This window comes from Crinia signifera, chromosome 4, assembly GCF_055691185.1.
Source record: "Crinia signifera chromosome 4, ASM5569118v1, whole genome shotgun sequence".
Classification (NCBI taxonomy): domain Eukaryota; kingdom Metazoa; phylum Chordata; class Amphibia; order Anura; family Myobatrachidae; genus Crinia; species Crinia signifera.
In genome coordinates this window covers 290,826,300-290,970,478 of record NC_139220.1, presented here as the reverse complement: position 1 = coordinate 290,970,478, position 144,179 = coordinate 290,826,300, and the positions used below count along the sequence as shown (strand labels likewise).

The following is a 144,179-nucleotide window of genomic DNA, read 5'->3' as shown; positions in this document are numbered from 1 at the left end:
CCCTTGAAGTGAAAGAGGGGAGGGAGAGGGATGGGGGTAATAGAGGGGGAGGCTCTCAAATGCTGGGAGGAGGGCAGATGTGGGGCAGAAGGTGAAAAATGAAAATGGAAGCATGTTTGTTGGCAGAAGCAAAGGGAAGGGGTGGATAAAAGGGGAAAGGGAAGGAGCAGATCTTATCAGTTAGAAGTAGTGGGACACAGCTTTATCACATAGGAAGCTGACACAATCCAGGGGAGACAGAGGAGGTGAAAGAACCTGTCACTTACAGGGGGGTTGGTAGGAACACACAGGTGAGGAGGGTGAGGGCAAAACACTTGACATGCAGGAGGGGGAAGTGGCACCTTTAGATCCAGTGCCCACGACCGCCCACCCTCAGCTGGTTACCTGCTAAGCATGGTTTGGGAGATATCCTGCTTTTCTTGTGACCCCTGGCCATATGCCTACACACAGGCAATGGCAGTGCAGAAAGCCGGTGAGCGGTAACCAGCTGAACCTGAGCTGCTGTATTATTCGCAAACTTCTCTTCCCTGGCCCTGCATGGAAATATGGAGCCGCACAATGCTGGGCAACACCCCGCCCCACCCGCCCATGGCCGTGCATTACCTGGTGGCACCTGGTATACCACTTGCAATGGAGGAGGAGCAGCAAGGGCCTGATACACCCGGCTTCTCCTGGTGCCGGACAGCCAGGGTCTGCATCGCAGGCTCTGCATCGCAGGGTCCGGAGGAGGAATAGCCTGCCTGGGAAACAGAGAAGGCAGCTGCAGCACCCTCTACAGTATGGTGGTCTACGCTGCGGCTGGCCTTATCTGTACCTGCCCTTGTCCCTGCCTCCTTCCATTTTGCAAGGAACGAAAACTCGGCGCTGCAGGGGCTGGCGGGCCAAACTATCAGTAAATAATAACAATAATTCAAAGGGGTGCAGAGTGCCTGCTGGACCCTCGGGCCCCCCAGCGGCCGAGGCCCATAGCAGCTTCATCCCCTGCACCCTTTATAGTTACGCCACTGGTAACCACTGGTAGTCCCACTTCCTCCATTTTATTAATCTCTTATAAGGCACAGTGTCAAACGCCTTTGAAAGATCCAGGACAAGTATATAGTAAATGAAGACAGTTGCGTCATATCAGGGGTAAGGGCACTCCACTTAAAGTACCACATAAAGTCTACCATACTGTACATAACCTCCAAGTGCAGACAAATAATAATAATCCGCATAGAGAGCACACTCCAGACTCTAATGAAATATCCAGCAAGAAAATTAATCACCATATTCATAGATAAGTTGATGTTTCGGGCTGATGACAGTCCTTTGACAAGACAGCTATGCAGCAAAGCAGGGGGCAGCGTGGTGTGCTTTGCCTGGTGCACCCCTTTTAAAGGACAATAACACATCTAAATGAAATCACTTGTAATCTACAAACTACGGTGGCTACAAACTCACCTAAGCCTGTATCGCCAGGTAACCGCCATTACAACACACATGCCGCACACCAGACACCTCCGTACCTGGAAGTGACGCACATGCCAGAAGCGTCATGGCTGTGCGTTCCACGGCTGCCGGAACTCAGCACCTGGAGCGCATCGCGGTCTGTCAGCTGTATTCGGTAACAGGGGCAAATAGGAAATTACATATGCATTCCATTTGACATATTGTGGAATTGTGGAACGCATACATGTTTACAACTGTGTCTCTACTATCTATTCGTGGATAATCCAGCGCTTTCTTAGACTCAAAATGTCTAACACTGAACGGATTATATTCCCACCCTCCCGCATAAAATCCAACCATCTCTCATCCTAACCTTCTGTTTTTTTTTTGTATATTCATTTTTTATTGAAAAAACATAGAAATACAGAAATAGTGAGTTGAGTAGCTCCATATAAAATGAATATTCAGGCAGTCAATATTTCTCGACGCAGCGAGAAGAACAATTCTATAGTTCTAAATGGTCGGGTGTTTACTGTAGCTAGAGTCCCGAAACTATGAAAAAAAAAATAACTGTGTACAGAACAGAAGAACTTGGGAGCCAAGAATGTCATGTTATGAGTATTTCCATATTACAAACATATGAAGAAGTGGGGGGGGGACATATAGAGTGAAGAGAAAGAAGGGTGAGGGTGTAAGCTGGGGTGGGGTTTTACCTTTCCCAAGGTAAGGTGAGCTAGTAAAAGCGGTTTAACGCTAAAGTAATCTGACAATATAGTTAGTTATTCTGTTTAGGAGGTAAAGCTTTTGTATTCTTGACTTTCCTTATATTCCAGCCAGGGAAGCCATGTGGTCATGAAACCTAATTGTTTATCAACAGAGGATAGCATCGTGTCCTCCATATTCATGTAGTAGTCAATTTTAGTGAGCCAGGATTTCTGTGTGGGAGGGGTTGTGGATTTCCATAGTGCGGGAATTACGGCTCTTGCGGCATTACTTAAGTGTCTACACAATGAGGATTTGTATAGAGAGATCGGGGTAGTGGAGAGATTAAGTAGCCAAAAGGCGGGAGTAGAGGGGAGGGGGATGTGGAGTATGTCCTGTGAGATTCTTATAACTTCTGCAAACTACGGTGACCAGAAAGGTGTGATGAGTGGGCATTCCCACCAGACATGTAGTAGTGTCCCGGTGGCACTTTTGCCTAACCTTCTGTTTATGCTCACTGCTACCGCTTCTGTGTCACCCCGGTCTGTCTTATCCTCCCCTTTAGAATGTAAGCTCTCACGAGCAGGGCCCTCTCTCCTCATGTACTTTTCATAGAATATATACATCTCTGCCACCCTGATATTTGCTTCAGTGTCCTGTCCCCTGATGTAACTATCCTTATTTACCATGTACTTGTCCTAAATTGTCTGGTACTGTCATTCGTTATTTGTTTTATGCTCATTTATGTATGTTAAGCACTGCGGAAACCTTGAGACGCCATATAAATAAACAATAATAATAATAATAATAATAATAAAAATAATGTTCATCAATAAACAGATGTGACAAACTTATGCAACTGTTCTCACATAGTAATCATCAGTAACCCAGACAGTGGCGTAACTATAGCTCCGCAGCCCCCGCGGTGGCGGGGGGGGGGGTGCAGAGAAATTGGGGGCGCCGCCGGGGGGCTGCGGGGCTATAGTTACCCGCGGTCTGCGTCTCGCCTGGCTCTCTGCCGGGACCTGCCTGACCGTCACGGTCCCGGCCGGCTCCTGCTGCAATGAAAACTGACAATTAGAAAATGGCTGCCCCCATACTGCAGACAGTTTTCTGTCTGCAGTATGGAGGCAGCCATTTTCTAAGAGTCAGTTTTCATTGTAGCAGCAGGACCCGGCCGGGACCGTGACGGTCAGGCAGGTCCCGGCAGAGAGCCGGGCGAGACGCAGACCGCGGGAGCAGGTACGGGGGGGGGGGCAGGTTAGGTGTGTGGGGGCGGTGAAAAAACTAGCGGCGGGGGGCGCAAAATAGTTAGTTACGCCCCTGAACCCAGAGACATAAAGAGGATCATCCTAAGTATATTGTTTAAACAAACAAATTTTGTATAGGTATTTTATATTTTATAAAGTTTTAATATAATTCTTAAATGTTTAATTTTACTATGCCAATTAATTAATGAGTGGAGGCAAGCACACTCCATGTCCACATCAGTATATATCGTAATAAACAATACAGAGGCTCACAGATATTTTCTGACAGTTACATATATTACAACACATATCACACAGACCTTATGTACTGTGTATAGACTGGTAATGGGTATCAGTGTCTAGCGGTGCCCACAGTCCACAGGCAACACTAATGTCGACAAAAGTCTATTTTTTGGGGACTATTTATCCATGATAAAAGTATCATATGTCAAGTGCCTTGATTGCTTTTCCACCATGGCAAGACATAACTATGGGAAAGAGTAATTAAAATAATAAAAAAAAAAAAAAAAAGTACTTTTCTGGAACAAACCATGTTGCGATTAAAGAGGAACACATATACATTTATATTGTATTGTCCCTCTGTCTGATTTTGCATGTAGCCCAGATTTAAACAACTTTATTTTTATACTGCAATTTAGATTTCAGTTTGAACACCCCCACCCAAATCTAACTCTCTCTGCACAGGTTACATCTGCCTCATCTGAGGTGCAACATGGTTTTGACAACTTGTGTCCTATTTTTCTTAGCTAAAAGAGCTGAATCAGTTGAAGCTGAAGCTAATGCCACTTTCCCACTGCAGCTAAAAAACGGTAAATTGCCGATTTTCAGCGCAATTTACCGTTTTAAGGCTGCAGTGGGAAAGTGCCAGAGTTGAAATACCGTTTAAAGCTAAATGGTATTTCAACCCGTTTTTAAAGCAGAGTCCTACACGTTAAAATAACGTTTAAGAGGCAGTAGGAATGCCTCTTAAATGTTATTTAGCCTCCAGGCAGTCCCAGTGCCTGATGAGACCTAGTAGTTCTCACTTTGTGCATGTGTAATGAGTGCACGTGCATAATAAAGAGCCGCTCATTACATATGCGCATATGTAATGAGCGGCTCATTATTATGCACGTGCACTCATTACATATGCGCAAAGTGAGAACTACTAGTTCTCATCAGGCACTGGGACTGCCTGTACCCTGCATGGACCCCCGCTGCCTCCCCACTGCCCTGCATCCCCGTGCAGGTAAGTACAAGGGGAGGGGAGGTGGGGGCACAGGGCAGGTACGGGGGGATAGGCACTCATTACACTTGGGGGGGGGGGGGGATGGATTAGGCACTCTTTACACTGGGGGAGGGGGGGGGGTTAGCCACTCTACATTTTACACGGTTCACTGCAATGGGAATGGTGCTTAAATGGTATTTAAAACGGTAATCTGCTGCAGTGGGAATGCTAATACCGTTTTAAATACCATTTAAGATTACCAGTACTTTAAGCTGGTCTGCAGTGGGAAAGCAGCATGAGTGTGGTATTTTCACTTGCTTCACATTGCTTAGTGAACAATTCAGCCTATTTGGTTGTTGCCTATATTGTTAGTTGTTTAACATACAGTATTTGATCTATCTGCTTATCAGCACCTTAATCAAGGGAAGGTTTTATTCACCTTATGTCTGACACCAATATAAATGTCCATCAAAATAAGAAATGCTGTCTATAGACTACACAACAGCATTTAGCCACCCACAGCATTATACTGTAAGTGTAGGATAGTTTTAGAACGTACTAACATGATCCCCAGTATCCTTACAGCACTATATTGGAGGGCAGGTTTGGTGAATACTCACCTGTCCAATTCGAACATCAAAGTTTTCATAATTCACCACATTGAAAATGCTGCCAGATGTCAGGGGAGGTTGCGTTAGGTCACTCGTCAGAGAGGTTTCCGCAGCTGTGCAGTTAGACTCCTGTGAACATGAACCACAGAATAATACCATTATGCATTATTACATTTACATCAGTATATCTCATTCTATAAATATTGTTTTCAATAATCTGAACGCCATCCAGGACACGACCATCTTGGTACAGAACATAAGAGAAGCATGAACCAGACTAAAAAGTTAAGATTAAAGCATCCAGAGGACCCGGATAAATGAAATAGAGAAACTATTTTACAGGTTGAGTATCCCTTATCCAAATACCCATTATCTAAACCAGGGCTGGGCAATTGCGGCCCTCCAGATGTTGATGAACTACACATCCCAGGATGCTTTGCATTAGTTTTGCTATGTGGCCATGCTGAAACTGATGCAAGGCATGCTGGTATGTGTAGTTCCTCAACATCTGGAGCCGTCGCTTTTATATGTGCTGCATAGAACGGAAATAGCTTTTGGCTGTAGACTTTTGTATCCAACAGAACTCAATAGAGAGATCACTGTGTAGCACAGGTCCTTAGAGAGCCAGTGACGGCCCAGGAAAATCTCTGTCACTTTTAGACTACACCCTGCAGCGTCTTGTTGGAATTATGTGTGCAGTATATGCAAAATCGGCGGCCTAAGAAATCTCTGTCGCCTGTAAACACCTTCTTGCAGCATCTTATTGGAATTTTTATATAAAATCGGCGACCTAGAAAAGTTCTGTCGCATTTAAAAACAACGATTAGATACCATCCCCGTCATTTTTTCAGAGGATCTAATACCTCTAGAGATTTGTTCATTGCCCCTGATGAAGTCCTGAGGGACGAAACGCGTTGGGCTGCGGACACCTGTGAAAAAGCTGATGACTTTTTTATTGATTGAAAAAGTTTAAATACCAGTGTCATAAGCGCACCTCCTATCCTTTGTTTTTATATATATATATATATATATATATATATATATATATATATATATATATATATATATATATATATATATATATATATATATATATATATATATATATATATATATATATATATCCGCACTCGCATCACATCACAGTGCAAAGGGGGGATGCTCCATAAGATGGGAAGACATCATGAAATATAGGAATAGAATGGGCACTCACCAAGGTCTAGGTAATCAAAGTGTTATTTTATTTGCATCAAGTCGACATACCATCCGACGTAACGACACGTTTCGGTCTAAATAAGACCATCATCAGGAATAGTGCATCCAAAATACAGAACATCAGCAGAACAACAACCTGACATCCTTCCCCAGGGACGGATGTCAGGTTGTTGTTCTGCTGATGTTTTGTATTTTGGATGCACTATTCCTGATGATGGTCTTATTTAGACCGAAACGTGTTGTTACGTCGGATGGTATGTCGACTTGATGCAAATAAAATAACACTTTGATTACCTAGACCTTGGTGAGTGCCCATTCTATTCCTATATATATATATATATATATATATATATATATATATATATATATATATATATATATATATATATATATATATATATATATATATATATATATATATTGTGGGGTTTTAGCATCAAACGGGTAGGCACAGGTGAGGATTTGGCACAGACTTAGACAGTGACATCACGGCTTGGGTCCAAAACAGGGCTTGCCTGAGTTTTATTGCAGCACTCAGAGCAAGAAACTAACAACAGCCTTTACACTTCAGGCAAAACAGAAAACAAAAACCTGCTCGTCTGAGCTCTAACTAAACAGAATAAACGTCCCTCTCTATACCAGGGCCACACTATGTGACACTGGACACACACAGCAGATATAGACCAAGTAATGCAGTACTTACAGCCGTGTCTCTCTCTAGCAGCAGCTTACTGCCTCCAACACCCAGGGAGAGAGAGAGAGCTCTAAGGAGAGGGCTGACTCCTTTTTAAAGAATCAGGTGTTCTCCTGATTACCAGCCCAGGACAGAACACCCTTTGTAAGCCGGAGCTTACCACACAGATTGAAATAGCCTGCAGTCTATATGCCATAAGACAGGATTCTAGGGGAAAAGTACCTGCCGTCTATGACTTTCCCTGCCACTGTCTTACATACCCTCCCCCTCTGTTCGAACCTGTGGGGTCGGACACTGTCTGCCAACTGGCAGTATGTTCGGGATAGGGCATCGGCATTACCCTGAAGCCTTCCTGCTCTGTGTTCCACTGTAAATTTGAAATTTTGCAAATTGAGAAACCATCTCATGACCCTTGCATTTCTCTCTTTGGCTTGGTACATCCATGTAAGTGGGGAGTGGTCAGTGATTAATCTAAAGGAGCGTCCTAAGAGATAGTACTTTAGGGATTCAAGGGCCCACTTGATTGCTAAGCACTCCCGCTCGACTATACTGTAGTTTCTCTCCGTAGGTGTGAGCTTCCTGCTCAAATATGTTACCGGGTGTTCCTCTCCACCAACTTCTTGGGAGAGGACAGCACCTAGTCCCACATCAGAAGCATCAGTCTGTACGATAAACTCTTTTTTAAAATCTGGAGTGATCAGGACTGGTTGATTACAAAGGGCCACTTTTAATTCTTGGAATGCCCTTTCAGCCTCTGGGTTCCAGCTGACCATAACTGCCCTACCTCCTTTGGTAAGATCGGTTAGGGGCGCTGCTATGGTTGCAAACTGGGGAATGAACCTACGGTAATACCCCAGAATTCCCAAAAAAGCCCTGACTTGTTTTTTTGTCGAAGGACGAGGCCAGTCTTCAATAGCCTCCACTTTATTTATTTGTGGCTTTATTATACCTCTCCCGATAACATACCCCAGGTAACGTTTTTGGATCTCCCCAGATATGGCCTGTCTACGCGCTTCTGGTACTCTATAGGGCTTTAAGCGTACCCGAACTCCAGGTTCGGTGACAATGTCATGTTTTATGGCTGTGGTGCGCCATGGAAGTTCTGAGAACACATCATAATTCCTTTGTACTAACTCTTTAGTTTCCTGCTTCTGGGATTTGGACAGGGTCTCTGACACCCGCACCTCTGGGCTATCACTAGAGGGGGCACTTACAGCTGTCAGAGTCTCTCTGTCTTTCCAGGGTTTAATTAAGTTCACATGGTACAACTGTTCTGGCTTCCGTTTACCTGGTTGATACACTTTATAATTTACACTTCCCACTTTTTTATCTACCCGATACCGTAGATCCTGGTTAATGGCCATCTTTGGGAACTCTTTGTCAGCATTGGGGTATTGGGGCTCACCATTTATGACTTTAGGATTTTCCCTAGCTCTTAATAAGGTGGGATCTCTAAGTTGAGCAGTCCCAAAATTATCACGTGACATCTCTAGCTCAGGCATGTCACACGCTTCTTCCTGCTCCTCAGCTTCACCTGCAAGAACAGCTAGGGGAAAACGGTCAGATTCAATAGTGGTAACCCCTACCGTTTGAACCTCAGTATCCTGATCAAAAGGCTCAGGACTAATCACAGGGCACACATTCTCATTATTAACATCATTTCTAGTGCAGTGTACATTCTTTTTCCACAAGTCCCAGAACAATGGGAAGTCTCTTCCCAGGATCACACTATGCATCAGGGTCTCTACCACGCCCACTTCATGGGACACAGTTCCACAAGTACTCTTTAGCTGGACTAAAGCTGTGGGATACTCCTTGGTGTCCCCATGTATGCACAAGACCCCTATGTAACGTCCTGTGAGTGTCCCAGGGTCTACCAAGCTGGCATGGATGAGAGTAACTAAACTCCCAGAGTCCAGTAGAGCCCTCCCGGGATAACCATCCACCTTTACATGACATATTTGCTGTCCAGTTTCTGACACAGTCTCAGCAGAGAAAACAGAATGTGCATATAAAGAGCTTCGCCAGGCTGTATCACACTCCATTGGCTCAGAAGTAAGGGGGCAATTGGCAGCAATATGCCCAGGTCCATGACAACGCCAACACTGTATGCGGCCCCAGTCTTTTTGCGACCCAGGTTTGGACCCCACTGTCCCTTGGGAACGCCTCTCCACTGTTTGTTCCCCATCTAGGCCACCTCCCTTTACAACATTATTCACCCCTCTAGTAAACGGAACAGTCTTACCAGATGATCCGGCCGCTTTGCTGTTCTTGAGGGTGGAATGTCCAGGAGGCACTTCTTGGAGTAGATTTTCAGTAGCTCTGTACCTCTCAACCAAGTTGACAAGCCCCTCGGCATCATTAGGGTCGCCCTGACCGACCCAGCGCTGAACCTTTGGAGGTAAGGAACAACGATACTTGTCCAGCACGACTCTCTCCACGATCTGCGCTGGTGTAGACTCCTCTGGCTGTAGCCATTTCTTTACCAGGTGGACCAGGTCATACATTTGGGACCGCGCAGGTAACTGTTCAGAAAAAGTCCAGTTATGCACCTTCCGGGCACGCACACTCATGTTTACGCCTAAGCGAGCAAGGATCTCTCCCTTGAGTTTCGCGTAGTCGTTAGCATGCTGCTCACTCAGATCAAAATACGCCTTTTGTGGTTCTCCAGTTAGAAAAGGTGCTACCACACCTGCCCATTGATCCACGGTTAACTGTTCACGCTCTGCTACACGTTCAAACACCGCAAGAAAGGCCTCTACATCATCCGTGAGAGTCATCTTTTGCAGAGATTTCTGTACTGCAGCCCGTGTGGTTGGAAGCAAGGGTTGGGGTGTTTGCACACTCTGCGCCACACTCTTAGCCACATTCTGTATTTGCTCTTGTAATTGCAGATTAATTTGCTGCTGTTCCTTTAAGGCTAGTCTGTTGGATTCAAGCAGCAAAACATTGGTTTCAGCCTGGGCACGCATGGCCTCCTCATGCACCTTTTGCTGACATGCGTTTGCCTGCACCAAGTGTTTTAAAAGGTCCTCCATTTTAACAGTCTCCTGTTGCAGTGTTACAGCAGCCTTTAGCCAGGACATGCAAGTATCAGTGCACTCCAGACACTCACTTGTGGCTGGTTGCCTTTAGCAACAACTTCCAGCTTGCTGTAGCAAAAAGTCCTATAGTTCGATGTATGTCTCTTTAAGTGAGATGCTTGCTCGCATTCTCCACCATATGTGGGGTTTTAGCATCAAACGGGTAGGCACAGGTGAGGATTTGGCACAGACTTAGACAGTGACATCACGGCTTGGGTCCAAAACAGGGCTTGCCTGAGTTTTATTGCAGCACTCAGAGCAAGAAACTAACAACAGCCTTTACACTTCAGGCAAAACAGAAAACAAAAACCTGCTCGTCTGAGCTCTAACTAAACAGAATAAACGTCCCTCTCTATACCAGGGCCACACTATGTGACACTGGACACACACAGCAGATATAGACCAAGTAATGCAGTACTTACAGCCTTGTCTCTCTCTAGCAGCAGCTTACTGCCTCCAACACCCAGGGAGAGAGAGAGAGCTCTAAGGAGAGGGCTGACTCCTTTTTAAAGAATCAGGTGTTCTCCTGATTACCAGCCCAGGACAGAACACCCTTTGTAAGCCGGAGCTTACCACACAGATTGAAATAGCCTGCAGTCTATATGCCATAAGACAGGATTCTAGGGGAAAAGTACCTGCCGTCTATGACTTTCCCTGCCACTGTCTTACAATATATATATATATATATATATATATATATATATATATGCATGATGCCAATTTGTTTTACCTAGACAGGTATGATACTTGTTATTAATTAGTATTGTGGTATTTTATTATTTAACCCTAACTGTTTTTTATATTTAATAAATTGATATAGACATATACAGTGCGCTCTCATTTATATTGTATCTATCCATCTTGTTTCTCTTTTCTTGGGAGCAGCACACTAGCATATTTATGCTGTAGATTAATATTGTATAAACTCATATAGCGATTTAAGCTTAATTGGTTGTGCCCGATATACCTGGGGTATACTTTTGTTGGTATTAACTGGTACTATTCATCCAGATTTGGCACAATTTATGCACTGGTTATCATGGTTTTACTTGTTTAGGCCAGTGTGATCACTTGGTAAATGTATGTTGTACACTTCATTTCTCTTTGATATTGAAAGTTACAATATATTTGTGTTGCAAAATGGCAGATACAACCATAGACCACAGCTCTCATTCATAATAAAACTATGGTCACCTACACCAGTGGTTACCAAATTGTGTGCCGTGCCACCCTAGGGGCCCTTGCAAAATTATTTCTGTGCTGGGGTCTGCAAGTCCTAAACTATGTGGAGAAGTGAATCCAGTCCCTCAACAAATAACAGGCCCTAAGGCTGACATATTTTATAAACACAAGTACAGTAGTTTTTGGGGCACTAGTTTTTTTGCTGTTATTTATTTATTTTAGTTTTTATTGATATACATTAAAAAGACAGTACAATATACCGCAATGACTTAATCTGAACTAGAACTTGTCTAAAATGAAAATATTAATAAGAAAATAATAATAATAAGAAAATAATTAATTGAAAGAGAGCAGAAATAAAGAGGGAATAGAGGAGAAGGAGACCTGGGGATGCACCAAGGAATGGAGGAAAATATATATTAATTGAAATTATATTTTATAAACACAGCATATTTAACTGTATATGTTTTTTTCTGAATTTCTTCATAACAAACTTCTGGAAAAGAGGTGCAGTGCAAAATAATTCCTGATACTCAGCCTAGGGTGACATGTTTAAAAAAAAAAAAAAAAGTTTGGGAACCATTGGCTTCCAATATTACAGTCAGATAATATAGTGACTGAAGTAAAGTGTTAGCACATAGCAGTTGAGCATAGGGGTCAACAAAAAGACCCTATTGTTAATACATACATCTCACAGACCCCAGGCACTCCAATAAATGCAGTGATCGATTCTCTGCATCACAACCACACACAACGTATATTCATCAGATAAAACTTACCTTTAGGTGTCCTCTGTGTTTTACATAATGGAGTATTTTCTTCCGTGGTCCCAAAGGGATTCCTAAACCCTTCAGGTCTTGATCTGTACACATAGCCTGTATCCAAACACAAAACACATGAAGCACTGAATGACCATTAGATATACACAGTCCTCCTGCTACAGAAGCATGCGGCACATCACTATGTTCTAGCAGCGGCGTAACTAGATTTTCTGCGCCCCCCTGCCGACAATGCAGGAGGCGCCCCCCGGTAAAAAAAAAACGGAGCGGAGCCGGGGTACGGCGGGGGGTTGTGTTTCTGTGTTTGTGTGTTTGTATGTATGTGTGACGTGTTTGTGTGTGTGTTACCTCTGGCCGGCGTGGCCGCATCCGTCTGCGCCGGGTCCCGGGCGGCTCTCCCGTTACTGCTGCTAATGAAAAAGTGACACTTGGAAAATGGCTGCCCCCATACTGCAGACGAAAAACTGTCTGCGGTATGGGGGCAGCCATTTTCCAAGTGTCACCTTTTTGTATTAGAACAGCGCTGCGGCTGCCGGGACTCGGTAAAACCACCGGCGCCGCGGCAAAAGGCAAACAGTGAGTAACTATCGTCCCGCAGCCCCCCCGGCGCCCACATACCCTCAGCGCCTCCCCGCCACCGCGGGGGCTGCGTGACGATAGTTACGCCACTGTGTTCTAGAAATAAGGCCGGATTTACCAGAGTTTCCATGTCCATCATTTCTTGTTCAAACACACTGAGCAGTTCAGTCAGCTCCAGCTCCTCTAGAAAGTGTATCAGTGTCTGCTTGGGTGTCTGAGGTCTGGCACTGTCCGCTGAGGCCTGCAACAAAGGTATTTCAGAATTCAACTTTGTGAGGTAAAGAAGAGTTGAACCTACTAAAATCCACAGCTTAGGACCGCATAAGAGACAGGAGGTTTCCCCCTTAACTGGCAGATCAGAGTTCTTTAACTGTATTATCCTGATGCAGATTTCTTCATCTCAAATTGCCTGGCTTGTTTTCAAGCCGATTTAAACGGTCTAGTTCCACAGCTTCACCCACCCATTCACTGCCTAGAAAGAGGGGTACTTGTGAGTTATCTGGGCGTCCGATTTTTTGATTGTATGCCTTAAGTTAAGGCATACAATCAGATGCGATGCGATATCGCATCGCATCGCATCACATCGCATGCGACCATCGGATGCGATGACCCGATTTTTCCATAGGAATCAATGTTAAAATGATTCCTATGGAAAAAGGGGTCCTTTTCATACCCCTACTATCCAAGTGGGCATGGAGTTGGATATAAACCTGTGGCGAGCGTAGCGAGCCACCGAGCCCGAAGCGTGGCGAGCCCCGCGAGGGGACGGTATTCTGTGTCCCCTCGCGGGGCTCGCTACGCTCGCCACGCTTCGGGCTCGGTGGCTCGCTACGCTCGCCACAGGTTTATATCCAACTCCATGCCCACTTGGATAGTAGGGGTATGAAAAGAACCCCTTTTTCCCATTGAATTCCATGTTAAAATGGACTCAGTCCATTTTAACATTGATTCCTATGGAAAAATCGGGTCATCGCATCGCATCGCATCGCATCCGATGGTCGCATGCGATGCGATGCAATGTGCCCGATCCGACCCGATTTCGAAATCGGGCGCCCAGATAACTCACAAGTACCGAAAGAGGCGAGTGATATCATACCTCCCACACAAGTCATCTAAGTAATCCACTGCCAAACGGAGGCCCGCTGTGACGCCATAAATCAGATGTGACATCACATTAGCTCTAATATAACGGGACTCAAGTTTATTTCAAATAAAGTGGGAGGGACAAATTTTGGAAAAATCTAAAAAAGTTGCGACTATTCCACAATTTAACAGACAGATAAAACCAAGCAACAGAAATGACCTTTGTTCTGAGGTGAATACTTTGTGTTGGATCAACCTGGTTAGTGAGTAGATCAAACAGAATGAGAGATCCTAGAGAAGAGACACTGTGTTACATTATTGATATTTTTTAATATGTATATATTTAATTAGGAAACACAACATTATGTACATTATAAAAATGAAAGACAGAATAGGGCAGGTTGCTATGGACAACTTCTCCACTGGAGTCCTTCCTTCATCCCAGCCAATCTTAATTTGTGGTACATAAAATTTGATGATAGATAAGAACCATAGGATATTCCAAAAATATAGCCCTGGAAAAGCGGTTAGAGCAAAGATCAAGCTGGGAAGTTCATGTTGGAAGAAACTTCATAAGCAGTGTCAATGAGTTATAAAGGAGACAGTATAGATCAGGGCTGGCCAAACTGGTCTTCAAGATCAACCCACGGTACACTTTTTCCAAACCACCTAGCTGGTGCACAGCTGTAGTCATTAATAACTGTCACATTTTCAAACCCGCTGCATTTGTTCCTACTATAGATCCACAGGTGGCCTGGGATACACGAACTGTAGGTAGATCTTGAGGACAGGTTTGGCGACCCCTGGTATAGACACAATCTAGGCTGCTTTTGCTAATTGCTCTTTAAGTTCCAGCTGCAAAATGACCACTATCAACAAATCACTATTTATTGGTTTCACTATGCAAGAGTGTTGGTGGGGCTTACATAAGCTGTAATTTGTATGAAGTGTGAGGCCTCCACAGAATGGTCATTTTCTAATTTAATTTATTAAAGTCAAATCAATGGGAACTTTTGCTTGTAAATGTCCATAATCATTTCTGCGATCCTAAGGATCCAAATGCAGCTGTAGTAATGAAAGGAGAATTAAGATGGGAATTTGCAGTGTTCATCAAATAGAGAGAGAACTATCTATGAAACTATGCATAAGACCCACTGGTACATAGTACATTATAAGAGTTGCACAGCATATTGTAGAAACACATTAAAATTAATATCATGAATTCATTTTGACTCATAGCAAGAAGAGAAATACAAAACTGAAATATAGCGGCAGGTCAATATCAAGCAAGCTGATTAAATGCCATTAACTGTATTATACCCAACAATAGCTTATATACGTACCATAACACACAAATATAGCTAACTTTGAAAAGAGATTTGTTTAAATTAACTTTATGTATAATTAGTGGGTACATCATTGCCAATGGCAGGATAACAGGTGTTGGTACTTATGTAATATCTGGGCTCCCGTTTTTCTTATGAGACCGCGTCCCCACGCTTCGGGCACGGTGGCTCGCTGCGCTCGCCACACTATTTAAAATCAACTCCATGCGTAGTTGGATAGTAGGGGTATGAAAAAAATGGGGTGCATTTAACATGGGAGCCCAGATAATACATAAGTACCCAGGTGTTGTACTTTTAGTGGAAAAACAAAAAAACTAAAACGGTCAAATAGGAAAAAAAACCTCAGTTGATATTCAACAATCTAACAAAAGTACAGTAGCTTTTCATTCATAATTAATCTTGACCTACCGAGGCTGTGTCCGGTTACTGAGACATGTCCTTTGAACGTGGGGTTTCTCTCCAAGAACAGCCGGTAAATGCGATTCATCTCCCCACACACTTTGTTTACTATGTTTTGGCAGTAGGTGGGGCTGTTGTAAAAGAAGGGGTCCAACAGAGTCTCATTGGTGAACTGACGCAGGCGGCTGATGCTGGGCAGGGTGATTCTCCGGATGTCACTGGAAAATCAGAGCTAAGAACTTAAAAAACATTGTCCATCCACAGAACAGGAGATATACAATGGCTAGCATCACTCATACATAATATAGTGAGTGACCTGATTTATTTTAAAATGGTCAACACAAGCAAAGTAGAAAAAAAAAAAAAAAAACAATAAAAGCTTCATTATAATATAACAGAAGGGCATTACCACATTTATTGTTATGTACTTTCTCTGTGGCTACAGGAACAGACGCATTGATTTCAGTTCTCAAGCATCGTTATGAAATGAGTCACTGACCATCTGAAAGAGGAGGTTCCTAAGTTCTGAATGGCTGCCACAGGGGCGCTGCAGTTGTGCCGTTCCCCCTGGCAACAGTCAGTTGTTTGTTTTCCCCCAGGAAAACATTCAGCATTCTCGAGTTTACAAAAACAAATTTGGATGTCACGGAGCAACATGCTTTTCAAAGGCGATTTGGCATTAACCCTTTAAGTGCCGATGTTGCTGCGAGAGATGTGCAAACATGTCAGGGTCACAAGGACTGTTTTTTTTTTTCTTTTTTTATTATTATTATTATTATTATTATTATTATTATTATTATTTTGGTGCAATATTTACCTAAACTTCAAATACTTGACTAGATCATTTGCTGGCAATAACTAAAGTGATTCATATTCCTCGACTACGAATATTATGTCAAAAAAGTCCCTGTGAGCGATACTGGCATCTTTAGTGGATATTCTACACATCTCTTACAGCAAACTTGGCAATCAAAGGGGTTTCCGCACTTCACCGTGCTGGAGGGGGTCCTGCATGATACTAATCACCTATTTCATGACAGTTGGTACATCAGTGTATACTACAGTATATGTATCCTATGTAATAAAAGAGTAATGTTGCACCTCAGCTCTATGAGGGGGATGGAATTACCAAATGGCACCCGAGGGCAATTCAAGTGTTGCTCAGTCTGATGGCGTACAGCTTCCTAAGCGGACATTACTGTTATGTGAGATACAGAAGGACTATGTACAAGGTGGCACTTTATGTGTATGTGAGTGAGATATAGCCAAAGGGGAAAATATACGAAGTTATAATAAAGAAACTTTTATAATGTCATATTATCACAACCATAAACATGAGATTAGCTGTTACAAGGGTATATTGTTTTAGCATTTATTTATATAGCGCATAAATATTATGCAGCGCTTTACAGAGAATATTTGAACATTCACCTCAGTCCCTGCCCCAGTGGAGCTTACAATCTATATTCCCTACCACATGTACATGCACACACAGACATTGTAGAGTTAATTTGTTGGGAGCCAATTGGCCTACCAGTATATTTTTGGATTGTGGGAGGAAACCAGGGTACCCAGAGGAAACCCACGCAAGTAAGGGGAGAATATATAAACTCTGCACAGTTAGAGCCATGGTGGGAATCAAACCCATGACCTCAGTGCAGTGAGGCAGTAATGCTAATCATTACACCTTCCGTGTAATGGTTTTATTAATTTTCATATACCAAAATATCTCAGGAGATACACCAACCAACTTCGGAAAATGAATAGTAAATGATGTCAATATATCTAAGGGTAAGTACAAACCCACAAACCTATTTCCTTCGTCTCACCAATTTAAATCTAGCTCTTCCCTGTTGGAGATAGAGGTCTTATTGAGCGGTATATACTGATAGCTCAATACAGGGAAGGGATATTAGATCTTATATTTTTACTTGTATGTGCATTTTTGCACATCATTTACAATATCCAGCTTCTATGAATCAATTAGAGGCTTGATGTAAGGTATTTCCATGTCATCTCAAAAAATTTTCTAAGAAGTAAGAGATATCTCTCTCAGAATTACCTGGAAAGACAACTCTTTCTAGGAAGATTTTTACATTGGATACTTGTGTACTTTCACGGCGGCAGTTACGCATTCAACGTAGCGTTCCTGTCAGAATAGGCGTAGTGTTCCCGCGGCTAGCATACTTAGCATAGTCAGTCAGAAGTAGCATAGTGTTCCTGCAGTCGCTTAAGCGTCCCTGGCTACGTTATCAGCGTAGGCTGCCGCCGTGAAACTACACAAGTAACTACCGTACTGTTGCCGGGACCTGCATCTCTGTCCCCGGCATCCCTGGCAAGCCTCTCTCACACCGCCGGCACCAGCATGATCCTCTCTCTTTGGCAGAGAGGAGATCATGCTGGCGCTCCATCTGTTTGACACGCAGGAGCGTCTCAGATGCTCCAGCAATGAGACGCTCCTGCATCTGAGTAGCTATTACGGCAGGGTACAACAACCCTGCCTACAGGGTTAGGGGTTCTGTAGCGCCTTTTCAAATCCCCATTATCCACAGCAGCCTGAAGCGTGGCAAGCGCAGCGAGCCCCGCGTTACGCGTCCTCCCGACCTTTTCATACCCCCACGATCCACGTCGGCGTGGAGTTGATTTTATATAGTGCACCGAGCCTGAAGCGTGGCGAGCGTACGCGGAATACCTTACATGTGATCCGCGTACCCTCGCCACACTATATAAAATCAACTCCATGCCGACGTGGATGGTGGGGGTATGAAAAGGTCGGGAGGATGCGTAACCTTTTCATATGAATGGATCACTAACCAGCAACGACTCATAAATCCATATACAATTCTCGAACCATCGAAAGGTTTTTGCAGTCTGTGCAAATATGAGAAGCTCAGACTCTTTGACTGGGACAAGCTGAACGAGGCCAGTCACAGACCCTCCTTTAAAACAAATCAGGTACGCCTGTATTTCTGGACGCGCCTAGAAAACAGCAGGTTTCCACCCCCAAACACCGGCTTCTTGTCAGTCAACCTCCAGGTGCTTTGCATTTAGGATCCATGCTCATTTTCTGGCAATAATCGGCTTTGCTCGATGCATACGGTACACATGCTCAGTCGTTCGATAATAGCTCAATTTGCAAGTTTTCTAATTAGCAGTAAACTCTGGTAGTTGTGTAATATCTGGGCGCCCGACATATCACATCGCATGCCACTATTTAAGGCATGCGATGCGACCCGATTTTGAGCCTTTCCCGGGCAGTGTGTACAATTTTTTTTTTTTAAATCTTCATCTTTATTTAATTTTGCAAAATGACATATACATAATAAAACATAAAACATACATTTAAATTGCATCACAATACGTAGGTACATTCACTCACTTTTCTCTGGGGGATTCACAAGGGGCGTTTTACCCTTTACCCATGCCCCATTTAGAAACATGGTACATAGATATTTATTCACTTACATCACTATACAGTTTACAAGGGCGCCTTCCCCTTGGGACACTTCCCAATCTCCATGAACCAGTAGGGGGGGTGGGAGGGGATTCCGATTCATTTGCCCCTTCACGAATTGCTCTCACTAATATAAGTTTAATGTATTGTTCTCCCTTAGTTCTAACTCTGGGCATGGAAGTCTCTTCCTATGTTTACCTCTATTTCGAAATCTCTTTTCCTTTCTAGTTGCCGTGTTCAAAAAATTATCAACATTCGTGCATTTTAGTGCCGTGCCTGAACCCATAAAATTATTAACTGTCTACTTGCTTTTTTTTTTTTTTTTTTTTTGCTAGTGCACGATACATCTCTTTCTGTGTTTGTATGTGAGAAAAGAGAAAAGAAAACCAAAAACAGCAAAAAAAAAAAAACCTTCTCTCCCTTCTTTTCTTCTATTTATTCATATATTTATTTGTGTAAGAATTTTTTCCCTCCTTTTTCCCTTTTCTTTCCCGGGGTATATAGTGGTGTATAATTAATGTAAATTTATTTCTTTATACAAAGGTGATTGTGTCCACGGTTTCCAAATCTGTTGGAATTTACTTATCGTGTTACGTCCGTGTGCTAAGTGCTTTTCCTGTTCAATAACATAATTCACTCGAGACTTCCAGGCATCATAATCGGGAGCAGCGTTGGACACCCACCATTACCTTGGCTATTAAGCATACATTATTTACATACATTCTCTCGTTGGGCCCACCTCCACCCGCAACCACTCCTAGCATGCAGCATTTTGGGGTTAGGATTGCCTCTGGAATTCCAGTGGCTACTATATCTTGCGTGACTTTATCCCAGAACTCCGCTACCCACCTACATTCCCACATTAAATGTATAAATGTCCCGGGGAGTGTTCCACATTTGGGGCAGTTGGGCGATGCTCTACCAGCGAATTTTGCCAGTTTAGTAGCTGTCATGTATGATCTGTGGAGGATAAGGAATTGGGTCTGTTGAATACGGAGCGAGTTTGTGGCTTTTGCCACTGCCACTTTTGCAGCTGTCCATTCCTCATCCCTTAATTCCCCCACGTCCTGCTCCCATTTTCCCCTTAATGCTGTTAAACCATCTATATATTTCATTTTTCCCAAATTGGCATATATCCTGGAGACTACTTTTTTTTTATCTATTGCTTTGATGATTTTTTTAATCGGTGACTCTCCAAACAAGGGAGGGGCGTTGGGGAAGTATGTTTCAAGTATACTTCTTAATTGAAGAAGTACGTTCTGGGTAGGTTATATTCCTCCTTTAGCTGAGAGAAGGATTTAAGGCCCCCTGGGTCGTACACCTGGATAAGGGTGGTTACTGCGAAGGGTTGCCAGACTTCTCTGACCTGTAGGGCCTTACCCTCTCTGGCTGTGAGTAGATCTATTATTCGATATTCGTTATCTAGATATTTTATTCCCATATTTTGGTTTACTTCCCGCCATATCTTCATTGCTTGTATGACTAAGGGTAGATCCCTGGGGCATTTGTCGCCCTGTATAATCCTATATAAAGGGCTGATATCCGGTGTAGATACTGCTACCAAAGCTTTGGTCATATGACTACCATATTCCTCCTCTCTTAGCCATGTTCTTAATTGGGCTGACTGAGCGGCGATATAGTACCTCCTGAAATCAGGGAGCCCCAGACCACCATCTGTCCCTATCCTCATTAAATTGTTGAGTTGAACCCCAGTGTGTACAATTTTAATATCGCGTCGCATTCCATTATAATGGCATGTGATGCGAGGCGATTATACCTGATATTACATTGTACAGGCACCCTGATGCCTGATTACAATGTTAAATGCACCCCCATACCCGATTTTTAATTGTACACCCACCCTGATGGGTGATTACTATCTGAATTGCCCCCCCCCCCCCCCCCCCTATTGTTAACGCCACCCCAGTATCAACAGCAACCCGAAGTGTGGCGAGCGCAGCGAGCCCACGAGGGGCAGCGGTTGCGCGTCCTCCGACCTTTTCATACCCCCACTATCCAAGTCGGCGTGGAGTTTACTCTATATAGTGTGGCGAGCGCAGCGAGCCGCCGAGCCCGAAGCGTGGTGAGCTCAGTGAGCCCCGTGAGGGGACGCGGAATATATGTGAAGTAATTCACGTCCCCTGGGGGGGCATTTAACATAGGAATCAGGCATCTGGGTGCCTGTACAATTAAAAATCGGGTCCAATCGCGTCGCATCGCATGCAATATGATTGCATGTGATGCGATGCGACACGATTTTTTTGCCCTGCGATGAAAAAAATCGGGCGCCCAGATAATACACAAGTACCTAAACTCTGAATCAGGCCCAGAGCACAAAGTCAAACTGAATCAGTTAAGTGTGGTCAGCGTAGGCAGGGAGACAGAGCCCCATCTGTCATACTGCACTATACACCGATTTGTCTATAAAAATGGTTAATAATACAAACATAATATTTATAACCTAGAAATATCATCTTTGCATTATTTATATAATTTTTACAGTTAAAACTAACCCCCCCCCCAAAAAAAAAAAAAAAAAATGTTTGTGTTTGTTTGTAAATCTAGCCATCGACCTCACCAAACCCAATGATCAGCCCCAATGTAGAAGACTCTAACATCCACATACTTGTCAACTCCTGTAGCATCAGCATGCAGAGGGCTGTGCCAGTTCACAGGTAGGAATTCAACCCGACCAATCTGGTCTTGTTCATGAGCTTTTTTGAAGTGGGTGTGAAGAAGATTCAAAGATACAAGCCGGAAATCATTGACTGGAGAAAAGAAACATCAATCACACTGAGCCGACAGATAAATGCCCTCTGATGGTCAGATGCTGTGCCAGGGTCATAGCCGGCAGCTTTCTTCCCCGAGTCATAGTAGACATAACTCACCACATTGCACAATGCTTCGAAACTGAAGGTCACAGGCAGGTCCAATACCATGGACCATAAAGACTAGGTGATCAATCTGGGCTGGTTCTCCTAAAAGTATAGGAAATGAAGCTATAAAAGCACAGATGTAGGGTACACTGAAAAAAATTAAAAAGGAGGCTTTGTGTACTGATAATAATGTATATCCTTTTCTTCGAGTTCACTAAAAAGATTTATTAATTTGATAATGTGGAAGCAAACAGAATAGCGGTTTAAAGGATAAGGATAGAGGATTTGAACACCAATGTTTTATTTTTTTTAAATACTGTAGCCTGCAAACTGAACACATTGCTGGCTAACCTCTATGGCAGCCATAATGGATTAACTCCTTAGTAAGAGGAACAGACAAGAAAAAAAAAAAAAGACTAAGGGTGTCCGGAAGGTTTATAATGTGATTTGTCCTTGTCCTGGGGTGTTTAAGAATTTTACGAAGCTGTCCAAGAGTAGGAGACAGCCAACATGTGTGGGAATATAATACAGCTGTAGGGCACCCCAATATTCCCTCATGGTACCTCTGGGGGTCGCCCTTAGGGAGTAAATTATTGTACAGTTTGACTCTCTTAAATTAATGTTGTTAGATGGTTTAGTTCAGTGGTTCTCAGGCGTGGTCCTCAGGACCCCGCACGGTTCACGTTGCTCGGGTCTCCCGTTAGGAGCACTGTCTAACTTCATCGGTCCCGGCTCATAGGTCGAAAGGCAATACAAGTGTGCGCCGAGCTGAGTGAGGCACCGAGCCAGAAACATGGCAAGCAAAGTGAGCAATTACACTAATTGGGGGTTCATGTCGACAAATGTAGACGTAGACACAAAAAATTGTGATAAACTCATGTCGACATGTTTCTGTGTTAACCATCTGTCAACCATTGTCATGCTGACTTTTTGCTTGTGTCAAACTTTTGCAAGTGTGGACCTATTACACGTCAACCTTTTTCATGTGTGAACATATTGCCTGTCGGCCAACAGTGGTTGACCTATTTACTGTGAACTTAGACACGATCTAACAAAATTGGATATACAAAGCATGGGAATAAATTCATATTTCATTGAGAAACACCAACATACGATGTGTGGCCCATTACCTGGAGGTATTTCCACAGAGATATTGTCAACGCCTCGCTTCACTGTTCTGGGTCGACCCTGCTCAAGTGGTGTAGCTCCCCACTCACTTGGGATCCCTGTTGGTTGGTACTGAACCATAAGCTGTGAAAAAACACAAGCGGGTCGATGAGAAATTTAGATAAGCACGAAAACTTTATTTTATTGTTTTAGATATGTAGTGTGCAATACATCTGCAGAGGATATATATATATATATATATATATATATATATATATATATATATATATATATATATATATACACACACACATATCCATCTAGAATGCCTAGTGTCTATGAGTCTCCAAAATACTCCAAAAATAATCTCACATGTAGAAACACAGAAGGTAGCAGTCTAGCTATATATTCTGAGTATAGGTAGGGGTTAATACTCAGATGATAGGCTTTTTCTGGATACTAAGAGATGAGTTTGAAAAAACTCAGGAGCCCGAGGTGTGCTCCCTACCACCAGTACTGTGCCTAAACACGTGCATAGGGGGTCGTGCGATCGAGTGGGCTATTTCCCGAAGGAGAAGGGCCCCGTTTTTCCCCTAACCCCTCTCAACCATAAGGCCGAAGAGGGGAAAATAGGGAACGGTGGGTCCTCTTCGCCGAAGCTTAGAGAGACCCTCATTCCTCAACCCCCGGAAGGGTTAGGACGGTGGGTCCTCCGCACCCGAAGGTTTGGAGAGACCCGCAGTAGACTTCAATCCGCCTTGCGGCTCGGGGTCGTCCTCGAGGGGGCCGAAGCTCTCCCCAAAAGGCGAGAGCTTCAGGCACGTTGGGGAAGTGGAAGGCCCATAAGGGTCAACCACACAACCCAAAAAAAACATGACACACTACAGAAAACAGAAAACGTGAAAAAGTGCACGAACGTGAAGAGAGGAAAATAAATAAATAATAAAGAGGACCCCAGCCAGAAGGCCGGGGTGGGGTATGTGAAAAAGATAATGAGGTACTTGTTTCCTAGCACGGCCACAACGATTTAGATCGTTGTGGTCGGAAGATAAAAAATCGGATCGATCGCATCGCATGCGATTTGGTCGCATACGATGCGACCGATCCGACCGACCGATTTTTCACCCGATTTTTTTTTTTTTTTCACCCGATTTTTTTCAATTGCCCCCCCAAATGTTACTAAGTGGGCTAGACCCCACGATAGACGTCAACCCGAAGCGTGGCGAGCGCAGCGAGCCCGCGAGGGGCGGCGGTGCGCGTCCTCCGACCTTTTCATTCCCCTACTATCCACGTCGGCGTGGAGTTGAGAATATATAGTGTGGCGAGCGCAGCGAGCCACCGAGCCCGAAGCGTGGCGAGCGCACGCGTATAACTTCACAGGTATACGCGTCCCCTCCCGGGGCTCGCTGCGCTCGCCACGCTTCGGGCTCGGTGGCTCGCTGCGCTCGCCACACTATATATTCTCAACTCCACGCCGACGTGGATAGTAGGGGAATGAAAAGGTCGGAGGACGCGTACCGCCGCCCCTCGCGGGCTCGCTGCGCTCGCCACGCTTCGGGTTGACGTCTATCGTGGGGTCATGGCGGCCACATAAAAAATGTGAAATGGGTCATATTGGCCCATTTCACCTTTTTTAACATTTTTCCCTATGTGAGATGGACTTAATCAAGTCCATCTAATCTTGTGCCATTATAATGGCACAAGACCGACGCGATCCTCCCGATTTCAATGTTAAAAGATTTTTTAACATTGAAGTCTATGGAAAAATCGGGTGAATCGGTCGGTCGCATCGCGGCCGATTTTAATTGGTCGCGACCGACCGATTGACCCGATTTCTGTCATTCAAAGGGAAAAAATTGTAAAAAATCGGCCACATCGTGAGGATCGTGTCCCTTAATTAAGAGCCACGATCACTCACGATTGTGGCCGTTCTAGGAAACAAGTACCGATAATGAAAGGATAATACTCTCCTTTACATGACGATCTATTATTTCTCTTTTCTCCAGATTACAGTAGTTGTCAGTAAGGTCACGGTGGATATGTGGAAATTATAGATCCGGATCTGGAGCCACCGGGCACACTAGAAATTCAATCAGTCAATACGTCCGCCTGTTTCTAGATATGCACTCTGAGTATGATCAACATGTTTTGAGATGTCCAGTCTCTTCCTCATGATCTTTGGTCCCTCTGGGTAATGCTTGCTTATCCGATACATCCTACCAAAGCCTGCACTGGATTTGTTACATATTTTATTATATTTTATTTTGTGTGCTTTATAATAAATATTTTGTTATTTGGAAAGACAAAGAAACCATTATGGACGTATCACTTCATTGTATATCATGAGTACTGGTACGCCATTTATTACACAAAGATACCATTTATATATGTCATCATATAATAACTCATGTGAGTTTCGGTACACATTTTGCCTTCAGAAAGTGTTGTTTAAAAGGTTGAAACTCTAAACAGATTCACCCATTGCATGTATACCTTTGTGTTTATTTTCCACATATCCACCGTGACCTTACTGACAACTACTGGAATCTGGAGAAAAGAGAAAGAATAGATCTACATGTAAAGGAGAGTATTATCCTTTTATTATATCCCTAGATGTCCAGAAAAGGGAGCACCTATCATCTGAGTATTAACCCCTACCTATACTGTCTATTTAAAGGAGATCTAGGGTATCTCTCCATATACCCAGATTGGCCGATCCCCAAGTGTAGCGCCAAGCTATCCTTCAAACCCCACAATTAATATATTCTGAGTGCTTACTACTTTAAATTGTTTGAAAACAACGTAAATACATTTATTCTTTTTGAAAGAAACTGTGCTGCCTTTATATGACCAAAAGATGTCAACATTATGCATTCTTGTGAAATATTAATACTACAAAAGACAATTTTTTTATTTATTTTTTTATATTTTTTTTCTTAAAGTTTTACTATTAGTGTTTGCTACTGAAAATAAGTGCACCCCTCACATCTATAACAGCCCGGCTTTTTGGACAAGAAGTGCGTGCTGACTTGTTTGTCCCATTCTGTTATGTCAGAATGGGACAAGCAAGTCATCAGATATCCACTGACGTGTGAATCTAGATTTGCAGTGTTTCTGTTGGCTTACCCATGTGGTTTACACTACGTGGGCAAGACAACACGACAATTTAAAAAGAGAATGACGCAGCCATCAGGGAAGCTCTAAGGTCTGGCACAAGCTTGTTTTTCACAGATACATATTCACATCCCGTTTGATAAATGGTTTGTTCACTTTTAATCTATATTGTTATTTTCCAGTGCTCCCTGCCAGTCCGTCTGGACTCTGTTACATGTGCCGCATCACTTACAATAATTATACCATAACTTCTACTCACAGACCCGGCGAGAGGATGGAAGGATGGAGGCTGAGCTAGATGTTTGCAATGATGCACTTGTCACTATAGTTTTTGTGTGTCTTGTAGACAGGAGTTATTCCCGAAACGGCGTAGACCGTATATTGTGGCAGAAACAACATCCCCCCACATGAAAGTAATGTGGGAGGATCCAGACCAGGTTTTGGAAGCAGTAGTTTTGGTAGACTAGCTACCCAATTGATAGGCCGGGGGGTGTTCTATTGTAGGGACAATTGGAGCCTTTGAAGATTCTGTTATGTTGAGTTAGCCTGTAAAAGTTTGTACCATGCACCTGAAAGGTATTACTGAACTAATTTGAGCATCTACCACTATCTGTATGTATGTTGTTAGAGGCAGAAGGGAGCTTGTATTAGGAGGAGATGCAGGTCCTGATATGCCACATGGAGTAGTCTGGGGTTGCTCCAAGGTAGGTAGCTCTTAGTTTAGATATATCAAGTAAGGAGCCATTATCATGTTGCTCCTTGCTGGTTAATCGTAGACCCAATTTAGGGTAACTGTGGTGTGGGGTGTGGTGCCCCTGGACTGGTTGAGCTGGGTGGCTTTAGTGCGGCATGCCCTAACATTCTATTAACACTCTCTCTCTTCTATTTTAATTACATTTCATTTTTTTTATTTTATCTCTCTCTTTATATATAGCTTCGGCTTCCTATCACTAATTATTAACACTATAGTATCTCACTGGCGTGCCGCACTGGGCTTTCTAGCTTATGACAGTTTTTGGGGTGCCGCACCCTTCACCTAGATATAGCGCTAGGGACCCCCAATATACAGAGAAGCCTTGATGTGGCTTGGGGGCATAGCATACACCTGCGCAGGTATATGTAACCAATATCTCTGAATTATATTATCATGTAGTGTTCAAGATTGGTTACTAATACCACTCAGTGTGCTGGGGGGGAAAATGTCTTGTTTTACTTATCCAGTATTAACCCCTCCCTTGCATGCACCTGAATGGTATTATTGAACTAATTTGAGAATCTGAGTTTTGGGGAAAGGGGACGTGGGGCAATCAGTCGCACAGGATTTATCAAAGCACTATTGTTCTCATTTACCCTCAGTGTATATGTACATTGGTTGGTTAACCGTGAGTAGGGAGGGTGTGCTACCACTGGACACAGGTTTGACAATTTTTTGAAAGAAGAGAAAGTATGTCTCTGTGTGGTGCACAGGTTATTAATAAGGTAAAAAGTAACTTTTATTTGGATACGTTTAAAAGAATGTAGCGAAATATAGACAGACAGTGATACATAAAGACACACACAGTGTAGGTTTAAAAAGGATAAAAATCCTTACTCAGTGTGATCCAACTCAATATCCTCCTAGATGTTAGTTAGATTCTTATGTATTAGTAATAATGGTTTATTGTACACTTTTCCACAGTGGATTTTCTGTGCTTTTAAGTCGCCTATTACCAGGGCTATTTTTGTGCAGGCTCTAGCAGGAACTGTGGCCCTTATTCTAGTTCACTCTTTCAGACAAAATATTTCTTAGATGGACAAAACCATGTGCACTGCAGGTGAGGCAGGTGTAAAACCCCACCCAAATCTAATTATCTCTGCACAAGTAACACCTGCCTCACCTGCAGTGCACATGGTTTTGTCCATCTAAGAAATATTTTGTCAGAAAGAGTGAACTAGAATAAGGGCCACAGTTCCTGCTAGAGCCTGCACAAAAATAGCCCTGCCTATTACTGATCTTCTGGTAACAAAATAATCTGGGTTTATGTTCCCCTGTGATGTTACTGATCAGATTACTTCACTTCACAATAGGGTAGGCAATATGGTGCCCCGCGGGTTACCCCTCAAGCGGTGCGTGTCTGGTGAGATCTGCCACCTCTACACCAGCACTGCGCGCCGCAAATGAGAGGGAGAGCCGCGTCAATGAGGACGTGTACCCTGCAGAGGAGCTCCGGCGTGTGAGAGTCAGCGCCGGAGATCTCCATCTGTTAGGAGTCAGATCTGAGCGCTGCGGACGTCACGCAAGTAGCGCCTCTGACTGAGCGGTCCAGTGAAAACTGGCATACCGCTCCGACTAAACAATTATAAACTAATACAGATCAAAATACATATAATAGGGATAGGGGAGAGGAGGAGAGCACACTGAGTGTCTGGGCGGAGTGGTATGCCAGTTTTCACTGGACCGCTCAGTCAGAGGCGCTACTTGCGTGACGTCCGCAGCGCTCAGATCTGACTCCTAACAGATGGAGATCTCCGGCGCTGACTCTCACACGCCGGAGCTCCTCTGCAGGGTACACGTCCTCATTGACGCGGCTCTCCCTCTCATTTGCGGCGCGCAGTGCTGGTGTAGAGGTGGCAGATCTCACCAGACACGCACCGCTTGAGGGGTAACCCGCGGGGCACCATATTGCCTACCCTATTGTGAAGTGAAGTAATCTGATCAGTAACATCACAGGGGAACATAAACCCAGATTATTTTGTTACCAGAAGATCAGTAATAGGGGACTTAAACGCACAGAAAATCCACTGTGAAAAAGTGTACAATAAACCATTATTACTAATACATAAGAATCTAACTAACATCTAGGAGGATATTGAGTTGGATCACACTGAGTAAGGATTTTTATCCTTTTTAAACCTACACTGTGTGTGTCTTTATGTATCACTGTCTGTCTATATTTCGCTACATTCTTTTAAACGTATCCAAATAAAAGTTACTTTTTACCTTATTAATAACCTGTGCACCACACAGAGACATACTTAATAATTTGAGAATCTACCACCATCTGTATGTATGAGTTTGCCTGTATGCTACTGCCTGCAATTATGATCACATATGAAATACAGATGGAGCGGGTCTCTTCTTTGCAGGGGATGGCGACGCCAGCCACCATCTGTATCTGCGAAAGGGGACGCACGCGCACGAGATGCACGCGCGTCCCCTTCCGACGGCTTCCCCCGGGTCCCCGCCGGGTTGTCGGTGGTCATCTGGGGTCCCCACCGCCTCCCGCACCCACCCCCCTAACCCTGTCCATCTCCCTGAAGCGGAGACGGACAGGGTTCCAATCACCCCGCCACCCGGAAACTGAGACGCGTGTGCGCGTGAGACGCACGCGCGTCTCAGTCAGATGGGCGCCGGGCTGCTGGCGGATCGCCAGCGGTGACTTTCTGGCGATTCGCCAGCAAGAGGGAGCCTGGCTTCATCTGTAAACCTGGTATGCCGTTACCTGCTGTAAAAATAAACATCAAAGTCTTCTTCTGAGTCCCAGTGATTGTGATCCTTGTCACAAACTGTGTATACACACACACGCACACATACATACATACATACATACATACATACATACACGGAGAACTCGAGAACTCTAGAGATATATCACTCCGATAACCCTTCCTACTTCTCAAGCCATGGATCTGCAGGGGGCCGAGACAGTGAATATGTCAATATGTTTTCCCTGTCATTCAGCCAAGGGAAAAGAAGAAAGAACCATGGTATTCTACAGCTGCTAATGTGTAGCTGCTGTAACTGTCCAATCACCTCTCGCCCACATACTATCTGGAGGGCGCTGGAATATAATGGGTGTAGAGGGTGCTCTAGAACAGGAACAAGTGCAAACATATGCTCATTTGTGGAGTCCGGTGGAGTGGTTTCCTTGTTGAAAAGTTTTTTTCTTTTTTTTATTGTCTCATCTTACAGAATCCTTGGACGAGCTTGGAAGAAACAGGATTTACTTTATCAAGTTCCAAAATGCCATGACTGCTTGTCATTCAAATTCAGTGGCTGAGATAGTACACAAACTTTGTTTCATGTTTTATTACCTTGTTTCATGCACAAATAAAATATATTTGTGTGTATTTCATGAGGTTATACAACGTAAATGCAAGATACCTCATTCAAAAATACGGAATGATCTGTTATCCAAAATTCTTCTGGTCATTCTTATCTGAGCATTTTGGATACGGGATACTCAACCTGTATTGTCACTTAGGGCCTTATTTTGGTTCATTCTTTCTGACAAAAACCTTCTTAGATGGACAAAACCATGTGCACTGCAGGGGGGGCAGATGTAACATGTGCAGAAAGAATTAGATTTGGGTGAGTTATTTTGTTTCTGTGCAGGGAAAATACTGACTGCTTTATTTTTACACTGCAATATAGATCTCACTTTGAAGTAAAACCCCACCCAAATCTAATTCTCTCTGCACAAGTTACATCTGCCCCACCCGCAGTGCACATGGTTTTGCCCATCTAAGAAGGATTTTGTCAGAAAGAATGAACCCATCTACATCACTGGGACTTTGAAAAGGATTTAGCAAAGTCCCAGTGATGTAGATGGGAAAAGACAAACTTTAAGTTTACATTTGTGCCTGCTCCTGTGACAGCACAATCTACCCCACATTTTATGCCAGTGTCCAATAATGGATTAAAAGAAATGGAATTAGGCAAGTACCAGAAATCCTGTCAGAACAGTACACTATATTGTGTTAGCTAAAAAGAAGATAATGCAACAGGCATAGCGGAGAGGAGTAAATACTGTTTGGTGCAGTTCATCATAGGCCAACCACAGTACATGAAGATTGGCGGTGTCACTTGTCACCTGCTGCCAACCACCTTATTTGTGAACAAGTAAATAAGCCATATCTGGGAAGGATGCCATTTCTATACCGTGGGGTTATGCAGAATTATCAGGTCTCTAGAGGGTGATTCCAGTCTCTTCTTCCACTCATTATGGGTCACTGCTTGCATGTAGGTGTCCTGCAGAAACAGACATGTTCCAATTACAAATCTGTCTCTTGTTGAGGGTTACTGACGATTTGTTGGATCACATTTATCAGGAACTATTTCTACTAAAAAATGTTTTAAATATCAAGAGGAATATTCATTAAAACAGTATAAAGTATTGTGTTAATATTCCAGCCCAACAGTGATTTATGACAGATCAAGCTCTTCAATATTTTCTCAAACATCAGTTGTTTTTTTTCCATTCTATGATTCTGAGGATAGTTTTAATAGTTTATATTGAGAACCACAGGTGCCAATGACAATAAATCTAAATTAGTATACATTTAAATTAAAGCAGTAATACCAGTTTTGTACATATGTTGAATAGTGCAGTGGGGGATACTAGAGCCTGGACTCCAAACATTTTAATTAATACAAATACCTGCATTCTTCGTGGAACAGTTATTTCCCCACCCAACAGAACACAGACAAACATAAAGAAAGACAACTGTGTCTACAATATTGCTAGAAGATGCACTGTAGAGTCAGCCTTCTAGACAATTCTCCCCAAGAGAGATAGAGACACGAGTAAATGAAGTGATGTCCACCTGTCAAGTTCCTACATTCCACTCTTCCAGCAACCGGGCATCATAAAGTAAATGTACACAGAACAAGCAAACAGTAGCTATGATAACCTCTAGTCTGTGATGCACAAAACAAAATAAACACTGATGGGAAGATGTCCCCTTCTAACCAGTGGCATAACTATAAATTTTGCTCTGGCCTGGCAAAAAGTTTGTGGCAGGCACCATGCTGCTGCAGGTCGGGGGGGCCATGGGTTCTGTCACTCCTGTTGGCTCAGCCTCTATGATGCCACTGGCAGGCACCATACTGCTGCAGGTCGGGGGGCCATGGGTTCTATCACTCCTGTTGGCTCAGCCTCTATGATGCCACTGGCAGGCACCATACTGCTGCAGGTCGGGGGGCCCATGGGTTCTTTCACTCCTGTTGGCTCAGCCTCTAGAGTCTATTTTTTTTTTTTAAATTCAGTCTTTATTTTAAATTTATAGACAATACAAAGACAAACATATACACTACAATACATAACATTACAAAATTCTTTACACTGCGTTATATCTTGATACATAGCTTGATTAATATTCCACACAATCTTCTTGCCATAAAGAAGAGAATTGTCAATATGTAGTTACCAGTTACTAAATCATTAAAAAGACTAACTTGCTAACCTCATCCGGTGAGCCCAGATTACAGCTTGCACTATTTGCTATACATACCCAATAGATAAGCGTACCCTCTTATTAGTGCCCTATTCTTAAAGTGCTAAGTGCGATTTGTGCATAATATTCTGATTAACAATATATCGTGAACCACTTTATAGTATACTACTATCTAATTAATAATACATATTATCCATAGTATTGTGGGTGAAATAAATCCTAAAAAGAGGCGTGTTAGATTAGATTTATTAATCTGCTTAAAGTGCATAGTGCAAAATATTTTGTACCACAAAAAAGAAGAAGGAAAAAAAAAAGAGAAAAAACCCAAATAGTATCTTAATTATATCTCTTTTAAGTTTTATGTTTCAATAATCCAATTTATAGAATTTCGAGTTACGCCATAATCCCCACGTTTTATAGAACTTGGAGTGGGCCCCCCTACTTGCATAAGTAAATCTTTCATGTGAGCATATAGTGTTAACCAGGTGAATCCACTCCTCTCTAGAGGGAGTTACCTTATCCATCCAATGTCTAGCAATTATAACCTTAGCAATTGCTGAAACATTCCTAACCAATTGTACCCCAGGTTCGCTCTGTATACCGTGTTCCCATACCCCCAATATCATACCAGAGGAAGACAGAATATGTTGTGGGACCCCAACCGACACCAGAGTATTAATAATATTACCCCAAAAAATTTTTAATTCACTACACTCCCACAGTAAGTGCCAAAGGGTACCCTGCTCTTGCAGGCATTTTGGACAGAGGTCACTATCGGAGAGACCCATTCTTTTCCTGCTCACCGGCGTAATATATATACGGTGCAGTATATTGAACTGCACCTGCTGGATACGGATTGAGATGGTCGCTCAAGTAGGAGCCGCCAAAATCTCACTCCAAGAAAGAGAATCCAACCAGAGAATGTCCTCTGCCCAACGTGCCCTCAGTCGTTCCAACTCATCCCCTTGTACACCAGATTGTAAAAATTTATATATTTTAGACAGTCGATGACGGGGTCCCAAACCTGTCATAAAGTTTTTCCCCGGGGAAGACCTAATAATACCCCCTCTTCTTAACAACTGAGTTAGGGCACTGCCTAACTGGATAGGTCTAAAGGCCATCTGATCGGGAAGGTCGTACGTACTTTGTAAGTCACCAAAGGGACGGATTCTTCCGTCTTGTATGAACTGGCCTACTGTCCGTAGTCCATACCTTCCCCAGGCCCTACCCAGTTGGAGTGTATTATTATTTAGTGCTGGAATCGCAAGGATAGATGTGTCCGGGTCAATATCCCCAAAGTGAGTAAATCTCTGTACTTGATCCCAAATTGTTAAAGCCTGGGTGATGATTGGGGGAAAATCTCGGCGCCTACATCTAGATAGGAGAAGCTGGAGGGGTGAAAGGCCCAACTCTAGATCTCCCACGAGAAGTTGTATCTCCAGAAAATCTACTTTCCCTTGAAACCAAGAGCATATATGGGCCCTTATTCTAATCGGATCGGTACGGCCCGCGTGCGGCCGTACCGCCGATGTTTTTACTCTGCACATGCGCAGAGGTGAATCTGCGCATGTGCAGCCCCCTTCGCCGCAGACGTATTTCGTCCGCCGCAAAGGGGGCGTATAGGGGAGTGAGAGGCATCATGCCCTCATTTCCCTATGTGTACGCCCCGCGTTTCATGGGCGTTCCCATGCAAACGCGGGGCGTATGCATGGTAATGAGGCCATGACGCAACTCATGGGGGCGGAAAGCTGACGTCGCCGGATGTCAGCTTTCAGCCCCCATACAAGCTACCACACGGACGATTGTCCGTGTGGTCTCAGCTTGCGGGAGCTGCCGCGGCGTGCGGACCTGCCTTCGATGGTCGACGACCATCGAATGCAGGGGGCAGCTCCCACCATGGTGGAGGCGTAGCCTCCACCATTTATATGCGGATCGCCAGCCGTCCGTGTACGGACGGCCGTGGCGATCCGTAGGGTGGGCGGGGATTGGTTTGTGCGGCCGGAGCCCCGTGTGCGGCTCTGGCCGCACCAACCAGAATAAGGGCCATGGGTAAGTTGTGCTGCCCAATAATACAACCTAAAGTTCGGCAACGCTAACCCCCCCTCACTTCTTACTCTATACAGGGTTTTTAATCTGACTCTAGGTCGCTTATTTATCCATAGGAAAGAGGAAAGGGTGCCCTCCAAGTCCTGAAAAAATTCCAATTTGATATAGACAGGGGACTGAAGAATAATATATAATAGCTTCGGGAGAATGGACATTTTAATTAAATTGACTCTGCCAATTTGAGATAGAGGCAACCCGGTCCATCTGCGACATTTGTCCCGAATATCTTTCAAGACGGGTCGTACATTATTCCCCAAAAAATCTTGCGGGGATTTAGAGACCGTTATGCCCAAATATCGAAACTTATCAGTAGTTCTCAACATTGAATCGTGCGGACTGGTAGATGGAGAGTCCCCCAAGTACATCAAATTAGACTTTTCCCAGTTCATTTTTATCCCGGAAAACTCCCCGAATTTACAAATCACCCCCATTATCACTGGCAAATTGGTTTCTGGGTAATCCAACCCGACCAGTAGGTCATCCGCGTAGAGGGAGACCATGCTCCGACCACTAGATATTGTAGGGCCTAATTGAGATCTCAGAGCACAAGCCAGGGGTTCCACCGCCACTGCAAATAGCAGTGGAGAAAGAGGACACCCCTGTCTTGTGCCCCTTGCTAAAGGGAAGGAGGGGGAGGTGTATCCATTAATTGTTATCCTTGCCTCAGGGTGCTGATATAGCAATTTGATCCAATTAATAAAACCATCTCCGAAACCAAAGACCTTGAGGACTTTCCAGAGATAGTCCCATTCAATCACATCAAATGCTTTGCTGGCATCAAATGATGCCAGCGCCGCAGAGCCTCCCCTATAGTTATTTAGCTGGATATATGAGTGGACTCTTCTCAAATTAATCGCTGTGGATTTTCCCGGACGGAATCCAGTCTGATCTGGGTGAATAATATAATCTAACACCTTCCCTAACCTATTAGCTATGATCTTGGCATAGATTTTTGCGTCGGCAGTAATTATTGAGATGGGTCGATATGAATCAACCCTAAGGGGGTCTTTACCCCCCTTAGGGATCATCACAATAGAAGCTGCTGCCATTGAATGGGGAAAATTCCATTCCTTGACCATGTCACCGAACAGGGTCCAAAGAGCTGGGGCTACATATCCCATATATTTACGATAGAATTCTCCTGGTAGGCCGTCGAGCCCTGGCGCCTTATTATTTGGGAGGGATTCAATGGCTGCCACCACCTCCTCTAGTCCTATAGGGGCCTCCAGCCCCTCTCTAGCCTCGTCCGACAACTGAGGAAGATTTAGAGACACAAGATAGTCGACTATAGCTTCTTCGCCCTGAGAGGACTGAGATTTATATAAGTTCTTAAAGTATGACAGAAAAATATTAACAATATTCGGGGTATCTGTAACATTCTCCCCAGTATCGGATCTGATGGCCGAGATAAAGCTGGAAGGTTGTTCTTGCTTGGACAATATCGCCAACCATTTTCCCGCTCGGTCTGAGTGGCCATACCTTCTATGGTCTCCCATGGCTAATCTACGGCTAGCCGCCTCTTCAAGATGTTCTCTCAGGTCACTTTGGGCTTGGCCCCACGCTTCCTTATCCGACTCTAACCCAGTACTACAATATTTATCTTCCAGACTGGTGGCGCTATTCTCCAAAACTAGTAATCTGGCCCTGTATTCTCGCTTAATAGATGCAATATGTTTAATTAGTATCCCTCTAGAGAAGGCCTTAAACGCCTCCCACACCGTTGTCCCGCTAGCTGAGCCCCGATTTTGGGACATAAATTCCTCAAATACCCCCCCCACCCCCTCCTGATCTCCTATTTGTTTTAGCCAAAAGGGCTGCAATTTCCAAAACCTGTAACCCTCTGTAGTATTAAAGTCTAGCTGCAGAAGGACAGGTGAGTGGTCAGAGATTCCCCTTGATTTATATTCCACTATTTGAACCCTATTGAGAAGACCTTGCGAGACCAGCACCAAATCTATTCTGGAAAAAACCCTATGGGTCACCGAGAAGCAGGAGTATTGTCTACGACTAGGATATTTAACCCGCCAGGGGTCCCACCAACCAATATCGTTGATGAAGTCCCTGAATTTACTCCCTTCATTTACACATACAGCATTGGGCTTAAATCTGTCAACCCGGGAATCCAAGACTTTATTAAAATCCCCTATACACACTACGTGGGAGTCAGGAAAGTTGGCTGAGAAATCCACGGCTTCCTTAAGAATATTGTATGAGAAGGGAGGGGGTATGTAAATTGCCAGGATGCATAACCTATATCGTTCATACTGCCCTTCTAAGAAGACATAGCGACCACCCGGGTCGATTTTACATACGTCCGGAATGAAGGCCACCGATTTCTTTATCAGTATAGAAACCCCACGAGACATATTGGAGTGAGGGGCGTGATAGAGAGAACCAACCCATGGTCGCTTAAGTGAGGAAAGTTTCTCACTGACTAAATGAGTTTCCTGTAAACAAATTATGTCAGCTTGATGATCTTTACAATATTTTAGGACGACTGCCCGTTTAATTCTGTCATTCAAGCCCCTCACGTTCCAACTCAAAAACCGTAAAACCATTAGGGAGGTGATCTACTGTAGCACCCAACAATGGAGAGCTCTAACCTACACCATACCAATGTTTCAGCAGGTGACCGGTATACTCTATCAAGCAATGTACAAGAAGAGATTATCGAAACATAAATAAACACAATACACCAGACATTACTTCCACTGTGGCCTACAGCAAAGGTAAGCGCTAGCCTATACCGCAATGATATTTCAGCAAATGACCCGTGTACTCCATCAAGCAATGTACCAGAAAAGATTATCGAAGCATTAATACACATAATACACCAAACATTACATAGAAAAACAAACATCAACCCCCCCCCCCTCCCCCCACCCTGTACGCCTACCCCTAGGCCTACCTTACCCCCACATCCCTGGACCCCTACCCCTTCTTTTGGGGCTGTTTTCAAGAAGGTCACTTTGTAGGATCCCCCCTCCCCCCCTTCCCAACCGCTAAAGCAACGTTAAACTTTTAATGAATTTTCAGCAGATAAACCCCCACAGCTAAAGGAAAACATATAAGAAACAATGTGCCACCAGCTACATCAGCCTGTTAAGCTTGTTTTTTCCCAGGAGCGAAATGATTAAGCCAGTTGGCCGCCTCAGCTGGAGTGGCGAAGAAGTTAGTAACCCCCTCAGACACGACCCGGAGTCTACTGGGATATAACATGGAATATTGTAGACCCAAATCCCGAAGTCTGGACTTGATGTCTTTAAATTTCATCCTGTCCCGCTGGACTTCAATCGGGAAGTCTGGAAAAGTAACAATTTTTCCCCCATTATAACTTAGCTCGGGTTTTGCCCTTGCCAAGCGAATAGTAATGTCTCTGTCCCTGAAATGAAGAAATTTAGCAATCAACATTCGGGGTGGTGCACCGGGGACTGGGGGGCGGCCAGGGATCCGATGGGCCCGCTCTATGGTGAACTGGGCGGTGAAGGCTTCTCTTCCAAATGTGCTAACAAGCCACTGCTCCAGAAACCTCTCCGGTTCGTTACCCTCGACTCGCTCAGCAAAGCCCAGAAACCGGACGTTACTACGCCTCAATCTCCCCTCCATGTCAGTAAGCTTGTACCTCATCTCCCCCACCTGAGAAGAGAGGTTTTTAATCTGATTGTTGAGGGGGGAAACCTGGTCTTCAATTTGGGATATACGTGTCTCAACCTCTGTAACTCGCTCCCTAATTTTCTCCGCGTCTTGTCTAAGAAGGGAGATATCCGATTGAACTTTTCCCAATTGGACAGACAGGCGGGACTCACAGTTGTTAATAGCGTCCAACACTTGCTGCAGGGTTATTTCAGTAGCTGGGGGGTTAATATCCTCTTTAACTGGAGAGGATGCAGGAGTAGAGGTCTGTGAGGAGGGCCCGGACTGAATGGGTTTGCAAGCATATTTTTCCAAGCGTGCAGCGGCCGTATTCTGGCCAGTTTTCCCCATTATATCTTATATATCCACTTATCTCAAAAGGATCACCAGATATGCGGGACACACTGCGGGTATGTAGTCACCGGCAATTTACAGCAGTTCCGTCTGAGAGATACGGGGATACACTTGCCCCAAAGCCCACCACACGCTGATTCAGTAATAAGGCGCCCGGGACCACTGTAGGCAGACCACCTCTCCCCCCTCAGAAAAATAATAGACACAGTACTTGCGTAGGAATCGTAGAAGCGTCGCCGCCATATACCGACACGCTGCCCAGCTGGATATTGCGGTTAGGAAGCCACCGCTGCTTGAGATGGCTGTAACACCGGGGCTTCAATGGGGCTCTCTGCAGCGGCACACTGGCTGTTGTTCTGTGCTATGGTCCGGCTGTCCGCTACAGGATAGCACGCCGTGGGGCTCCCACTTGGATTGCTGCTCTCTACTTTCGGTCGCCAGCAGCCGGAAGCCTCCGGCAACACACACGCTGCGTCTCCGCTTCCTCTGCTCCGTGCGTTTCTGCCACCTTCGCTCAGGCTCCCAGGGTGCACCGCTCGCTCACCCAGGATTCACCGCGTCTCATCCAAACACTCCCCACACGCGGGATGACAATGTGCCCGCGTCTCAGCAGTGGAAGCGGCTCCAGACGGACGTTCACTGGCAAGGTTTTCCAGGTTCAGGGGGGGTTTTTCCCGCATTCATATTAGCCTCAGCGGGAGGGCGGGAGGGAGAGGGGATGGAAGCCTACACACGCTCACTCAGCCGTGACCCGCCCCTTCCGCCATCCTTCAGCCTCTAGAGTCTATGGTGCCACTGGCAGAAACCATGCTGCTGCAGGTCAGACAGGGGGGGTCCATGTGTTCTGTGACTCCTGCCATGCCCATGATCAGACATTGCGTTGCCGCTGTTGATTGGAGGGGGGGGGGCAGGCGCGCTTGTCCCGTTACTGCTACCAGCTCTATGGTCCCAGTGGCAGGCATCATCATCACTGACCCCCCCCCTCACCATGCTCCCTCACAGGACTCTGTGTGTCACTGTCACATGTAAAAAAAAAAAAAACCCGGGGAGCTGCAGGGCGGTGCGGAGCAGTGGGGGCGGGTGGCGGCAGCTCTCAAATGAGTGGCCGGCGGGGGTGCCGGTGGTAAAACAGTGGGGCGGGCTGTCAGTGTGCAGCGGTGATCAGTGTCCATAGCACCGCAGCTGGCGGGCGTCGGTGATCACTGTGTCCAGCACCGCAGCGGGCGGGCAGCAGCGGCAATTACAACTTTAAGATAAAGGGTGACATTCTATGGGATGAGATCTGCGTTTTTTGGCGTTAATTAGACCACAAAATGGCGATATCGCATTTTTCCATTAAATCGCCAATTTAATGGGATGCGCTAAGGGACTGAAATCGCATATTATGTGCGTTAAGGTATGCTGAGTAAAAGTGCGAGATTAATTTGCATTTTTATCGCATCCAGATGTTTTCGTACAGAACAGTATACAAGTCGCTTATTTAATGCAATGCACATTTGCACATCGCACTTTTTAGGTGTCTAATTAGCGCAGCTATTTCAGACCAGGTTCTGTTTGGCGAAATAGCCAGAACCCTGCACAGATCGCAATGTTCTGTGCAGGGTTCTGCTGTAAAAAATAAAACAAAGGGTTAAAAAAAAAAAAAAAAACGAGCGCAGGGTCCCCCGCCAGAGCATAACCAGCCCCGGGCTCACTGAGCCGGTGCTGGTGACATAAAATCAGGGTCCCCGACAAATAGGGGTCCCCTTGATTTCATGAAACCAGCACCAGGCTCAAGGTCCGGCGCTGGTTCCCAAAATACGGGGGACAAAATGACTAGGGGTCCCCCGTATTTTAAGAACCAGCACCGGACACAACCAGCCAGCAGGGTAATGCCACAGCCGGGGGAAACTTATTATATAAGCTCCCGCGGCCAAAGCATTAACCCCCTGGCTGGTCAGCATGGGCAGGGGTCCTGGGGAAGTGGGGACCCCCCCAAATGAAGGGGTCCCCCCTCCAGGACTTACCAGCCCATGCTGATAGTCCGGGGCTGTCCCCGATGCCCCTGGGCGGTGGGCATCGGGCTGATGGCTTGTGTAAAAAAAAAGAATAAAAACTATTGTTTTGTACTGGCGAACTATGAGTCCCAGCAAGCCTACCCCGCATGCTGGGACTTGGAGAACCACAAGTCCCAGCATGCGGGGCATTAAAGGGCCCGCTGGCACTTGTAGTTCTGCAGTACAAAAAATAGTTAACAAAAACACACTGACACACTGTAAAATAAAAGTTTAATACACACAAAACACACACACACACACTGATACTTACCTACCTTGAGCCCGTAGGTCGGTCCCTGGATCCTGGGTCCGGGCTCCGGGGCTCCAGGGCAGAAGAGTCCGGTTCCGGGGCCTTGGTCCTGGTTCCGGGGCTGGTCCTGGGGTTCCGGTGCTCCTGGGCTGCAGAATCCGGGGTCCGGGATCCGAGGTAGTCCCCAGGGGTACCTAAGGAAGGAAATCCAACTCACCTGGTCCCCGGCGACGACCTCGGCATCCTCTCCGGTGACAGCGCTGCTCCCATCTGGTACCCGGCTCGCAGGACTTTGACAGGCGCAGAGATGTTTCCTCCTCGGCGTCTCAAGACAGAATGATTTCTGGCCAATCAGGCCAGAAATCATTCTGAATACAGACGCCGAGGAAGAAACATGAAATAAGGGTGGGAAAGCGAAAAATATACGCCCTCACATCGCGTGATTGGCCAGATTTCGCGGAGGGGCGTAACGCACCTTATAAAGTTAGAATATGCGAAAACTTCGTATGCGAAAAAGAAATTTGAATGCCGAAGAAAACGATAAGTTAAAAATATTGACTATGATAAAACAACGGCAATGTCTGAATACCCCCTATATGTTCTATTCATTTTGCATCTCATTTGATAAATAAAAGTCAGGTTTCATGTAAAACATGAAATTGTCTGAGTGACCCCAAACTTTTGTACGGTAGTGTAGCATGATTCATGAGCTCAGAATCAGACTGAGCCCAGAACTTATCCCAGACTGACTCTGCCAGATTAGTGAACCCTTCAGCAAACTTTTTTATAGGTCAGTTTAGAATAAAATAAAGATATGCACTGAAATAAATACTTGCACCAATGCAGGTTACAGTCTCAATCCCAAAACCCAAAAGCACACACTATGCCATTATAGACAACAACTAGAATGTGAGAGTAACCCGAGCGCCTGAAGGATACCCACATGAATACAGGAAGAACACACATACAGTAAATTATGTGAAATAGATCAAAATGATGATCAACATTAACAGCAATGTCAGTGCCGGTGGCTGTGATTGGACAAACAATTCAACGCTCCAATTGCTCCATCAGCTGCCATCTAGTGGCCACCAGAGTGCAAAAACTAAAATGCACCACAGAGGTGAGGAGCAGTGTTAGCCTTTTACTATATAGTATAAATGCTAATTCACATTGCTGCATTTATTGAGATGGTAAACTCATATGTGTACACAATTGTGAGGTCTGTGCACTTCTTTTTTTAAACTACTGAATAATAATAATAATAATAATAATAATAATACACACTGATTTCTATTAAAGACAGATTTACTGGATAGATGAAAATACAATGAAAAGGTTTCAGGATGGGACGTGAAAGATAAAAGCTGGAAATTACCTCTAGAATCTCACTGAAATTCTCTGCATATGGAACGTATTTATTATCTTTATCCCTTTTGTAGAACCAGGTGCATCTCTGAACTTCAGAGTCGCCCTCATCCCAGTACACAGACAGCATCCTGCGACTGCCCAGGTACACATCATATCGCCCCCCACAAACTGGGATTACAATACTGTTTGGATTATGTCCTAATAAAAGAGAATAAACAACAGCATTATAAAACGGAACATAAGTGGTAAAAAAAAAGAAAAATATCAAAAAATTACTACAATTGTCTCACCACAAACAAGATTTCCCTAGGTGTGTACTCTGCCATTCTAGAACTATGAAAGGCTCAAGTCCTAGATTAACCCTTTGAGTGGTCGGTTTTTCTGGGGCAGGACAAACCTATCAGGGCAGGTTTGTCCTGCCCCAGAAAAACCCACCACAGAACTTATGGGCAGCCCCTCCCCTGTCGTCTACCTCTCCCCCCTGTTCTCACCACCTTCTATCGCCCACTGCCGACTTCCCAACCTGCATCGCTGGAGGTTCCCCTGTCACCATTCAAAGCAGTGAAGCGGCATCAGGTTCGGGGCAGCTCGGGTGGCCAAATTGCCGAATGCTCCCTAGCAGCACTGGCCCAGACTTTCCCGAGCAGGGCTTGCAATGCCGCCGGCTACGCTCAGTGCTGCGTATGGTGGTGAGTGCAGTGGCAGGGGAACCCCGGCTACGATTGCCAGGGTGCGGAGTTAGCACTGACTTGGGGGGGGGCGCCGGGGGGAGGGTAGAGTGAGGATTGGGAGTGTGCCCTGGGTGCCCCTAGAGGTTGTTTTTACACAATCAGTGGTTAAAGGCTTTATGAGCTCTATTAAACCCCTTTTCCACTAGCATAAATAACCCGGTAATCTCCGCGGGAACGCACATCTACCCGGGTTTTTCTGCTAGTGGAAATGCTCCCTGTCAAATAACCCAGTTTGAATTCCCCGGCAATCCTACCCATGTAATCACCAGGGTAGCACCCGGTTTGCACCTGGGTTCAGCGTTAGTGGAAATGCTCCAAACCCGGTATCTTTGAAAAACAGAGATGATTGGAGAGTCTTGGGTATTTGTATGTGCACTTTGTACATGACTACATACACCAATGGCTCAGGTATACTGCAAACAATAGTTTTCACAATAGTTTTACATGTCGTGTGTGAAGACACTTTTGAAAAAGTTTAATATTGAATATTTGGGACTAAAATAAAAGCAAAACTTTTCCAAATAAATATTTCTGGTCTATTTTTTTAATCAGAAAATGTTTTGTTTAATGGTGGCCCTTTTGGGTAATGGTGGCCCTGTTGGTGGCCCTGTTTTAGGACCTCCCCTTTGGTAAAGCCCTTTATAAAGGCCTTTTCTTATGTAATCTATAGGGGAAAAAAACAGGCCTTACCTGGGTTAAGTGTAAACGGGGCTAATCCAGCAATTTACTGGGTAACACTGTAGTGGAAATGTGTCTTAAACCCAGGTCCAACCCGGTATTGATCCAAGTACAAATTACCGGGTCTGAACCAGGGGTATTACATTCATACATTTGTCCCTGTAGATTGTAAGCTTGCAGCAGGGCTCTCCTACCTCCAAGTATGACTTTTTTGTTTTATCACTGTCTACAATTGTAAAGCCCAACGGAATCTGCTGCGCTATATAAAAAACTGTAAATAAATACTAACAGAATTAGGTGTTAAGCACATAAATCCAATTACTTGCATTAATATATGAATGCACTAAACTTCTGTGTCTATCAGTTCTCTTATTATGTAACATAAAGTATACTCCTCCTGTATTATACAATCCCACCATGCCCTCCAAGACCCTTCGTACAGCCACTCCTTACTGTATTACCCTGTATGTATAGTCTGTGGTTCTCACATACTGTACCAGAGCAGAAAGCAGCCTCCAGTTTGTCAGAATCCTCCCTGCTGAAGGGGTTCCAGGACCCTCTGTCATCCTGTATCTTGTGGTAGAACCAGTGAGGTATCACCGCCTCATAGGTCATTGGGGTCTCCATTGTCTCATTGGTGATTGAGGATACGGAGAGTGGAGACGCCTCCGATTTGCCTTGTGAAGACATCTCCTATATCAATAATAAAGGAATAGAGCTCTAAACTGAAACATAATTTACAGTCACATAGAAATCACTGTACAGTAAATGCTGCTCCTATCTAAAAAAATACTGTACTTTAGACATTGACCTCTCCCAACAAGGAATCAGATGGTATCAGCTGGTATATCTGCCCTTAGGTGGAGCTAGAGGGATAAACAGTTGGTGGTGACTAGATAATAAAAAAAATTTGGCTAGGAAAAGAACATGAAGAGATTATCTAGATTTATTTTCACAGCCTGATGTTCTAGCAATTCTACATCATTTTAGAATAGAATCAACGGTACTTGTTTAGTTTCATGGCATCCCCTTGCGGGGCTCGCTGCACTCGGCACGGAATACATGTAAAGTAATCCGCGTCCCCTCGCCACGCTTCGGTCTCGGTGGCTCGCTGCGCTTGCCACACTATATAAAATCCACTCCATGCGTAGTGGATAGTGGGGTTATGAACAGGTACAAAATCGCATCAAATCTGCCACCTTGAAAATAAACAAGTACCAAATCAACTTTATTGGCCATGCACACTAGGATTTTTTCTGTGGATTACAATGCAGCATCAAGCAGGGATGAGGGGGAGGGGGAGACATTACATATGTTACATTAAGACATTACATGCGCGGGGGGGGGGGGGCACATGCCCGCCGAGCAGCACAGCGCCTAGGCAGCCATCAGCGGCGCCACTAGTCGTTGCAGCAGCCAGGTGGGTAACAATATAAGCAGGGACAGTACAGTTGTCGCATACGGATCACATACCCGCCAAGCTGGACAGCACCTAGGCAGCCATCAGCTGCGCCACTGGTCGTTGCAGCAGCCAGGTGGGTAACAATATAAGCAGAGATAGTACAGTTGTCGAACAGGGAACACATACCCGCCATGCTGCACAGCACCTAGGCAGGCATCCACGGCACCAATGGTCATTGCTGCAGCCAAGTGGGTAACAGTATGAGCACAGTATGAGGTAACAGTATGAGTAAAGACAGCACAGTTACAGCAGAGAGAGTACAGTGATCACACAGGAGACACGGGATACATATGGCTGAGTGCACAGTTCCTAGGCAGCTATTGTGGCACCATGTTGAGGGCCTGTAGGGAGAGCCTTGGGTAGCGTGGGTGGTGAGGGAGAGAAAGAGTCAGTCACTGAGGGTGGGGGAGAGTCAGTGGGGGGTGGGGGCGGCGCCGCCACAGAGTTTCCGGCCTGCTGGGGGGGGTGCTTGGGGGATCCTACCGGCCTCTGGGTGTGATGCCGGGGGTCCCCCTGGCTGATCTGCCTCCTGTCCCAGCCCGGGGGTTGTGGGTCGCCGAGGGAGCTGGGTCCCTTCTTACCGTGTCTGCTGGTCCTGCCTGTGCCCGGCCCTCCGCGTCCATAGGGAAAGGAAGCGGAGGTGATATGCCTTCCGGGGGTGTCCCCCATCCTCGGTGCTCATTTCAGAAGCTTCTTCCTTGCTCCTTGCTTCCTCCTCTGCCTTGTCTTCCCCCTCAGCCACACCCTGTACATTGCTCCAGAGGACGGGGATGGTGGAGCTCTGTGGATGGGGAGACAGAGCTCCACGTGCATGCAACCATCCCCGGCATCCTCCTCCGGAAGTCACCAGCAGTTTTAAGCTGTTACTGTAAGCAGTTACTGTAACATTGATAGTGTTCACTCTAGGATTTTTTTAGGGCAGGGTGCTGACCACCGGCAGGGCACATTTTATATTAGAAATGTATAGGTATGGATAGGTAGCTTTACAATGCAGGAGAGTGAAGAAGAGGCACTCAGAGAAACTTTTAGAACATAAGTCTGTATTGTGAGAAACCACCAAAGTTTTGGGGGCTGAGCGCCCCTTTGTGAAGGTGCAAGAGGTGATATATAACAAAAAAAAAAAAATTGCACACCGCACTACAATTACGCCCATTAAACATTGTCATAGTCTGCTATGCCCATTACATATTCTGTCTGTAATGACAATTACACATTATGGCACACACTGTAATGCCTCTTACACATTATACCACACACCATAATGCCCATTACACATGATGGCATACACCATAATATCCCATAACACATGATGCACACACCGAAAGTTCTCAGCGGCATGTCAGCATGGTGGGGGTAGCGTAAGGGCACACAGTTCCACACACAAAAAGGGCAAGGTGCATTTTGAGGTTTTAAAAATGGGCAGGGAGTGGCACCCTTCAAAAAAAGCTTAGAGGGAATGCTACATTCATTAATGAGTTTTAAAAGCAGCTGCAATTATAAGTGCACCATATTCTGCTTCTCCATAACCTATGCCATGTGTGTCTGTTCTTATAACGGGTCGGAATTCTATTAGCCCTGAAGAAACATTGGGTTTGGAAAACATATATATTTATATAAAACATATATTTTGGGGGGCTATTCAATTTGGTCGACTGACGAAAAAATAAAATTCTGCCTGAAAACACATAGGTTCAGTGAAACCTCTGATTTCACCGCCACAGAAAAGCTGACGTTTAAAAGGGAGTTTGTTTTGACTGCTTGACTCCTTCACTCAGGTTCCCATGTCCACTGCAGGAGCAGCCAAGGATGGCAGAAAGGGCGCTACTCTGCCCTGCAATCCACATATATATCCCCAACCATGGTGTTCCAGCCAGGTGGGGGTGACGTCACCAGGGAGATGGAGGTGCTGAGGGAGGTGACAAAATTAATCCCCAATATGCCACAGCTCATGAGGGTTTAAACACAAACATATCAGCACTATTCTGCAGCTTTAGTTAATAAATATAAGTATTGACGCGTACAATGCAATTTACCCTTCGATTTTGACTATACAATCAAAAACGAGATTTATGTCTTACCTGTTAAATCTCTTTTTTTGAGGACATCAGGGGCCACAGGGCTAAAAGTGGGTAGTGAGTGGGAGAGTGACCATTCCAGCACCAGAAAGGTTACACGTTTTGGCTGCTCCCAGGTCAACCAGGTTCCTCCTCTCCTCTACCCCACCTCCAGGCCAGGAAGCTCTGTTTTTTAACAAGCCAAGGCAGGAGACAAGAGAGAAGGAAAATAAACACCATACAGAAACACATCCAAACATATGTTGAGGTCCCTCAACAGAGGAAATGACCAAGTTGTCACCTTAAAAAGTTGCTCTGCTGTTGCACAGCCCCTACCAGCCAAACAGACGCACCCACAGACCTTGTGGAATAAGCCCGGACCCCCAGATGAACCGGGAGGGAGGCGCCCAAGTACACCTGCTTGATGACAGATCTAAGCTAATAGGCAATTGTCTGCTTAACAGCCGGCCAACCTCTTTTTCAAACTCCGTAGAGGTCAAAGAGATAGTCCAACATCCGAAGAGCCTTAGTGTGATGCACATAGATGCGCAAAGCATGGGCCACATCTAGGGAAGACCGTTCAGGAGAGGCATCCAGCAATCTCCTGGATGACAAAATTTAAACACCACCTTGGGGAGGTGTGAAGAACAGATCGAAGAACCACCCTTCCAGGACGGAAGACTAAGAAAGTTTATGGACAAGACATAGCCGACAGGCCAGACACCCTCCGTGCCAAAGCAATAGCCAACAGGAAACCTTCTTTCCAGGTAAGCCAACCAAGGTACAGCAACCTTAACAGTTCATATTCGGCACCCTGAAGAGCCCCGATGACCAGTGAAAGATCCCATGGAGCAACAGTGGGAACAAAGGAAGGCTGGAGAAGCAGAACACCGTGCAAAAAAATGCGGACATCCGGCAAGGATGCCAACCTCCTGCGGAACAGGATAGAGCAGAAACTTGTACTTTCAAAGACAAGCACAATCCGGCCTCAAAACCCTTCTGCAAGAATGCCAAAATCCTAGCCAAGCTGTAAATCCTGGGATTGATAAGTGGTAAGCACCCAACGAAGAAGGCCTGCAGGCCTGAACAAAGTTGAAATGACCCTTGATTTAAAGCCTTTGGCCCTTAACAAAGAGATCACAACAACCACCAAATCCAGACACTGCAGGTTATGAGAGAGCAGGGCTGAATGTAGTGGGAGACTGATTGGAGGGGCTACTGATAGCGTGGGGCCACCGGGATCAATGTACCTCCATCAACCTTCAACATGTGTTAGATTATACTGAGGAGGTGGAAAGGTGTTCACCTGCCATGGGGTGGACAGGGTGTCCATAATGCAACGCGAGACCTGGACCCGTACAGGGTGACCCAGTGGTGGAGGTGTGAGGCACCAACATCCGGAATACCTCTGGACATAGGGTGCATTCAACGTCATCAGAGTCTGATGGCTGAGAAAGTCTGCTTCCCAATTCAGACCCCAGGGATTAAGATCGCTGAAAGAGCTGGGATCTTCACCTCTGACCACTGCAAAATGCAGAATGCCTCTGCCATAGACACCCAATTCTGAGAGCCCCTTTGGTGGTTGATATAAGCCATCGTCGTAGCATTCTTCAACTGGACTTACACAGGGCTACCCTGGAGCCAAGGTTCCCCCCAGGCTGAGGCCCTCCAGGACTACCCTCAGTTCGAGGACATTAATCGACAGCTGGGACTCTTGTGCATTTCACTAGCCCCAGAAAAAGGTCCTTTGCACATTGCCTCTCCCCAATTACGGAGGCTGGCATCCATGGTGAGGAGAGTCCATTGGCGAATCCAAAACAGGCTCCCCGCTGTAAGGTTCTGGTCCAAAAGCCACAAGGACAGGGAGATCCGTCCAGAAGCGATAGCAGGTGGGACCGGATATAGTGTATAAGACCCCGACACCCAGTTGAGGGTCAGGGTCGAAGGCTGATACCATCGAGCCCAGGACCCTCATGAAGGCATGTGACACTCTCTGGAGGGTGAGGAGGCACCGGAGAAATTCCTGCGACGCATCTTTGTCAGGTAGGTATGATGATGAACAATATCCAACTGGGCCCCAGAGGGAACAAATACTGAACTGGAAGCATAAAAGACCAAGAACAATTTAAGCTCCAGCTGTGACGTTTAAAGATGTCCACCACCACTTGGCCTTGAAGAAACTCTGGCATATGTGCCAGGATCAGCAGGTCATCCCAATACAGAAGTATCTGGATACCCCGAAGGCGAAGTCCGCAGCCCATCACTGCGGAAACACCTGCAGTGGAAAGGCAGAAAGGAAGTGCTTGGAACTGGAAATGACGGCCTTGCAGCGCAAACCGCAGAAACTGCCGACATTTCAATTTGATGGGGATATGCAGTTATGCATCCTTGATGTCCAGGGATGCCCTGTAGTCCTGTGGTTGCAAGGCCAGAACTATTTTTTGCAAGGTGTTCATCCTGAACTTTGGGATTCGGCCGAATCCGCCGAGTCAGTTCAAATTGAAGATGGGACGGACCAAGAGGAGGCTGGTGTAAAAACCGGTGCTTCACTGAGGTGCAGGTACCTGAGCTATAACCCAAGATGACAGGAGCTTCTGGATAGTCTGCTCCAGAGCTCTACACTTTTCCAAGCTCTTTTGAGAACTTGTGGAAAACAACGAGCTTGGTGGCCGATGCCGAAAGCTTATGGAGTAGCCTCGTGAGACCACATCCAGAACCCATGCATCTGATGTGGATTCCATCCAGACGTCTGAAAGCCACAGCAGGCGACACCCCACCCTGGGATCCCCCAGGTGGAGCATGGCCTCGTCATGTGGAGAGGGTTATCCTCTGGTTTAGGGTCAGGTCGCCTGGTGGCCCAGGGACAGTTTCCCCGGGCCTTGTAGGACTTTGCAGGCTGGAGCAGGGTTCTTGTAAAAAAGGGTCCCCCACCTCTGCCCTGGAGTTGGAAGGCAACACTGGGATGTGGAGTAGGGGTGGACAGAAGCAAAGCTATCTTAGAAGCAGCCACCCTAGCCACAATTTTGTCTAGCTCTGATGAAGCTGATAAGGGAGGTAAGGGTAGCCACATCAAGTGCAGCCTCCCTGATTAAAAGTAGGGCCTGGGAAGCTTTGTAAATGTAGGACCGCCGTAACTGCTGTTACTGAGGGCCTTATTCTAGTTCACTCTTTCTGACAAAATCCTTCTTAGATGGACAAAACCATGTGCACTGCAGGGGGGCAGATGTAAAATGTGCAGAGAGAATTAGATTTGGGTGAGTTTGTTCCTGTGCAGGGTAAATACTGGCTGCTTTATTTTGACACTGCAATATAGGTCTCACTTTGAAGTAAAACCCCACCAAATATAATTCTCTCTGCACAAGTAACATCAGCCCCACCTGCAGTGCACATGGTTTTGTCCATCTAAAGGGGCCCATACACGGTCCGTTAAACGGATCCGTTTGGGTCTTAATTAGCACGCTTCGCATCGGATCGCATGCCTAGTGCATGCGGTGTGCATGCAATGCGATCCGATGCGAAGTTTAGCTAGTACAAAAAGTATGTGCAGCACATACTTTTTGTACCGTACTATGTGATGCGCCGGAGCGCGCATCGCATAGTACAAAACGGAAGGATTGTCAGAAAGAGTGAACTAGAATAAGGCCCTAAGGCCGCTACAGTAATATGTGACGAGGCATATCCCCCATGGGGTATCATCATCATTATAATCCAGGTTGTAAAGCAGTTGCCCCTCCTCATCAGTATCTTGATGGAGGCGGGACCGGATAGAAGGGGCCCCCCTGACTGGAGCCCCTGGCTACCAGTCTTACCCTATATGGATGTTTTGATGCCCTTTGGACAGACAATTAAGGCACGCACCCCAGGGGGCTCAACTACAGGAGGGGGGCTAATGCCGGAGAAGCGGATGGCCTTGCAGGATACAGGGACGGTGCAGATGAGAGCTTATCTACTAGCTGCGCTATAACCTCTGGAAAGGACCTGAAAAAGTCTGCTGTTTTAAGGGACATACAATCTTCCTCATTGTTGTTATTATTTTGATAAATTGCTTGTAGGATTAAATAATAACTCTATCACCTTCCCAGGCGCTGTGATCTAGCTCCTTTCTTTTTTCTTGTGATTTGCCTTTATGGTAGGGACTGCCAATCCCATTGATCACATGCAGTAGGGAAGTTATTAGATATATTGATCACTCTATTTTAGAATTGTAATAATATACTAAGCGCCAGGAGGGATAGTATTATAGGACACTACACCTTGTATTTTGATAGTACAGATGTGTACTACATAGTGAAAATTTAATGTGAACACTGTAACAAACCCAGATCCAGACACAGACCTAGATCAAATAGGGGCCAAATAGAAAGTGAAATCTCACTGTGTGTACACACCATTACATTTTATTTCAGGGATAGGGAAAAAAATTGATATAATTTTTTTTTTTTTTTTTAAACAGTAGTTATTAGTAACAGTAACAGTAACAGTAGTAGTAGTAGTAGTAGTAGTAGCATTACATACTCACCTCATCTCCTGTCTGTGCCAAAGGGTCCCCCAATGCACACAGTGTCCCTTGGCATTCACAGCGGCCATCTGATTCCTCTTCAGCGTCATCCCTGGTCATAAAGGATGCATTGCGCCGGTAACGTCACCAACGCAATGCATTCTTGGGACCGGGGATGCCGCTGAAAAGGAATCCGATGACCGCCCTGGACAATGAGGTAAATAGGTACTTATGTAATATCTGGGCTCCCGTTTTTCTTATGAGACCGTGTCCCCTCGCGGGGCTCGCTGCGCTCAGCACGCTTCGGGCACGGTGGCTCGCTGCGCTCGCCACACTATATAAAATCAACTCCATGCGTAGTTGGATAGTAGGGGTATGAAAAAATGGGGTGCATTTATCATGGGAGCCCAGATAATACATAAGTACCGGTAAATATAAAAAAAAAAAAAAAGTGCAGGGGGGGGGGGGGCTGGGCAAAACAAAACAGAAAATATTCTAGAATCGCTCAGTGTGGAGGCCCCTTTAGAGAAGGAGTTTGTGGATGTTTAGCTGATGCTAGGCAGATTCCGTACATATCTGTTTCACCTTCCCACTCTTTCTATGGAGTGAATTGTATTATATGAAATGTGACATTGCTGCAGTGTTAAACGTTGGCAACAGCATGTAATGTAAAGTAGGCACGTAGCCAAATGATCAGTTTTTGTGAATTCTTGGCAATACATAAGATTGACTCTTATTTTTGTTGTGTGTGTGTGAAGGGGCCGGGGATGGTCGCATGCTGTGGAGCTCCGTCACCATCCACGGAGCTTCCACCATCCCCGGCCTCAGGAGCAGCTTGCGGCGGAGGGGACGGAGTCAGAGGAGGCGGGCAGGCAGCGGTGGAGGAGGGGGGAAGCGTGCACCGCGATCCCCCGAGGACGATGCGGCCGGAGCGGGGAGAAGGCTGACCCCACGCGCTCGCCGCAGCTCAGCAGCTCACCCGCACGGGGCGGGTGTGCAAATCAGCCCAGGCGCCCGCCACAGCTCACCCGCATGGGGCGGGTGTGAAATCAGCCCAGGCGTCACCCCTTCACTTCCCCCGGGACCCGCCAGCATCCCGACGCGGCCTCCGGAAATCGAGGCCCGGACCAAGCAGTGCAGCCGCGGCCTCTCCTGCCGGCTCCTGCCGGCTCTGACGCGGCCCCTGCATCTCAGGTGACGCGGCCGGCTCACAGTGGCTGAATAGTGAACGGATGCCCCCGGCAACACCACCGGCCGGGGGGGACACCCTAGGACCACCTCCACTGCCCTTTGGACGCAGTGCCGGGCAAAAGAAGGCGAAAGAAGACCAGCAGACCCGGTGAGAAGGGACCCATCCCCCGCCACCTAGGACAGGAGGCAGATCAGCCAGGAGGACCCCCGGCAATTTCACCGCAGTGGCCGGTAGGATCCCCCCCCCCAACAGGCCGCACCAGCCCCGGGTAAACTCTGTGGCAGCTCCGCGCCCTCCCCCCCCCGCCTCCACTTCCACTGACTCTCCCCCGGCCTCACTGACTTTGCCCCCACCACCCACGGCTCTCCCCCAGGAAGATTCAAGTTGGCGCCGCAAATGGCTGCCTAGGAACTGTGCAAATGTATCATGTGTTAACTGTACTGTCCCTGCTTAACTGTACTGTCCCTGCTTATATTGCTACCTGCCTGGCTGCTGCAACGACCAGTGGCGCCGCTGATGGCTGCCTAGGCGCTGTGCAGCTTGGCGGGTATGTGTTTCCTGTGTGATAAATGTACTGTCCCTGCTTATATTGTTACCTACCTGGCTGCCGCAACGACCAGTGGCGCCGCCGATGGCTGCCTAGGCGCTGTGCAGCTTGGCGGGTATGTGTCCCCTGTGTGATAAATGTACTGTCCCTGCTTATATTGCTACCTACCTGGCTGCCGCAACGCCCAGTGGCGCCGCCGATGGCTGCCTAGGCGCTGTGCAGCTTGGCAGGCATGTGATCCCCGCAAGTGATGTCTTAATGCTCTCAATGTAATGCGTTTAATGTCTCAATGGAATGTGTAAAATGTCTCAATGGTATGCATGTAATGTGTCGTCGTCCCCCCCCCCCCCCCCCCATTTCATCCCTGCTTGATGCTGCACTGTACTCCACAAAAAATTCCTAGTGTGCGCAAGCACACATGGCCAATAAAGTTGATTCTGATTCTGATATTACTGCAAAAATGTGGAATAATAGCAGGGAGATATAGAGATACCCTAATAATAGTCATAAATAGATCTGGGATTCTCACACTCAGTCCTCATGACCCCACACATATCATGTTTGCCAGGTCGCCCAGCAGGTGCACAGGTGGTTTCATTACTCATGGAGCTAATTATTTCACTTGTGATTCTGTGAGACCTGCAAAATATGCACTGTGTGGGGTTCTGAGGACCGAGTTTAACAACCTGTGCCATAGATAAATAGTACATTTTAGCCCTGAATCAGGAATGCTCACTAAGCAGCGGTCATTCGCACCCTCCCTCCTAAATCCCCACACACGCATTAAAATCACAAACCAGGGATTTCTGTAGGGAACGGCTTGTTGTTGATGTGTGGACTTGGACGCCCATCTTAGAGACAGCATTCTGGAGATCTTTCTCTGTTTTTTCTGCCAGTTTTCTGCATGCTTGGCTGCAGATCTTGGGAGGGCGGCCTGACCTGGGAAGAGTCCTGGTGGTATGATAAGTCTTCCACTTCCTAATGATAGAGCACACTGTGCTGGCCGGGATAGTCATTGCCTTCGAGATTTTTCTATACCCTTTTCCTGCATTATGCAGCGCTACAATTGTGTCCCGCACTTCTTGAGAAAGCTGCTTGGTCTTCATGATGACTGTAGCTGATCGCTATGGAAGTTGGTAGCTTGGAAGACTTTATGTAGCCGAGGGAACTTATCTACAAGTTAAACAAACTTTAATTACACAAAGATGGGAGCTACTGTATATTACTAACTTGGTGACTTTTAAAATAGGAACAACTCATCCGGTATTCAGACAAAATTGGGTTAAATTCTAGTAAAGGAAAAATGTGAGACTATGTAAAAACCAGACCCGGACAAGACCCCGGACCGGACATCAAAATCTGCAGTCCGGAGCTTGTAGTGTCCGTTCTGGGGTTTGTCCTGTCCTGGGGGTGTCTTGTCCAGGAGGTTCCCTGTGGTAGCATTCACCAGCAACATGGGGAAGGGGAGATTACTGAATCCCTGTGTGGTCCTGACCATTCCGTTTTTAGCTACATGCCCGTACCCTACAGGGAGGCTTTATTCTCACCTTGGTGACAGCTGTCATGTGAAGCCCCCCGGACAGGATGTCCCCGGACGGGACACCCCCCCGACTGGACACAAGCTCCGGACTGCAGATTTTGCTATCCAGTCCGGCAGTCCGGGTCCGGTTTTTACCCATACCCAAAAAATGTTGACTCAACTTAAAGAGGTTCTACACAACCATCCCCAATCTAGAGCAAGCAACACAAATACTTGTACACGAGTGACATGATCACTTTCTGAATGGATCCATTTTGCAGAGAATTAACACTTTTTCAATCCATCAATGCCAAAATGACCTTCTTTGTGAAAGTCCCACATCCCAAGGGTTTGCTAACCTTACAAATAAGAAGATTAGTCTAGAGCTGAGATAGCCAACCCCAGTCCTCGAGAGCTATGAACAGTTATGCTGCTTTTCCACTGCAGACCGTTTTAAGTTACAGGTAATCTTAAACGGTATTTAGCATTCCCACTGCAGCAGATTACAGTTTTAAATGCCATTTAAGTACCATTCCCATTGCAGGTAAAACGTTTTAGCTCTTCAAAACGTTTTTACAGCACAAATGCTGGCCTGCGCCAGCAATGTACTGTATATATTACTGGCTGATAAATAATCATTGGTGTGCAGTGGTGCTAGTAATATATACATTGTTGGCCTGTGCCAGCAATGTATATATTACTGGCTGATAAATAATCATTGGTGTGCAGTGGTACCAATAATATATACATTGCAGGTCTGTGCCAGCAATGTATATATTATTGGCTTTGCTTAAAAAGAAACCATTGGTGGCCAGTGTACGCTCCTCTTCCATTGGTGGCCAGTGTACGCTCCGTTCAGCAGGCGGGGGGGCGGGGCGAGCAGGCCGGGAGGGGCGGAGCGCCCAGCTTGTGTGGCCGGGCGGGGGAGCAGAACTGCCGGGCGGTGAGTGACAGCGGGACGGCGCCGATGAGCAGCGGTGAGTATATGACGCTGCGGGCAGGGAGGGGGGAGGGAGCAGACAGCTGGACTGAAAGCCGCGGATCTTTCAGCCCGGCTGCTGTATACACATTCAGCGAGGATGGCTCAAATATGAGCCATCCTCGCTGCATCTGCTGGTAAAACCGTTTAAGATGCATTCCCATTGCCTCTTAAACGGTAGATTACCGTTTAAATCACTGCTTTGAAAACGGGGTGATATACCGTTTAACTTTAAACGGTATTTCAACTCTGGCGCTTTCCCACTGCAGCCTTAAACGGTATTTTGCCCTCAAAAATCGGCAATATACCGTTTTAAGGCTGCAGTGGGAAAGGGGCATTAATGTTTTGATCTCCTCACAGAATCACAAGTGAAGTAATTCGCTCCACCTGTGGATCTTTTAAAATGTGTTAGTGCATAATGAGTATACTGGTAGGTTAATTGGCTCCAAACAAAATTAACCCTAGAATGTCTGTGCGTGTACACCTGGTAGGGAATATAGATTGTAAGTTCCAATGGAGCAGGGACTGATGTAAAGCGCTGCTGAATTTGTGTGCGCTATATAAGAAACTTTTAATAAATAAATAAATAAGTACACCTCACAGGAGCTAAGTTGTCTGGAAAATGTGAACTGTTGGTAGCTCTCGAGGACTGGAGTTGGCTACCACTGGTCTAAGTGTAAGGTAGGTTGACTGTGTAGCCTTCCCCATAGGGATGGCCATCAAATATCGATGGTCCCAAAACATTGATGGTCTGGACCTAGTGCTCGATGTTTTGGGCATTGATAGATGAGGGTCGATTAATTTTATGCCATCTGATGGTGATTATTATTTTTTTCCCTGCTGCCCGGCTACTACCACTCATTGTCTCAGTCAGCCAGCCTCACAGTCTGTCACGGACACTCACTGTGACACTGACTGTGCAGTTTGCGCCACAACTTTCTTCTTTGGCAGGGACAGCCACCAGTGATGAATGTCGATGAAGCGGCAGGTTTGATTGGTTTCTTGAAAGAAGAAAGTGAACCTCGAAGTCAATTAAAGCTGCTGTATGAGGGAGGGTGTAAGTCTCCCCGTATAGATTATAGAACAGAAAAAAGAGGGGTTATACAGCGCTGGGTTTTTCTGAATGATGACAATTAGACACTTGGTTTAAGAAAATACAAAATACATTTATTGTACAGTATAACAATAAAGAGAGTACTCTCTAAGAAAAAATATATGTTAAAAAATTGCGCAATGTATTAAAAAGTGGGGCGGGGGTAAAGAAGATGAAAAATGGGAATATTGCTTGCACTAAGCTCCAAGAAAAAATGATGAAGACAGTTCGTATGCCAATATATGGTTATAGTTACCACCGATGGATTGGGAAGTATCAGGATCTCATCTGGGAACCTGAGAGTGTACCGGTTAATTCCCAGCTAGTGGGTCCAGCTGCCTCCAGATGTTAGTGGAACAGGAATGGTGGGTGGGAGATGGAATGGCCACCGCCGTGAATCTCTGTCCGGGAGGTGTGGACCTGGTTCTCCGATGGAAATGGGGCAGGAATGGTGGTGAAGGATGGTGTAGCGCCGCCGTGAGTCACTGCCCAGGGAGAAAAGGGGGCTGAACGCCCAAGATGGTGATAGCTGGTCCGGAATCGGTTTGTTGTGCTGGAGCCTGGTGCAAGGTGGTTCAGGCTATTGGATGGTCCAAGTCAGGGGATAAGCTTGGATGGATCTCAGGATCTTGGATGTGGCTTGGCTCAACGCGTTTCGACGTCTTCAGGACGTCTTCATCAGGAGCAGTGGTGACAGGATGTAACAGGAAGCTGTATATATACCCCCTAGATCAATTGGGGGAGTGTTTGGAATGGTCACATGACCATATAATTGAGACACAGAAAAATGAAAAAAACAACATATATTGATATTAAAATACAAGGTCATTATGAGGAGCACAGGAGAAAGCTTTAATGCATGTAAAATAAGACTAGACATAAGTAATAAAGGCACAAATGTGTGTTGTTCAGGTGCAAACTTTCACCTGAACAACACACATTTGTGCCTTTATTACTTATGTCTAGTCTTATTTTACATGCATTAAAGCTTTCTCCTGTGCTCCTCATAATGACCTTGTATTTTAATATCAAATATATGTTGTTTTTTTCATTTTTCTGTGTCTCAATTATATGGTCATGTGACCATTCCAAACACTCCCCCAATTGATCTAGGGGGTATATATACAGCTTCCTGTTACATCCTGTCACCACTGCTCCTGATGAAGACGTCCTGAAGACGTCGAAACGCGTTGAGCCAAGCCACATCCAAGATCCTGAGATCCATCCAAGCTTATCCCCTGACTTGGACCATCCAATAGCCTGAACCACCTTGCACCAGGCTCCAGCACAACAAACCGATTCCGGACCAGCTATCACCATCTTGGGCGTTCAGCCCCCTTTTCTCCCTGGGCAGTGACTCACGGCGGCGCTACACCATCCTTCACCACCATTCCTGCCCCATTTCCATCGGAGAACCAGGTCCACACCTCCCGGACAGAGATTCACGGCGGTGGCCATTCCATCTCCCACCCACCATTCCTGTTCCACTAACATCTGGAGGCAGCTGGACCCACTAGCTGGGAATTAACCGGTACACTCTCAGGTTCCCAGATGAGATCCTGATACTTCCCAATCCATCGGTGGTAACTATAACCATATATTGGCATACGAACTGTCTTCATCATTTTTTCTTGGAGCTTAGTGCAAGCAATATTCCTATTTTTCATCTTCTTTACCCCCGCCCCACTTTTTAATACATTGCGCAATTTTTTAACATATATTTTTTCTTAGAGAGTACTCTCTTTATTGTTATACTGTACAATAAATGTATTTTGTATTTTCTTAAACCAAGTGTCTAATTGTCATCATTCAGAAAAACCCAGCGCTGTATAACCCCTCTTTTTTTTTGATTGGTTTCTTGGTCTGTCATTCAACGGCAGTGCATTTATGATTGGCCGCCTGTTGGGGCGTACGTGTGACGTGTATGGCAGCAGCTCGCTGTGCTCAGGAGTTGTGTGGCTGTGTGTGCGCGTGCACACTGCAGGGCAGGCAGCAGGAGCATGGAGAGCAGCCTTGGCTGGCGCTGCGGCCGGGAGGTGCGCGTATGCACAGAAGAAAACTGTCCAGATTTGATGGCCAGAAAAGTTCCTCCCAGCGCCGCATTCTTTTGCGCATGTGCGGGTAAGCGATGGCGGGAATCATCAATGGCCGATGATAGAATGGTTAATAGCCATCGATGGTTCCTGACTTAGAAGCCATTGATAGCAACCATCGATGGGGGATGTGCCGATGGTCATCCTTACTTCCCCAGGATGGTGTAGAACATGTACTACTCATACCTCCCAACTGTGCGCCCCCCCGATCAGTCCCCGTGAGCAGCGAAGACGCGCATGCCCAAAAGGGGGCGTGTTCTATGAAAATGGGGTGTGGCCTCACAGGATGACACATCCTAAGGCCACCCCCGTTTTTTGACGCTCTGTGCTGCTGAACAGCATCTATTCTCTTCATGCTGGGGGGGACTCCCAATGCAGTAACGATAATGGCGGCCCCGGGCAGGATGCGGGAATATCCCCAAATACTGGGATGTTCCTGCGGTAAGTGGGACAGTTGGGAGGTATGATTACTGTACCATTAAATCTGGCACCATTTATATAAATCCTAGCAAGAAAGTCTAATCCGAATTTTGTGACAATGACACCAAACTAAAATAAATACACATCAAAGTTCAGTTTAGATAAAAAACACACGATATACAGCAAAAACATTGTTTTTTTTTTTCGTTTCCATCACGTTTGGTTTCAGTATATAACTGCAAAAATACTGGAGATTCACACGAGCAGCAGCCATGATGAGCAGACACATTATGTAACCAACCTGACACTGGAGTACACTGCCTGCTGTGGGCCACCTCGAACGGTGTGTGCCCTGGTGCCGACTATTAAATCCCCCAAATAACACTAATCCCTACCGAACTGACATCATGCAGTGCCACACACCGCAGCCAGAGGGCGCATCATAGCTGCGCCAGGTCAGGCACCGCGCTGGTATGGGAACAGGGAGCAGGCACTTACCCTAGCAACCTGCTGCCGTCTGCCGACGACAGAGCCAGTGCACCCTCATGCATCACATGACCTGCCCGGTTCCGGGGGGCTGAGGTGGGCCTCCACGTAATCCCGTGACGTGTGAACTCGTATGGAGGGGAAGGGTTAAGGTGCCGCAGCCTCGCGAGATATGCGTGTGGCAGGGAGTCAGGGTGAATGAGGGGCTGTCATGTCAGAGAGGAGAGAGTGAGTCAGTGTCGACATAAGTTGAGGCTATACAGCGTATACTGTGAAAGCATTATACAATGCACAGAAAATAATAATTTTATGTTATAATATAGTATTGTTTAATTTTCAAGCCCGTTTTCTTATTTGTGTCCATGTAATGGATGCTTTCAGGACAAACTGATGTTGTAGCACTTATGCCATAGTTCCCAACGCTTCCTGGTTGTTGCCATATTTTGGGAGAGCTACTGTACATGGCCTTGATGGAGCGCACCAAACCCTACCTCCTCCTATAACTGTTCTCCCAGTGAAATCAGCTGAACAGGGCTGTGATGAAGTGATTCTGTTTGTGACACAAATTGCCCACCCTTCCACAGTGGTTTCCGCAATCTACCCTCTGCGTGCAAACCTACTCCTAATACCTCCCACTGCAGCAACAGGACAGACCAGCCTGTAGGGGCTGAGGAGGAGACTCTGCAATGAGTTTGGTATAGGACCCAGACAGTCATTAGCCCGACGTTGGGATCCTGACTGCCAGGACTCAGACAGTGGCAGAAGTCACGCTGTGGGCACAGTAGCTCGCTACGCTCGTCACCTATTCTATTAACTCTCTCTATTATGGAGGTTGTGGATCACCACGAAGGAGAATAGCCAGGATCCCGAGTGTCGGGGTTTTAACAGTGGGGATCCCGAATCGGTGTAATGAACCCGGGATCAACTTTAGGCATCTCGACTGTCTGTCAGCCATCCAGCACTCCTCTGCAACAGGGACAACAGCCAGGGCCAGTGTAAGGCTTCTCAGCACCCTAGGCAAGACGTCAACCTACTGCCCCCGGCACCACCACCATACTGCCACCTATACCCACTTTCTAACCCCTTAAGACAGTGGTTCCCAATCCTGGTCCTCAAGTACCCCCAACAGTGCACGTTTTCCAGGTCCCCACACAGAATCATAAGTGACATAATTAGCCGCACCTGTGGATCTTTTAAAATGTGCATGAATAATCTGTGCACCTGCTGGGTGACCTGGAAAACGTGCACTGTTGGGGGCACTTGAGGACCAGGGTAGGGAACCACTGCCTTAAGGCATACTTGCCTAACATTCCGGAATGCCAGGGAGGCTCCCATAAATTGGGTGAACCACCCAGCCCCCCGGGGAGGTGGGCATCCCCTACTTTCCCTAGAGGCCCCCCCTTTGCCACCCACAAGGAAGAGGAGGCAGCAAAGTATGGAAGTATGCCTAAAGGGAAAGTATGGAGTTGAGGTTTTAGAAGTTCCACAGCAGCCACCTGCATTAAGTACAACAAATATCCTCATGGGCATCCTTGATTATTTGATAGGCAGACTTGGCAGACCCCCACCACCAGATCCTGACACCCTAGGCAGCTGCCTAAAATGTTATAGCTGGCCCTGACAACAGCAAAGTATGTGATTTGGTAGCAAAATACCAGCAGTGAGGATCCAGATGGTCAGAGTTCAGAAGGATCCCGGTGAGTATTTGAAACCCCAAAGCCGTGTACACACTCGAGAGATAGGTTGGCTTGATGTTGTTTCTACCCAAATCAGAACAACATAGCGGGCATATTACTCAGTATGCATGCCTAGGGCAGCCGAGTGGGGGTGGGGGGGAGTGGGTACAGTTTACCCAGGCCTGTCAGTGGGGCCCAGGTCTATACACACACAAAGGTTTTTATTTTTTTATTTTATTCATTTGGTGGCGGGTGCACCAGGTCCGAGAGCACTTGAGTCAGCTGTTTAGCCGCGGGACCGTGGGCACCATCATCAAAGAAGTCCTTTAGAGCATGGTTCTGCTCTCCAGGGCCTGCTGAGAGCCTGCCACGTGAGTCGAGATTTTACTGTGACTCAGCAACAGGAGTATACTTTGGGCAGGTAGTCCCTGGGTGCCGGAAGGAGCTGGGACAGAGAAGCCTCCTCCCGCAGGAGTACCGCCTACCCTGCAGCAGCCGGCCCGCCCAACTCCCCACACTCCCATCCCAGGTGCTGGTGCCATGTCTCCAGCCCAGCTGTTCCAGACCTGGTTCCCCACCCATGTCCAGGACACTGTGGTCCAAGGTGGAAGGTTGGTGGCTGGGTGCTCTGTGTCTGCTGTCAGCATGTAACTCCTGGCAGAGCATGTAATTCTATGAAAATGAGCATGTTAGCTGCTGGCAGAGCATGTGTAAGAGGCACGGGGGCGGGTCCTGCGCCAACACTCACTGCGCATACTCACCTCGTGATCCTCCGTCTCTTACCTTCGGGCCAGCGATAGTCCCGGTACTTCCCTCGTACTCCGATGAGGTGCTATCTGTAGGCGAAATGGGGGTGGAGAATCCCAGTAAGGGGGGGGGGGGGTCATAAAAGGCACTACTGGCCTCAGACTGGTCACACCCACTTGTGGGACACGGCGGGTGTAACTCAGGGAGGGAAATGCCCCGGTGAGGGGAAGGAGCACAAACGACACAACAACAGATGCAACACAGACTATACTCACCAGCTGTCTACCGGTCCTCCGACTCGTCAAGGGTACTGGGGCCGCCACCTGGGAATGAAAACAAGTAACCTCCTGCTCCCTGGGGCAGGGCAATATACAAACTCACCTGCGGCTTAACACCTGCGAGACCTGCGGCCTGAAGCCGCCTTACGTAACCTGCGACCTAGCGCCGGATCCTCCGATGCCACGGCCTAGGGTCGCACAACCTGGCATCTAACGCCCGCATAACCTGCAACCTTGCGTTGTGCAACCTGGCGCCTAACGCCCACGCAACCTGCGAACTCGCATTGTGCAACCTGCAAAGAACACAATTGCATGTACCAAAGTACAGCATACAATAAAAGAGACAGTGCCAAATAAAACAGTACAATGCAAGCAAGACAACACTGCACCAGCATGCTAGTGAGGACTTACCACCTGCTGGCTGTTCCCAGCCTAACCACCATAGCAATAACTAGATCCACAGCCTGCTGCCGCTGACCTACTATCCATACTGCGAGGCCTCAGACCTAGGAGGGTCTGGGCCTAGTACACAACAAGGGCCTGAAGGCCTAACTAATTTAGATGAGGGCCCCAGCGGTACTTGCCCATGGGCCTAACTGACCCGGCTGCCACCCCACAGGCCAACAGGGTCTGAATGCACCACAGGCATAATGCCCGAAACCTCCTGGGCCTACAGCACAAAAAACCTAAGGGCCTAATGCCCAAGTCCAAACCTAATATCCCCACGGGCCCAGCGCCCGACTATGGAGCCACAGGCCTGGTGCCTGAATTGGGCCCACGGGCCTACTGCCCGAATACCTGGTGGTCTAGGGAGGTACCCTTCTTGGACTTACCCATCCTAGGGGCGGCTGCTGGACCAAGCCTGGTCCAGCCACGTGGGTGGCCCTGTCTTCACCGGAGGTGGGATGTCTCCCACCACCTCCAGGCTTCCTGCTGTCTTCACTGGGGCAGCGGGGGCCAGGGCAAGCTCTTTTGCGTCGCACCCCGATGCGCCCGGGCTTCCGGCATCTTCGTCAGTGGTCCCCGGCACCCTGTACTTCACCCGGCGGGTGACAGCGTGTAGCAGTCCTGCGCACACAGCTGCCACCTTCTGGGGCTTCTGGCGTATGTTGCTCTCCGTCTCTGCTTGCTCCTTCCTCCCCTGTCCTGGCCGCCGAACTCCTCCCCCCTTCCCGGCGCTGGCCAGTACAAACCAGCGGCCGGGGCTATTTCGTGGCGAGCCGGGATTGGCTCGCCGCTGCCACCTCTGATTGGCTCCCCTTTGGCGCCAAATTCAAATGGCCACAATGTGATTGGCAGGGCCTGCATCACAAAGGATGCAAGCCCACCGCCATTGCCTGCGTGGAGCAGCAGTGAAAACTCACCGCTGCCTCCACACCCACCGTCTTTGGAGGGCCTGCCTCCAGCTCCATGGGGCGGCGCCGGGCCACTCCAGGTAAGGAAGCAGGTGCCCACCAGCAGCAGGGACAGTGACCGCACAAGTACACTGGCCCTGGCTGCAGGGCAAGGGGCCACCACCCCTGGCTGGGGCACCGCTCCGGTGCAGAGGGACTCGTGCATGCTGCAGCAGGGCACATTCCTACACATGTATCTCCTGGCAGAGCATGTTAACCCCATGGTGATGAGCATGTTAACCCCTGGCATCAAGCATGAAACCCATAGCAGGTCACCCAGCAGGTGCACAGATTATTCAGGCACTTTTTAAAATATCCACAGGTGGCGCTAATTATTTCACTTGTGATTCTGTGTAGAGACCTAGAAAACGTCTCTTCGGGGGATATGGTCGGTTGGTCGACCTAAAGATGGTCAACACCATTGGGTCAATATACTGGAAGGTCGACAGGTGTCTAGGTTGACATGGGACAAGGTCGACAGGTGTTTAGGACGACATGCGCCGACAGGCAGTATTTCATGCCCTACCATCCACTAGGGCCTGGTGGGAGAATAAAATAGCCCGAATCATGGCGAGCACAATGAGCATGCATGGGGCTGCGGTGCACTTAAAACTGTGTCCATGTTAACTATGTCAACATTTGGGTAAAAAAAAAAAGTGACAATTTAAACAAGTAATGGCCTTTGCAGTGTCATTGCTTTAGTCCCTGACCAACACGACAGGATGTTGTTCCACTGAAATATCCTCTAGTGGAATCTGGCAAACTGAAGAAACTGTCACAAAAGTTGCCACCATTTTCCCAAGCAACCGTATTCCCTGCCACACAGGTGCAGGAGCTTGTAAAATCATCAACACCAGCTGGCGAATATCCGCCGCCTTGGACTCTGGCGGAAACACCCTGTGAAGGTGGGTGTCCAAAATCACCCCTAGAAACTGCAGTCTCTGCGTGGGTGTCAAATGCGACTTGGGAAGATTTAGCACCCACCCCTGATCTCGTAAAAATTATGTTGCGATGCTTCTCCGCTGACTCCGCCTTGAATAAAAGGTCGTCCAGATAAGGTATAATTATTATTCCTTTCAGTCGGAGGGCTGCAGCCATGACCGCCATCACTTTTGTGAAACCCTCGTAGCCGTTGCCAGACCAAACGGCAGAGCTTGAAACTGCCAATGGTTCTCCCCTATTGCAAATCAGAGTAGGGACTGATGTTCCTTGTAAATGGGTACATGGAGGTACGCATCTTCAATATCCAAAGATGCTAGAAACGCTCTCAGCTCTATGCTTAAGAGCACTGAATGCAGAGACTCCATGCGAAAGTGATCCACCCATAGATGAAGATTTAAAGATTTCAAATTTAGAATAGGTCTGAAAGACCCGTCTGGTTTGGGAACTAAGAAAAGGATTTAATAAAACCCCTTCTTTCTTTCCTCATGAGATACCGGGACCACTACCCCCCTTCTCTTCGAGTGACAAAGCTGCCCCCAGAAGTGCAGACCTCACAGACACGGTCCGAGGTAAAGGGGTAGGAAGAAATCTCTTTGGAGGGATGCCCCTGAGATTTATCAGGTAACCCCCGGAAACAATTGAATAAACCCAAGGATCCCCAGTAGAATCTTTCCACTTGTCCCAAAACTGCAGGAGGTGACCACCCACTGTAAGCCCAGAACGGGGAGCCTCCGCCCCATCATGCAGAGGACTTATCCTCACTTTTTGATGCATGTTTCTTTGTAAAGGCCCCAAATTGGGATTTGGGAGCCTTCCCTCTACTGGCCAGGAATCTACCTCGCCCAGTCTGTCCTCTGTTGTATGCTCCGCCCCAAAAGGAAGAGAGAAATGATGGTTTAAAAACTCCAAATTTTGATCAGGAATTTTTAGATGCAGTTGGGAGAAATGTACTCTTTCCTCCTGTAGCCTGTTTTATAATGGCTTCAAGTTCCGTCCCAAAGAGCAACTCAACTTTAAAATGTAAAGTTTCAAGGGACTTTTTGCACTCGCTATCTGCTTCCCATACCTTTATAGCCATAGTGCTCTTCTAGCTGAAACAGACATTGTGGAGACCTTAGACGCCATTTTAGCACCTTTCTCACCAGCCTCACAAATGTACTCTGCTGCACATCTAATCTTTTCAGCCAATGTAAAAGCCTCCGAATCAGACTGGAGCAGATCGTTTAAAGCTTCTGCCCACTTGATCATTGCTTTAGCAACCCAAGCGGAAGCAATAATGGGACGAAGTGTGAAACCCACGCCTTCAAAATTTGCCTTAAGATATCCTTCCACTTTTTTGTCCACTGGGTCCTTAAAGGACGCACCCCCTTGCACTGGTAAAGCTGTGGATTTGGATAATCTGGCCACAGATGCATCTACCAATGGAACCTTTTCCCATAACTTTACATTTCCTCTGGCATGGGGTACATATTAGCATATCTCTTGGACATTAATAACAATCTTTTGTCAGGAGTCTTCCCTGCTTCACCGAGTAAGGAAATTATACCTTCATCAGAAGGATAAGCGACTCTTTTTGAACACACAGTGCGCAGGAGCCTTCTCTTCCTCAGACAGATTTAATGCCTGCTTCACAGCTAAAATTAAATCCTCAATACCAGGAACCGAAGCATCAGCTGCTTCCCTCCGGTCCCAGCCCAAATCCACCTCACATACACCCTCTTCGTCAGAATCCAAATTCAAGAGAGGGTGTAGAAAACAGGTGTCTATGAGAAATATTCTCAGAGGATTTGGTAAACTGCTCCATAAGAGAGTTCATTTTATGAACCCCCTGTGCAGTGTCCTGCATGACTTGCAGTAAAACAGGGTCCCCTTAAACCGGGGTAATGAAACCCATAGAAGTCTGAGAGGAAGGGATATGGCCAGGAGACCCTAACAAGGAATCATTTTGCCTGTTTAAAGCCTCTGTTAAGGCATTCATGGACCTCCCCAACGCAGCAGCCCATGCTGGCTCAGCTTGCTCAGACCTCAGGGCCTGCGACCCACTGGGCACAGAGTCACATGAAGGGCACAATTCCCCCTGGTCCCTCTGTTTACATCTTAGTTTAACCCCACAAATCTTGCAGTAAATAAACATGGCCCGCGCTCCCTCCTCCAAAGCAACAGAAGTACACCCTTCAGTCATGTTTAAATCACAATGCAAAATGTCAAGCAAAGCACAGAATAATGTATCAGTGTACTTATCTGTCTGCTTTTCTTCTGGTGTCAGCGACCTCAGCGATCGGTGGGGGAAGCGCTTTCCAGGAGAGACTGCACTCTGTGTAATTCACAAATCCACCCTGTTTCAGCTCCGCAGCATGGAGATAAATGGCGCCAGTGCACAGAGCAGGAAGAGACCAAGTCTCTGCTTCAGTGGGGATGGTAGCCTTTTTTGCACCCTTTCCCCTTTTAGCCGCTCCCACAAGTGCCTCTCCTTATCTAAAGGGCCTCCCCTTCACTGTGGGACCACTTGGAGTTGTCCAGCAGCGCTAAACTCCTGTAAAAGACATCAACTCCCTGGAGGGATTTCTGTCTTTAAGCCCATACCAAGATGGTGGCCGCTATCGCGGGGGGTCCGTCCCTCAAGATCCCCTTCTAAGCCAGGAGTCGGTTAGGACACCCCCGGAGCCCAGGAAAAACCTCTTCTAGCTAGAGGTTAAGCACTGTGCAGAGGGAGCAGACAGCTTCCCTCTGCACACAGAGAGCTGACAGGACGCGGTTCTGTCAGCCTCTGCTGCACTCTCAGTGTGTGTGAACTTCAGTAGTAACACACTGGCCAAAAACCTGCTCTAACTAGTAAATTAAAAAAACTATAAAAACTTAGCTAGTCTAATAAAAATCCAAAGAAAAAAGGCAGCTGCAGCAGCAGCTGCTCAGCATAGCACCCACTCCTGTGGACACCTAAAACGAACTAGAGCATTGTGGGATGCAGAAGGGAGGAGCCTGCTCCCAAAGACTTTCAGCATAGGTGCCTTTGCTCCTGCGGACCCTCCTACATCCCTAAGTTAGCCGTGTCACCGGGATGGACGAAAGATAAAGATGTGGGGAGATAGGCGAGAAAAAGATTAGGGTCAAAGAGGTAGCTAAAAAAACAAGGTGAGGAGGAGAGGTGCATATAGGAGGATAAAGGAGATTATAAGAAATCAGAATCAACTTTATTGGCCATGTGTGTTTGCGCACACTAGGTATTTTGTGGATTACAGTGCAGCATCGAGCAGGGATGGGGGGGGGCATTACATCCATTTGTTAAGACATAACATTCGGGGAACACATGCCCGCCGAGCTGTACAGTGCCTAGGCAGCCATCAGCGGCGCCACTGGTCATTGCAGCAGCCAGGTAGGTGACAATATAAGCAGGGACAGCACAGTTATCACATGGGAGACAGAGTTACATAAGGTTGAGTGCAGTATTCCTAGGCAGCCATTTGCGGCGCCATCTTGGGAGTACGGTGGTAGAGGAGAGGGTGCGGGTGTGGTATGGGGCTCCGACAGTCATTAGCCCGACGTCATTAGATCCCAACTGCCCGTACTCAGACAGCATGGCGAGCGCACAAAAGACCCTTGCGGGCTCGGTGGCTCGCTGCGCTCGCCATGCTGCGGGCACGGTGGCTCGCTGCACGAGCCACCTATTCTATTCTCCCTCTATGGGGATCGTGGACCCCCACGAGGGAAAATAGCGGGTGGCCGTCAGACACCCGGCTGTCGGGAATCCCGACGTCGGGTAAATGACTGTCGGGATCCAGACTGTCGGAAACGCGTCCGGCACCCAAGGGTGCAGTAGAAAGAAAAGGATAAAGGAGAACAAGGGGGAGAATTTGAAAAGGTTGAGACTGCCATAATTTCAAGCCTCCTAATCTGCCCCCACCAGTTTAAGCAGCACGTGTACCTACGGCAGTGGGGTCTCAAGCTTTCAGTCATCGAGGAGCCTTATTATCCGTCAGCTTGTTAGATGTTGTGTCTTTGATGTGTTTTTTTGTCTTCTATACACCACACTTTCCATTCTCTCTCTTCCTATTGCTCAGTTATGCTGCCACCGCCCCCTCTTGTTTCTCGCAACTCCACCTATCGTCTCCTCTGCCCCGCCCCCCGCCCCCCCCCCCCCTTATTCTTCAACCAGTTGCTTACATACCTCCATCAGATCTATTATTCCTGTTTATCTTTATTCCACCCATTCATCCTGCCTAGAGCCATGGGGCTGGAGTTGTAAATGTTCAAGGACCTATTATGAGAAGTGGAAAAGGTGATGCCAATGCCTGCCATTTGCTGATTGGTCTGTGCATCAATTTGTGGCGCATTGTTTACGGTGTACGTAGACCAATCACAGAGAGCATATCCTTCTGAGGGAGGTGTACTGGAATCATCTATTTGGAGTAGTGTTCCCGCGGCCAGCCAGAAAACAATATACTTTGAGCGCTATGGGCTAGTGTTTGGGTGCTATGTGCAAGTGGCTGCCCTCTGGGAGGGGGTTGCCGCCCCCAAAAAATACAGAAAAGAAGAAAGATACCAGTGGGCGCCTTTTGCACACAAATATAACAATTTATTGAATGGAAAATTAAAACTAATAAACAAATTATACAAAATAGACACAAAATATTAAGTAAGCATAAAATAGTTTAAAAGCATGTGCAATAATAAAGTGCTGATTTAATGTGGTATATAACCAGGTCTCGATAGATGTTTCTCATATGCGCATATGAGGCCAGGTGCTAGTGTCCTGATTTAGAAGGTAAAATTACCAGTGCTCTGTGGGAGTAGATGGATATTTGTAGAATCTCCCACCAGGGATTTTGTAATCCACAAAGGATATTCCTTTAAGGGTTTTGTAGCAGAAAACCAAAATTGTGGAGTCGGTGCAGTCCCTGTCAGAATCAGTGTAGTGTCCCAACCGCCAGCGTAGTTATCGTAGTCAGCGTCCCTGTCAGTATCGTGTTCCCGCAGCCGCAGCCAGCGTAGTCAGTACGTTTGTGGCTAGCCGGAGCTTATGTAGTTACCATAGTCAGCCAGCGTTATGCAGTTAGCGTGTAGTCAGTTCGTTCACGGCTACCCAGAGCTTACGTAGTTAGCGCAGTTAACACGTGTCATCATTATTGTTTAATATTGGTGACATGACAGGTGTGAATGTGTTCCTGAAACACCCCCACTATCCACACCAGCCAGAAGCGTGGGGAGCCCAGCGAGCCCCGCGGTACGCGTCCTCCCGACCTGTTCATACCCCCACTATCCACGTCAGCGTGGAATCCATTTAATAAAGTGTGGCGAGCGCAGCGAGCCCCGCGAGGAGACGCGTATTACTTGATGTGTATTCAGTGTCTGCTCGCCACGCTCATTTTACACGTCCGCTCGCCACACTTCAGGCTCGGTAGCTCGTCACACTTTATAAAATCAACTCCATGCCAACGTGGATAGTGGGGGTATGAACAGGTCGGGAGTAAGCGTAATGCGTACACTCGCCACACTTTGGGCTGGCATGCGTAGTGGGGGTTTGAAAAGGAAGCATTTGCCAGTTACATACCAATAGCACAGGCAAATGTGTCCTTTATTGTGCATGAGCCCGCACCCTCCTTTGTGCAGGAGATGCACGTGCTACCGAACCCCTAACCCCGTCTCCCTGAAGCGGACACGGACAGGGTTGCCGTACCCTGCTGCAAGACTCAGACGCTCGTGCATCTCAGGCAGATGGAGCGCATCTCCGCTGGCGTCCGACAGTGCAGGGGATCTGGTGGTTACCAGCGCTGTGTGAGAGGCACTCACTAGGCTTGTCAGGGACATCGGGGACAGTGTGGTGACTACGCTGCCTGACTGGGACACTACGCTGACTACACAGGGCTGACGCAAGAACACTACGCTGACTATGCTAGGCAGCCGTTGGGCTACGCTGACAATGTAGCTTAGCCTAAGCTGAAAATGTAGCGTAGCCTACCACCGTGAAACTGCACAAGTACCAGTACTTCTATTATATAGATTAGAACATCGGACAAATTATAAGTAACATTTGGTTTGGATTACAGTGGTGTCAACAAAATTGGCACTGTAGGATGATGTGATATTTTGATCTTTAAGTATTTCTTTCTGTATATATATTTAATTTTGGAGTAAATTTCTAAAAAGGGGATTTTGTACTTACCGTTAAATCCTTTTCTCAGACTCCATAGGTGACACTGGAGAGTTAGTGGGGAATAGAAGGGCAACCACAGGGAGCATGGGCACTTTAAAATAATTAATAGTGACTAACTCCTTCCCTTATACTTTCTCTATTAGGCAGTATTATAGTCAATGTACCCGGAGGGAGCTGGAAGAAACAAAACACACTTCCGAAGAGGCAGTTAAACATAACATAAGTCACACATGCCAACAGTCACAGAAAACATAGTTTTGAAAAACAACATTTGCTAACAGACTGAACACATCCAACATCGCATAGAGGCAAATGGGTCAGCGCACAAGCTGGACCAATCCTAAGAAATGTTGGTAACGGACAGAAAAGATAATAATAATAATAATAATAATAATAATAATAATAATACAGCGCCGGGTGGGCGTTCAGTGTCACCTATGGAGTCTGAGATAAGGATTTAATGGTAAGTACAAAATCCCCTTTTCTATTTCCTCCACTAGGTGACACTGAAGAGTTACAGTGGGGACATCCCAAAGCTCCCAACACGGGAAGGATAGCGCTGAGAACCCCTTAAAAACCGAAAGACCAAACTGCAAAGCAGTTGCCGACAAGGTGTCGAACTTGTAGAAACCGGTTGGTCCGGTGGCCAGACCGAGTAGCCGCACAACATAACTGTTGAATGGAACCCCCCCAGGCAGCCGCCCAGGAGGTACCTACCAAACGCGTTGAGTGAGCTGAAATAGAAGATGGCAGCACTCTAGAGGCCGCCACGTAACCCTGACAAATAGTGAGGTGAATCCACTTGGCTACGGCCTGCTTAGTAGCAGGCCAGCCTGGACGATTGGAGTCATAGAGAACAAAAACAGCATCCAACTTACAAATGGACTCCTACATAAATACGTAAGGCTATGACAACATCCAAGAATCTGGATTCTTCAGACTCCTCCCTGAAGACCAGAACCACAATTGGCTGATGTGGAATGCCGAAACAACCTTCGGGAGTTCCGCTCTGTCTTCATGAAATATTAAGAAGAGTGGGCGACATGAAAGGGCGCCCAGTTCCAACACCCTTCTGGCTGAAGCCAATGCTAGAAGAAGGACAGTCTTCCAAGTTAGGTATTTTAAATCCACCTCCTCCAATGGTTCAAACAAAGAGGACTGGAGAAAATCTAAAACCAAATCCAAATCCCATGGAGCCGTGGGGGTTTGAAGTGAGGCTGAATCCACAGCACTCCTTGGAAAATAGTCTGTACTTGAGGAAGAAGAGAGAGTTTCTTCTGGGGAAAATAAAATTAAAAGATCGGAAACTTGGACCTTCAAGTCCTGAAGAAAGACCATTTTGCAGAAAAAGTAGGAGACGGGCTAACTTGAACACACAGGGGAAACCAGCCTACTCTCACACCAGGCCACATAAGCTCTCCACATGCGGTAGTAATGTATGGAAGTTACTTGCTTTCTGTCCCTTATCATGGTAGGAATCACAGCAGGTGGAATGCCGGCCTTCTTTAGAATGGACCTCTCAACAGCCAAGCCCTCAAATGTAGATGTTGTAAGTTCGGACAAACGAACGGACCCTGGGTTAGGAGGTCTTCTATGAACGGAAGAGGCCAGGGCTCGTCGACTAACATGTCTCTTACCTCCATGAACCTTCCCTCCAGCATGTTGCCTTTCTCCACCAGTGTGCAGCTTCCCCTTTGGTGATGTTGGCAGGCCGGCCCCGCCCCCTTTGGTGATGGTGGCCGGGCCCGCCCCCTTTGGTGATGGCGGCGCCCGGTTCGCCCCCTCCATGCTGCCCCAGTGCAGCACCAGCCTGCCCTTCCCAGTTCCTAGAAGGAACACTAGACATTGCTTAACATAGTACACACCCCTGTATCTAGGGTAAAAAATAGAGGGAAACAGAAACACACACACACACACACACACACACACACACACATCAGACACCTTTTCACACACACTGTATAAAGCATTGGTGAGACCTCACCTCGAGTACGGAGTGCAGTTCTGGGCCCCACACTATAAAAAGGACATCATAGAATTAGAAAAAGTCCAAAAGCGAGCAACAAAGCTCATTAGGGGAATGGAAAATTTAAGCTACGGAGAGAGATTAAGCAATTTGGGACTATTTACATTAGAAAAGAGACGTTTAAGGGGGGACATGCTCAACATGTACAAGTATATCAAGGGCTAATATAAGGAACTGTCACACACCCTCTTTTCTACTAGAAAGGAATCTAGGACACGAGGGCATGAGTATAGATTAGAAGAAAAAAGATTTCATTCAGCTAGTAGAAAGAATTTCTTTACGGTCAGAACAGTCAAACTCTGGAACTCTCTTTCCAGAGACGTGGTAACGGCTGGCTCATTAAATGCGTTCAAGGCAAAGTTGGACAAACATTTACTGGAGAAAAACATCCATGGGTACAAATAAGAAATATAATTTGTCTGTAAAATACCAGAACCTACCAAATCAGCAATGGATATCTATACCAGGTTGAACTAGATGGACGCAAGTCTTTTTTCAGCCTTACCTACTATGTAACTATGGGCCTTATTCGAGTTCACTCTTTCAGACAAAATCCTTCTTAGATGGACAAAACCATGTGCACTGCAGGGGGGCAGATGTAACATGTGCAGATCTAATTAGATTTGGGTGGGGTTTTACTTTAAAGTGAGATCTATACTGCAGTGTTAAAATAAAGCAGCCAGTATTTACCCTGAAAAGAATCACCAAAAAATCACCAAATCTATTTCTATCTGTACATGTTACATCTTCCCCCCTGCAGTGCACATGTTTTTGTCCATCTAAGAAGGATTTTGTCAGAAAGTGTGAACTCGAATAAGGCCCTATGTAACACACACACACACACACACACACACTGAATGGATGCAATGAGTGGGGGGTGTGGGGGTCAAATACACACACCCCACCCCTGTACATTCCACACATGAATCAAGCTGTTTTTGAAACCGGATGTATAATTTGGTTGCAGGAGTCTGGTTATAGTCTGCTGGCCCCCAGCTCTTTCTTATTTAATTACTCATAGGTCCTTCTTTCTTTTACGTCTCTAGCACTTCGGGGAAAATTTACTAAGATGGGAGTACTATTTCACATGGGATGTTGCTATGGGCAGCCAATCAGTTCCTATTATGTAACTAGCTTGGAGAAAGAAAGAGGTGAGAGATAATGCACTAACTAATGACCTTTCAAGTGAAATGTATAAGCTGTGCTTAAACAAAATGAAAGGAGCTGATTGTTTGGTACTTTCTTTCTCCAAGCTTTGATAAACCTTCCACTGTTCCATACCCCCAGGAACACATGTTCGGAATACTGAAGTATTGTAGTGTGTATAATTTGATCATTCTTACCTTTTCAAGATCTTTTCTAATCTTCTGTTCATCATCCGATATAGTCCAATGGCAGGGCCAGCTCCAGGCATGTTCGATAAGAGTGGGCGGCTTGCTGCCACCATTAAAGGGCACGCTGGAGCCAGCCCGGTCTGCAGCAGGTGCATTGGAAAAACCCGCCTGGCAGAACTGAAACAGTCTGGCAGAGAGCGGTGGGCTGCCCGGCTGTCTAAAGAGCATGTCCGCAGCGGCAGCACTGAAGTAGTCAGGGAAATCAGGAGCCCCACTGCCGCTCCTGATTGGCTGCCAGTCCATGAGCTACTATTGGCTGGCAATCGGGATTTCAAATAGCCACTGACCCGCTCTGAAGACAGCCGGGCAGCCCACTGCTCTCTGCCCAGAATCAAACCTTTTTGGCAACAAGAATGAAAACCCCATTTCATTGAGCATGTAACCCCTGGAACCGAGCATGTAACCCGTGGCATTGGGAAAACCCTAGCAATGAGCATGTAGGTAAGTGCCACTTATGTGGCATAATATGTGATGGGCATCACAGTGTGTGGCATATGTATAATGGGCATCACGGTGTGTGGCATATGTATAATGGGCATCACGGTGTGTGGCATATGTATAATGGACATCACGGTGTGTGGCATATGTATAATGGGCATCAGTGTGTGGCATATATATAATTGGCATCACAGTGTGTGGCATATATATAATGGGCATCACAGTGTGTGGCATATGTATAATGGGTATCACGTGTGTGGCATATGTATAATGGGCATCACGGTGTGTGGCATATGTATAATGGGCATCACGGTGTGTGACATATGTATAATGGGCATCACGGTGTGTGGCATATGTATAATGGGCACCACAATGTGTGGAATATGTGTAATGGAGCAAGGTCATGGGGGGGGGGGGGGGGGGGGGGGGGGGGGCGCTCCCAAGTCTAACCCGTCCCAGCCCCCTCACCCTGATTGTCTTCCTCCTACTCTGAGGAAGCTACAATATGAAAATAAAACAACATACAGTATGTAGGATATATAAATAGAACAACAAGAGGCAGTTTAAAAAAAAAAGTGTTCTTTAATAAATAGAACACACACCAACAGAAAATGCTGTTCAGGAACAGTCACATGCTGGAATATATCTTTGCTATATTTATATAATATATACATAAAAACATTATGAAAACGTATAGAAGGAAAAGTGCACAGCTGGCACATAAGGCATACAAGTACACTGCTGTGGAACAATAGATGGCGTTTTAGTAAGTGATTATATAGGCTAATAATGTGTGCGCTATAACAGGGATAGCCAAATTCTGTCCTCAAGCACCCCTAAGGGGAATACACGCGGTGCAATTTTGGGTTAACTTTCTGTAACATTTTGTCTATATAGTCAAAGTTGTAAGGAAAGTAATCCAAAATTGCATTGTGTTAAGAAGCTTGCAATACAGATGTGCGTCCCCGCGAGGTCGATATCGTAAGTAAAACTAGACTGTGCAGGCACAGTCTATTTTAACTATGGAACATTAACAAGGGCTACGCTGAAGAATACAGCATGACACCGCTCTTTAGGCTCTGACTCTAATTAGTGCACAACCCTCCTCTCCCCAAATTACCAAACCTCTGCATTCTGCCCCTACCAAAAATATGTTCTATTTATAAGTGTTCTACAATAAAGCAGAATTTACCCATTTGTGGAACAACAGATCTAAATTTGTGCCAGTGGGTTATGGAAGTGAGAGAAATGGCTGGAGGTCAAGACAACCTTACATAAAAACAACATTGGTATATTATCATTACAGTTGCTACTAATGCAAAGCAATAGGCTTGTTTGTGAGAATCATTAGGGAAGGGTTTCATTTGCATATCTAATGGTGTGTACACACTTGCATAATGTGCATGAGATTTTGACTATATAGTCAAAATTTCATCTGGATCTCATGCAGATTGTATGGGTTTTAACCCTTGCAATCCCGATGCGCGCTCCCGTATCACAGCCAGAAAGTCTTGGCTGCATAGACCATGGGTCCTCAAACTGCGGCCCTCCAGATGTGGTGAAACTACAAATCCCAGCATGCCTTGCCACAGTTTTCCTATAAGGGAGTGTTAAAACTGTGGCAAGGCATATTGGGAATTGTAGTTTCACAACATCTGGAGGGCCGCAGTTTGAGGACCCATGGCATAGACTATACAGTGCAGATCTGCACTATATAGTCTAAATTGTATACATAGTCTAAATTGTAATATATTCTAAATTGTACAAGTGTGTACACACCTTAATGGTGTGTACACACGGTCAGATGTGCCTAACTATCCACGATCCGATCAGATCGGATCGTGGATAGTATCTTAAGGCACATCCGATGTGCATACAAGTCTGACTATATAGTACAGATCTGCACTATATATTCATGGCAGACAAGACTTTCTGCCTTGCGATATGTGAACGCACATCGGAATCGGATCAGGATCGCAAGGGTTAAAACCCTTGCGATCTGCATCCGATTCCAATCCGATGTTGACTAGATCGTCAACATCGGAAGGCAAAAAGTACTGTGTGTACACACCATAAGTTTATAGGGCCCATTTACTTAGCCTTGGAATTAAATAAACCACCAATGAACCAGCTCCTAACTGTTACTTTGACAACCCTGAGAGTAACATGGTAACATGGATTGGCTGGTAGTTTCTCTTTCTCCAAGTCTTAGTAAGTGAAGCCGTTATATATGCACAGTTCTTTCTTGCACTTAAATTACAAACTAGATATATCTCATATAAATATTTTCAAGTGTGAACAAACATGTAAAATTCCAAATGACAGACTCGGTGTATATCTAATACCACTCAATTCAGCCAAAGTGAACACAGAGTCAATGTAGAGATATTCAACATGATTTTTTGCAAGATTTGACTTTTATGTAGAATTCAGCTATTCTGTGGGCTGGGTGTGGGTCATTGAGCCGACCAACATTAGGTCAACATGCAATGAGTTGGCCACTGAAGAGTAGGTCAACAGCCAAAAGCTTGACACATGTGTCGACCTTTTGACTGTCAATTTCCTATTGTCAACCTGATGTATAAGTTGACATAATGACCCTGCCAACTAGGGATGCCAATCCCGTGGCATTTTTTGAATCCTGGGATTCGGGATTGAAAAATGCTCAATCCTGGGATTGGCATCCCTAATAATAATAAAAAACGCCTTGATTGGGTAGCTGGGAGCCGGATGCAGCCGGGTATGCTGATTGGGCAGGAGGGCTGCTGGCTGGGTTGGTAGGCGGGCTCATACGGCGGGGTGGCCGGGAGCCGGGAAGGCTGGATGGGCGGGCGGACGGCTGAGGCGGCTGTTCCCTGCGCAGAGTGACCTCTGACCTTGTCACGCTGCACAGTGCTGCACTGCAGGGTATGGGAGAAGCCGGGCAGCGTCTGAGCGAGTGCTCAGACACTGCCCGGAATTAGACTGCGCGTGCCCAGTCTAATCCCGCGATTGGGAACTCCAATCCCGGGATTGAAATCCCGGCATTTTGGGGGCCAAATCCTGGGATCCCGCCGATCCCGATCCTAGGATTGGCCACCCTACTGACAACCTAATTACAGGTCATCCTAAGCCTATGTTGACCTTCAGTGGTCGACCCAACATATGTAGACATGATGACTGTTGACGTAACGACCATATATCCTGTGGGCCTGTAGTAACCCAAAAATAATCCACATTACATAACATTTCCCTAATCTGTGGACCTGTTTTACCACAATATAAAGTCCACAATGTCCCAGGACAGTACACATTTTTCTACCACTGCCATTGATGTGGCTTGGATAACCGGGAGATTTGCGATTGCTAAAGATGAAAAATAATGACCTGACAGCTCATTTGAAATGAGAAAGCCAGGACAGGCCGGATAATTCAATGGAAAAAACATGGTTGGTGCTACATAATCATTTGTGTTTCAACATTTAACAGAGAATACAGACACAAGAAGAGCACAACAGGTGTACATGGTTACAAGGTAAAGCACGTTTCTTTTTTGTACTGAATAATGTGGAATTATGGCATTTTTAACATGAATCCTGTATACTACTAAACCCTGTGAAATGCTATGGTCCATATTGCAGTGAAGTGTGAAAGAAGATTAAAACAAAGACTTGAGGGATAATCACTAGTGTGTTCTGCCAGTAAAGATGGAGAAATAAGTGACATTGTCCATACTTCTCATAAATAAGTGTTCCTTCTTGGAAGATGAAAGCTGCAAGGAGGGGATTTACCCAAACGTACCTAGAACATCAAACAAGTAAATGGTTAGTTGACAGTGCAGTCGTTTAAGAGCATGGGTGTAAGTTTTGTAATTGTAATAGAAAGTGATTGGTGAAGAACTAATGTTGCGTAATGTGTCATAGAGTTCAATATAAAAAAAAAATGTATTATACTCAGTTATAAGCCCAAATTTTTTTACCAATAGACATCTTCTTAACTTCTTCTGTGCCTGCTCAGCCACACTCGTATTGTTATTGAATTGGCTGGTCCATGCTGATCCCCATGATTTGGTAAATCTCTTTTAGAAATAGCAAAGCGGTATCTTCAGAGGTCCTACACAAACAGAAATAGAAAACGTATTCTGTAAGCATTATATACAAATAAAATATAGGTCTTTTGGGGCCTATGTATTAAGCCTGGTGTTGTGATGAAAAGGAAAGTGATAATGCCGCAGACAACTAGCACCCAACTGTCATTTTTTCAAACACAAATGTAACTTGGCATTTAGGAGCTGACTAGCTGTAATTTTAGGACAGATGTATCAAGCTTGGAGAAGTGCTTAAGGTGATAATGCAGCAGACAATCAGCTCCTAACTGTGAAGTTCCACAATATTCACTTCAGATACATCTGAACAGACCTATGATAAACCCGACAGCTTCACAACAGATGGATCTTTGGTGCAGTATCTAAGATTTTTTTGTCAGATGGATCAGAGATTCAGTCGCACCTCTCAGATTTGGTCCGATCCATCTGAATATAGAGAAAACAGGTCAAATCTGACTAGTGGATGGGGGCTTTCTGTAGGGTGTTGGTGGTTAAGGTGCCCACACACTAGAAAGATCTGTGATAGCTTTCAAATTTTTTGTCAGTCCTGGACAAAAGATTTCAAGCAAGCGCACATCTTTACGAGAAACAGAAAAAATTATAGATGGTACGTGGCGCAATGCTGCCTTAGGTTACCAATCCCTGAAGATACACCCTTACTTCAATACATACAATTTTGGAAAAGATGGGATATATAAACCAATGGCGCAATAAATAATACTTATAATTTCTGTGTATCCAGACTCTTCCTAGTGAGGCAATGGTGATTCTCAGGTAGGTCGGATTTTTCCAGATGGAGGTGTTTGACGTGAAAAAATAAACAAAAAAGCAAAAATTAGATAGGTGTGTCTGTGTCTATTTATTCTAAACGCTCAAAGGCGTAGTGTTCATTTATATATGTGGAGATCGTTTCGATGCCCCTTAGGCATACCAGAACTCACGTGGGTTCAAGATGGTACTCCTCTTGTAAAGGTTTCTTTACTGTGTTGACCAAAGGGGGATGTGACTTCTCCAAGTGGATATGTGAATAAATCCCGGTGTTTCCGTGGTTACTCGGGAAAAAGAAAGGTGTCTGAGATCTATGGTCTCATCATATGTATGCACATATGATGAGACCATAGATCTCAGACACCTTTCTTTTTCCCGAGTAACCACGGAAACACCGGGATTTATTCACATATCCACTTATGATGAGACCATAGATCTCAGACACCTTTCTTTTTCCCGAGTAACCACGGAAACACCGGGATTTATTCACATATCCACTTGGAGAAGTCACATCCCCCTTTGGTCAACACAGTAAAGAAACCTTTACAAGAGGAGTACCATCTTGAACCCACGTGAGTTCTGGTACGCCTAAGGGGCATCGAAACGATCTCCGCATATATACTGTAAATGAACACTACGCCTTTGAGCGTTTATAATAAATAGACACAGACACACCGATCTAATTTTTGCTTTTCTGTTTATTTTTTCACGTCAAACACCTCCATCTGGAAAAATCCGACCTACCTGAGAATCACCATCGCCTCACTAGGAAAAGTCTGGATACACAGAAATTATAAGTATTATTTATTGCGCCATTGGTTTATATATCCCATCTTTTCCAAAAGCGCACATCTTTACCAAATATTTTTCTTAAGATCCCATGTGCATTCCTATGGATCTTTTGTTAAGTCTTCTGGTCTTTCATGCAGCATGTAAGATCAGAAGATTTAGCAAAAGATCCACGGGAGCAAGTATCGGTAAACATTTTCAGAAATCGTCCAATCGGCAAAAAAAAAAAAATGTTCTAGTGTGTGGGCACCGTGAGGGGTAGGCTGTGGAAGGGTTATGGTAACGGATAGGGAAAGAGATAGGGTTAAAATACAGGGATCCATGTGGATTTTGACCACCAGGATTGTGACTGATGGGGTTTCGTACCCAACCACACACACATACATATAGGTCATTGGACTTCTAAAAACTTTAATAAATGTACCACTAAAACAATAGAGATGTCCCAAAGCTGTAACAATTTACCCTTTCAAGATTGAGAAACTATTATTGCTAAACCCCTAGGGGACGTGTCGGGCGATGCTGCACGTCTTATTCCAAATGTATAAAAAAATCTCATCATTGAACATTTTTATTGAAAAAAAAATACTTTTATTGAAAAGAAAGAATTTAAAAAAATAATAATAGTAATTATATGGACTTTTGTGTTAATAAAATTTAGGTATATAGAGAACCTACTGCTAATGCTGTGTACACACGGGGGCGATAGGGGCTATAATCGCTGGAAATATGGTCGCAGGCGACCATATTGCCAGTGATGGAAGTGTGCCCCCGGTGATAAATCGCCGGGTGCGCCCTCCCGTTTTCTGCCCCATTGTAATTGCTGGTCGCAGGAGCTTGCCCCTGCGACCAGCTAATTACCTCTGCGGCACCCCCAGCAGAGGTTCCTTTTCATCAGCGACCATCTCTGGTCGCTGATGAAAAGGAGACACTGAGCAATATATTGCTCAGCAATATATTGCTCAGCAATATATTGCTAGCAATATATCTCCCGCCCCGTGTGTACGCATACTAAGGGAGCCAATCCACAACTTGTTCAATTTTCCCTTGCCAGCATGGCAAATTTGTGGAAAAGGCTGCCTTATATTGTATTTATTGACTTATATATCTTCAAAATCAAGCACAATTTAGGGGTCTGGATTGGAAGCTATTTTATTAGCACTTCTTCATAAGGACAGGTTTTGAGGAGACAAATTCCAGTGCTAAACCCTAATGTTCCCCACATGTACTAAAGATAAATGAAGAAATAACAATATTCAAACACCATTGGCTTTTAGTGATTTGATAAGCAACAATTTTATGAACATTGCTTCAGCTCACAACACGGCTGGCAGTGCTGTATGGACAAGCACATTCCAATGCCCATAGAATAGAGTTATAGTTTGGTTGGTTCCCTTTCAGGGTCTCACACAAGAATACTACTGGATTCAGTATGAAATCCCAGCGGTCGGGATACCGGCGTTCAAAATCCCGACGCCGAAATCCCGACAAGGGGGGGGGGGACGTGGATTGCCCACCATTGCGGGCTCGCTCCGCTCGCCACGCAGCGGGCCCAATGCCTCGCTACGCTCGGCATGCTAATTTATTCTCCCTCCAGGGGTGTTGTGGACACCCACGGAGGGAGAAAGTGTCGAGATTTCAGCGGTCGGGATTCCGAACGCCGGGATCCCGACCGCTGGCTGCATCCCATACTACTATACCGATTGTACTTCCTTGTTTGCAACTATATTATAAGCATAAGAATTAGCTTATAATAAAATTAGAACAGTATTAAGCATATGTGCAGTAATTACCAGTAACATAGGTGACTCTGTAGTGCAAACAGATATTCATTAAAGCTTTCGATCGGTTTCTCCTGGAGAACATAATCAAAACGTTGACCTCCATTTAGCATTCCCACATCGAGATGTACAGGTTCTTCCTTCACAGAAACGTCTTCTGATTGCACAGCTGCAGACATACAAAACAGAAATAAACCAGCATTGAGATAAAGGTTTTGATTGAGTCTAGATTATTTTCCACAAAACAAAGAAAGCCTACTAGTCTTCTCCCCTATAACCCCTCACCCGACGTCCAGCACAATAGGCATACAGAGGTATCCACAAAAATCTATTTTTCTCCATCTGTAGGAGGTAATGTTGGGCACAGTTTGTGGTACTTGTTTCCTATCTGGGCGCCCAGGTTTTCAACGTACGGCACCGTAATAAAATCGGATCGCATCGCATTCGGTAGTCGATGATGTACGATGGTATACGATGCGATCCGATTCGATTTCCCATAGGAAACAATGTGAAATGGCTCAATTTAGCCAAATTATCATAGGAACAATAGTAAATGGGCCAAAAACACCCCTGAACATTGAAATGTCCCCCCAAAAGTAGTTGACGCCACCCCGCCATCAACGTGAACCCGAAGCGTGGCAAGCGCAGCGAGCCCGCGAGGGGCGGCGGTACGCGTCCTCCGACCTTTTCATGCCCTACTATCCACTAGGGCGTGGAGTGAGAATAGAATAGTGTGGCGAGCGCAGCGAGCCACCGAGCCCGAAGCGTGGCGAGCGCAGCGAGCCCCGCGAGGGGACGCGGATACCTTCACAGTTATACGTGTCCCCTCGCGGGCTTCCCAGATGTCCATGGCGACGCGGACACCTGGGAAGCCCGCGAAGGGACGCGTTTACCTGTGAAGGTATCCGCTTCGCTCGCCACGCTTCGGGCTCGGTGGCTCGCTGCGCTCGCCACACTATTCTATTCTCACTCCACGCCCTAGTGGATAGTAGGGCATGAAAAGGTCGGAGGACGCGTACCGCCGCCGCTCGCCACGCTTCGGGTTCACGTTGATAGCGGGGTGGCGTCAACTACTTTTGGGGGGACATTCCACTGCTCTGTGGGTTTTTTGGGGGTTTCTGGCCCATTTACCATTCTTCCCTATGCTGATTTGGGTAAATTGATCCATTTAACATTGTTTCCTATGGGAAATCGAATCGCATCACATCGTTCAATATCGTCTATGTGTATTTGTGGTATCCGATGCGATCCGATTTTTATACGGAGAATAGCATGGTGCGCAATTAACTTAGCGGGCGCCCAGATAGGAAACAAGTACCCAGTTTGTTTTACCATGTGTTTACCCTCTCCAGAAATGGTCAATTGCCCAGGGTACTGGAAATGTTACGGATATCAGACCTGAAACAACCTCCTCCCTTCACATGGCAATCAAGAAGAATTAAGTTAGTCTAACAAATAGGATTCCTATTACCTAAATGTAGATTTGCAAAGAGCACAATACATCTCAAGAATGAAGTGCAAGCCTTGGTATTGCGCCAGGAAGCTGGATATTATACACAGAGGAGAAGTCAATCATTTCAGAAGAAACCATGGAAATTATTCAGATTGCATGCGATTTGACGCGATTTGCTGCGATTTTAATATGTGAAGGTACCCAGATGCCTTTTTCATATGTGAAATGGCCCCCCAGACCCCATTTTTAATTGTATACCCACCCTGATGGCTAAATGCCCCCCATTGTTAACGCCACCCCACTATCAACGCCAACCCGAAGCGTGGCGAGCTCAGCGAGCCCACGAGGGGTGGCGGTACGCGTCCTCCGACCTTTTCATACCCCCACTATCCACGTCGGCGTGGAGTTGATTTAATATAGTGTGGTGAGCCACCGAGCCCGAAGCGTGGCGAGCCCCGTGGATACCTGTGAAGCCCGCGAGGGGACGCGTATAGCTGTGAAGGTATCCATGTCCGCTCGCCGCGCTTCGGGCTCGGTGGCTCGCTGCGCTCGCCACACTATATAAAATCAACTCCGCGCCGACGTGGATAGTGGGGGTATGAAAAGGTTGGAGGAAGCGTACCGCTGCGCTCGCCACGCTTCGGGTTGGCGTTGATAGTGGGGTGGCTTTAAAAATGGGGGTCATTTAGCTATCAGGGTGGGTATACAATTAAAAATGGGGTCTGGGGGGCCATTTCACATATGAAACAGGCATCTGGGTGCCTGTACATATTAAAATCGCATCACATGCAATACAATAGCATACAATGCAAAGTGATTTTCTCTTCAAGGGAATTTCAAGGGAAATCGCATGCTTAGGGTACTGGCATACAATTTCAATATCGGGCGCCCAGATAAGTCACAAGTACCGAGCTGAGTAAAGTTACCAGTGAATCATACCCTAGGTACACATTAGACAACATTTTGGGCCAGATGTATCAAGCTTCAAAAGGGATAAAATAGAAAGTGATAAAAAAAAACAGCCAATCAGCTCCTACCATTTTTTAAACCCAGTCTGGAACATGGCAGGTAGGAGCTGATTCGTACAATTGGTAGGTATAGTGCTCAAGTTACTTATGTTCGAAGGGGCTGCAGACACAGAATGGTCCAAACTCTAATAAGGATACATACTTCGTTATTAGAGGTAGGAGCTGATTGACTGGTTGTTTATCACTCTCCATTTGATCACTTTTTGAAGCTTGATACATATGGCCTTTAAATGATGTGGACAATACTGATGGGTTCTGAATGACAACTATTTAAACTTGTCCAGTGTTTACACACTATCACGATGCCGATGCACGTTCCTGCTGGTCATTGGTCACTTCTTCTGATCTCTTGAATGTGCAGGAAGATTTGTTTTATTGTTAACTACCCCATATTCCAAAGTAAGGCAACTGAAGAGATATTTGAATTGCACAGTGTGTATGCACTATATAATTTGTCTGGGAGTTCAAGGGAAATAATTGACGAGATTGCAAGTAGTTCAACGTGTTATTTAAAATAAACATGTAAATAAATGATTGGATTGACTTTACAATAAATGTAATAAAAAAATAAAATAATAGATTTTGTACTTTTCTCCGAGTCCACAGACTTGAGTGCTTACAATGGAGAATAGAAGGGCAACTACAAATAGCATGGGCACTTTAAATATTAAACAGTGTGGCTGGTTTAAGCAGTCGTCCACCTGATAGGTCACAGCAGAATGCATTTTGCTGCATAAAGCAGCTTGATCAAAGGTAGAAAAGAACTGTACCTGATTAGGGGGGTATTCAATCTAGGATCTCTGCCGACTGCCGTGTTCCTGGCCCGTTTGCGGTCAGCCTGACAGATGAACGACAGGCGGGATTCAATGTCCTGCCTGCCGATCGGCGCAAAGGGGGCGTCGCCATGAAAACGGCCGTGGATTGTCGATCTGCGGCCGGGATCGCAACAATCCACGGTCATTATCGTCAGAACGGGCTGGACAGCTTCTAAAGTTGGGCACGTTCTGCCGTGATCTTGCATCATTGCTGTCGCTAAAGACAGCATTAAATAGGGAGCTGCCACTATTTCCGCCGTCGGAAATAGCGGCGGCACATTGAATGCCCCCCTAGGTATTTATACCCTCTTAATGAGACATCTGGTTCCCAAATGCTAACAATTAGTCAATCAAATATCATTAAAAACATATAGAAATAACATAAAACATGAAGGGGAGGCAGACCCTTATTGGATTTACATAAAAGCTTAAAAAGTTGACTAATAATAATAAATATAGAGTAGATAAGTTACCTAATCAACAGATAGAGTTCAGGCAGAAAAACATTTACTTCCGGGTTCACAGCTAGGAGCTTATGGATAGGATATGCAGTCTCATGTGACAGTGTGAAACCAAGGCTTGGCAACAGACGGCTCTCCAATAGAAAGCTCCCGGTCACATGATCAGGGCCGGACAGCCAGACCTCCTGTCACACGATCAAATTGGATGATGTCATACAGACCTGCTATTCATAGACTTTAATAGCTAGAAAGGAGTCACCTGCTAGTTATCCCATGGATAATGTGAGACCGAGGCTTGGCACCAGGCGACTCCCAAATAGGAGGCTGCCCATCAGGTTAGACTAAAATCAATCATTCTCAGTCCAAAATGTGAATTGGGGTGGCATTCTAAAGAGATCACTGCCTGTCTCCCATCGCCAGAATAATCATAACTGTGGACTATAAAGGCTGCAGGATGGATAGGTGAAGTATCAGACAATGGGGCAGATGTATTAACCAGCGTTAAGTGCAGAAATGCTAGTTAACGGGGAGGATTACGGATTCCCTAAAAGTATTACTAGCGCACCTAACATGCACTAGTGACAGCCCGCCGAGCGGCTGTCCTCTGCAAACCCCACCAGTGATTAGTGGCCAGGGCGATGTATTAACAGCCGCCCAGGCGTTAATCGGCCCAACTGCTTTTGCCAGCTCAGGGCTAGCTGCTGGTCCCAGGCTGCTCTGGAAATGTTTCGATAAAACCGAGATCCCGAGCATGCCCATTAGAGCCGGCCAGGGGTAAAGCGTGAGTGCGCATGTGCAGGGCCGCCGATAAGGAGCGGCATTAACACTGGGCATAATGTCTCTCCTTATTGGCTGTGGGGGGGGGGTTAATACATTTGCCCATAATGGGTGCCCGGTTCTCCACATTATGCAGGACCTGTTATTTTAAAAACATTATGGCCACCATCATACATCTGCCCCAATAGGCCTGATTCAGAGTTGATAGTTATTGTGCAAAATCGTAAACCACTCAATTACCCAATGACTATGCTTGCATACGGATCGTAGCACGCATGAACGAGCCCAAATAGAGACAGAAATATGGAAAATATCTAATCACAACCCCCTTGCAATTTAACGGACAGAAAATGGGACAGTTTGGGGGTGCTAACGGGCCATTTTCTGGGATTGTCCACATAAATGCAAATGTGCCCATACAAGTGTGGTATGTCACCACGGCCTTGATCAGCCTTTCCCAGTCGCAGAGTTGTGGAGTGGTCAGACTCACATGTGCACAAACTGGGAAATCATTTGATGGTGAGTAAATTACGTATGGATGTGCGAAAGAATAGCAGACGGCCATATTTTCACCATTTACTTGCAGATTTACACAGGGTCGGTTTTCACTGGGCAGCGGGATTTAGTTTGCAGCTTTTCATGATTTTGTGTTGAGTTTATTTATTGAATTACAGAGCACAATTAGGTTGGTTTGCCGCTTCTAAAAAAAAAAAAAAAAACCTGACAGACTCACACAAAATCCCAAACCTCCAGCAACTTGGAGACTATTCCATTAAGCCTATAGTGTCTTTCCTGTTTCTTATTAGTACAATCTTTTGTCTCTGAATTAAAAAGTTTCTGGTTGTTCGTACGATATATACAAAGGCTATACGTGTAAATTACCGGAATTGGTGTCTGCTGCAAGAGAAAGGTTGGAAACTGACATCGATGCAGCTTCCGCAGTTGGAGGTGGTAAGGAAGGCACAGGAGGCCGAGTAAATGTTTGCCACGCGACTCTCAGAGAGCCCAAGAGGTCTGTGCCCATGCGAGTTAATCCTTCTTTCAGTTCTGCGAGGAAAAAAAGAATTAGTCATTATCTTGCTATTGCGTTCACATTTTGGTACAGTATGAGCTTTACGCTATAATAATGAGTATCGAGTAACAAGTTACCGCTTGTACACCTTTCAGTATATCATGTAAGTGACAGCCAAAAGCGTAGTCTACAAGATTAAGGGGGGTATTGAATCCTGGGTCACAACTGTGATCCGTTCTAACAGCTGTGACCCTGGCCCATTTTCATTTTGCTCGACCACATATCACCAGGCAGGATTCAATGTCCTGCCGGAGATCAGCGAAAAGGGAGTGTGTCCATGCAAACTGCGTGGATTGACGAGATTGCGACAATTCATGGCCGTTATCAACAAAACCCAAGCCCAAAACCGGCACAGTTAAAAGCAAAGTTGTTAAATCAGAATTGAATTAAAAGTATGTAGTGAGGACTAGTTAGCCACTATGCAAAAACCTCCACTTGAGCACCCTACAAGGAGATCCCACCAAATCGCTTGAATAAGGTTTCACATTCAGGAATAGGCTGACCAGCATATGTAAGCTGGACAAATGTCCGCCTGGAACCATTAAGCAAGAATGTACTTGGAGGCGGGCCAGCCACGTTTATTGAAAATTGTAACGCACAAATGGCAAAATGGACAAGGATGAGCTTGAACTAAGAATGTGAGAAGGCGCTGGTGACCTTAAGAGATCAGGACATTTACATATGTATACATAATATCTGTTGAGTTCAAAATCTAGTTTATTATGTTTTAGTTTATTATGCTGTTTAAGGGGGATGCGGTCATCTATTAGAATGAACTTAGGTCTACAGTCATTAGGTCGACCCCACTAGGTCGACTGGCAGGAAGGTCGACCTGACTTAAGGTCGACATGGGCCAAGGTCGACATGACTTAAGGTCGAATTTGCATAAAGGTCGACATGAGGAAGGTCGACTGGTCATAAGGTCGACATGGGTTTTTCACTGTTTTTTGAGCCGACAGGCGGTATTTCATGCCCTACCATCCACTAGGGCGTGGTGGGAGAATAAAATAGTGTGCCGAGCACAGCAAAGCACCGTGCCCGAAGCATTGCGAGCGAAGCGAGCGATGCGAGGGTCCGATTCTCATTGCCAACTGTGTCCATGTCGACTGTGTTGACATTCGGATCAAAAAACAGTGAAAAACCCATGTCGACCTTATGACCAGTCGACCTTCCTCATGTCGACCTTTATGCAAATTCGACCTTAAGTCATGTCAACCTTGGCCCATGTCGACCTTAAGTCAGGTCGACCTTCCTGCCAGTCGACCTAGTGGGGTCGACCTAATGACTGTAGACCTAAATGCAGTCTGACGAATGATCCCATTCCGTTTAAGGACAGATGTAACATTTTGAACATGTCCACCAAAAGCTAGGTGTTTAGCATTTTTAAGTAAAGGCCCAAAAAGATTTGTCTAGTTCTTTGAAAAGAGAATAACTTCTTAACCTTTACTGTATTTTCCAACTAGAATGACCACATCCTAAGGTATCTAATGACTAAATGGCTTTCCATAGAACTAGAAACCCTGGTTTTTCCAGAGGGGTCAGTAAAGAAAAGCTCATGGGACAGAACCCCTGAAGATCAATTATTTAGAGCTCTAATTCCTTTTACCTTGGAATCCGAACAGACCTGAAACAATGACAGTTACACCACAGTAGCCCTCACAGAGGACACGCCAGAGAAGTATAATGTGGTAATGCTTAAATAATGTACGTTAGGTTAATGAAGAAAACATGAAGTGGTAATGAAATCAAATAAAAAGTGGAATGCAGTTACCTAAATGCATTCTCTTCCTGCCTTTATGGTGAGGTATCAACATTGGCTCAAACTCCTCTTCTCTGAGAACCATTGGTTCAATCCTGTAGGCAACTGGGTCAAACTAGAAAAACAAGAGCCAGAAAATAATTAGGACATACTGTATTTATTTATTTATTAGCAGTTTCTTCTATAGCGCACACAGATTCCGCAGCGCTTTACAGAGAATATTTGACCATTCACATCAGTCCCTGCCACAGTGGAGCTTACAATCTATATTCCCTACCACATGTACATGCACACACAGACATTCTAGGGTTAATTTTTTGGGAGCCAATTAACCTACCAGTATATTTTAAGATTGTGGGAGGAAACTGGAGTACCCAGAGGAAACCCACGCAAGTACGGGGAGAATATACAAACCCCGCACAGTTAGGGCCATGGTGGGTATTGAACCCATGACCTCAGCGCTGTGAGGCAGTGATGCTAACCATTACACCATCCGTACTGCATACTGTATGCTAATTTACTCAATTTATGCCTTCGCATTGTCGGGGGGAAAAAGCCTATACCTACCGGATGATAGATATTAAAGAAACGTTTGCATGTGGGAAACTGATAATTGGGATCAATCCTCTTCAAACCTCGTACAGTCAGGAACATTCCAATGGGGGAACCCCAGGCAAAGAAAATCTGTGGATGGAAGCTGAGTTGGGGGTAATCGATTCGAACCTGAAAACAGTTGAAAAATAAATATGTATCATTGATTAATCATTTTATATTACACTGGAGTAAAGTTCTTATTGGTATGTTCTGACAAGCGACCAACTACAGATTTTTACCATAGGAAACTTGTATTATAGGGGCATAAATCATTGGGAGATGATTAAAGCTTCCTTGTGTGTTGCACATTGTAAAAATGTGAGGTCTTGGCGTACCTTGGTCTTAACTGCGAGCGGACATGTGTGGCCTCCACACTGGTTATCCTGCCCCAGAGACCGCGGACCTCCTACCCCTCTCTGCTTACCCTCCGGAGCCTCTCCTCCGGCTTCTGTGCTACCCGCGGCTCTCCTACGTGGCTCGCAAAGGCTGTTGCGGCTGTCTGGCCCTTCTGTGCTTCGTGCTGCCGGGCTCCATCTTTGGTCCTCCCTTCCTCCTGCAGCTGCAACTACAGCCCTGGGAGGTGGGGATAGGCACTAGACTCACTGCTGATGAGTCAACTGATTCATCTAGTGCCCTTTGCAGTGGCTGGGGGCCTGATCAGAGGGATCCTGACCCACATCTGAGATACAAGCTCAGACGCCTGGGGACAGCGCAGCCTGGCCATTCATCGCTGGGACAGGGTAGAGGACGCAGCCATTTTGGATCTGAGGGGTGTTGCTGTATCAGGTGCCATTATAACTCCCCGGCCTGTATAAGCCCAGATCTGCTTACCCTTTTTTCTTTAATATACGGAGTCACATCACTTACAGTCCTCTACGGGGGTGCTGAGCGGAACCAGTTTGTATTTGATATTGCCATACTGATGTCTGAATAATTAATATTTACTGCTTAGTTATAGTTGAACCTTGGAGGAGTGCTAGCCACCACCAAGCAATCCTGGTACTTATCTGAAGCACCATTTTGCTGATACTATTGATATGGCTGATCCTATACAGTTGCTCATTGAGGCTATTGAGGAGTCCACCCAGAGGATTGTTGCTAAAATTGAAAATGTGAGATTTCTGTGCTTTTAAGCGCTGTATCCAGGCCTTGCACCCTGACAGAGTCCCAGACTCTCTTTGCTACAAGCTGTCAGGTGGAGAGGTCTTCTGTAACCCCGGATGCCGGTATCTTAGCTCCTTTTATTTCTCCATATCAAGCTGGAAAGTTACATGCTGACACTGATGGTGTGCCGCCTCCCATAGGACGGCCACGTCCAGTCCTCTGTTATGTGACTGTCCCAGAATGCTTTATTCTCCAGGAATCCTTCACTGCCGGTTTGCAGAGCCTATCCGCAACCCCTAGGTTCCACGCCGTGTGTCTGGACTTCATGTACCAATGTTTCCGCTTTTCATGTGAATATTCTCAGAAACGTGATGGAACAAATCCTGAGTATTCTCCTGTTTTTTATCATGTGCGATGGGCCATTTCTCCTGAGACTTAGCACTTCAAATACGTAGAATATTGGCCGATACTCCACTATGCCACTATTAGGCATACCGTTTTCATGATTCCTTTACCCCATACTGGTTTTTAATTTATTTTTTTATATCCTGCTTTAATATTGCTATGTTGTATATGGTCTTATACAATGTTCATGGTACACCTTATGATTTTTCTTTACTATGCCTAAGGCAGAGTTGTCATCTTTCAGTTAATCAGGACTGTGCCTACTTTGTACTGTACTATTTACGAGTCAAATTGTAGCTCAGTCACTATGTATAAAATTGCTTTATTTCTTTCTATAGTTGGAGAGTTGGTTTACTCTAATTAAGACTAATCATCCATTTGGCATGTTTAAAATACTCTCTTGAACCACTGCGTCTGCTACATTACAATACTGTTTGTCCATTGCCCCTGTAGGTCCATTTAACAATTATCCTCCACTTGGATGGGTGGATGGGTTGAGTGGAGCGGGTAAATTAGTTGTTGGTATAGGTCAGCTGAAATAGTGGTGTTCGCATCCTGTTAGGGTGGTGTTCACTCGACTTTAGTTGAATACCCTAGTTTACTTCTTTCTATAGTCCAATTGGTCATTATCCGTCAAAACAGAATTAGATAGTTAATATAGTTAGTTAGTTGGGGATTATGTTTTTTGGGGGGAACCAGGTATACCTAGGTTGGGGTTAGGTTATACAGGGTGGGGGGTTATAGGGAGGTTTGTTTTGAGTCTTTATGGGTGATTTTGTTCTATTACTAACAGGTTTGTTTTTTTTTTTGTTTGTTTTTTTAGGCTCTTGGGTTATAAGTAGATTTAGGTTTTGTAGGATGGGGGATGGTGGGTTTTAGTATTTTGGACGGTAGTGCAAGTGACTGCTGGCAGTTTTGTATTCAACTTTCTTTCCTTTTTCTTTTATGGTGCAATTCAGTAGTACTTTAATGCATATCCGTGTACTGTGATTTCATATCTATGTCCTTGTCCTCTCTGTTATGAGAGCCTGGATGGCACCTCCGGGTGATTGTGTACTTATTTTTGCCATGATCGCTCAATATTTGCTTTTCATATCCTTATGTTTATGAGCATGAATATGTATGTTCACTCCTATATATCTTATGTACATATGTATATGGATGCGCCATATTTGTTATGTCTGTCATAGCACTACTATCTGTGTTAAGTTTTTTTTTTCCATCTTTAAAACGCAATAAAAAATACTCAGTTTAAAAAATGGGAGGTCATAAATATAAGGGTAAATTTACTGAGGCGGGAGTTTTTAGAAGATTGAGATGTTACCCATAGCAGCCAATCAGATTCTAGCCATCAACTTCTAAAAGGTGCTAGATAAATGATAATTATGTGATTGGTTGCTAGGGGCAACATCTCACACTTCTGAGAACTCCCAACTTAGTAAATTTACCCCATAGTGTGCACAAAATCACTTTATAGTATTAAGTGAACTACAAGACCCAGATGGGAATGGCTCAGATACTTTGTGCTGGGGCAGGATCACCAGTGGCAATCCACATTCTGCAGCTCTGAGGCTTAGGGGCAGATGTATGAAGGCTGGTGAAGTGAAAAGTGGAAGGTGATAACGCAGCAGCCTATTAGCTCCTAACTGTCAAATTACAGGCTGACGCTTAGGGCGGTATCGAATTACAGCTCTAATACACAGATGGAGCCAGCCCATGCCACCCTAATAAGCAATTGTTAGGGGGGCAGAGATTATATGGGGAATCTGCTTGGCGACTGAGGCATTGCCATAATCCCTGGAAGCAGTCTCGACTTTTTTACATTAAAGTTTTGAAGATCAAATTGATATTCTATATGTAAATGATATATGTGTCTACACGTATTTTTGTAATCATTTCTAACCGGTTAGGAATTGTTTTATTACTAAATTATTAATATACTCCTAATAACTACATCATCAAAATCACTTAGAAGGTTTGCCTGCATCGCCCTCAGCGATGCAGGCAAAGGTACACAGCGGGCGATAGCGATGCGCTGCCCTGCAGAGTCGCTATCACCCAGCCAAATAGACACTGCAGGCAAGAATATTTTGACTAGATGCTGCAGCGTCTATTCAGCTGTACATGTGGGCTGCTGCTGGGGTTGGCCGCCGGCTTATCGCCAGCAGCCACATCGCGACTTTGACTAAGCAAAAACGCTTGGTCAAAAATTGCCCAGCTGCAGACCCCGCAATGATCCAACGAATTAGTCAATAGCATTTAGCCATCCACATAATTTTAAGGGTAGGATAGTTTTAGAACGTACTAACATGATCCCCAGTATCCTTACAGCACTATAGGGGTGGTCACATTTGGTGGATACTCACCTGTCCAATTCCGACATCAAAGTATTCATAATTCACCACATTGAAAGTGCTGCCAGACGTCAGGGGAGGTTGCGTTATGTCACTCGTCAGAGAGGTTTCCGCAGCTGTGCAGTTAGACTCCTATGAACATGAACCACAGATTAATACCATTATGCATGATGTTTACATCAGAACATCTGGGTTGTAAGGTCGACAGTGTCTAGGTTAAGAGTCATAATGTAGGTTATCCACTATTGTTTCACATAAAAACAATGTCCTCTCGCATGGTCGCTCGTCACACTGCTATATTCCCCCTGTAGCTGGATGGTAAAGTATGAACAAGTGAACAGGTCCTTTTTTTTGTTGGGGATGGTGTCCAGGTCACCCTTTTGCGTGTCGCCAGTTTGACCGTCCACCAATAGTGGTCAATCCAAAAAATAACAAAGTCCACTAGTTGAAAAATGGAGCAAAGGGTTGCTTATGGGTCAATGCCATCAATGGGAGAATGTTTACATTGTGACCATTTCGACATGAGGTCTACATAATATGCCATACTATCTGTTATTATTCTGGACCATATTGCAGAAACAACCATACAATAGGTGTATGCAATCGTATATTTGTATATAACAATCATATAGTTATACTCCTTTCACACCAAACTCCTAACAACACGGCTACAGGTTTGCTCTGAAAGGGTGTACTCAGGGAGTTTAACCCTTGTAGCTACCAGACACTGGCTCGCATAGCCTATAGTGAACAGTGTAACCCGAGGTAAAAGTATATCAGATTACGGCATTTACAGATAATATCTCAAAGGGAAAGTTAATAACCTGGGTCCATCCTGACTTGTGAACATAGTTTTAATGTGCTGTGTTACTGCTTGAAACCGTGTTGAATAGAGCAGGTCGGATGCTGCTGCTCCTGCTATAATCCAGAGGATGGGTCCAAAAGGTGTGCCAATACAGAGGCAGCTCAGACAAATTAAAACTGACAACTAGCACACACCAGGGTACCGATGGCAACTCCAGCAGATCACACCCTCAGATAGGTGTGGATTATTACATCAATCCACAAAGGTCAACATGCAATAGGTTGACAGGGTCAAAAGTTCACATGGGAAAGGTTGAAAAGGTCGACATGCGTATTTCAAATTTTTGTTCTCGGCAACAATGACAAGGACTCCCACTTAGTGTAACGCATACCCTTGCCTCGCTATGCTCTGCACACTATTATATTCTCACTCTGTGCAGACACAGTTGGTGAAGTAAGAACAAGTCAGTTTCCCAACAAAAAAAATATATATGAAAAACACGTGGACCTTGTCATGTGCCTACCATTTTCAGGTTCACATTTTGACCCTGTCTACATTTTGATCCCGTTGGCCTACTGCATGTCGACCTTTTTCATGTTGACATATTGCATGTCAACCTTTTGACTGTCTACCTAGACACTGTAGATCTATCAACCAGAACCACCCTCAATCAGGTTACCTGACTGTTCTCAAACAGACATCAGTCATGACTGATGCAGTATTGACCACGACCAATGGCTCACTACACCTATAGCAGATCAGCAACACCTGGCTTCATGAAGGTACACCAACTGCAACCACCCTCTAGGGTCCAGCAGTTGGCAGTTTTCAAACAACTACTGCCACAAGGACACAGCGGCTTCTACCATCAGCATTCACAGCTCAGACAGGCAATCATCATCTTGGCATCAAGAAACACCTGCAGGGATTCACCAACAGCAAGCACCAGAGGTTCTCTGCATTAACCAATACCATGCCATTGGGCTGGACCATCACTAGGCTCTACTAATCAATAAAACCAGTCATCTACAGGACACAAACCACAGTCTCCTTCCCAACACACAACAATCAGTAGACTTTGACTTGCATATGTTGACCCTATAATTCCACAAAGGATCCAAAAGCCGAAATTAATTCCAAAATTGCTTGGATAGAGACATCTAAATCGGATACAAAGAGAAGCATGTCATCCGCAGAGAGATATAGCTTTAGGACCACAGCGACTAGTTGGATACCCTTATATGGTTGGTTCGCACGAAGCACTACAGCCAGCAGATCCAGAGCCACTGCCAATGGCAGGGGGGGAAGGGGGCACCCCTGTCTGGTCCCCCTTTGTATATGAAAGGGTGAGGAGAGGTATCCATTGCATGCCACCGGAGTCTGAGGTTACCAGTATTAATTTTTAAGTAAATCAATAAAGGAGGGTAGGAACCCAAACCGATACTGGGATTCAAACAGGTGATCCCAAGCGACCAGATGCAACACGTATACAGCATCCTTAGAAAAAACTGCCTGATCACCGGAACCACCCATCCGATGGATCACCACCAACACGTTGCGGACATTTACTACAGCGTGTCTTCCACATATAAAGCCCGTCTGATCCAAATCTACAAATGTGGGCTATATCTATATTATATATAAGTGCCGCCGTATACCGACGCTGTTTGGGGTGCTATACCCTGTTCTCACGGAAGGCAACAGACAAAGTATCCCTCCTTTAGTGAGTGCCAGGAATTACTTCCTTGCTTATATATTTATTTGAGTAGATCTGCTAGAATTTTCATGACTAATTTGAATTTACATTGAGTAAGGAGATCAGCCTGTAAGAGCCCGGGTCCTCCAAATCTCTACCAGGCTTGGGCAATACCAGGTATCCAGCGGTCTTTCCTGGGGTGCCCCAGAGGCAGAAGGGCTGAAGGAGTGAGGCGTGGAGGTCTGAGGATGCAGCGCTGAGCTCAGCGGAGTTGAAGGGACTGACTTACAGAGGAAGAGGTCACGCCCACCACCTTGGATTTTGGCTGGACTGCTGGCGTCTGGGTATGGGAGAGAAACATCTCTCCATGCAGCGGGGGAAACTCTGGGTGTGGCAGTGCAGCCTGGTGCCACCCAAATCACAGTCCACGGAGCGCTCTCACCTTGCTGCTGCTATCATGCATGCCAGAACCGGTAGTAAATCAGCAGACTTTGAAATGCTGCAGCTGAAAGAACCTGGCGGACAACCACAACACTCTAAGCCGGTGTCACGGGCAGCAATGGTAGAGCGGCGATGGAGGAGAACTACTACAACAACCTGCTCATACTGTGCAGACTTCCCCTTATTCCACAACAATGCATACCCATTGTTGTGTTTATGACAGTGTCCCCACGCCTTGTCCTTAGTTATAGTCCCTTTTATTATTCTTGTATACAGATTGTTAAATGGTATATACAATGTTATCCTAGGCTTTACAGCGTGGCATATTGAGTAAACATCTGATATTAATTACAAGTGATGTTAACCTACCCAAAAATAAATAGTATTATCATGTTCAGAAGTTTCCTGTATTTTATTAGATTTTTTTTTTTGCAGGGTGCCACGCCCTCTGCCCCTTTTTTAATGTCTAAAGCCGCCCTGCCCTTTAAAATTTCTTCACTGTGCTCTCTTCTGCCACGCTGACAAGCTGTTGAAGTCTAGCGGACAAGCTGCTGGAAATGGCGGGGGATAGGATGCAGCTGGAAGAGCTGACACTCAGAGCAGTTGGTCAGCTCTTCCAGCCGCAAACCAGTCCCCCAATGAGCTGACATGCCGCTCATGGACCATTCCCTTTGCCTGCTCGGAGGGGAGCACCTGCTTGATGGGCAGCCTCCAAAAAATGCAGTGATCGATTCTCTGCAGCGCACCCACACACAATGTATATTCATCAGATAAAACTTACCTTTAGGTGCCCTCTGTGTTTTACATATTGGAGTATTTTCTTCCGTGGTCCCAAAGGGATTCCTAGACCCTTCAGGTCTTGATCTGTACACATAGCCTGTAGCCAAACACAAAACACATGAAGCACTGAATGACCATTAGATATACACAGTCCTCCTGCTACAGAAGCATGCGGCACATCACTATGTTCTAGAAATAAGGCCGGATTTACCAGAGTTTCCATGTCCATCATTTCTTGTTCAAACACACTGAGTAGTTCAGTCAGCTCCAGCTCCTCTAGAAAGTGTCTCAGTGTGTGCTTGGGTGTCTGAGGTCCGGCACTGTCCGCTGAGGCCTGCAACAAAGGTATTTCAGAATTCAACTTTGTGAGGTAAATGGGAGCTGAACCTAATAGACTCATTAGGTTTCCACCTTAACATAATAGAGTTCTGTAACTGTATTATCCTGATGCAGAGTTCTTAAGCTCTCATTCATAGTGCCAGGCTTATTTTCAAGCGATTTAAACCTCCCACACAAGTCATCAAAGTAATCCACTACCAAATAAAGGCCCACTGTGATGCCATAATTCAGATGTGACATTACATTAGTTCTAATATAACAGGACTAAAGTTGATTGTAAGATAGTGGGAGGAACAGATTTTGGGAAATCTATATATATATATATATATAAAAAAAAAAATAAGTTGTGACTATTGCACAATTTAACAGACAGATAAAATAAAGCAACAGAAATTACCTTTGTTCTGACGTGAATACTTCGTGTTGGATCAACCTGGTTAGTGAGTAGATCAAACAGAATGAGAGATCCTAGAGAAAAGACACCGAGTTATAGAAATATATAAAAAAAAAAAACATATAAATAACGTATTTACTCTGAAAAGTCAACATTTAGGACACTATAAAAATGAAAGATAGAATAGGGCAGGTTGCCATGGACATCTTCTCCACTGGAGTCCTTTCCTTAATTCATCCCAGCCAATTTTAATCTGTGGTATATAAAATGTAATGTTAGACAGGAACCACTTGACCCATCTAGTCTGACCTAAACACATGTACACACGCACACATTAGGGCATTTTTTGGTCAGGAAGCAATTAACCTACCAGTATGTATTATTATTTTTTTGATTGTGGAAGAAACCACAAACTTGCAGAAAACTATAAGCAAGCACAGGGAGACTATACAAACTCCACACACAGTTATGGTCATGGTGGGAATCAAACCCATGACCTCAGTGTTGTGAGGCAGTAATGCTAACCATTACACAATATTTATGCCTAGGTCTCTCCATATAATGCAGGGTGTCTAGTTATAAGTGTTCAATGGGAATGAAAGGAAAACATGTTTGATTGGATGTTAGTGAGTTAGTCCAAAAGGAATATATGGGCATTTTGTTTGTTTTTTATACCTGAAGAGACCATTACATAGTAAAGACTGCCTTGAATCCAGTGAGGAAACCGGATGATAGATTGTTACGGGAATAAAGAGTAGGATATACCAAAAATATTGTCCTGCAGGGTCAATGAGTTATAAGGAGACATTATAGAAACAATCTAGGTTCATTTGGACTTTTAAATAATTGCTATTTAACCCTTTGAGTGTCCAGTGAATTTGTCAAAATTGGTGTAAAAATTGGCAAGCAAATATTTTTTATACATCATTATGATCTGTAATGTTTACCTTATATAGGAACTAATCTATTTTTTTACACAACATTTTTTATTTGAATTTATATAACAAATGTTAGTGACGCTGGCATCTTTAGCCAATATTTTACATAATCTCTCACAGAGCTGTTGGCATTTTTAGCAGACATTTGTGCATCTCTCACAGAGATGTTGGCACTCAAAAGGTTAAAGTTACAGATGCAAAATGACCAATATTAACAAACCACTATTAATTGGTTTCACCCAGTTGTTTATGCAAGAGACTGTTTTGGTGGGGCTAAAGTTAGCTGTAATTAATATGAAGTAAGAGGCCAGATGAGGCCGCCGCTGCACAGTCATTTTCGAATTTAAATTGTTAAGATCCAATTAAGTGGAAACTTTGTTTGTAAATGTCCATAATAATTTCTAAAAACCTAAGAATCCAAAAACAGCTGTAGTAATGAAAGAAGATTTAAGATGAGAATTTGCTGTGCTCACCAAAGAGAGCCAACTATCATTTGAAACCATGCATAAGCCACGCTAGGATATAGCACATTATGAAAGTTGCTCAGCAGAATTAATTTAAAGAACTGATTTTGACTCATCGCAAAAAAAAATACATGCAAAATTCAAAACTGAAATGCCCCAGTAGGTCAAAATCAAGCAGGTGACTGATTAAATGCAATTAACTCTATCATACCCAACGGAATAACACGGTAAAATACCCAACGTACCACAACACACATAAATACAGCTTACTTAGGAAAGATAGTTTTGTTTAACTTTATATATTATTAATTTACACATCGGATATGGGCACACCGTTGCCAATGGCAGGATAACCACATGCTACTTTCATCCAAAAAAAACAGTCCAATATGAATGAAGTCAGTTGATATTCAATCATCTCCCAAAAGAACAAGTCACACAATCATTCCATTTAAAATTCATCTTGACCTACCGAGGCTGTGTCCGGTTACTGAGACATGTCCTTTGAACGTGGGGTTTCTCTCCAAGAACAGTCGGTAAATGCGATTCATCTCCCCACAAACTGTGTTTACAATGGTTTGGCAGTAGGTGGGGCTGTTGTAGAAGAAGAGGTCCAGCAGTGTTTCATTGGTGAACTGACGTAGGCGGCAGATGCTGGGCAGGGTTATTCTCTGGATGTCACTGAAAAATTAAACACGTTGTTCATCCACAGAACATAAGATATACTATGGCTAGCATCACTCATACATAATATACATAATAGTGACCTGATTTTTTTATCTTAATTTAAAAAGGTCAGGAAAAGCAAAAAAGTTGGGAAAAAAAAAAAAAAAAACACAATAAAAGCTTCAATTATAATATAACAAAAAGGACATTACCACATTCATTGTTAAATCGTTTCTCCGTGGCTACAGAAACTGAAAGAACATAGTGGTTAAAAAGAATGAACCAATTTCATGACGCATTGATTTCAGTTCTCAAGCAGCGTCATGAAAAGAGTCACTGACCATCTGAAAGAGGAGGTTCTTAAGTTTTGAATGGCTGCCACAGGGGCGCTGCAGTTGAATTGTTCCCCCAGCAACAGTCAGGTGTTTCTTTAATCTCAGGATTGCAAGTCCGTGGCAAAAGGTGTTCTGCGTTCTCAAATTTGCCAAAACCAATTAGATGGTCATGTTGCAAAATGCCTTTCAAAGTCGATTTTGCATTAATCAGCTCTCTCCTAAAAATATTAGATGGTGATTGCGACAGTTTCAAGAGAGAGTGGTTGTCTGTGTAAAGGAAAAAGGTCCAGGAAGACCACGAGTTTCAAAGGAACAAGTGGTGAGAATCTGTGTTGCGTTTGAGTGGAACCCGAGGAAGTCCACAAACTCAAGCTAGCCATGAGTTTGCAATCCCTCAATTCACTGTCATGTATATGCTAAGAAAATGCCTACATTTGAAACCGTACTGATGGCCATTTATTATTATGTGTGGTTGCTACCACCTTGAGTTTGGTTTGTATTTTAGATTTTTATTTGCACTCTTGGTAAAAGCTTTTTTCACTTCGGCAGGCTGTCATCTCCTGTTACACACACACAAACTTTTTTTTTCAGTTTTAACATCTGTTAGGTTGCAGACATTCAACATTCCTCGGTCTACGGTGTCACGTGTACTGGGAATACATCCTAGAAGGCATTACCATCCATCGTGGACAGTACAGTGGACAACCATGGGTGCTTAATAATTGTGACCGGTGGTGTCTGTGGTAACAGGCAAGCGACACTGGCTCAAATCACGCCATCATTCAATGCAGGAGGCACCGACACATATTCAGCAGGTCAGAACAGCATTTTTTAGCATAAGGAGCAGGAGACCAAGCAGATTGCCCCTATTAACACTACAACACCAAACACAGAACCTCAAGCAAGGCTCACCTTGTCTGGGTTAGTGACGTTGAGATCAGGACCATGGAAAACTGGCAACATATGGCATGGTCTGAAGAGTTCCAGGTCTGGGTAGTTCGGGCTGATGATGGGGTTTCGGCTCTGGCACAGCCCCGTTTGCCCAACATGAACCCAGTCTAGCAACAATGGGATGTGGTAGAGAGGTCCAGACCAGTCACATCAAAGATCCTTCACCTACAAACATCTCTCTCTCCAGAGGATCTAAATCTACTTGTAGAACAATGCCACATCGATTCCCTGCACTTCACCAGGCTAGAGGGGATCCTACATGATACTAATCACACACGTTGTGACTTTTGGCACATCAGTGTATAATAGATTTATTCTATATAATAGGCACCCGAAGGAGCAAGACAAGTGATGCTCTGTCTAGCTGCGCACATCTGCTGGCACTGACATTACTGTTATGTTGCTGTGCTGTCATTTTGACGGGCTGGTAATATTATATACAATTAAATAATATAGTTCAGTAATATCACTGTATTATTAGTACTGTAATATTAATGAATGGTATTCTAGACGATCTTGCTAAAGAATAACCAATGGGCAGTCTCTCAGATCAACAAAATACCTATTCAGAATGCAAAACGAAGGAAGCCTTTAAGGTTTTTATCATCCAATCATCTCCTGTCATTTTTTAAACCCAGCCTGTAACTAGAAAGTTAGAAGCTGATTGGCCGGTGATAAAGTACCAGACACTTAATCAATTCACCGAGCTTAATAAAATCAGCCTGCATATTCCGGGACATACCCGGAAAACAGCAGGTTTCCACCCCAAACACCAGCTTCCTGTCAGTCTACCTCTGTCTGCTTTGCAATTTTGATCCATACACAGTTTCTGTTGTAATCGGCCTTGCACGCATGAATGATGTTTATGGAATACATGCTCATTCATTCGCTAATTTGCAAATATTCTATTTGGCAATCAACTCTGAATTAGGTCCAGAGCCCGAAGCCAAACTGAATCAGCCCATTACGTGCTGTCAGGGTAGGTAGGGAGACAGCCTCACTGGTCACACTTTTGACTACAAAAATGGTAATTTTTTTTAATACAAATAAGATAAGATATTTAGAACTTAGAAATATCGTCTTTGTATTATTTATATCATTTTTATAGTTAAAACGCACTCCCAAATGTGTGTGTGTGTGTGTGTGTGTGTGTGTGTGTGTGTGTGTGTGTGTGTGTGTGTGTGTGTGTGTGTGTGTGTGTGTGTGTGTGTGTGTGTGTGTGTGTGTGTGTGTGTGTGTGTGTGTGCAGGGCATCCCCAGTCATCAACCGCACCAAACCCAATGATCAACCCAAATGTAGAAGACGCAAACATCCACATACTTGTCAACTCCAGTAGCATCAGCATGCAGAGCGCTGTGCCAGTTCACAGGTAGGAATTCAACCCGACCAATCTGGTCTTGTTCATGAGCTTTTTTGAAGTGGGCGTGAAGAAGATTCAAAGAAACAAGCCGGAAATCATTGACTGGAGAAAAGAAACATCAATCACACTGAGCCGACAGACAAATGCCCGCTGATGGTCAGATGCTGTGCCAGAGAGGTCACAGCCGGCAGCTTTCTTCCCCGAGTCATAGTAGACATAACTCACCACATTGCACAATGCTTCGAAACTGAAGGTCACAGGCAGGTCCAATACCATGGACCATAAAGACTAGGTGATCAATCTGGGCTGGCTCTCCTAAAAATACAGAAAATGAAGATATAAAAGCACAGATGTAGGGCACACACTCCTGATAATACTATAAATCTTTTTGGAGTTCACAAAAAGGATTCATGAACAATAATTTGATCATGTGGAAGCAAACAAAAAACAGTGGCCTAAGGATAAGGATGGATGATTTCAACACCAATATTTTATTTTTTTAATAGCCTGCAAACTGAACACATTCCTGGATAACCTCTATGGCAGCCATAATGGATTAACTCCTTAGTAAGCGGAGAAGACAGGCAATTTAAGAAATAAGACTAAAGGTATCCGGAACGTTTATAATGCGATCAAATAAGAATTGTCCCAAGATGTCCTATATAGGAGACAGCCAACATGTGTGGGAATATGATACTGCTGGAGGGCACTCCAATATTCCCACCTCACCGTATATCGGCAGGGGGGGGGGGGGGGGGGTCGACCTTAAGGAGTATGTTATTGTACAGTTTGACTTTCTTAAATAATGTTGTTAGATGGTTTTCAGGACCCCTCATGGTTCACAATTTCCAGGTCACCCATTAGGAGCACTGTGTATCATCATTGGTTCCTGGTTGACAGGCAATAGGCTGACCACTATTGGTCGACAGGCATAGGTCAACATTGACAAAAGGTCAATACAAAGGGTCGACATGCCATATTTTCATGATTTTTTTTCCCAACAGACTTCTTCATTCACTATCCATGTCGACATGGAATGAAAATATAATAGTGTGCCGAAAGAATGTCGAGCCGATACATTAACTGGGAGTCTATGTCCATAAATGTAGACAGACACCTAAAAATCGTGCCAACCATTGCCATGCCGACCTTTTGTAAGCGTGGACCTATTGCAGGTTGACTGTCAACCAATAGAAGTAAGCCTAGACACTGTCTATCTTTCCATCCACACCCATCCCCAACTTTTACATTTCAAAAATCCACAGGTGACCTGGAAAACGTGAACTGTGTGGGGTCAGTGGCAGAATAAGAGGTACCCCAATAAACTTTAATAACTCTATAAACTCTAACAATAACTTTGGTATTAGGAGTCATCACCGGTTAACTCCAAGTACTACTGTATCTCTGACAGTCATCAAATTGACAATAGATGCCCCAGTATTTGGATAAAGACAATGGAAAAAGAACTAAAGAGAAACACTATAAAAAAGTTTGAGTTCAATTTCCTTTGCCTTGCTACAATCTTTTACCCCCTAATGCAGGAAGAAAAAAACAAATACTAAATTGGCTATATAAATCAAGGGAAGAAATTCATATTTCATTGAGAAACACCAAAATACGACGTGTGGCCCATTACCTGGAGGTATTTCTACAGAGATATTTTCAACACCTCGCTTCACTGTTCTGGGTCGACCCTGCTCACTTGGTGTAGCTCCCCACTCATCTGGGATTCCTGTTGGTTGGTAATGAACCATAAGCTGTGCAAAAAAGAGGATCAATGAGAATTGTAGATATAAGCATAACAATATCATCGTATTGTTTTAGATCTATAGTTATATATCTCCAATAACCCTTCATACTACAGAAGCCCTAGTATTGCAAGGAACCAATGCCCTAGAACTGCAAGGGGCCAAGGCAGTGCATATGTCATAGTATTCTCACTGTCATTCAGCCAAGGGAAAAGCAGAAATAAGCATAATATTCTACAGCCACATAGTGGCCAAGTGTAGCTGTCCAATCACCTCTCACTCACATACTATCTGGAGGACACTGGAATAAAATGGTGGTGTAGAGGGTGTTCTAGGAACATGTGCAAACATATACTCATTTGGGGACTTGAGCTACGTCAATGGGGTTTTTTGGGATTCAGTTATTATAAGGGCTGTAATATATGCCTTAATTTCCAGGTAGAACCTGACTCCTTGCTGTTTCCTTGTTGATACGTTTACAAAAATAAAATAAAAATGCTGTACTTTTGCCATGGTTCTCCCATCTTACAGATTCCTTGGAAGAAACTTGATTTGCAATATCAAGTTCCAAAAATATTAAATTCTTCATATCTGTTTTAGGGAAGTTGGAAACACAACTCAGATGAATGCCACCATTGGTGGGCTGGCAAAAGCCATCACCATCCCCATTCTTGATGTAGTGTCCATAAAGGATGGCTCAGATAGCAACTGTGGGGATCATTAAATAAATATGAAATCACTGCTGGGGAGTCTGTTCGGGTGACTTCAAGACCTTATTTGTGTACAAGTAAATAAGCCATATCTGGGAAGGATGCCCTTTCTATACCTTGGGGTTATGCAGAATTATCAGATCTCTAGAGGGTGATTCCAGTCTCTTCTTCCACTCATTATGGGTCACTGCTTGCATGTAGGTGTCCTGCAGAAACAGACATGTTCCAATTATTTATTTATTAACAATTTCTTATATAGCGCATACGGATTCGGTATGAAATCCCGACGGTCAAAATCCCGACATATAGAACGTACAGGTGAAACAGTCAACATGACTGTGTCGACATGTGTTTTTTGATCGAATGTCGACACGGACACAGTTGGAAGTGAACCACAGTCACTCGCTTCGCTCTTGATGCTTCGGGCACGGTGCCTCGCTGCCCTCGGCACACTATTGGATGGTAGGGCATGAAATACCGCCTGTCGGCACGTCGGGTCAAAAAACACAGTGAAAAAACCCATGTCGACCTATCGACACAAAGTCATGTTGACTGTTTCACCTGTACATTCTATATGTCGGTATTTTGACCTTGTCGGGATTTTAAATGTCGGGATTTTGACCTTGTCTGGATTTTGTCCTTGTCGGTATTATGACCCATTCGGGATTTTGACTGCATCCCATGCATACATATTCCGCAGCGCTTTACATAGGATATTTGAACATTCACATCAGTCCCTGCTCCAGTGGAGCTTACAATCTATATTCCCTACCACATGTACACGCACACACAGACAATCTAGGGTTAATTTAGTTGGAAGCCAAATAACCTACCAGTATATTTTTGGATTGTGGGAGGAACCCGGAGGAAACCCACACAAGCACAGGGAGAATATACAAACTCCGCACAGTTATGGCCATGGTGGGAATGGAACCCATGACCTCAGCGCTGTGAGGCAGTAATGCTAACCATTACACCATCCGTCGGTCCTTTGTTAAAGGTTACTGAAGATTTTTGGCTCACATTTATCCAAAACTTTTACTCCTGATAAAGATTTTAAATATCAAGAAAAATATTTATTAAAACTGTATAAAATAAAATATTTTGTTAATATTCCAGTCCAACAACGATTTAGGATAGATCCAGGCCTTCAATATTTTCTCAAACATTAGTTGTTTTTTCCATTCTATGTTTATGAGAATATTTGTAATAGTTTATTGAGAATCAAAAGGCGACAATACCAATAAAATCTAAATTGGTTTACATCTAACTTAAGCAAAGCAATATCAGTTTTGCACATCTGTTGAATAGTGCAGTGGGGGTTACTGGAGCCTGGACTCCAAACATTTAAATGAATACAAATATCTACATTATTCATGAACAGTTATTTCCCTACCCAACAAAACACAGACAAACAAAAAGAAAGACAACTTTGTCTACAATATTGCTATGAGATGCACTGTAGAGTCAGCCTTCTAGACAACCCTAGAAGTAAAATGAAGTGATGTCCACCTGTCAAGTTCCTACATTTCACTCTTTCAGCAACCAGGCATCATAAAGTAAAAGTACACAGAAGCATTGAAGATTCAGTCCCTCTCTCGATTCTAGAACAAGCCAATAGTAGCGGTGATAACCCCTAGTCAGTGCTGCTCAAAGAAAATAAACACTGATGGGAAGATGTCCCCTTCTAACATTTGTCCAATTCCAATGATGTTCAGGCTACAGTATGACCAGGTTCAGATAATGATCCAAAGCTAAGTTGGGTATCAGCTTACTGAGAGACTGTCAGCAAGTTTCACCCTATTTGGCCATCTAGAGGAGAGAAGCAGCCCCAACACACACAATGCACTTGCCGGAGTGCCTGTCATGCAGGCAGTATGTAAGGGTCTGGCCAACAAATCCTTAGAGGACCAAATCTATTAACCCCTATGCTGCCTTCCACACCAGTCAGAGGACTGCTTTCTTAACACTTTTTTTTTTTTTTACACTTTCGGAATATTCACTGGTATGAAGTCTCTCTTCAGGTTTCTCACCTGGCTGAATAAGAACAACCCTGATTCTTCTTATGACTTAGGGGTACATTTGCTAAAGTGTTCGTTTTTAGAAGTGAGAGATGTTGCCCATAGCAACCAATCAGATTTCCGCTATTATCCAATAGAAGATGTTAGCTAAAGAAGGACAGCAAACATTTCTAAGATGGGAGTTCACATGGGATGATGCTATGGGCAACCAATCAGATACTGTCTATTATCTTCTAGAAGGTTCTAAATAAATAAAAAGTATATTCGGATTGGTTGCCCATAGAAACATCCCATGTGAAATAGAACTCCCATCTTAGTAAATTTCCCCAGTAGAATCTGGTTGGTTGCTATGGGAAACATATCTCACTTCTAAAAACTCACACTTTACTAAATGTATCACATAGAATCCGCATTCCCAAAATCTTTGGCCAGATAAAACCACTGAAGCTGCAATTTTAGCCCCTTAATTGAATACATAAGACCATCATCTTCTAGGTATCTGGGGAAGTCTTAAATCAGGGATGGGGAACCTTCGGCTCTCCAGCTGTTGTTGAACTACACATCCCAGAATGCTTTGCTACAGTTTTAGCATAGCCAAATAGCAATACTGTAGCAGTGCATGCTGGGATGTGTATTTCAGTAACAGCTGGGGGGGCAAAGGTTCCCCATCCCTGTTTTAAACCAACATCCAACTTAAGGTGTCCATACACTAGTACGGTTTGGGCTGATTTCACCCGATCCCAAAGGTGCACTCATTACTCACTAACACATATTAAAAGATCCACAGGTGGAGCTAATTACTTCACTTGTGATTCTGTGAGGAGATCTGGAAAACCTTAACTGTTGGTAGCTCTCGAGGACTGGAGTTGGCTATCACTGGTTTAGAGTAAAATAAATATATGCATTCAAATAAATATTTGCCCCAATGCAGGTTACAGTCTTAATGCCAAAACACATAAGCACACACTAAAGGTCCATAAACAATGGGCGTTTTTTCCCAGCATGTATGGCCAGCAATGACGTGTACATCAATGCCTGAAAACCGCTCAGTGCATACAAACTGAGCGGTGTTTATGGGGGGGGAATTACTTTCCATAGTAGGAGAATATGCCCCCATAAGGGTGAGGAGCAGTGCTAGCCTTTTATTATATAGGATAAGTGCAAAAAAAAATATATATTCACATAATAATAATGCTACACACGCTCATTTCTATTAAAGACATTTACTGGACAGATGAATATACAATGAAAAGGTTTCAGGATGGGACATGAAATATAAAAGCAGGAAATTACCTCTAGAATCTCACTGAAATTCTCTGCATATGGAACGTATTTATCTTTATCCCCTTTGTAGAACCAGGTGCATCTCTGAACTTCAGAGTCGTCCTCATCCCAGTACACAGACAGCATCCTGCGACTGCCCAGGTACACATCATATCGCCCTCCACAAACTGGGATTACAATACTGTTTGGATTTTGTCCTAATAAAAGATAATAAACAGAAGCGTTATAAAACAGAACATCATGGTCAAGCAAAATAATAAATTAAAAAAAATCACCTAAAACACACAAGAGAAACAAAAGTAAAAAAAAAAAAAAAAATTCCCTAGGTGTGCAATCTGCCATTCCATAGCTATGAAGGGCTCAAGTCCTAGATTAAAGGCTTAATGAGCTCTATTACATTCATACTAACAGGATTAGATGCACAACACATAAATCCAATTACTTCCATGTTCCATTAATTTATGAGCACACTAAACTAGTGTGTCTATCAGTCCTCTTATCATAACATTAAAACGCACTCATCCTGTATTACACAACCCCCCCCCCATGCCCTCCATGACCCTTCGTACAGCCACTCCTCATGCTGCTTTCAGACCGCAAAACTGGCTTTGACCAGGTATTTTGAAAAGTTTCTAAAAACGGGTCTGCCAGGTAAAACCCCTTTCACACCGCATCTCTTAAACGGGATATTACCGTTTAAGTGCCGTTTTTTGACACTGGCAGACCCGTTTTTGGAAACTTTCCAAATACAGGATCAAAGCCAGTGCGGTCTTCAGCATCCCCCCCCCCCCCCCCTGTAACACGCTGTGTGGCAGCGTGTTACAGTTAACACCCCCCCCCCCCCAACCAATAGGGCTAACACCCCCCCCCCCCACCCAATGTGTTTAAGAAAGCCCTCCCATGCAGCCAGTACCTCATGACTTGAGGATCCCGGCTGTGCAGACTCCTGCAGCTTATAAAAAAAGTGACTTTCGGAAAATGGCTGCCCCCATATGAAAGACAGTTTTTTCAAACAGTCTTTCCTATGGGGCAGCCATTTTCCGGAAGTCACTTTTTTTGCCGACAGGAGCAGGAGCCGACAGCCGGGATCGTAAGGCACGAGGCACGGGGGTTTTCTTAAACACATTGGGGGGGGGGGGGCGCAGCAGTGAGCACTATTGGTCCCCAGTGCCTGCATATTTAACGAGCCGGCCGCGCATTACATGTGTGCATATGTAATGAGCGGCTAATTACATATGTGCATATGTAATTATCTGCTAATTACATATGCGCATATTTAATGCACGGTCGGCTCATTAAATATGCAGGCACTGGGGACCAATAGTGCTCACTGTTGCCTGGGTACCATTTCAGACTGCAAAAAAAAAAACGGGTCTGAAACGTGTAGGACCCTGCTTTTTTACCATTTTAAAATACCGGTTATTTTAAAACGGTAAACGCACTCTGGACCTTTCAGACCGCACATATTACCGTTTTGAAACGGTAAAGAAACGGCAATATACCGTTTAATTTGTGCGGTCTGAAAGGGGCATTACTGTATTACCCTGTATTTATAGTCTGTGGTTCTCACATACTGTACCAGAGCAGAAAGCAGCCTCCAGTTTGTCAGAATCCTCCCTGCTGAAGGGGTTCCAGGACCCTCTGTCATCCTGTATCTTGTGGTAGAACCAGTGAGGTATCACCGCCTCATAGGTCATTGGGTTCTCCATTGTCTCATTGGTGATTGAGGATGCGGAGGGTGGAGACGCCTCCGATTTGCCTTGTGAAGACATCTCCTATATCAATAATAAAGAAATAGAGCTCTAAACTGAAACATAATTTACAGTACAGTGATTTTCTATCTAAAATATTACTTTAGACTTTGACCCCTCCCAACAAAGAATCAGATGGTATATCTGCCCTTAGGTGGAGCTAGATGGCAAACAATTGGTGGTGACTAAAACCATTTGCAATTGTAAGCACACCATATTCTGCTTCTTCTCCATAACCTGTTCCATGTGTGTCTGTTCTGATCAAAGGCAGGTATTCAATTAGACCTAAACACCCACAAAGAAAAAGAAAGTATCTTTAAGGGTGCACTGAGAATCAATTTTTATTTATTTGGTAAAAATTAACTTTTTCTTGTATTTATTATAAAAAAAAGTCTCCTATTAAGAGAGACCATGTTACCTTGTCTTTAGTGAAATATTGAAAGATAGATTAGTGAATAAAGAAAGAAAAAAATAAATAAGTGTAATAATCTTAAAAAGAGAAGGATAAATGTGTGTGTGTCATCTTATTTATTTCACAATCTTCGGATTTGATTTGCCTTTATTATAAATTGATACTTGCTGCTACGTACTTCAATGTCTTTATGTACTGGCAGCTTTGTAACCAAAGGAATTCTTATTGTTACTTCGGGGCTTACACTGTTGCAATTATTTTACAGACAGGGTTACTATGGCCACATCAATGCATCCATTACAGTGTTATCCCAGCCCTTTGCAAACAACATTCAGATGCTTGGTAACGTATTATTAAATATTATGTCCATACAATGTGCCTGTGTGCATGGTTTTTATTGGACAGATTTGGTGATATTCCGATAAGCACATTTTACCACATGTAAGACAATTGGTGCTACTCTCCGTTACCATTACAAATGTAAAATGAAGATAAATGTTTATCTGCGCTATAGAATATTAAGGGATTTCCTTATGAGTATCCTGTTATTAAGGGGGCGAGTCCTTATTTTATAAGCTCTGTGTCCTGCATATATTTCATGTCCGGAATTGAGCGGTTTATCCGCCGGATAAAGTGCAGTCAGAGCTTAATTTAATGATTATTTGGACGTCTCTCCTTCATAAAGCTTATGATCTATTACAGCCTATGCCTGCTAGTACAGGGCTTATTACCCGTAAATAACGGCTATATTCTAATATTCATCAGCTTTTTAACAGGTTTTAAACTCCAGGAGGCCAGTTTATTAAGGCCTGGAAACAATGTTAGGTACTTGTTTCCTAGCGCGGTGCCCGTCGGGTCCCATCGCATACCATAACTTAAGGTATGCGATGGGACCCGATCAGACCTTACAGACCCAATTTTCAGGTTTTAAAGACCTTCCCATACAATTAAAAAAATCGGTCGTATAGCATACCATGCGATGTGACGCGACCGCCCCTATTTTACATTGTACCCAATGTTAAATGACCCCCCAGACCAGATTTTTAATTGTATACCCACCTGATGGTTAATTATTATGTCAAATGTGCCCCCCCCCCCCTTTACTAACGCAACGCCACGATAAACGTCAACCCGAAGCGTGGCGAGCGGTACGCGTCCTACGACTTTTTCATACCCCCACTATTCACGTCGGCGTGGAGTTGATTTTATATAGTGTGGGGAGCACAGCGAGCAACCGAGCCTGAAGCGTGGAGATCCCCGTGATGGTACTGCGGGGGCTGGGGGACCTGCGCGCAGCTGGGCTCCAGACATCCTGCTTTTGCTCCAGTTTGCAGACGCATCGCTGCCTCTTCCCTCTCCCCCATCACCGCCACGCCGCCCACTGATCCGGAGGCCGGGGGTGTTGGAGCTCCGTGAATGGGGGACTGGAGCTCCAAGTGCATGCGACCTCCCCGGCCTCCACCGGAACACGGACCCCTTGATACCTGCGGGCGATGTGAGGGACATCGCTAAGCACAATTTGTGTTACTGCTGCTAAGTGATCACACCAAGCGGCCCCTCTAGCCGGCTCAGTACGGTGGTGGATGAAAGTCCGCTTTATATAAAATTTGGTATCACACTTATTAAATAAGCATTAAGACAATTGTCCATTTTAAAACAGCATTGGATGTAGGATATGTATTATTAATTACTGCGCTACCCGGCAGTGAACCGCTTATTCACGGGTATAATAATAGGGTGACCAGTGTATGAGTGGTATTATAACATTGTTTTCAGGCCTTAATAAACTGGCCTCCTGGAGTTTAAAACCTGTTAAAAACTGATGAATATTAGAATATAGCCGTTACAATCCCGGCGGTAGTACCGCTTATTAATGGGTAATAAGCCCTGTACTAGCAGGCATAGGCTGTAATACATCAGAAGCTTTATGAAGGGGAGAAGTCCAAATAATATTTAAGCTCTGACTGCACTTTATCTGGCGGATAAACCGCTCAATTCCGGACATGAGATATATGCAGGACACGGAGCTTATAAAATAAGGACTCACTCCCTTAATAACAGGATACTCATAAGGAAATCCCTTAATATTATATAGCGCAGATAAACATTTATCTTCATTTTACATCTGTAATGGTAACGGAGAGTAGCACCAATGGTCTTACATGTGGGAAAACGTGCTTATCGGAATATTACCAAATCTGTCCAATAAAAACCATACACACAGGCACATTGTATGGACATAATACATTACCAAGCATCTGAATGTTGTTTGCAAAGGGCTGAGATAACACTGTAATGGATTAAAAGGCACTGATGTGGCCATAGTAACCCTGTCTGTAAAATTATTGCAACAGTGTAAGCCCTGAAGTAACAATAAGAATTCCTTTGGTTACAAAGCTGCCAGTACATAAAGACATTGAAGTACGTAGCAGCAAGTATCGGATTCAGTATTGAATCCCGGCAGTCGGGATCCCGGCGTTCAGAATCCCGACGCTGGAATCCCGACAGCCGAAATGCCGACAAGGGGGGGGGACGTGGATCGCCCCCCCTTGCGGGCTCGCTGCGCTCGCCACGCAGCGGGCCCGGAGCCTCGCTACGCTCGGCACACTAATTTATTCTCCCTTCGGCTGTCGGGATTCCGGCGTCGGGATTCTGAACGCAGGGATCCCAACCGCCGGGATTGTAACTGCATCCCCAAGTATCAACTTATAATAAATACAATAAAAGTTATTTTTTACCACATAAATAAAAATTGATTCTCAGTGCACCCTTAAAAGATACTTCTTTTTCTTTGTGGGTGTTTAGGTTTAAAGGTGGCCATACACACGCAGATTTATCTTCAGATCTGGGTGGTAGGAACAAAAACATGGTTATGGATGAGAGCAAATGACAGTTGACCATTTGCTTAGAAATGGTCATGTTTTTGTTCCAACCAGCCAGATCTGAAGATAAATCTTACTAGTGTATGGGAACCTTAACTATAAGTAGTGGGTAGCACCCACCAGACTAATTTTAGGGAAGATTATATCTCCCTAACTTTTCAAAAATAACTGGGGGAAGAGGATCGCGTCTAAGTGATAAAAAGTACTGGTGCGGGAATCTCTTCTCTTTTAGGTATTCAATTAGCCCTGAACAAACATTGAGCATGGAAAACAGATGTTTTTTGCAGTTTATCCCTAGGGATCTTTGAGATAATTATATAGAAAATTTGGGGGGGGGGGGGGGGGGGGGGCTATTCAATTTCGTCTTCACAAAAGAAAAAGAAAATTAAATTTTGCCCGAAAACACATAGGGCAGTATTCAATGAGAATACTGACGACATGCAGCGAATCCTGTTTAGGATTCGCTGCACATTCGCCACTGCCCTGCCTCGCCAGCTCCAGTATTCAACGAGTCAGGGGCTCGCTGCCCCTGACCGGCGAATTTTAACTCCTGCGGTGATGCCGCAGGGAGCCTGAGGACGGTGGCAGGCAGGGAGATGGAAGTCTCCCTGCCTGCCCCAGAACGTTTGTGGGGGGGAGGTGGGCTCCCCGGGTGCCAGGCAGCACAGGCTGCCCCCCGGGGGTGCCAGCAGGGGACCGGGTATATTCACTACACCCGATCATGCATATGTAATGCTCGGGTGAAGTGAATATATGAATATCTAATGAGCGGCTAGGCTCCGGCCCCCTGCTGGCTGGTCTGTGTAAAAAAATATATATATATATTTTTTTTTTTTTATTAAATATATATATATTCATGTGCTTACAGCACATGAATAAAAATAGCATGCCCCTCCTCAGAATAAAATTCCTGATTTTTTTACACCAAATGTAAAAAACAAAACACTTTATTTTAAAAGTTCACATTCCACTTCACCATAAAAAGATAGCGATTCCTACTGGGTGAATCATGGCGAAAAAACCTTGAAATGTATTCGCAATCTGGTCATTAAATAGGGTGATTCACCGTTTTAGTCAAAAATTCGCCTTACAGCACAAAATCGCCATAAAAACATGGCGAATCAGCCTCATTGAATACCGCCCATAGGTTCAGTGAAACCTGTGCATTTTCACCACTACAGACCGGAAAAACTGGCATTTCTCAGGGATTTTATTTTGACTGCTTGACCCCTTTACTCAGTTTCTCAGGCCTGCTTCATGAGCAGACAAAGATGGCAGAGAGGGCACACGGGGGCAGTTTTCTGCCACGTAACCCACATCTACGCCCATGGCATCTCAGCCAGGTGGGGCTGATATGACAATGAGACGGAGGTGCTGAGGCAGGTGACAAAATGAATCCTAGATAAAAACTGTGGCTTATGCAGTTTTAAATCGGTGTTAACAAAATACAACACACACATCATAAAGTTATAAAACATTTGACATTTGATATTCAGATTAACCCTTTGAGAGCCAAGTGAATAAGTTAAAATTGGCAAATAAACATTTTTATTCATAATAATGACCTGCAAATTTGAATTTGACCAATGTGACAGCGACAATTACATCTTTAGCAGATGATATTTTGCACATAGCTCACAGATGTTGGCACTCAAAGGGTAAAAACACTCTTAATAAAGCATCTGATCTAAATTAAATGCCATATTCTTTGTGTATTGATTGAGAATGATACATTCTGGAAAATTCAAACATATCAGCACTATTCTGCAGCTTTAGTTACTAAATATAAGCAAACATTATTTATATCAGGGATGGGGGGGGGGACGACTTATTTTTTTTTTTAAATAATACATTTTAAAACCACTATTAAAACATTTTTGCATCAATGTTTTCATTAAAAAGAAAAAAAAAATATTAATCCTACTTAATACACTGTGAAACATTGATATGTATCAGAAAGCATTTTTTAATGCTTTCTAACATCAATCAGTTAATAAGGCTTTGATACGATATTTTGACACAACCATTGTTTTACTGCTTATTATATCCATCTTCCTTCCACTTATCTAAATAGGACTGAAGGGTTTGAATCAAACTAAACATGAAGGTGATTAAACCATGAGAGATTACTCTGTGTATTGTCTCTAATGTATTGGAGTAGTTGTTTACCGTAAATGATTGAAAAGGTTAGTTGTGGTTTTCTCCTGTCCTATAGGATTGTTAGAGAAGAAATTTGTAGAGGTTTCGCTGATGCTAGGCAGATTTTGTACATCTCTGATCTGGTTCACCATTCCCACTTTTTCTCAGGGGTCCATCCTATTATATGTAAGTTGCCATTGCCATAATATTTAAACGCTGGTGACAGCACCAGGTATTGCACCCTTCGCAAGTTGGTTTAAGCTCGAATTCACACAAAATTTCTCACTACTCTGTGGGTCAGTGAGCAGTTTTGTGCGATTTTCGGCCACCGTAAAGTGAGCCCATTGCAATTATTCGCTTTCGTGAATTTGTAGCAATAATAAGATCAACTCCTATTTCTGTTATGTGTGCGATATCACTGCATTGGTTCAGCTAACGCAAATTAAGACCGCAAGCAGAAATGTGGAATAATAGCAGCAAGTTTCCCATTGACTGATATTTTTAAGAAGTCACGGAAAAAAAATATATAATGTCTAAAATCAGTCAACCCCTTTTTATTTATTTATATTGTTTTCAGCAGTTTCCTGACACATCCCCGCTGACAAAGGTGAAACATTTTCTGTATTTTACTTGAAGCTTATATTTCTTTTCCCATAGATGAATAGTACATTGTGCATACCTCCCAACATGACCCTTTCCAGGAGACACACAATTCTCTGTTCCTGGATTTACATCTTAATTTAGGTTTACCATCACCTGTGGTGAAAAACCTGTCTGAGCAATTAACCTGTTTAAAACAGATAATGGTAATCCTAAATTAAGAGAGAAGTCCAGAAACAGAGCATTGTGTCCCTCCTGGAATGGGTCATGTTGGGAGGTATGTATTGTGTCTTGATCTAGGGTAGCCAACTCCAGTCCTCGAGAGCTACCAACAGTTGATGTTTTTGAGATCTCCTCAGAAAATCACAAGTGAAGTAATTAGCTCCTGTGGATCTTTTAAAGTGTTAGTGACCAGTGTTCATTCTAGCATCCGCTATCTTTGAAAGTCCATGCAGTTCCTCTTCCCTGCCTGGGGTGTCGCTGTCTGCTGTGGTGTTTCTAGCACAGGTCTGGTTTGCATATCAGTGCTGATATACAGACCACACTGTGCTAGAAGCACTACAGCAGACAGCGACAAACCAGGCAGGGAAGAGGAACTACATGAATTTTCAAAGATAGCGGGTGCTAGAATGAACCCTAAGTGAGAATGTGAACTGTTGGTAGCTTTCGAGGAATGGAATTGGCTACCACTGGTCTAGATGATGTCTAGCTAAGAGTAAATCATCTGTAAAAGTCACTAGTCCAATGTGGGGCACAAACACCTGTGGGGTCATTCCTATTAAGTTAAGCAGGTCCATTGTAATCCCTTTAAACTGTGACACTAATTATTTACACAGGTTGTGAATTACTGTAGATGGCTGGCTGGCTGGCTTCAAGCCTGATTTTCAGACGTGTTTGATTAGCCACAGAACCTGTAGAATTCATGAGCATCTCAGTTTTAAAGGGATGGTATAGTAAGCTTAGGAATACTGTTTGAAAGAAAAAAAAAAATGACGCCAAGGTCATCAAAAAATAGATAGGTACAGTATGTTCTCGCTGGGAGTTTTGATGTAACATTATCTTTCGAGACTGGCTGAATACGGTTAGAGAAGTCAGACGGCATGAGCATGCCAATATGGAAACATGCAGATAAATTATATGGACAATATAATTATTTAAAGTCAGCAACCCATAAATAGAGTGTATACAAATAGTGGGGGAGGGGCAGTATACATTCTACATAATTAAAGGCAAACACTGATCCTCACCTCTTGGGGGGAGGGGGTAGAATTCAAAAGTTTTGTGCACCGGGGACTACTAGATGGTGGCACTGTCGCCTGTGCTGACATTACTGTTTTGTTATTCCATCATTTTGACAGTCAATTATATGAGGTTATGACAAAACAGTAGAGATGTGCAGATCTGCATTTACCCAGATCTCAAAACGGGATCTTATTGGCTATATGCGGTCACATGTTTTTGCTCCAAAATGTGACAGATGGATAGCCAATAAGATCCCGTTTTGAGATCTGGGTAAATCTGGATCTGCACATCTCTACAGAACAGACAGAAAAAAAAAAAAAAAAAAAAAAATCAGCCAGGGTATACATCTGTGCAGCGGTGGAACTACTGTCCATTTTGAGGAATACAAACCAACAGGAAAGTGACACTGACTGGATGTGTATAACCACCCAATCCAGGGCAGCAGTCCCTTGCAGAGCATCTCCCTTAAGGTGCTCATACACGCACCAATTTTGGCGTGCGTTTTGTGCTAAATCGCATCGCATTGAATGCATTGTGCATGTGATGTGCGTGCGATGCGATCAAAAGACAGTACAAAAAGTATGTGCAGCACATACTTTTTGTACTGTGCGGTGAGATGCCACGGGAGCGCGCATCTCATTGCATAGCATCCCACCGGCAAAAATCGGTGCATGTATGGGCACCTTTACAAACAGAATTTCCCATGTTCAAAAAAACTAACTTCCATGATACTGTGCTTAGCTCTATCCGGGGGTGACTATCAAGGTCACAGTTACCCTGACTCATGTACTATCACTCACGACAAGGTCATGATGGAAGCAGCACAACACAGTTTGAGCTTAAGAACGGAATGGGCTTCCGTGGGTAAAACTGAGGTGTCTCCTTGCTGAGGACGATAAATGAGCGCTTGTAAAATAAATAGATGGACGAAAACCATAAAAGGTAAAACACTATTTAGTGAGAGCTACAAGAGGCCATGTACAAGCCAGTGATTTAAAATTGAACTTAAAAAAAAAAAAAAAAAAAAAAAGATAAAAAGGAAGAGAAATCCTGACGTACATTAAATTCACAAACCAGGGATTTCTGTAGGGAACGGCTTATTGTTGACGTGCTGACTTGGACGCCCATCTTAGAGACAGAATTCTGAAGATCTTTCAAGGTCAGCAATGGCTGCAGAGTGACATCCTCTACCAGTTTTCTGCGTGCTTGGCTGCAGATCTTGGGAGGGCGGCCTGACCTGGGCAGCGTCCTGGTGGTATGATGAGTCTTCCATTTCTTAATGATAGAGCACACTGTGCTGACAGGGATAGTCATTGCCTTTGAGATTTTTTTATACCCTTCTCCTGCATTATGCAGCGCTACAATTGTGTCCCGCACTTCTTCAGAAAGCTGCTTGGTCTTCATGATGACTCTAGCTGATTGCTATGGAAGTTGATACCTTGAAATCCTTTATGTACCCGAGGGAACTTATCTACAAGTTAAACAAACTTTAATTACACAAAGATGGGAACTACTGTATATTACTAACTTGGTGACTTTTAAAATAAGAGCATCTCATCTGGTCATCAAACAAAATTGGGCAGAATTCTAGTGAAGGAAAATGGTCGACTCAATTTAAAAGGAGATTCTATACAACCACCCCAATATAGAACATTGCCTGTCAGCGCCAAGCAACACAAATACTTGTACACAAGTGACAACACGCTCACTTTCTGAATGGATCCATTATGGAGAAAATGAAAGACATTTTTGATCCATCAATTCCAAAATGATCTTCTTTGTGGAAGTTTCACGTACCTAGGGTTTGCTAACCTTACAAATAATAAGAAGATCAATCTAGAGTAAGGTAGGTTGACTGGGTAACGTTCCACAGGGAGGTGTACAACCTTTAATACCATTAAGTCTTGCACCATTTATGTAAATCCGATCAAGAAAGTCTAATCAGTACTGTGACATTGACACCAAAATAAAAATGCACATCATTACCAAAGATCCATTTAGATAAAAATATAAAACACATGACATAAAAACATGTTTGCAATTACAAGTTAGGTTTCAGTATAGTCTGTTCTATTTTTTTCACTCTATATAAGCTCCCCAATTAGCCTTTTTGTACCAATGACCTGACAGGTGTGGAAAGAGTTGATGGATCATTCAGATGTTCACACATACACACCTGTGAAAGTACAACTGTTGTGTAACACTCAGAGCAAGTTGAGTAAGAGACAGTCAGCAACAGTATAGTAGCATAGGTGCCATTTGAACTGTTGTCACAACATAATAAAGTGTGAATTCTAGAATAGACTTCAGTTATCACTCCAAAAGCTCAAAATAAACATCCTAGGACAAATTCCAACATGGGAGAATATTCAATGCTGGATTAAATTTCATATACTAGGAAATATCAGCCAGGACCTATTCATTTCCATAAACTGATAACTCTACTGGGATGAAGGGATAAATGTCCAATTTCATCAATATTTTGATGGCCACACTGGGACACTGGGCTAGGTGAGGCTATTTGGAACACAAAATCAGCATCTTGACCACTGTTAATGCAACAAGAGGATGATTGTTTGTCTGGGAAAACAGTGGTAAAAGAATATAGCAGCATGCTTGATTCAATAATTGTTTTATCCATTTGGAGCCACAAACATTGTCTTATACATTGCATCCAGAATTTATTCACAGCGCTTCATTTTTTCCATTTTATCTTACAGCCTTACTACAAAAATGGAATAAATTCACCTTTTCCCTCAAAATTCTACAATTTTTGCTAATTTATTAAACATATAAAACTAAGAAATCACAAAAGTATTCACAGCCTTTGCCATAAAGCTCAAAATTGAGCTCTGATGCATCCAGTTTCCACTGATCATCCTTGAATTGAAGTCCACTTGTGGAACTTCAGTTGATTAGATATGATTTGGAAAGGCACACACTTGTCAATATAAAAGGTCCCACATTTGACAGTGACAGTTTCAGAGAACAAACAAAGCATGAAGTCAAAGGAATTGTCTTTAGACCCCTGAGATAGGATTGTTTCGAGGCACAGAAAAATATCTGCTGCATTGAGCACAGTGCCCTCCACCAGAAGTAAAAAGAAGTTCAGAACCACCAGAACTCTTTCTAGAGCTGGCTGGCAGTGTAAACTGAGCGATCGGGGGAGAAGGTGACCAAGAACCCTATGTTCGCTGTCAGCTACAGCATTCCTCTGTGGAGAGAGGAGAACCTTCCAGAAGGACAACCATCTCTGCAGCAATCCATCAACCAGGCCTGTATGATAGGGAAGCCACTACTTAGTAAAAATGCACACGGCACCCTTCCTCGAGTTTGCCAAAATGTACCTGAAGTACTCACAGACCATGAGAAACAAAATTCTTAAAAATGTTACTCTTTGGCTTGAATGCCATGTGTCATATTTGGAGGAAACCAGGCACACCTCATCATCGGGCCAATACCATCCCTATAGAGACGCATGGTGGTGGCAGCATCATGCTGTAGGGATGTTTTTCAGCACAGGAACTGGGAGTCTCGTCAGGAGAGGGGAAAATATGATGCAGCAATGTAGAGAGACATCCTGGATGAAAATCTGTGTCATATACCTAGTTATTTCTGCATATTTGTTCAGTATGTTCTCTCCAGTTGCTGCATTCTCAGGATATTCCAGCCTCCACTTCTGCTGCCATACATTTAATGAAAGTCTGTGCTGCTAATCGCACACCTATGAGAACCCTAGCTAGCCCAGAAACTCCTGATCAGCCATTAACTCCCTGGTGGCCTGTTTGCTGAAGTCATGCTAGCTCTTATGCACTGATTATTCCATTCAGAGTCCACTTCTGCTATTGCAGTTGCTGCCTGGCTATTCGTCCAATCAGTGCAAGGCAAGGGGTTTAAAGATTCAGCTCCTGGACTAAGAGGTTGCTCTCAGCAAAGTCGCTACCACGTCCTGATACCAGGTACCCTGTATGCGTATTCCACAGTTTCCAGCCGCTACTCTGTATCTGCAAAAGTTTGGCTCTAGCTGCCACTAGCTTCTGCCACCATCGCTACCACTGCTGTAGTCCGGTTTAATACAACTTTCCTGACCTGCCTGCTACAAGCTGCATCCAGCTATTGTGTGCTACGTCTCTGCTGTAAAGCTTCCAGTAATTCTGCCATTCAGCTGTATCCAGACACTCACCAGTTGCTACAGTAGCTACACTGCAATCCTCCAACTCCGGTCCAGTTTCTGGTTATTCTCCAGTCAGCTCTACAGTACTTACAGTTCACCAACTCTGGTCCAGCTACAGAACCTACTATCCAGCCAAGCCACTGTACCTGCTGTCCTGCTATCGTAATTCTTTGTGGGTTATCCAGCTATATCCAGATCCCAGCAGCTGTTAGCGAATCATCCAGTCATCCAACCATCCAATCTTAATCACCCAATCATCAGGTATTCTTCTTCTTTAAACTCAAATCCTGAACATTGCCTTGTCCTCTAAGAATTACCTGCACGTATTACTGTTTATTTTGCAAAGGACTGCCATCTTTGTTATCTTGCTATTTATCAGAGACTTGCATCTATTTATTATTTTGTCCTCAAATAAGTATTGATCCTGGTTATATTATTCTTTGTATAAGTTCATTCATTAAACCTGTTTGTGTTAACCCATCTCCTGCTGGTCACGCCTCTCTTCCTGAAATCCGCACAACACCATCAAATCCACCATCTGACCACTCCAGTCACGACTGATTTCACACACCCATCTCATGACAACCTGCTTCAGAGAGCTCTTGCCCTGAGACTGGGGTGACTGTTCCTCTTTCAGCAGGACAATGACCCCAAGAACACCGCCAATATTTAAAAGGAGTAGCTTCAGGACAACTCTGTGAATGTCCTTGAGTGGTCCAGCCAGGACCCAGACCTAAATCTGATTGAACATCTCTGAAGAGAACTGAAAATGGCTGTGCACGGTCACTTACCATCCAACCTGATGGAGCTTGAGAGGTGCTGCAAAGAGGAATGGGCAAAACTGCTCAAAGATAAGGGTGCCAAGCTTGTGGCATCATATTCAAAAATAATTGAGGCTGTAATTGTTGCCAAAAGGTACATCAACAAAAGTATTGAGTAAAGGCTGTTTTTTATTTTTAGTAAATTTTCAAAAATCTCCCCAATACTTTTTTCACATTGTCATTATGGGGTATTGTGTGTAGAATTTTGAGAGGAAAATTAATTTATTCCATTTTGGAATAAGGGTATAAAATTAAACAAATTTGAAAAAAAAAAAGTGAAGCACTGTATGTCCTGTAAAAAAAAAAAAAAAAAAAAAACACACCTTGTAAGGCTATCTGGTAGGTCCTGCTTCATACAATGAAAGAGGTATCCATGGGCACCATATTTGCTGAAAAGGATGTATAATAAATTACCTGTAGGACAGATGGGGAAAATAAAGTGATCTATTAAAAACAAATAAAATGCAAGCAATATAAAATTACCCAAACATATCTGAACAAATACAAAAGTGCCTATTGACAGGAAGTGACATAGCCAATTTCCGCCCACTTCCTGGCTCATTATGTCAGGCTTTTGTGAATTTTTTCCTGATCAGGAAGATTTTTTTTATACTTCCGTTGGAACGTTTTGCATTCCACCCAGCTTCTGTGTGGTCCAAAGGGTAATAGGGTTCGTTCTCTGGTGATTTTTAATAAATGGTTGTTAAACCTTTAGATAATTTCTTGTTTCCTGGGAGCAATCCCCTTTACTTGTTGTTTTTTTTTTTTTTTTAAATGAATTGATTTTAAAATTATTTCCACTGCAACTTCCTCCTTTGTTGAGAATATTGTCAGCCCATTCCCTATGTACTGTACTGGCACTTTTGTATTTGTTCCCATAGGTTCAGGTAATTTAATATTGTTTGCACTTTATTTTTTTAATAAATTACTGTTTTTTCCGGTCTGTCCTACTCATCCTTATGAGCAAATATGGCACCCATGGAACACCCATGGATACCTCTTTCTTTGTCTCAAGTTCACCTTCGAATGAGGCCGACACATGGGGCGATGGGAGCTTTAGCATTGCTCAGCAAACAGCACTGTGTGCTGAGCGATTTGTCACTGCCAATGTTCTCAATAGAGAGAACATGGGCGATGACTAGATATTTCAAGCATGCTTGACATATTTAGGCCAGCAATAGCGACACGCGGGGCCAAGCAACGCTATCGGCCCTATACATACAGCGATTTGTGCTTAATTTCAAAGTGATCCAGTCAGACCGCTTAGAAAATAGGCAAAAATCGCTACCTGTGTAGGCCCCATAAAACTGACGTTCAGTCTTCATACTGTAATGCTTCAAGTCATTTGGGATAGCAGATTATTACATTATAAAATGGCCCATGGTGTGTCTATCCTTTTAGTTTTGATAGCTCAAGCTCTTCTGTTGAACATGCCAGGAGAACAGTCTTCAGATGAAGGGGTGAAATTGAATAGGATGAGAGAATCAGAAAGTGAAAGATTTGGTAAGAAATCTCCAGGTTTTTTTTTTTTAACAGCAATCATTTACACTGATTGCCGCTTTAAAAAAAAAAAAAAAAAAAAAAATGGAGATCTCTCACTTGATTCTCTCATCCTATTAAAGATAACGGGTCTGTACTTTGTGCTACCGTCTAAAGGAAAAGCCTTCTTTACAAGTCCAGATCTGTTGCATAGAGAACTGGCTGCATTGTATCCACCCATAACATGCATGAACAATAAACTGTAAATTTGTACAGTAAGATACACATAGAACAAAGGTAAACATTGAGGGCACTATTCAATCAAGCTTGAAATCACCAGAAACTATTTCATATAAAGGCTTTGCATCATAGAAGTGCAAAAGTCAAAAATAAGTTATTAGGAACAAGTGTCGATATTCTCATCACATATAACTGGTACAGATCACTATACTGCATTGTCATCATCCCCTACACCTCTTAGGAACAGCTGACTAGTTCTTTAATGCCCTGTCTGATTTAACAAACATGACAACAGCCATCTAAGAAGGAGAAGCCTATCATCAATACTCTCATCCTCTAAAGGTGCCCATACACGGTGCGATGACCGCACCCGTTATGGACTGGATCGCAATGCAGGCAATTTGAGTGTGATGTGATGCGAGGGTAGCACAAAAAGAATGTGCAGCACACACTTTTTGTACTGTGTGATTAGATGCCTGCGGGAGCACGCATCGCATGGTGAAAACGCACCGTGTATGGGCACCTTTAGCAAATCAAATGGGTCGATTCAATATGGTGTGCAGTAAACAGTCCTGGGAGAGAGCTCCCACAGCTATTCTAACCAGCTAACACATACTGGATTTCTGCTTGCACCCATAAATTCAAATAAAAAATGTCATGTCAAAAAAAGACTGGTGCTTGTGTATTATCACGGGGCCCGTTGAGTAGTTTACGTACTGTCCTATTCAGCGTAGTGTCCCTTCAGCACAGCGGCTGCAGTTGTAGCTCTGACTACGCCAACTACATTGCGCGCACCAGTGCCATGATAATACACAAGTACCAAAAGATTATATATCCTATATAAGATTACAGGTCATTATGATGAATAAAAAGGTTTGCTTGGCAATTTTCACACCTAATTTGACAAACACTTGGCACTCAAAGGGTCAAAGACACGTGCTTGTGTAGTGTTCCCGCTAGGCCTGCTGCCTGCCCGCTGGAGTGCACCGGTGAAGCCCAGCGCCCCCATAGATTGCGGTGCACGGCGCTTTCCTGGCAGCTCGGGGACTTAGTTACGGCCGGGCGCGCCCCCTTCAGTGACGCGGCGACCCGGGCGCGCCCCCTTCAGTGACGCGGCGGCCCGGGCGCGCCCCCTTCAGTGACGCGGCGGCCCGGGCGCGCCCCCTTCAGTGACGCGGCAGCCTGGGCACGCCCTCAATTGTGACACAGCGGTCCACCCCTCCAGCGCCCTGCCCCGTTTGGTTCCTAGAAGGAACACTACTTGTGTGTTCTAAATGTTTCACTGTACAGTGTGTTCTAAATGTTTCACTGTACAGCTACTGACAAAGTCAGTGGGATCATAAATGTAGGTTACATTTAAAATAACATTAAACTGCTGGCAAAGGGTGTGAAGTGCAGTTGCCACAGCATTTAAATGGCAGCAACAGCACCCCATCTTGCACTCGTCGCCCAGTGGCCAAATGTCCAATTTGCACAGAAGTGTTCGCTTCCCTATGAGGAAGGAAATGCTTAGGTGTAAGACCAAGCAAAAGTATCCGCCGTCAATTGAATCACCACTTGCTGCATAGTCTCAGATGGGTGATAGTGGCTATGCTGACTCCTGTACACCACCAAAAACACTCAATGACAATGGTCAAATGAGCATCAGAACTGCATAACGCAGCAATGGAATAAATCTTATGAATCTCATTTTCTTTTTTATGCTGTAGACGTCGGAGCCTGTGGGCTTTACTTACCCGAAAAACCGATAGCACCAGGATACACCATGGGAAGAAGAGAATCCGGTGGTGGCGGTGTGATGCTCTGGGTAATGTTCTGCTGAGAGACCTTGGATCCTTGTATTTTGTGGTTGTTGCTTTAACACAACCTATGTAAACATTGTAGAAGACTAGGTCATGTCATTCATGGCAACGGAATTCCCTGATCGCACTACATTTCAGCAGGATAAAGTGCCCTGCAAATAATTTTCAGGAACATGACATAGTATTCAAAGTGTTGACTTGGCCTCCAAATTCCTCAAATCCAATCAAACATCTGTGGGCTGTGCTGGAAAAACGTATGTGCCACAGAGGCCCCACCTCACAACTTACAGGACAGACAGGCTCTACCACCTGGGTGCCAGATATCACAGGACACCTTCAGAGGTCTTTTGAAGTCTATGTCATAATAATAATAATAATAATAATAATAATAATAATAATAATAATAATAATATTATTATTATAGCACTTTTCTCCCAATAGGACTCAAAGTGCTTTACAACTGTCTTTACAGCTCAAAATACAAAACAAGCTTAACAGTGGATGTCAGTAAAATGCTTGAGTAAATAGGTAAGTCTTTAGTCTATTTTTACGGGATTCTACAGTGGGGGCTTCATGCACTGTGCGGGGAAGAGAGTTCCATAGAGTTGGAGCAACAAAGTTGAAAGCTCGACCCCCAGATGAATTCAGGGAGATTCTAGGTACTGTTATTAGTCCTTCTTCAATGGATCATAGTAATCGAGTAGGACAGTAAAGAATCAGAAGCTGCTGCAGGTACCTTGGGCCTTGAAAGGGAGTAAGCCAATCTTGAAAATGATTCGCCATTTTACAGGCAGCCAATGAAGGGAATAGAGAATGGGAGTTATGTGGCAGGAGTGGGGCTGATTGGTTAATAGTCTGGTGGCTGCATTTTGTACCAGCTGAAAGCTGTGCAATTCTTTTGATGGGAGACCCAGGTAAAGAGCATTGCAGTAATCTAGGCATGATGATATAAATCTTGATGGGTCAGAGCCAATTTGATAACATGTGGTGAACCTACACAATTTTAGGCAGGTTCTGAGAAAATAATAATAATATTCAAATTCAAGGTGTATTTAAATCATAAAGCACGTAGGACGTCCTACCTGCTTTATGATTTAAATACACCTTGAATTTGTTTGACAAGTCCGTGGAGTGCTGCCTATTTCTTTTCTACAACAGAAGCCAACATTGGTCTCAGTGAGGGAAAGTATTGTTATATATTATTATCTACGTGGAAGGCACCGCGGCATTTCTTTATTTCTGCAAAATCCAGAGTGCCAATTACTTGCTGTGTGTGTGTGTGTGTATATATATATATATATATATATATATATATATATATATATATATATATATATATATATATATATATATATATATATTCATTCTAGCACCCGCCATATTTGAAAACCCATGCAGTTCCTCTTCCTCTGCCTGGGGTGTCGCTGTCTGCTGTGGTGTTTATACCACAGATCTGGTTTGCATATCAGTGCTGATATACAGACTACACTGTGCTAGAACCTCTGCAGCAGACAGCAACATCTCAGGCAGGGAAGAGGAACTGCATGGGTTTTCAAATATAGCAGGTGTTATATATATATATATATATATATAACACCTGCTATATTTGAAAACCCATGCAGTTCCTCTTCCCTGCCTGAGATGTTGCTGTCTGCTGCAGAGGTTCTAGCACAGTGTAGTCTGTATATCAGCACTGATATGCAAACCAGATCTGTGGTATAAACACCACAGCAGACAGCGACACCCCAGGCAGAGGAAGAGGAACTGCATGGGTTTTCAAATATAGCAGGTGTTAGAATGAATATATATATATATATATATATATATATTTTCGATAGTTCTGGCACTCGCTATAACTAGTCCATAACCTGCCTGTTGCCATCTGCCAAAAGGGTAAACTCACTGTAGTCACCCACACAGACACGTATTTGCAGCGGCACTCAGGACCAAAAAAACGTCACACGGGCTGTCCGTGTGACTTTTTTTGGTCCTGAGTGCCGCTGCAAATACGTATAATATATATATATATATATATATATATACACACATACATACATATACATATACACACATACACACACACACATATACACACATCTTTGCAGAGTAAGTGGCACTCACTCCTTGGCTTCGGTTGAGGAGTATGGTAAATAGAAAGATGAAATAAACAGCATCACTCTCATATAAAACAGCATCTCTGCATATAAAACAAAGAAGAAATCTGCTCTGAATCTCTCAATGAAAGCCGCATTTAAAGTGCCCCTTGTCCTCCAGCACTCTGCCCTCTTGCGATGATGGAGGGAACACTATATATATTTATATCATACATACACTCTTTTGTGAATTTGAGGTTCCACATTAGAGAATAATACCTCTTTTCCATCTGAATCCCATTTTGAACACAGGTAAAAACACTGTTTCCACTGCACATAGTCCCGTGTTATACCCGTGTCGGAGCCATTTACATTAAACCCGGGTAAGCTTTGAAAAAAACAAGAATGCCCACAAGACATAGCTTTTTTCCAGTCAGGTGCCCCTGATGAACCAATAAACTCAGAGCGTTACCCGGATAATGTGCGTTTACACGTGTCATTGCCGTGTTTTACCCTGGTATCGGTAGAATTCCCTGGTCTCTCTACCCGTGTTTTGGAAGTCTGACCAGTTCACACTAACTAAAAACCGGTGTAGGTGCGCGTCCTCACGCAAAAACCCAAGTGGAATTTCCTAGTGGAAAAGAGGTAAAAGCTGTGGATCCTAATTCTAAGTACCTCTTAATCAAACTTGTAAATGTTTGGTAATCTGTGAAGCAAACAAAAAATGTTTGCTTTACACATATTATTATGCAAACAGAGGCACAAAGCAGTAAAAAAGTACAATAAATCCCCAAGGCATTATCTGACCTGTGCAGTTCTATGGTTACATTTTCTCCGCTCAAAAGGAAGATGAACTTACAAAATGTTAGCACTGTAATGCAGGGTGAATAATTTTTTTAGTATGTTAAATCACAGACCGTTAAGACTGAGATGATGTATACAGTATACAATGTTAGCACTATTGCCGAGGTAATTAGCAATACTAACAACCCCGTACGGGGGTTCATTTTGTGGACATTGTAGATCTGTGTGAAGTTTGTATGTTCTTCAGGTGTGTAAGTAAATTCATGTGATAGTGAATATGGCTTATAAGCCTCATTGGGGAAGGGGTGAATGTGAAAGACTGTAAAAGAACAGTGTAAGTGGTCTTTGGATTTCCTTAAAATCTGAACTGCCTTAAATAATGAATAAATTCAGTCAATGGAATCAGTATGATGTGCCAGCACTGTCTGCAGCATAACTTGGAGCAAGGGTAGAATTGTTACTTAAAGTAATGTAACAGTGTTGGATCTATGACTTTCACATATATATCAAAATAAAGATTGTACTATAGTTATATCAGTTTATTTGCTGTGAAACATGATATTCAAATATTAAACTAGGTGATAAATGAGACAAATTTTACTTTTGAACCGAATGGAAAATGACTAACTGTCCACACCAGCCAGTGCGTTTACAAAACCGAGTGCTCCTATGCGCCATTCGAAATGCAGTCAAATCAGACAATATTGTGAATAATTTTGTTAAAATCATTTAGTGTATCATTAACAACCTAATGATACACAATATATTGTTAGATCATTTGCAAGGTGGCACAGTGTGTATGCATGACATTCTTTGTCTAGGAGTCGAGGGAAATCGGGGACACCATCATGTTGTTTCCATAATCTACTACAGTGGTTCCAAAACTCTTTTTGAATCATGGCACCCTAGGCAGTGATGGCTAACCTTGACACGCCAGCTGTTGAACTACACATCCCAGCATGCCCTGCATTAGTTTTAGCATGGCCAAATAGTAAAAATTATGCAGGGCATGCTGCGATGTGTAGTTCAACAATAGCTGGAGTGTCAAGGTTACTTTCAATGCCCTACAGTATGAAAGTTTTTTTAATGGCACCCCTAGACCAAAAGAAATATAGAATATATAAAATTTGTAGACTATGTTTATATGTCATCATTAGGGTCAGATATGGGGTGAGGGACCGGATTTACTTCTATTTGTCAACATGTGTTATGATTGGCAGCCAATATCACTGATTTTGCCTATTACAGTGAAAACATAATTTGAATTGGTCATGAACCACCAAACCAAGAGGCACCCTTGCAAGCATTCTGAGCAAACTCAGGCTGCCATGGCTCACAGTTTGTGAACCTATCTGACGTCTAGTGCAGGCATTCCCAACCACGGTCCTCAAGGCACACCAACAGTGCAGGTTTTAGTGATATCCAGGCTTGAGCACAGGTGAATGAATTAGTACCTGAGTGATTCTGATTAAACCATCTGTGCTGAAGCCTGGATATCACTAAAACCTGCACTGTTGGTGTGCCTTGAGTACCGTGGTTGGGAATGCCTGGCAGTGCGTACCCTGCTTTACTTTTACCTAAATCCCCATCAGACAGATCACAGATGTGCAGTATGTTATATCAAACTGTGAATACCACATAATAATAATAATAATAGCTCCTGATACAGACAGATTAAAAAAAAAGGAATACATACATAGTTACACCGCTCTGTAACCACACAAAGAGAAATAGGGGTATTATTAAATATTTAAGTAACTGCATAGATCAACAAGCAGCAGCCAGGATGAGGAGACACATTATGTAACCACCCGGACTACACTGCTGTGGGCCACATCGGTGCGTGCCCTGCCCCGGTGCCAACTATTAAATCCCCCAAATAACACTTATCCCTACCAGGCTGCCACCATGCAGTGCCCCACACCGCAGCCAGAGGGCGCATCATAGATGCACCAGGTCATTGAACACGCTGGTATGGGAACAAGGAGCAGGCACTTACCCCTTAGCAGCCTGCTGCCATCTGCCGACGAGAGAGCCAGCGCACCCTCATGCGTCACATGACCTGCCCGGTTCCGGGGGGCTGAGGTGGGCGTCCACGTGATTCCGTGATGTGTGATCTCGTGTGGAGAGGAAGGGTTAACCTGCCGCAGCCTCGCGAGATGTGTGTGTTGCAGGGCGTCAGGAGGTTTAGTGAGGGGCTGTCACTGTCAGGGAGGAGATACTAGGAGGCTGTCACTGACGGCGAGGTGAGGGGGGAGGCTCTGTGTGTGTGTATATACAGTACTCTATGGAAGCATGGCTTATACAATGCACAGAACAAAATAATATTAATTGTTTACTTTTAAGCTAAATTCTTATTTGGGTATATCTATTGGATGCTTTCCACACGAGATTATTTCAGGATTTACTGATTCTGCAGCACATACACCAAAGTTCCCATCCCAACACTTAGGATGTTTCCAAATTTTGGATGAGCCACACGGCCTCGATGGAGTGGATAAAAGGGGACAAAAAAAACGGAACCGAACAGGCTCCATACAGCACTCTGCCATTCCAGAGCTTGTAGTTCGCATCCCTATCTAGATGATTTTCTATCCTGGGGCTGTCACAGATGACAGCTGTCTACAGCAGCGGTTCTCAAACTGTGGGTCCTGACCCCAAAGTGGGTCCCAACCACCTCCGCATGGGTTCACGACTATGTTGTTGACCATCAGGGAAATGTGTCTGTGGAGGGGGGACAGGGTATAAATCATTAAGTAAACACCCACTGCTTCCTTCTTCCATCCCCCTGTCACCCTTTTTCACCCCCCCCCCCCAATTACCCACTGCCTCCCTGTCACAATAGCGGTCACTTCACTTCACTGACCACACACAGAGCCGGCCTTAGGCATAGGCAAACTAGGCAATTGCCTAGGGCATTTGGAATGCCTAGGGGCATCATCAGCTTCTGCTGATTGAAATTATATGCAGCATGCCTATATTCTGTGTGTGAGTGAGGCTGTATCTGCATAAGAAATAGTGTATTCATGGGAATCACTGTAACATAGCATTTTGTATGCAGGTACAGCCACAGTCTCAAACAGAAAATAGGCATGCCACATATCATTTTAATCATTGGAAGCTCCTTGTGTGTGCTAGTCATAACAATGCAAATAAGACGAATTTTCAGCAAAAAATGCACCCAACATTAGCAGAACCAGGAGCTGCATGGCTTATTGAGTCAAGATGTATGAGGAAACATCTGTATCCAAGCAGAGGCAGAGGTCACAGTGTTAGCGGCTGTGCGAGTGCTGTCTGCGGATGGGTTGGTTGTGCAATAGTGTTCGGGAAAATGTGTAAGGGGCATTATGTGTGTCATGTGTAAATGCAATAATAATGTGATACATATGTGTAACATGCATTATGTGTGTCATGTGTATAAGGGCATTAATAATGTGCAGCATATCTGTAACAGGCATTTGTGTGTCATGTGTATTAGGGCATTAATAATATGCAACATATGTGTAAGGGGTAGTATGTGTGTCATTATGTGTATGAAGGGCATTAATAAAGGTTGGCATAATGTGTAAGGGGCATTATGGTTATAAGGACATTAATAATGTGTATCATTTGAAAGGGGCATTACTGTGTGGTATTATCAGGGGTGCTGAGAGAAAGGAGTAGGGGGAACAAATTACCCAGGCCAAAGTCTGATGGAAGGGCCCAGTGGGGGCCCCGGGCCCCCTCCCCTTAAGTGTCAGCAGCAGCTGCAGCTTTTCTCCTCTGCCCAGCACACACTGCTTTGTGCTGGGTTGCAGTGTGGCCATGGAGGTGCTTAAAATACAATATTTTCTCAGGTTTTTTTTTCTAAGGGTATAATGTGAATAATGTGAGGAGTAATGTACATAAGGTAAAGTGGTACTACTGTGTGATGTAACGTGAATCAGGGACACCATCGCATGATATCATGTGAATAAAGTGGCACTACTGTGTGGCATAATTTGAATTGGGGGTACTATTGGGTGGCCATGCCCCTTCCCAGCAAGAACACACCCCTGTTTGGGCTGTGCACTGAATGTGTGCACTGTTTCTATTTAAAATATTGCGGCTAGGAGCACCAAAATGATGACTGCTATGATGAGGGTTGATGGTGCTGGGAAAGGGGAGCAGGGTCAGAGGTGGAACTAGTGGCGGTGCTAGGGGGCACCAGCCAAAAACTTGCCTAGGGCGTCATTTAGGCTAGGGCCGGCTCTGACCACACATGTAGCGGCTATTCAGTAGTAACTTGCTGGGGTCCTGTAATAATTGTTATTGTCTGATGAGGTCCCAGATAAAAATAGTTTGAGCACCCCTGGTCTACGGGAAGGAGGAGCTACAGCCTCCCCATATGGTCAAGTTCAAGGCTTTACTACATCCCCGACCATACAGGGAGGCTGTAATCTCCCCTCTCCCTGGTGACAGGTGTCACAGACACCCCACAGTAAGGATGGGCCTGGCCATTAGTGGGATTGCCATTGATGGTTGCCACCTTTGGCCAATCACAGCCTGGGGGTGGGGATTTGTGGGAGTCAGGGGAAGAGTTATGCTCCATGTCCCGTACCTTGCAAAAAAATTAAAAATTCTGTGTCATCGATAGATGGAAACCATTTAGTTCTCTCCCATCGATGACAAAACATTAGCCGTCAGCATTAGCCGTAAACCATTGATGATTGTGAAACATTGATGGATGTGTGCCGTCTCTACCCCAATAATGGGAGGTGCACTACAAGCTCAAATGTGCCATAGATTGCTGCATTGAGCCAGTCCAGGGTCCGGACCATTCCGGAGTATACCCAATCACTTGCACAGGACCGTGATTATGTGATTCTGTTTGGGATGACTTCATGGCACAACTTGCCTTCCCTTTGACAGTGGTTTGCCTTAATTTCCCCTCAGTATGCAAACCCACCTACTCCTAACATGATTTTTTTTTTTTTAAATTGCTTTAAATTACACTTATACCCCTTTCAGACAGAAAATCCCCCAAATCCCAGGTGTTTCTCAGAGAAAAAAAACCTGGGTAGAACTAGGCTGAAAGCTCTGACCCCCTTTCACACAGCAACAAAAATCCAGGTATTTCCTGTGTCAACCACAAAAAGAAAATGGAGCAAAATAAAAAAATATTTATTTAAAATAATCACACAATTGGCCAACAACACAGACAAGACTAACAAACATTAAAATTAGTAAATGCTCAATTACTTTCATTTCCTTCTATTAGGATGGTTAGTATGCATTCATTCTTTAGTAGAACATCCTCTAATAGGAAATACCGGTTAGTTTGTTATTTGTATCCAACATGTATTTTAAGTCCCCCACTCATGTGCACTTACTGTATCAGTGGTATTTAAAACCCAATTGAGGGTCAGCAGCAAGATAAGAGGTCCGACATCTAGTACCTGATGAATGACTCTGACCGCTGGTGCAGTCCTTACAATTGCGGTCTTCTCAGAGTACTCTCACCGGTTCCAGGTCTGTGTGCTTGCCAGTAACAGTCCCCATGGCCCTCTATGTGTTTCTCCGCCTTATTTGTGGTAGGCAGCATACTCAGGAGGTATATTTAGCCTGTACTCCTTTTCTGCCTCTTATAGCGGTTACTTCCGCATGCGCACATCGCACCGGGTCAAGCCTTGTTTTCACAGTGGTTTCCGTATTCTGATATAGTGAGTGCCATGCCTCTGTTTAACTATTTCGGTGGTATACCTGGAAAATTTCCGGGCTCAGCTGCGCTGCCGCAGCGGGCAGTCTCAGAACATTACCGGGCATACCACAATACAATATGTAAGTGAGCGCCAGTGGTGCCACTGGCGTGCACCTATGTGCTGTTCACCTCACCTGTCACCCAGCCCTTCCGGGCACTCCCAGCCACCGCAGATCATCGCTCCCGCCGCCGCAGATCATCGCTCTCCACCGCCGCCATCAATCATTACTCCCCCTCTGCTGCTGCCGCCGAGCACCACTCCCCCGGAGGTTCGGGGGCCCTCAGCAGCACTCGGGTGTTCGTGTGTTCGGGCACCTGAACAAACGTGCGCCTTGAACACCAGAGTGCACTCCTCGCCCCTGCCACCGGACATCATCCCCCCCCCCCCCCCCAGCGTCCCAGCAATAACTGCCGTGCCGCTGCTTGATGTTTCTACTGGGTGCAGCTTCATTGGTGGGTTTTCCTGGGACAGAACAAACCTGCCCTGATAGGTTTGTCCTGCCCTAGGAAAACCCACCACTCAAGGGGTTAAGCTCCGTTTTGCATTCCATAATACAGGAAGTTTAGAGCAGTCATTTTTGCATACTATACTGTTCCGTTATTATAAAACTAGTACAGCTACATATTGGAATTATCGGTATATACAGTACTCTTGGGGAGCATTAACTCACACATATATCATTTTTACACATAAAACATGATAGATAGATAGATAGATAGATAGATAGATAGATAGATAGATAGAATTATACATATATTAATATACTAATAGAACTAGATATATTAATTTATTTAAAAATATATTTTTCTTATACTTGTAAAATTCATATTATAGATACTTTATCTTAAATGTTCATTAATTTCTTTCACAGCCTCTGTGTATCTTTATCTCTGTTAGGAGTGGAGTAACCTCGCCTGCCCTACCTCCGTTGTACTCAGATGGAGTTGACGTGTGTGTGCGGGGTGCTAGGCTTCACCAATAATAGCCGCGTTCGTGGGAGCCCGTTAGTCAGGCTCCCACCTCGATGCCACCTGGTCTTATGTTAAGGACAACACACACGCCAAGGCCAGTGATGAACAAGGGGAAACCTATCTAACAAACAAAGAGGCGAGGACCACCCTGCCCTGCGGAGAGGGGTGCCAGTGGATAGCACTCTAAACAGGAACCCGCTGTGCTAATGCTTAACAGGTGTAACCATACACAGTATGCTGACACCCTAAGAACTGCTGACGGGTGTAACAATACACGATATGCTGACACCCTAAGAACTGCTGACGGGTGTAACAATACACGATATGCTGACACCCTAAGAACTGCTGACGGGTGTAACAATACACTATATGCTGACACAATAAGTACTGCTGACAGGTGTAACAATACACGATCATAGGCGTGCGCAGCACATTTTATTAGGGGGTGCACCGTCAAAGGGGTGTGCCTAGCACCACATATTGGGCATGTATAACACCGCCCATTGGGTGTGTCTAACAGCGCCAATCAGGTGTGTCTACCATCATCTATTGGTACTCGCTACAATATAAAACGGCTCTCAGTATAACAATACATGCAAATAAAGTAAAAAAACATATATGGATGATATGTAGTGATATGACAATGGTCTGGTACAAGAAACAATGCAAAACACACATAATTGATTCTTTCAATGGAGTACAGTTCTAAAAAGCAAAAGTCTTTGGTAAAAGGTGTTGCTGGTAGGGAGGTGTTCACAAGGGTGGGCACAGCATTAGGAGGTGCCTGTGCACCTATAAGACTCAATGTGCGCACACCTATGTACACGATACGCTGACACAATGAGTACTGCTGACAGGTGTAACAATACACGATACGCTGACACAATGAGTACTGCTGACAGGTGTAACAATACACGATACGCTGACACAATGAGTACTGCTGACAGGTGTAACAATACACTATACGCTGACACAATAAGCAAATGATTAGTCAACTTAGCTGGAGCTGAGATGCTGCGGACAAGGCAGGGAACCAGTCGAAGGAAGCACCACGCTGGAGAAGGGATCCCACACAGACCAACAGAAGCTGCAGGGACCGGGAGACGGATAAAGGACGACACACGGACACCGGGAGGACAGGAGACTGAACGGAGGACACAGCTGGGAAACAACGACAGGATGCAGGATGACTGGGAACAGGAACCAGGAATAACGGAGACTGGGAACCAGGAACACTAGAGACCCTGAGGTACAAAAGCTATAACCGGCATGGGCCTGAATAACCAGAGGGTTTATATAGTGAGCACAATGTGGTGCTGATTACACATTGCCTAAAGGTGTGCACTGCAGGCTAGGAGCCTAATCAAGACACCTGAGTCCAGAACACACAGTACTGAAAGTAACCTGCAATGGCCCAGGCTGACCACTGGATGCCACTAGCGAGTAAACACACACACACAGGCTGAGATAAACCCAGGGAGAACATGAAACTACACACAGAATATGTGAATCTGCGCATAACACAGATCCGCTGGAGGCGGATCCTAACAGTACCCCCCCCTTGAAGAGGGGTCAAGGGACCCCAATACCAGGTTCTCCACTACATGGAGAATACCAAACCCTGGAATGGGGGTATCAACCAACAAACAGAAACAAGCAGTGACTGCAGCTTGTAACAGTGCCCCCCTCTCAAAGGTGGCCTACGGACACAACAAAACCAGACAAACAGATATGACAAACAGGACAAAGCAAAAGGTCAGTGCTTATTCTTCTTTTTCCTTCTCTTTGAATGGCTCTGAAAGGAAGATAGAAAAGCACATCCTGCAGTCAAGGCAATAGCTATGGGCTGGGCCCTTTGTATTGACTCTCCTAAACATGGAGTCTCTGCAGACAAGATGGTCGGCCCAGAGGCATCTGAACCACTTTTATTGGGACCAAATTTTTTCACTACAGCATCACTAAATGCCCGGAAATCCTTAAGAAGGGGATCTGCAGAATTAATCAATTCGAACGCCCATTTGGAAGGCTTCCCTCTGAAGGAGTAGATCATATAGGACACAATATTATCAGAAGTGATACCTAAAAATGGTCTGGACTCCATAATGGAGACATAGTGGTTCGCGAGTGCAACAAATTGGGCTAAGTCCCCATCAAAGACTAGAGATGTAGAGATATCGTTCAAAGAATCAACAGTAACTTCATTATCAGCTAACTGACTGGTCTGTATAGCTGGAATTATGGCCCTTGAGGCTGAGACTTTAGGGACCCCCTTAGAGGTTATGACCTCTTCCAAGTCTGATGGTCTTTCTGGTTGGGCAGCACTATGATGAGTCTCTGGCTGATCACCACTGTGACGTACTTCTAAGTGGGCAGCACTATAGTGAAACTCTGGCTGGGCAGCAACAAAAAGACCAACAGATGGTCCCTCCATGTTACCGACATGGCTGGAACTCTGCTCAGAGACAGGACAATCAGAATCCCTCTTAGGGACTCCCTAAGAACTGCTGACGGGTGTAACAATACACTATATGCTGACACAATAAGTACTGCTGACAGGTGTAACAATACACGATACGCTGACACAATGAGTACTGCTGACAGGTGTAACAATACACGATACGCTGACACAATGAGTACTGCTGACAGGTGTAACAATACACGATACGCTGACACAATGAGTACTGCTGACAGGTGTAACAATACACTATACGCTGACACAATAAGCAAATGATTAGTCAACTTAGCTGGAGCTGAGATGCTGCGGACAAGGCAGGGAACCAGTCGAAGGAAGCACCACGCTGGAGAAGGGATCCCACACAGACCAACAGAAGCTGCAGGGACCGGGAGACGGATAAAGGACGACACACGGACACCGGGAGGACAGGAGACTGAACGGAGGACACAGCTGGGAAACAACGACAGGATGCAGGATGACTGGGAACAGGAACCAGGAATAACGGAGACTGGGAACCAGGAACACTAGAGACCCTGAGGTACAAAAGCTATAACCGGCATGGGCCTGAATAACCAGAGGGTTTATATAGTGAGCACAATGTGGTGCTGATTACACATTGCCTAAAGGTGTGCACTGCAGGCTAGGAGCCTAATCAAGACACCTGAGTCCAGAACACACAGTACTGAAAGTAACCTGCAATGGCCCAGGCTGACCACTGGATGCCACTAGCGAGTAAACACACACACACACAGGCTGAGATAAACCCAGGGAGAACATGAAACTACACACAGAATATGTGAATCTGCGCATAACACAGATCCGCTGGAGGCGGATCCTAACAATCTCTTCCTGAGGGTGGTGGACCAGAACTGTAAAGAACAGGCAAAGCATAATCAGGTCTTCGATAACTTGTCTTCAGATGAAAGGGCAGCACTGAAGACACCTTTGTGGTTATACGTAACGCCGATAAAGGCGGCTCAATCGTGCTGCAAGACTTCTCTGATTATGACAAGGAAATCAGGAGACAATTGAGTGATGAAACTACTTACCTTGAATTGAGTTTTAATGGCCCTATGGGGGCCATTAAAACCAAGGTTGATGAGCTGTTAAAAATGGGTCTTACACAGGGTTGGATTGACGAGGAGACTGAGGAATATCTGACTGTTGAACATCCGGTATGCCCCATAATCTATACGCTACCGAATATACACAAGTCCCTCGTCAATCCCCCTGGACGCCCCATAATTTCAGCAAGGGGCTCTATCCTTCAACCCCTGGCTAAGTGGTTAGACCATTATCTACAACCTTTGGTACAAGCCACCCCAACCTACCTCAAGGACACCTCACAATTCCTTGATGAGATTAGGGGTTTGGGTATCTTAGAACAAGAATGCCTGTTGTGTACAATGGATGTTAATTCATTGTACACAATCATTCCACATAAAGAGGGTATGGAAGCAGTAAAATCTGCCTTATTAAATGGTTCTTTTGTGGGTCCACCCATTGAATATGTACTGAGTAGATTGAATATGGTACCGAAGTATAATCATTTTCTTTATCAAGAAAAATATTATATGCAGTTAGCGGGGACCGCTATGGGGTCCAATGTGGCCCCGGCCTTCGCTAACTTGTATATGCACGAGTATGAGCAAAAACATATATTTCCGCATTTCTCCGGGCAGATTAAATACCTAAAAAGATACATTGATGACGTGTTTCTCATCTGGCTTGGTGATGAGTCGTCTTTTATTGAAATGGTTTCTACTTTGAATAGTCTGGCAACACTGGCGCGATTTACCTATGCCTCTGATCCTGAATCTATGAACTTCTTGGATATTACAGTTATGAAAAAAGGAGTATTCCTGAGCTATACTCTGTATCAAAAAGTGACAGACAGAAATACCCTGTTATGGGCCACGAGTCACCATCCAGACTCTTTAAAATCAAACCTCCCTATTTCACAATTCCTTCGGGTCATGCGTAACAACTCCGAGGAGGATGCCATGGAAATCCAGCTGGCAGAATGCAAGCAGAGATTCTTGAATAGGGGGTACAGCCTTAAAACTCTAAATAAGAGCCTCACTAAAGCAAGGAACAAGTTCTTGAAGCAGAGTATGGTCCCAAAGGAGGTTACAACAAACCCAAGATCATACCTACTGTGATACCAACTTCAAAAACACCCAGCGTATCATAAGAAAGCAGTGGCCTCTGATCACCTCTGACCAAGCTTTTAGAAAGATGGGTACAGCTCCTCCCTTGTTGATTGTCAACAGAGGACCAAACCTCAAGGAACATTTATTGAGACCTAACTTAAAACCTACAAAAATCAATAAAGACTTGTGGCTCACTAAGAAGAATGGGTGCTACAAGTGCCTTGGGTGTGCCACGTGTCGGGCACGGATTACAGGCACCTTCTTCTGCCATCCACATAATGGCACTAAAATCTATTTGAAACACCGGTTGTATTGCCAATTAGACCATGTGATCTATTATCTCATCTGTCCGTGCGGCCTCATGTACGTAGGGAAGACAATCCGAACCCTACGGGAAAGGATCAACCAGCATAGATCCTCGATTCGGTTGGCCTACTCCACTGGTACCACCGACAAACCTGTGGCTGCACATTTTGTCAAAGAAAGACATCAGCTATCCACTCTGAGATACATGGCCATAGACTGGATACCCCCCCCCCCCTAGAGGTGGGGATAGGGGCCTCATGCTTCTGAAAAAAGAAGTTCAGTGGATTCACTGGTTGGATACGGTGTGCCCTAGAGGTCTGAATGAGAAGACCCATATGAGTATATTTCTCTAGGGACTTTATATATTTCTCTTATAATGCATCAAGTATTTACTAGATAGTATACCTTTTTGAAGTTGATTATGCATTTGGGGCCATTACAAGTCACATCTGTAAATATTTAATATGCGTATAACTAAGTTAATGATTCCAGGACTCACACATTAATGGATTTGATTTTAGGTATCGACTGTGTAGTCTGATGTGAGTGACACTTTGGGTGAATGAATCCTCAATGTGTTACCCTCCTGACCGCACAGCTGATTTTTAATTAAGTGTTTAGGTTGTTTGTTTATAGAATAATACATTATCGATGGTTGTGATGTAAACCTGAGGCAGAGAGTGTAACCAGCTGATCGCTAGTGTCTTCAAAAAATAAATACTGTGGCTATTACCATATTAATATTGAGCCCATTATGAGCCAATGGAACTCTATTATGCTGCTTTCAGACCGCATAACTGGCTTTGACCCTGTATTTGGAAACGTTTCCAAAAACGGGTCTGCCAGATAAAACCCCTTTCACACCGCAGCACTTAAACGGTATATTACCGTTTAAGTGCCGATTTTTTGACACTGGCAGACCCGTTTTTGGAAACTTTCCAAATACAGGGTCAAAGCCAGTGCAGCCTTCAGCCCTCCCCTCCGTGCAGCTCCCCCCCCCCTCGCGTGTCGACCGAGAGCATGTCGACGCCCCCCCGCGCATGTCGACGCCCCCCCGCGCATGTCGACGCCCCCCCCCCCCACCCCACCCCGCGTGTCGGCGCCCCCCCCCCCCCCCCCCCCCGTGTCGACTTACCCCGTGCCGGTACCTCCGTTGTGGACTGCAGCTCAGTATGCTCGGAAAGCACTTATGAAAAAAGTGTCTTCCAGAAAATGGCTGCCCCATAGGAAACCCTGTTTAAAAAAACTGTCTTCCGTATGGGGGGCAGCCATTTTCTGAAAGACACTTTTTTCATAAGTGCTTTCCGAGCATACTGAGCTGCAGTGCCGGGAACCACAACGGAGATACCGGCACGGGGTAAGTCGACACGGGGGGGCGCCGACACGCGCGGGGGGGGGTCGACACGCGGGGGGGCCGTCGACACGCGCGGGGGGGCGTCGACACGCGCGCGGGGGGGGGGCTCCAGTGCTGTGAATACTTAATGAGCGCTCATTAAGTATTCACTGTGCTGAATTTAGGACCCAGCTCATTGGCTGGGTCCTAAATACCGTTTCTGAGCCGATTTTTGCGCTAAAATACCGGTTCAGAAACGGGTAGGACCCTGCATTTTAACCGGTTAGAAAAAACGGCATTTTCTAACCGGTTAAGTGGGACTGGACCTTTCAGACCGCACACATTACCGTTTTAAAACGGTAAAAAAACGGCAATTTACCGTTTTAAAAGTGCGGTCTGAAAGGGGCATTAGTGCAGTATAAACATGGCTGTGCGTTCCAAGGTGTGCTGTGAAACGCAAGGAAGCTGTAAGGCGATGTGTAATGGAGCTCCCCATGTTGAATAGGTAGGAACTCCACTACTGGTATCAGGGCGCCCCGGGGACCTTAAGGGAGCGCTACAGGCGACTTCCGGGTGCACGCCTGAGTTGGATGATGCGCACATACCGGATATACTGCGTCTACTTCCGGTTTGTGCGTTCCAGTGCAGTGGAACGCACGCCGGATTAGTCTGTGAATAGACTAGATTGCTGGTTTCTATACGGGCTGCAAACTTGTGAGTATGTTGTATTAGATTTTGATGTACTCTGCTATGATTAACAGTAAGGCACAGTGATTATAGTGGCAATGAGAGATGTTCTGTGACTAATTGGTGATCGGCAGGAGCACTTCCTGCCTCAAGGGTATTTAAACAGTGTAAGTGTCCATGGTGAATTATCTTCTGAGGCTGTGACCCACCCATCTGTTTGATCTTGACAAAGGGCCCACAGTGGCTCAAAACGTCGGCAATTTCATTGAGACTATGGTGATGTATTAAAATTTTACTTGCATCTAAGATGAAAGACTGGTGAGTGCTCTTTACAGAAAGACTATATTTGGCTGTACCCCTGGGACTACATGCTTGAGTTTGGCACCCCAGCAGTTGGAATTTGAGGATTAAGTGTGCCGGTTCTATGATATTCTGTATATATGGAAATTCGCTTCTACTGACTGTGTTTCCTGGACTGTGCACCCATTGGATACAATTGAATTCGATATAAATATCTCTGTTGTTAATAACATTGTGGAATTGGTTTATACCTAAAGTTCTGGCATGGGAGTGAGTTATATCTCAGAAGTGGATTTCTTCACCATTCATTTTAATTGATACATTTTTTTCTAAAGAAATTGTTTCAGTTAATGTAATACTATTGTGGAGTCCTGGTAGTTAAACTTAAATTGATGTGATAAAGTGTGATTAGTGTATACTAATGGCGACAAGTTTATTGGGGTTGGATGAAATCGCCCTGAGCGATGTGGAAAATATTCAAATCAGTTTAACTGATGATGAAATAGACAAGGTACTTTTTACTGAGTTAGATTTTGCTCAATTACCCTCTGCTACCTCTGCAGATCATTTCCATAAATTACACAGGTTAAAGAGAAGGGAGATTGATTTAACCCTACATGGGCAGTTCCTCTCCGAGTACTATCGAAAGAAACGTATTCCGAGAGGATTTAGAATCAACAATACTCCCACCATCAGCCGTCGGAATCCATCTTTTTGCGTCCGATGGTGTGGAGTACTCAACAA

At 44.7% G+C, this 144,179-nt stretch overlaps 2 protein-coding genes across 7 annotated transcripts in view; both read right to left on the bottom strand.

Annotated features, from left to right (window-relative positions):
* The window catches only part of LOC146075610 (triacylglycerol hydrolase DDHD2-like), a 71,415-nt gene extending 10,866 nt beyond the window's left edge, over positions 1 to 60,549 (bottom strand). The window contains exons 1-13 of the mRNA XM_083185015.1: positions 59,861 to 60,549; positions 54,056 to 54,431; positions 44,003 to 44,198; positions 42,104 to 42,294; positions 31,052 to 31,141; positions 23,040 to 23,160; positions 21,922 to 22,011; positions 21,660 to 21,801; positions 15,589 to 15,797; positions 14,055 to 14,125; positions 12,870 to 12,992; positions 12,173 to 12,268; positions 5,229 to 5,348 (exon numbers count right to left, since the gene is read on the bottom strand). Coding sequence (XP_083041141.1) covers positions 5,229 to 5,348; positions 12,173 to 12,268; positions 12,870 to 12,992; positions 14,055 to 14,125; positions 15,589 to 15,797; positions 21,660 to 21,801; positions 21,922 to 22,011; positions 23,040 to 23,160; positions 31,052 to 31,141; positions 42,104 to 42,294; positions 44,003 to 44,198; positions 54,056 to 54,364 — 1,758 coding nt within the window. The 5' untranslated portion in view covers positions 54,365 to 54,431; positions 59,861 to 60,549. The remainder of the gene's footprint in view (positions 1 to 5,228; positions 5,349 to 12,172; positions 12,269 to 12,869; positions 12,993 to 14,054; positions 14,126 to 15,588; positions 15,798 to 21,659; positions 21,802 to 21,921; positions 22,012 to 23,039; positions 23,161 to 31,051; positions 31,142 to 42,103; positions 42,295 to 44,002; positions 44,199 to 54,055; positions 54,432 to 59,860) is intronic.
* A 14,907-nt stretch (positions 60,550 to 75,456) lies between these two features.
* Positions 75,457 to 131,657, bottom strand: DDHD2 (DDHD domain containing 2). 6 transcript variants are annotated; one of them, XM_083185009.1, is made up of 20 exons: positions 131,510 to 131,657; positions 123,416 to 123,506; positions 119,157 to 119,568; positions 110,651 to 110,846; positions 109,081 to 109,268; positions 105,883 to 105,972; positions 104,945 to 105,065; positions 103,534 to 103,623; positions 103,269 to 103,410; positions 100,468 to 100,676; positions 98,597 to 98,667; positions 98,072 to 98,194; positions 97,862 to 97,957; positions 94,151 to 94,270; positions 90,249 to 90,404; positions 89,694 to 89,796; positions 87,733 to 87,897; positions 82,329 to 82,485; positions 78,853 to 78,986; positions 75,457 to 78,674 (listed from the first exon to the last, which is right to left on the bottom strand). In XM_083185009.1, exons 3-19 carry the CDS (start codon positions 119,499 to 119,501, stop codon positions 78,905 to 78,907), a joined length of 2,454 nt encoding a protein of 817 aa, XP_083041135.1. In that variant the 5' UTR covers positions 119,502 to 119,568; positions 123,416 to 123,506; positions 131,510 to 131,657; the 3' UTR covers positions 75,457 to 78,674; positions 78,853 to 78,904. The 6 variants fall into 6 exon arrangements, with proteins under 6 accessions (XP_083041135.1, XP_083041134.1, XP_083041138.1 ...); XM_083185008.1 differs by lacking the exon at positions 123,416 to 123,506; XM_083185012.1 differs by lacking the exons at positions 119,157 to 119,568; positions 123,416 to 123,506 and adding an exon at positions 126,548 to 126,678 and having other exon boundaries at positions 131,510 to 131,647.
* Between the last annotated feature and the right edge of the window lie 12,522 nt (positions 131,658 to 144,179).

What these genes read in the sequence shown, in the direction of transcription:
- DDHD2 (XM_083185009.1), bottom strand. Translation starts at nt 119,501, where the DNA reads ATGAAGACCAAGCAGCTTTCTGAAGAAGTGCGGGACACAATTGTAGCG. An exon ending in CCCTGGTTTGTGAATTTAAT is followed by an intron (nt 110,847 to 119,156) that starts GTACGTCAGGAT and finishes TTATTGATATAG; the next exon opens with GAGATGTCTTCACAAGGCAA. An exon ending in CAGAGTCACCTATGTTACTG is followed by an intron (nt 78,987 to 82,328) that starts GTAATTACTGCA and finishes CTGTTTGTGTAG; the next exon opens with GACCTCTGAAGATACCGCTT.